This window comes from Balaenoptera borealis (genome assembly GCF_965194805.1).
Source record: "Balaenoptera borealis genome assembly, chromosome: 8".
NCBI lineage: Eukaryota > Metazoa > Chordata > Mammalia > Artiodactyla > Balaenopteridae > Balaenoptera > Balaenoptera borealis.
The window spans coordinates 30,279,305-30,401,200 of record NC_138865.1 but is presented as its reverse complement, the minus strand read 5'-3'; the positions used below and the strand labels follow the sequence as shown (position 1 = coordinate 30,401,200).

Sequence of the window (121,896 nt, the reverse complement as noted above, 5' to 3'; positions counted from 1 at the left end):
ATAAAATTAATAACAAAACTTATTAAAGATAGCGTGCAACACACACACACACACACACACACACACACACACAGGACTAACTGCACTGATGAATACAGATGCAAATATATTAAATAAAATATGAAACATAATCTGGAAATATATTAAAAGAATAATACATATGGTCAAGTAGTTTATTTCAGGAACGCAAGGATGGTTCAAAATGACAAAATATATTAAAAGGTCAAAGGAGAAAAATCGTATGATCATCTCCATAGAAAATGAAAAGGCATGTGATAAAAGTCAACATGCATACTTGACTAATTTATTTTAAAATAGGGATCAATGGATACTCCTTAACATGATTAAATGTATATATCTCAACCCAGTTCATTATAGCCAATATATTTTAACATTATTCTAGAAGTACTAGACAATGCAATCAAGACATAAAGAGGTATGCAAACTGGAAGACATGACTGTATAACTGGAAAACACAAAAGAATTAACTGAAGTACTATTACAAACCATAAGAAAATGAGAGTCTGGTAGCTGGGCAGAAAATTAACATAAATAAGTCATTAGCTTTCATATATACTAAAATCAGACTAAATTATAAACAGAAAGGACTTCCTTAATAATGGTAACAAAAATAATAAAATTTCTAAGAACTCTTGAAAAACATGTACAAGATCTCTGTAAAGTAAAATGCGAAGCATCTGTGAAGGAAACAACAAAAAAGACTTGAACAAATTGGGAACCATTTTTGGATAGGGCACCATGGTTTAGATAGAAGCTTTAACATGATAATGATGTCAAATTTCCCCAAGTTGACCTATAAAAGTAAAACTGTCCAAAAAAATAAATGTACAATGGATTTGTTTTGTGGAACACAAAGGGTTGATTCTAAAGTTCAAATGGAGAAATAAGCAAGAATATTTGAACATTTAAAAATTACTGTTATTAAAACAGTGTAGGACTGGTACAAAAAAAAAAAGGCAAGTCAATTGAAGAGAATGGAATTAGAGTCTAGAAATACATCCACATAATATGAAAATCTGCAATATGATAAAAGGGCCATTTCCAACAGCAAGGAAAGGACAGATTTAATAAACAGCCTTGCAGTAACTAGGTAGTTACCTAGGAAGAAAAACTGGAGCCTTAAATTCAGGATAGATCAAATTTTTAAATGTGAAAAGTCAAATAACAGAAATACCCAACTGTACTTTTAACATTCAACCAGTAGCAGATACACTTTTTCCCTTGAAAAAAGGTGCAGAAAAAGAATGCATAGTATGTTACAGTTTGTATTACATCATATAGCATTTATACATATAGATACATTTATGTATCTATATGGTATTTCTGGAGGGTATACAAGAATATGGTCTTGGTACCTATTTCTTTGAAAGGGAACTAGAAGATGGCTGTCAGGGATAGGAGAGAGACTTAATTTTTTTACTGTTTGAATCAAGAAGATGTATTAGTTAATTAAACAAAGAAATTAAAATATATGTCAGAAAACAAAAACAAAAAACCTATACATAATAGTATATAATTAGTAGGACCTAAACAAGGTTAATTTGGTAACCCAAATTCTGCCAGTAAAATATTGTATAGGGGTCTAAAATGTATCTGAAAATAATATAAAAAGAGAACTGATATAGTTACTGACTCTTATAAGACACATCAATTAAAGGCAAAATAATGTCCAGGTCCTTAGGGATTTTTTTACCCTTGAGAACTGGTGTAAGCTACTACTTTACTCTAAGGGAGTTAAGAAAGACATCCCCTCTTTAATTTTTCTTCTAGACACACTGCATATTTCATGGCCTGAAATTGTATATGCACCAAAGGAACAAAAATAAATAGAAACTTTGATTTAAAAAGTACCTCAAGGCAATACAAAAAAAAGAAGTCATTTTAATTTTTGATACATATTAAAACATTTCAGTCAGTTCTTCCTGACAGCATAACACGACAAATACACAAGACCTCAAACATGCTTTAAAATGACATTCAGCAAAGTATTTAAAATTTAATAAATAGCAATAATCATACACAAATACATTTTTCATACTCAAACATTAAGCTACTAAAACAGACAGCTAAAGAATAAATAAATGGGAATTGACAATAAAAAAATATGCGGGGTTTTGCAATTCATTTTACTTAAAAAAGGGAGGTGATCTGAATGATTTCTTAATTTGCTTTTCAACATGTAGCATGATCCTCCCCTTATGAATAAAATATATTGAAAAAATCACTTTCTTACTATAATGTAGTTTTTAAATACAACAAATAAATATGAAACTAGCAAAGCAACCTCAAGTTGTAATAAAAATGTCCCCTCACGCCCCCCCCCATAAGTTATGGAAATATATCGTCATTATGATAGCAAATAATAGTATTTAAAGTGATAGTGCTTCTGCACTAAACTCATCTGAGACCTTGATATGATTTTAGTGCAAATCCCTAGGGTCCAATACAAGCATAACCCTGTATCAGGGAAAGACATTACCAGTTGGAACTTATCTTGTACAATTTTTGTACATATTTTATAAAGTTCAAGATTTAATGCATAGTAGAATATCTTCATCCGCTTAATTCTGTCCTTAAATAGAGATTAAAAAAAGAAATGATTTGGGCTTTTTACCATTTGGTTTGTACCATATTAGAGTATTAAAGTTAACATTAGAAAATTTATAAAAGAGTTTTGTTTTTGCCATTAATTTATCTAACTCTATCTAAATTTCACATCATTGCATGTTAAACATGAGAAAAAATTTTAGACAGTTTTTTTCCCTTTGACAAGCTCATATTATGAAATCTAATAATGTTTAGACAGATGTTATACAAATAAAAACAGGTGAGAATAAGGACTTTTTCTCTTTTTATATTAACAACCTTAACATCTAGTATATTAAGTTACAAGATGTATTGGCAAAAGCATAAAGGGTTCAATTAAAAGAAGGTATTATTTTGAACAAAGAAATGTTTTAACATAGGATAGATAGAAACTGACAGTCAAATGAGTTTCTGCAGCCATATCTCTACTGCGAACTACAGTACCAGGATGAAAACAATTAGAAACAAATGGAAGAACATTATTGAACAATCTGAATACATAATGCATTTTTAGCTGCTAAAATAGTAAACTCTAAAGTTTATAGAGTTACAGGTGTTTAATTTAACCATGCAGGCTAACATATGATAGTAAGAAATCACCCTGCATCTTTTTTCTTTTTAAATTAAAACTAGTTTAATTGTAAAGTTCCAAAACAATGAATGGATATTGCTCCAACTTGTATCCAGTCTCCCTGACGGGATTCTTGTACCTAACAAAGTAACAAAGCTTCATCATCACTCGTTTCATTTTTCAGCGTTGCTTCTAAGCAAGAGTCTGGTATCTGGGCAGTGTGGACATACCGCAGCGCTCACAGGGGCCATCGCGATTACTTGGTCTTACTCCAGGGTCTGCTGCACTATATGGTTGTCTGAACCTTTGCCCTTGATCGGAGGCAAGATCAAGAAGAGGTCTGGAACAGTCATTCGCGTCCAAGTCTGAAGCTCCTTCAGAAACTGGAATCAGCATTTCGACATCATCATCTTCTTCTCTTTCATTTACCCCATTATCAAGTTGTCTCAAAGGGCTCTGGTTCTGACTTACGGAGCTTGATCGCCCTAATGTAAAACGTACCCAACGTAGCCCCTGAGTCATACGACTTAGCGCACTTGTGAGCTGGTGATGCGCCGGACTCACACTTGGGGGTTCCGCACTTGTCACATCCCGTCCGGTTTCTGTGTGACCACCTCGGGTATTCTGAGTGGAGGAACTTCCACTTGCTCCCACTGTTGCTTCTACCGCTGTTGTGGGAGGGATTTTTTGAGGCAAAGGAGCTGCAACCCCGCCAGATGCTCCTACCGTATCTCTTCTCTCATTTTCTGTGTCTGTGTCGTCAGATTCCACAGAAAACAAACTTCTGTGAGTATGATTTCTTTCAGGTTCTCTGTTGGTACTCTGACTAGGGGCAACCTCATCCCCATCTGCTGAGACCAGAGCCAATGACCCTGAATGGCGTGATCTTGCAAAATTAAAAATACGATTCCAGATGTTGCTGGATCTGCCTGCCATAGGAAGTCTGATTGAAGTAAATCCAAGCTGAGACCGTACAGCTAGCCTCAGGTTTTCCAAAACAGAAGGCTGCGGGAAAAAAAAGAAAGAAAGAAAGAAAGAAAGAAAGACAGACAGACAGACAGACAGAAAGAAAGAAAGAAAGAAAGAAAGAAAGAAAGAAAGAAAGAAAAAAAAAAGAAAAGATCTTAAAACAGCTAACAACGACGAGGTATTAAGATGGAAAACACCCTTCTATTCAGCATGTGTTGTGGATGAAAGTTCTATTACTCATTTTACGGTCTCTGGAGGATGAATTAAATTCTCTCATCGATACAGGTTCACCTCACTCCAGAATCTAACCTATAACTTGAACCACTGTTCACTGTGTTTAAGATTTTCTCGATACTTCATTTTATATATGAACTTTAAAATGATGTTTAATGCCAATTACAACAGCAATTTTATTTCAAAACTTCACATAGTAATCCAATCCTAGAAATGCACCAAAGATGGAAAATAAAAGTATTTGATACTTCTTTAGCTACGAAGATAGAAGAATCTCTACAATAATTCTCTAAATGACCTAAAGGAGTGTGAAAACTAGGCTGTTTGTTTTTTTGTTTTAACACAGCACAAGTTAGACTTGATTTACAAGGATGAAACCTTCCAAAACATGTAAAAATTATATCTCACAGTTGGTTCTCAAGGATTTGTTGAATGAGTGGATATTGAGGATATCCATAAATTGAGGATATCCATAAATAAATATCCATAAATATTTATTATAAATAAATACAAATTTATTTATATTGTCATAAACAAAGGAATTACTGTATTTGTAATGCAGCACAGGAAACAAAAAGCCAAAGAAATTAATTTGTTTATAGCCCTATTCAATGGTATCTGAAACATTTGGGTTCCTTCTCAATCTTAAAGATTTAAGTCTTGGACTTCCCTGGTGGCGCAGTGGTTGAGAATCTGCCTGCTAATGCAGGGGACACGGGTTCGAGCCCTGGTCTGGGAAGATCCCACATGCCAAGGAGCAACTGGGCCCATGAGCCACAACTACTGAGCCTGCGCATCTGGAGCTTGTGCTCCGCAACAAGAGAGGCCGCGATAGTGAGAGGCCCGCGCACCGCGATGAAGAGTGGCCCCCGCTTGCCGCAACTAGAGAAAGCCCTTGCACAGAAACGAAGACCCAACACAGCCAAAAATAAATAAATAAATAAATAAATAATAAAAATAAAGGAATTCCTTTAAAAAAAAAGTCTTTAAAAAAAAAAAGATTTATGTCTTATTTTCTACAGCTTCATGTTAAATATAAATTATAAACTTATTCTTTGAAAATTGGTGATTTTTAATTAGTGCATATGGGAGGTGACCATATTGCCCAACTGAAAGAAAAATCATCTAGATTTTCTTTTTTCTAGATGAATGACTATCGGAATTAAAAAAAAAAAAAAAAAAAAAAAACTACAGTATTTACAAAAACAGTCTTTAAGCTCCATCTAGTGGTTACAAAAAGGAGTAATCAAACTTGGAACAAACACAGCTTTCATCAATCTGGCATTTAGTATTTAAAATACAGTATTTCCAAGAAACAATGGTGAATTGATATACTCCCTTTCAAAAGGTGATACAGTTTCCCTCCGCCAAAATGAATGGCTCTTGCCTATCCCCCCACAGAAAAAAGGAAGGGAAGAGAATAAGAAGATGTGATAACATATGTTTTCCATCTCTGTTTGTGACTGGTATTGAAGTAAATCCAAGCTGATACCGTACAGCTAGCCTCAGGTTTTCCATATAGATTTGCGATTTCCATATACACCCTTTGAACATAATCCCTGGAATATAATTCACAGAAAGCTAAGAAGCTACTATCACAGGAATATTTCATAGTCTAGCCTTAGTAAATAACAGATTGCCAATAAGAAATCTGAATATCAGCACATAAAATTTACTATATAAATGAGTAAGAGTTTTCACCAATTGGGAATGTAACTATAAACTAACTGAAAAAAAAAAAAAAAAGTGGCTCACATCCCTATGAACTCCATAGATTTGGTCCTCCTCATTTGACATTCACGTTCTAAGGCTTTGTGTGAGCACTGTCATTAAATCCAGCAATGAATACAAGGCTCTTCAGATATCCTCCACTTTTATGCAGCTGCCACCCACAATGCCTTCAGCACACTTCAAAGCCGACTTTAACAGTATAGTCTGTCAGTGAGATGAAGCTCTCTACTGGCTTCAAAGTCTATTTAATTAAATGATTGCCAATTTAACATTAGATTCTACAAGGGGATCTCATGATTGTTTTAGGAATAATTTTATATACTTCTTCCATTTATGAAGCAGAAGAAAAGGATTCTTCAGAAAGGATCGCTATTTTGAATGAGTTGGTAATCAGAAGATTATTTTTCTTTTTAAAAACAAATAAGGAAATTTGATAATTTATTACCAAAAGTTTCAAACATAAGAGTGTAATCTCATTAACTGAATAAAATCTAGTTTACCATTTGCAAACATATTTTATTTTAAAACTTTGTTGAAGCAGAATTCCCTCACAAGGGTAATTTATAACCCTACAAAAATGCTGTAGTAGGTAGTAAAGAATTGAAACCTTACCCAAAGTGAGGTCTGACCTTTGCCCTTTACTTCTGGGATGAGACCTCAGACCTTGGAATGTCAGCTTTGACAGGAGTGTCATTGCATGGAGACTTGGGCCAGCCAGAGAGTAGCACCGCGTTTTCGGTGGAGGCTCTGAGCCACACCAATGCGATGTAGCGTGGGAGAGTTGAGTCAGCAGAATCAGTCAACCTCTGGAGAGGCTAGAGACTGGGATCAGCCACGTGTGCAATTAATCATGCCTATGTGATGGAGCTCCAGTAAAAACCCTGGACACCGAGTTTGGGTGAGCTCCCCTAGTTGGCAACGTTTCGTGCATACTGTCACACACCTGTGTCGAGAGAATAACACTGTCCTGACTTTATGGGGAAAAGACACTTGGAAGGGTCGTGTTTGGTACCCTCCTGAACCCTGTCCTACGTGTCTCTTCCTTTGGCTGATTTAATCTGGATCCTTTCCCAGCAATAATAGTTACACCAGCTTATACTATTAAGTAAAACAGCTTTCAATGAGTTCTCAGTCCTTCTAGTGAATTATCAAACCTGAGGATGGTTTGGGAGCCCCGGAACTTAAAATTGGTTTTAGAAGTAAGGGCTGTCTTGTGTGGACTGTGCCCCCTCTAACTTCACAGTTGACTAACCTCTTGAAGGTAGCCTCAGGATATAGGGGTGGGGTGATACATGGTGGAGTGGGTGGATGGAATTAACCATCCTCTGAATTCCTACCTAAAAAGAACCCTTCCCCATGGCAGGGACAACAATATATAAAAGCCACAATGTAGGTTTTTCCTATGTTGCACACAAAATTCCAACCAGTGGAAGTTCTGAATTACTTACTTAGCAAATTACATCAAATTCTCACAAAGATTTCCTAAAAGACTCAAATAAGATGACCCACTGTAATTGGAAACCTATTTAACAAAAAGGAAACGGTCTTTCATTTTGAACAGAATTAAATTACTGGGAAAACAATGTTCATCAATTTTTCTTAATTCTGATACTGGGAACAACTTTTAGAAATGATTCTGGATGAATTTACATTTTAAATGTAGAAACCTTAATGCCCTTAAGAACCCTGGGCACAATTGTAAGCATTGAAAAAGAAATTTAAAAAGAAATTGCAGGGAACTATATTTGATATCTTATAATAATCTATTATGAAAAAGAATCTGAAAAAGAATATATATATATATGTATAACTGGATCACTTTAATGTACACCCGAAGTAAAAAACACTCACAAAAATTTAAAGAATTCAGAAACATTAATAAAGAATGAGTTACTATTTAAAGAAAATGATATGAATTTTTAAGCACTGTAAAATCCAGCTGTGAAGAAGTTTTCTCTCAAGTCAGGTAGAAATGTTAACTTAATTTCAACAACTTTTATTTTAATCTAGCATGTTACTAATCTATTACTAAGCATATCAACTTTAGTATTTCTTTTTAAATCTTTGAAATAGTTCAAGTAGAAAATAAGCTGTCAAACTTTACTTTTGAATTTTAACGCACTAAATTATCCTAAACAGTAAAATGCTTAAGAATCACCTAACCAAATCAGAAGTAAAGAATGAAAAGTATACTTCTGAATTTGTTAAAATACAATGAAACAATTAGAGTTGACCCTTGAACAACATGGGCTTGAAATGCACGGGTCCACTTATATGTGGATTTTTTTCAATAGCAAATACTATAGTACTACATGATACATGGTTGGTTGAATTTATTGATGTTGAGCCCCAGACACAGAGGTCTGACTATAAAGTTACATGTGAATTTTCACCTGCACGGAGGGTGGGTGTCCCTAGCCCCCTCGTTGTTCAGGGGTCAACTGTATAATTTCAAATCCTCCATATATTTAATTCTTAACTTGACTGCAAAAATTCTGACACAGTCAAGGATACTTTACCATTATATACAAGTATAGATTTCATTTTAAGAGGTACGGAAAGAGAAATAATAAGTTGCAACATACCTGATTAGGTGGACAAACAGGAAAATCTTCAACTGGTGGAATTAAACCCTAAGCAATCAATTGTCCATAAGAGGGAGGAGCTTCTCTTCTTAACAATTCTGCTTCCACTCTGGACAACTGTGTTTCAAATGATCTTTGAGAGAAACAGGGGGATGAAAAGGATTTTAAAAAAAGGCAAGCCAAAACAGTAATTTTTAAATTATCAACAATTAAAACAATCTGAATTTTAATATACTTGTTCATTTGTAAAGCTTACTTAGCCAACATTTGATGAGTATCTATACTACCCTACACTGAGAACACAAAGATGAAGCAGACAGTTTAGTCTCATGCGGTTTCACACTAGGGGTCTGGATCACTAAGTTTTAATAAATTAGATATCCCCGTAAAAGATAAAAGTACTAGATCTTTAAACCCCTAAGAACATAGGGGCTTGAGACTTGAGGTGAAAGTATTTGAAAATTCTTAGAAGACACTTTATTCATCAAGTCTAACACATTTACTTTTCAGATAAGGAAAAGAGTGAAATGAGTCACCAAAACCCTTTCTGGAATAACTTGTTCTTAAACTCAAGACCTCTGGTCTTCATTGTACTCTTATGTTGCAATGTAGTAAAACATTTTCTGGCCATTGATACTGAACCAAAGATAAGATGCACTTGGTTATTGTGATACTGTGCATCTATTCTTAGCTGTCTGGTATGTGACTTCTTTGTTGTATCTATCATTTGTAATTCTCCTGGGACTGACGGTCATGGTCTCCACAGGAGCTTTCTAGAAGGCCTCTCTGCCATCAACTTCTCCCAGGTCCAGTCTCTCCTCTACCACACAAAAGACAGCTCTCCCTGAAGGCCACCCTTTAACGCTGAACCACTTCTTAACTGAGATCTTCGACTTTTATACCACTTTATTTTATAGCTCTTACAACATTTATATTTTTTGTCATCTAATTCTACCCAAACTGTTCCTTTCTTCTAAGTGTAAACTGCCCATGAGATTACTCCTACGCATTTCTCTATTCACCTGTATAATGCTTTCAACACAGAAGGTTCTCAAATATCTGGAATTGTTGAATTAATATTTATAAAAACCGAGGTTAAAGAGCAACCACCGAGAATTACAGCTTGCAAAATTCCTGTAAGACAGATTAACCGGAAAACAGGAACTGATAAATACTGATTGGCTTTTCTCACCTCATAACTCTTAGTATTTATTTGTTTTTTAATGTTCTTATTAGGTTTTTGAGTCATAGGCTTTTCATAGTCATTTTATAAATCATAAGAAGTATTTATTTCTCAACAATATAACAAAAATATATTGCTAATCTCATTAAAAAAAATGTGTTGTAAATATTTGGGCCACGCTTTTACTGTAGAGAGCATAAGCACTATAGTTTTGTCTTGATACTGACCTTCGTTCAAACCTTCTCAGAGAATAAAGCTTACAAGTACATCCCAAGGCAATGACCAGTAACAGGCCACAGATAAGGCTCCCTATGACGGCTGCAGTTATGACTCGGGTAGGCACGATTACCGGGCAATTCTCCTCGTCGCTGCCATCGCCACAGTCGTCCTGAGAGTCACACACCCAGCTTTCAAACACACAACGATTGTTTTTACAATGAAAATTTCCTGGCTGGCAAAAAAAGCAGTTTTTTTCATCGGAGCCATTTGGGCAATGATTCTGGTAGTTGCAGCGATCAGAACGAGGGTAACAGACGCCGTTCCGGGAACACGGGAACTCTTCCTTTTGGCACATGGTACAATTGATTTCATCCCTTCCGTTTGGGCAATGCCAATACCCATCACAGCGCTGCTGCGCCGTATAACACCCCCAGTTCCCTCCGCAGGGTATTTCCCATGGCAAACAGAAGCCGTCTACTTGGTAAGTAGCATTAAATCCCCTGGCAGCGTTGACTTTATCGGCACAGAAATGTACCCTTATCTGTCCAGAAGAAGACACGACAGTGAGAGGCGCATGAGAATCAAAAGCAGTTAACACACGCAAAAGCTGGTGTGGATTCTCCTCTAATCCATCGTATATTTTGACATAATCACCATAACCAGTACCATCAAGTTTAAAGTCAGTGAAGCGTAAGATGACTTTGCGATGATCACCAGTGTCTATTAACCAGGTGCAATTGCTTCCAGGAGGATAAAAGTCTGGATAATTGGGAGAATTAAAAGTACCATAAAAATATTTTAACCACTGACCACAAGTTGGCACATCACAGTCTATCTCATCTCCAAGGTCAAGGCAGTCAATGTTCCCATCACATTTTAAAGATTCGGGGAGGCAAGTGTAAACTTTGGTAAACCGAGATAGACACTGGAACTGGTTGTAAGCACAGGGTTGGGAAGCGGCCGATGTTGGAGGATTCACTTCTTTGGCACAGATCTCTTCATCAGAACTATCTCCACATTCATCCATGTTATTGCATTTCCAGGCTGCTGGTATACACTTTCCATTACCACAACGAAACTGGTCACAAGCACAGTTTGGTTCCTCAGATTTCCCTGGGAGGACATTGGGAGGAGGGAGATGGAGAGATAAGGAGGAAAAAACATACTCTTTAACGGGTATGTAACAGCAAGTGGCATTTTTATCATAAATGTTGATTAGCCCAAATGATAGTTGGGCTTGATCAAAAATAGGTTAAACTCTAATGACAAATTAATATTAGCTTACTGATTACTCAACAATTTATTAAACACTTATGATTTGTTCCATGAAGATCTCTACAGCTGATCTAAAGAGAAAAGACCAATCCTGTTTTTACAGAAGCTATTTTACTGAAGAACATTTAGTAAAGTGATGTAAGATATATAAGTTAGTAGGATGCATTGCCTAAGAATTTCAAATACTCTATTGTATAAACATTTTGCAATGAAGAAAAACTCCTCTATAATAATCACCTTTTCAAATCCAGTTTTAATATTCTTTTTGAGTTGTTTATATATATTATATATATATATATATATATATATATACACATACACACAATATTTTGCTTTGTGTATCATAGCATATTTTGCAAGCCCATTATTTAGACTCAAATTTTTGCTAAGTTTATCATAAGTTAACTTTATTCTATTTCTAACATTTCATGTAACCACAACATGGTACTTCCATTTTATAATTTCTATTGTTTTAATACAACTGCAAAATATTTTATGAACCTGAGCTAAAGGTATAAAGTTACTCAACAAAACAGGAGGGGGAAGAAGAGAGAAAAGAATTGAAATGTTTATAGAATTCTGATTATCTTAGTGGACTACCTTAAATATATAACAATAATGAGGTAGGGAAAGAAAACCAAACATTAGATTCCTACAGTCCACACTGATGATGTCGGCCAATGCTTACCTCTCCATTAACAACTTTTATTTACTGGCAAATAGGTGACAGAAAATGTGCTTCAGCACCTAAGTAAATATTACAAAGACTGTGCTTTTAATAAAAAAGAGAAAAAGCAGCATATGTTGCTAAAGGAGACCATGTAATTTCAGAAAATGTAAAATGATTTTCAGCAAAAATTTACATAACTCTAATGCTCTGAGTTCTTCATATTTGTATGATCTGCTCACTCTTTTTGGATAAAGTTTAAGAATTAGCATAAGAAGACTTCTGATACTACAAACTACGAAAGTGAAATTGATTGTCTTTTCTTTGAAGGTGTAAAGACAAGGGTAATGCACACACAAAAATACATTCTGAAGTAACTTGCAGGATACTGGTAAACACTTGAGGGGAAAAAGTTCCTTTTAAAATAAACGTATTCAAAATATTTAAAAAGAAAACTGACCTTAGTTTGTAAAATTAATCATTTTATTAGGATTATACAAAATGCCTTTTGGAGACCCGGATCTACGGCACCTGAACCTTTAGCCTCTAATTCCTCAATCTCAGCTGCCTTGAGGATTGAGTCACAATTAAATGGACATTGTTTAGAAGGCGAGTCCCAAAGTGACTGAGCAGTAAATACTATAGAATTCTGTTCCATATCTTTCTTCTTATTTAAAAACACACCTGAAAAGTATGCCAGTCTGAAACCCTTCCTAGAGATACTGTCATCGGAATGGAACCTGATCCAGACGTGGTCTTGTGAAGAAATATATGGTGGTGGGATTGTAGAACCACAGGCTCTGTAGCTTTCAATATTCTTGTATGTTTCGATCGTCAACCAGTCCAAACTGCATCTTCTGGACCCTTGAATATCAAAATCCTGAAAACTACAAATAAAAAGTCAGAAAAGACTACTGAAAAGGAAATTTTGGAAAAAAATTTCATTAATAATACAAAGTAACTGAGGACTTTATTATAAGCCTCCATATATTCACTGATGATCCTGGCTCTTCTAGGCCCACGACTCTATCATCAGCAAATAATAATACTGCTTCTGTGTTCCTAACATTTACATCTCTTTCCCAGATTCCAGAACAATACCTCTTCATAAGTAACATGAAATTCCAAAAAAACGCTAAAAAACAGGAGACAGTTGGCACGATGTTTCTTTTTCTTCTCCCTGTATGTGTTTAGGAAGGACCACTTCTAATTCTTAGCACCCTAAATTGTTCTCTCTTTGAACCACTCCATAATTCGATGAACTGAAAGACATAGAGGAAGTCTGCCTTCTCTAGATTAGACTGGTTCACCTGCTTGCTTAATGAGTTTACAGCTTACATTTTCAGGAGAGCAAATAGCAAACCTGAGCCAAGTAAAAAAGTTAAAAATGAACAAACAAAAAACTTCTTCAGTGAAAAGTCCCTGAGTTTGGGAATACTTTTCTACATAAATGATTTATAACCAAACGTTATCTTGTAGTTCATAAAATATGGGCATGAATAAAGGGCAGAAAAGTCAAATAAGAAGCACATACAAAATTAGCCAGTGCTATGAAAAAAGAAAAAACAAAATAGCATTTTCTACTAACATGTCTCACCGAAAAGTGAGATTCCTGCCTTAAGCCAAGTGATGATAAAGTTAATTATCCAAGGATTATTGTACCAGGATATTTCCTCTTTAAATATTCTGGGGGCTTCCCTGGTGGCGCAGTGGTTGAGAATCTGCCTGCCAATGCAGGGGACACGGGTTCGAGCCCTGGTCTGGGAGGATCCCACATGCCGCGGAGCAACTAGGCCCGTGAGCCACAATTACTGAGCCTGCGCGTCTGGAGCCTGTGCTCCGCAACAAGAGAGGCCGCGATAGTGAGAGGCCCGCGCACCGCGATGAAGAGTGGCCCCCGCTTGCCACAACTAGAGAAAGCCCTCGCGCAGAAATGAAGACCCAACACAGTCATAAATAAATAAATAAACAAATACTTTAAATATTCTGAGTAACTATAACAAAGGCTGACAATTTGACTGCTTCCAGTTTTTCACTATTATGAACAATGCTGGAATCCTTATACATGTTCTCTCCACACACACATAAGCAAGTATTTCTCTAGGACAAATTTTTCTAGAAGTAGAATTGCTAGGTCAAAAGACACAATTCCACTTTAAATTTGATAGCAACACTGAGAAAAATGTTTATACCAACTCACAATTCCACCAAGTGCGTATGAAAAAGCACCTTATACCCCACAACTCTGGCAAAATGCAACATTTTATTTCTAAAGATTTGTTGCCAGTTAGGTGGATAAAAGAGATTTATCATTGTTCTAGTTTGCATTTCCTTATTTACTGAAATTGAAACACTTTTTCCTATGTTTATTAGCTATTTCTATTTCTTTTTCTGTGAATCACCTTGTTATATCCTTCGTACCTTACAATTTGTTCTTATTTAAGAGCTCTTTATATAGTATAAACGTGTATCTATTTGGGGCATGTATGTTATGCAAGATATATGTAGATCCACTCAAACCCTCATTCTCTCCAATAGTTGGTGCTGTCAGTCTTTCTTAATGGTATCTTTTACTGAGAAGTTTTTTTTTTTTTTTTTAAGTATAGTTGACTTACAATATTATATTAGTTTCAGGTGTACAACACACTGATTCGATGTTTTTACAGCTTATACACCATATAAAGTTATTATTGCATATTGGCTATATTCCCCTGTGCTGCACATTACATCCTTGTAACTTATTTATTTTATACATAGTAGTCTGTACCTCTTAATACCCCTCACCTATCTTGTCCCTCTCCTTGATCTCTGTATCTGTGAGTCTGTTTCTGTTTTGTTATATTCGTTAATGTGTTTTATTTTTCAGATTCCATATAAACTGAAAACATACAGTATTTGTCTTTCTCTGTCTGACTTATTTCACTAAGCGTAATACCCTGTAGGGCCATCCATGTTGTTGCAAATGGCAAAATTTCACTCTTTTTTTATAGCTGAGAAATATTCCATTATATCACATCTTCTTTATCCACTTATCTGTTGATGGATACTTAGGTTGCTTCCATGTCTTGGCTACTATAAGTAATGCTGCTATGAACACTGGGATGCATATATCTTTTCAAATTTTTTTTTCATTTTCTTTGGATATGAAGAGTGGAACTGCTGGATCGTCTGGTAATTCTATTTTTAATTTTTTGAGGAACCTGCGTACTGCTTTCCATAGTGGCTGTGCTGAATGGGAGAAGATATTTACAAATGATATGTCCAATAAGGGGTTAATAATCCAAAATATACAAAGAACTCATACAACTCAATATCAAAAAAAACAAACATCCCAATTAAAATATGCACAGAGGATCTGAACACACATTTTTCCAAAGAAGACACACAGATGCCAATAGGCACATGAAAAGATGCTCAACATTGCTAATCATCAGGGAAATACAACTCAAAACCACAATGAGATATCACCTCACATCTGTCAGAATGGTTACTATCAAAGCCATGTTGGCAAGGATGTGGAGAAAAGGGAACCTTTGTGCACTGTTGGTGGAGACGTAAACTGGTGTAGCCACTATGGAAAACAGTACAGAGATTCCTCAAAAAATTAAAAATAGAACTACCATATGATCCAGCAATTCCACTCCTAGGTATTTACTGGAAGAAAAAAACACTAATTAGAAAACATATATGCACCCCAATTTTCATTGCAGCATTATTTACAACAGACAAAATATGGAAGTAATCAAAGTGTCCTTTAATATACTTTTTTTTTTCACACACACACACTGTATTTTATTTTTACAAGAGATAAATAGACTGACACCAAGCATTGTACATGGATGACCACAACAAAAGCAACAATGATTGCAATTACCAAACATGAAACACACTCATACTATGTCATAATATTGACATTCAGTCCAGTAATCCTCCACTGTAACAGCTCCTTTACTTTGCAGTGAAAATTGATTTGTATATCCTTTGCCTCTGAGTCCTTGTGGGATTTTTTTTTTTTTTTAAATTCAGACAGAAAGTCACAAAAATTATACTCATCCTCATCAGTTCACTCAGTCCCATGTAATTAATTTTTTTTTTTATCTTGATCTTTTGTTAGCACTTTTATGAGTTCATCAGTTTTTCATTAGAGTTCTGAAAATGCTTATTCATTCAGTTCAGCAGTACAGTCAGTTACCAGAAACCTGTACTTGTCAGAGTCTTTTCCATGAATTTCTTGAAGATGAAACCCTTTTATAAGAACATATTTGCAAAATCATCAGAGTACACCCAGAACTGTCTGTAAATGACAAAAGACTTAAAAATGACCACGGTTAAAGATTTGATGAAAGTTCATAATAATGCAGTTGACAAGAAAATTAGTTATTTCTGAGATATACATTTTAAAGTAATAACTAGGATTATTACTTATAACATTATATCAGAACATATAAGATTTTTAGAAATTTCATGTAATGTCTGAAACATTTATATTAACATATTTCCATACATATTTCCATACAAATACAAATATAAGATTTTTAGAAATTTCATGTAATGTCTGAAACATTTATATTAACATATTTCCATACATATTTCCATACAAATACAAATATAAGATTTTTAGAAATTTCATGTAATGTCTGAAACATTTATATTAACATATTTCCATACACATAACCCAATGAAAGTTTAGTATTAGTTGTTTTGTTTTTTTATACTGCAGGTTCTTATTAGGCATCAATTTTATACACATCAGTGTATACATGTCCATCCCAATCGCCCAATTCAGCACACCACCATCCCCACCTCACCGCAGTTTCCCCCCCTTGGTGTCCATATGTCCATTCTCTACATCTGTGTCTCAACTTCTGCCCTGCAAACTGGCTCATCTGTACCATTTTTCTAGGTTCCACATACATGCATTAATATATGATATTTGTTTTTCTCTTTCTGACTTACTTCACTCTGTAGGACAGTCTCTAGATCCATCCACGTCTCAACAAATGACTCAATTTCGTTCCTTTTTATGGCTGAGTAATATTCCATTGTATATATGTACTACAACTTCTTTATCCATTCGTCTGTCAATGGGCATTTAGGTTGCTTCCATGACCTGGCTATTGTAAATAGTGCTGCAATGAACATTCGGGTGCATGTGTCTTTTTGAATTACGGTTTTCTCTGGGTATATGCCCAGTAGTGGGTTTGCTGGGTCATATGGTAATTCTATTTTTAGTTTTTTAAGGAACCTCCATATTGTTCTCCATAGTGGCTGTATCAATTTACATTCCCACCAACAGTGCAAGAGGGTTCCCTTTTCTCCACACCCTCTCCAGCATTTGTTGTTTATAGATTTTCTGATGATGCCCATTCTAACAGGAGTGAGGTGATACCTCATTGTAGTTTTGATTTGCATTTCTCTAATAATTAGTGATGTTGAGCATCTTTTCATGTGCTTCATGGCCGTCTGTATGTCTTCTTTGGAGAAATGTCTATTTAGGTCTTCTGCCCATTTTTGGATTGGGGTGTTTGTTTCTTTGATATTGAGCTGAATGAGCTGTTTATATATTTTGGAGATTAATCCTTTGTCCGTTGATTCGTTTGCAAATATTTTCTCCCATTCTGAGGGTTGTCTTTTCGTCTTGTTTATGGTTTCCTTTGCTGTGCAAAAGCTTTGAAGTTTCATTAGGTCCCACTTGTTTATTTTTGTTTTTATTTCCAATACTCTAGGAGGTGGATCAAAAAGATCTTGCTGTGATTTATGTCAAAGAGTGTTCTTCCTATGTTTTCCTCTAAGAGTTTTATAGTGTCCAGTCTTATATTTAGGTCTCTAATCCATTTTGAGTTTATTTTTGTGTATGGTGTTAGGGAGTATTCTAATTTCATTCTTTTACATGTAGTTGTCCAGTTTTCCCAGCACCACTTATTGAAGAGACTGTCTTTTCTCCATTGTATATCTTTGCCTCCTTTGTCATAGATTAGTTGACCATAGGTGCGTGGGTTAACCTCTGGGCTTTCTATTTGTTCCATTGATCTATGTTTCTGTTTTTGTGCCAGTACCATATTGTCTTGAATACTGTAGCTTTGTAGTATAGTCTGAAGTCAGGGAGTCTGATTCCTCCAGCTCCATTTTTTTGCCTCAAGACTGCTTTGGCTATTCGGGATCTTTTGTGTCTCCATATAAATTTTAAGATGATTTGTTCTAGCTCAGTAAAAAATGCCATTGGTAATTTGATAGGGATTGCATTGAATCTGTAGATTGCTTTGGGTAGTATACTCATTTTCACAATATTGATTCTTCCAATCCAAGAACATGGTATATCTCTCCATCTGTTGGTATCATCTTTAATTTCTTTCATCAGTGTCTTATAGTTTTCTGCATACAGGTCCTTTGTCTCCCTAGGTAGGTTTATTCCTAGGTATTTTATTCTTTTTGTTGCAATGGTAAATGGGAGTGTTTCCATAATTTCTCTTTCAGATTTTTCATCATTAGTGTATAGGAATGCAAGAAATTTCTGTGCATTAATTTTGTATCCTGCAACTTTACCATATTCATTAATTAGCTCTAGCAGTTTTCTGGTGGCAGTTTTAGGATTCTCTATGTGTAGTACCATGTCATCCGCAAACAGTGACAGTTTTACTTCTTCTTTTCCAATTTGTATTCCTTTTATTTCTTTTTCTTCTCTGATTGCCATGGCTAGGACTTCCAGAACTATGTTGAATAATAGTGGTGAGAGTGGACATCCTTGTCTCGTTCCTGATCTTAGAGGAAATGCTTTCAGTTTTTCACCATTGTGAATGATGTTTGCTGTGGGTTTGTCATATATGGCCTTTATTATGTTGAGGTAGGTTCCCTCTATGCCCACTTTCTGGAGAGTTTTTGTCAGAAATGGGTGTTGAATTTTGTCAAAAGCTTTTTCTGCATCTATTGAGATGATCATATGGTTTTTCTTCTTCAATTTGTTAATATGGTGTATCACATTGATTGATTTGCGTATATTGAAGAATCCTTGCATCCCTGGGATAAATCCCACTTGATCGTGGTGTATGATCCTTTTAATGTGTTGTTGGATTCTGTTTGCTAGTATTTTGTTGAGGATTTTTACATCTATATTCATCAGTGATATTGGTCTGTAATTTTCTTTTTTTGTAGTGTCTTTGTCTGGTTTTGGTATCAGGGTGATGGTGGCCTCATAGAATGAGTTTGGGAGTGTTCCTTCCTCTGCAATTTTTTGGAAGAGTTTGAGAAGGATAGGTGTTAGCTCTTCTCTAAATGTTTGACAGAATTCACCTGTGAAGCCATCTGGTCCTGGACTTTTGTTTGTTGGAAGATTTTTAATCACAGTTTCAATTTCATTACTTGTGATTGGTCTGTTCATAGTTTCTGTTTCTTCCTGGTTCAGTCTTGGAAGGTTATACCTTTCTAAAAATGTGTCCATTTCTTCCAGGTTGTCCATTTTATTGGCTTAAAGTTGCTTGTAGTAGTCTCTTAGGATGCTTTGTATTTCTGCGGTGTCTGTTGTAACTTCTTTTTCATTTCTGATTTTATTGATTTGAGTCCTCTCCCTCTTTTTCTTGATGAGTCTAGCTAATGGCTTATCAATTTTGTTTATCTTCTCAAAGAACCAACTTTTAGTTTTATTGATCTTTGCTATTGTTTTCTTTGTTTTTATTTCATTTATTTCTGCTCTGATCTTTATGATTTCTTTCCTTCTGCTAACTTTGGGTTTTGTTTGTTCTTCTTTCTCTAGTTCCTTTAGGTGTAAGGTTAGATTGTTTACTTGAGATTTTTCTTGTTTCTTTAGGTAGGCTTGTATAGCTATAAACTTCCCTCTTAGAACTGCTTTTGCTGCATCCCATAGGTTTTGGGTCGTCGTGTTTTCATTGTCATTTGTCTCTAGGTATTTTTTGATTTCCTCTCTGATTTCTTCAGTAATCTCTTGGTTATTTAGTAACGTATTGTTTAGCCTCCATGTGTTTGTCTGTTTTACGTTTTTTTCCCTGTAATTCATTTCTAATCTCATAGCGTTGTGATCCGAAAAGATGCTTGATATGATTTCAATTTTCTTAAATTTACTGAGGCTTGATTTGTGACCCAAGATGTGATCTATCCTGGAGAATGTTCCGTGCGCACTTGAGAAGAACGTGTAATCTGCTGTTTTTGGATGGAATGTCCTATATATATCAATTAAATCTAACTGGTCTATTGTGTCATTTAAAGCTTCTGTTTCCTTATTCATTTTCATTTTGGATGATCTGTCCATTGGTGTAAGTGAGGTGTTAAAGTCCCCCACTATTATTGTGTTACTGTCGATTTTCTCTTTTATAGCTGTTAGCAGTTGCCTTATGTATTGAGGTGTTCCTATGTTGGGTGCATATATATTTATAATTTTTATATCTTCTTCTTGGACTGATCCCTTGATCATTATGTAGTGTCCTTCCTTGTCTCTTGTAACATTCTTTATTTTAAAGTCTATTTTATCTGATATGAGTATAGCTACTCCAGCTTTCTTTTGATTTCCATTTGCATGGAATATCTTTTTCCATCCCCTCACTTTCAGTCTGTATGTGTCCCTAGGTCTAAAGTGGGTCTCTTGTAGACAGCATATATATGGGTCTTGTTTTTGTATCCATTCAGCCAGTCTATGTCTTTTGGTTGGGGCATTTAATCCATTCACGTTTAAGGTAATTATCGATATGTATGTGCCTATGACCATTTTCTTAACTGTTTTGGGTTTGTTTTTGTAGGTCCTTTTCTTCTCTTGTGTTTCCCACTTAGAGAAGTTCCTTTAGCATTTGTTGTAGAGCTGGTTTGGTGGTGCTGAATTCTCGTAGCTTTTGCTTGTCTGTAAAGCTTTTGATTTCTCCATCAAATCTAAGTGAGACCCTTGCCGGGTAGAGTAATCTTGGTTGTAGGTTCTTCCCTTTCATCACTTTAAGTATATCATGCCACTCCCTTCTGGCTTGTAGAGTTTCTGCTGAGAAATCAGCTGTTAACCTTATGGGAGTTCCCTTGTATGTTATTTGTCGTTTTTCCCTTGCTGCTTTCAATAATTTTTCTTTGTCTTTAATTTTTGCCACTTTGATTACTATGTGTCTCGGCGTGTTTCTCCTTGGGTTTATCCTGTATGGGACTCTCTGCGCTTCCTGGACTTGGGTGGCTATTTCCTTTCCCATGTTAGGGAAGTTTTCGACTATAATCTCTTCAAATATTTTCTCTGGTCCTTTCTCTCTCTCTTCTCCTTCTGGGACCCCTATAATGCGAATGTTGTTGCGTTTAATGTTGTCCCAGAGGACTCTTTCTTAGGCTGTCTTCATTTCTTTTCATTCTTTTTTCTTTATTCTGTTCCGCAGCAGTGAATTCCACCATTCTGTCTTCCAGGTCACTTATCCGGTCTTCTGCCTCCGTTATTCTGCTATTGATTCCTTCTAGTGTAGTTTTCATTTCAGTTATTGTATTGGTCATCTCTGTTTGTTTGTTCTTTAATTCTTCTAGGTCTTTGTTAATCATTTCTTGCATCTTCTCAATCTTTGCCTCCATTCTTATTCCGAGGTCCTGGATCATCTTCACTATCATTATTCTGAATTCTTTTTCTGGAAGGTTGCCTATCTCCACATCATTTAGTTGTTTTTCTGGGGTTTTTTCTTGTTCCTTCATCTGGTACATAGCCCTCTGCCTTTTCATCTTCTCTATCTTTCTGTAACTGTGGTTTTTGGTCCACAGGCTGCAGGATTGTAGTTTTTCTTGCTTCTGCTGTCTGCCCTCTGGTGGTTGAGCCCCAATTCCTCTCTCTTTAAACATAAAGTGATTGGACTTAAAGCAGTGCTTAAAGTTTACTGGTACTATAATCCTTGTTCAAAATTGCTCTGTGGCATAAGCCACAATGCAGTGAATTGTTGACACCTCCAAATCCCAGGGAGGCCCCTGAGTGCTCTCTCAGGAGGAAATTGAGGTCAGGTGTATCTGATGGCCTGTGTGCTTTCTGTGCTCCTGGTGATATGTGGGGGCTTTCAGGTGAATGCAGTGGGTAGACTCATGGACTCTTAGTCTTGGCTGGGGGAGACAGCACTGTCGGGTTTATGTTTCCACATTTGCCTCCTTTTGTGTTGCCTTTCTCCCAGTTGCATTTAGCCTGATGAGAGGGAAGGAGGAGATGTTGGTAGCTGGGCAGGTGTTTCTCCAGGAGCAAATGTCAGGGACGGTTGTGTGGGCAAGATCCCTAGGCCCCGTCCTGGCAATCTTGCTGTGCACTGAGTAGTCCAGATGAATCGGGTCCTTGACCAGAAGTCCATGAAACTTTTGGCAATCTGGGCAAAATTTGGGATCTGAGAATGGGCTCAGAAATTTCAGCAAGGATTTGGCGGTATCTTACCCTCGGGCTGTTTAAGAGCCCCTGGTTTTGAATGGCATGAAGCACCAGAGAGCCTTTGATCACATTCTATACAGCTGTCCTGTGTGTGGCCCTCCAGCAGCAAACCTTCTCTGCTGTGACCTCAGGGCAGGCCCCATCTCCCCCCCACTGAGGCTCCTGCCCTGTGAAACATGAGGGTGTAACGCAGGCTGCTTGTCAGTGCTGGGCTCCTGGCTTGCCTGACGCAAAGTATGGAGCATCTGTTCACCTTGTGCTGGTGCCCTTTGCAGAATCAATGGGCTCACAGCCCAGACATTTATGCTGAGTCTGGGGGCAGCTGTGCCCTGAGAAGCCATGTCTTGTCACTTGGCCCAGGGAGCACCTCCTCAACGGACCACACTTATCATACGGGTCTCCTGCTCTTGTGCCCTCTTGTTTTGTTCTGAGGCAGGTGGTTGTGATGGCCAGTACTGTGGGGTCTTGTGATCTCAGAGCAGACACTGGAGGCTGACTGACCCCACAGAGGTGGACAAGGATGTGGGCTCAGGCGAAAGGTCCTTTCTTGGGTTTCTGCCTCTCTTCCCTGACTCCTGACCCTTGCTCTCAAAAGCTCACCTTTCCGTTGTAGTTGCCTCACCAGGGGGCAGTGACGGGCTTTGCCCCGCTGAACTATACCCTCGGGGTAGGTGGCCACAGCCTGGCTTGTCACACACTGGGGAAATCCTACACTGGGGAAGTCAGGATTGTGCCTTGCTGGGCTTGGAACCCAGGTAGAAAGGTAGATGGTGTGGGTCTGAGGGACTGATGCTCCAGCCCCAGGGCAGGTGACTTCTCCTGGGAGAGGTTGCCCATGGCCCCCTTTGGCTCCTCGACCCTGCAGAGGTGCTGATACACGCCCCCTGCAGGCCACAGCCTCTGTGCATAGGATCTGCCCCAGTATCACATGAGAAGCCGGGGCCAGGAGCCTCGCTCTCTCTGAGAGCAGCTGGTCATCCCACACTGAGGGGTGTCTTCTCGGACACAGGGCACATAGCTGACCTGCAACTGACATATGGACTCTTCCCTGGGCTTTACCCCTGAATTTACCTCCATTCTTGTCTCCTGTCTCATGGCCCCTGCCTTTTCCCCCAGACACTGGAGATCTCCAGGCTTGGGTGGAGTATGGCATGTTGTCAAGCTCAGTGGTGTCCACCTCACCAGCCCACTGGAATCAAGCCCCAGGGAGCCTTTGAGAGAGCAAGACCAAGGACTTTAAGAAGACTACGGTTAATGTTAAGGAGCAGAGATTGTTAAGATGAGGAATTTCACTAGTGTTTTTCAATCCGTAAGAAGAAGGAAATAGAAATTGCAGAATTGAAACTTGCACAGACATCAAGAAATAATAGTTTACAGGCCTCAAGAAATAATAGTTTAACAAATGCCCCATTCACAGAATCAAGGAAATGAGCACCATCCACAGGGTGTGCAAAGGAGGTGACTAATCCCAGGAGCAGCATGGCCACGGCTCGGCTGAGAGCGAGGCATGTGCTGGGCAAGCTTTTGTATGTAATGTTCACCAAAGGGAACCTTGGCCAGTGATACCAGGGAAAGGCTATCATGGTGAAGGCCCACTCATCTCCACCACCCTCAACTTGAATCAAAGTATTGGCGGAAGAAACAAACTTGACAGAGACTTTGGCCACCTGGCCTGGGTTCTCCCTACAAAATGTCATGTTCCTCCAAGAACAGGGCAAGGAGTCACAGTTGTCCGAATCACAGATGGCATATCTTAACGGTACAGCTATTACAAATTTGCACCTTTGTTTGAAGGGAATTGTTAAGTGGTGGGTAGGGAGTGATGTGTTCCAGGGAGGATTTGGGCCCTCTGGCTTGCAGGTGACCCTCTTATCAGACAGGGCAATTCTGCCAATAACTCATCACTGCCTTCATTCCTCAGGTGGTAGGGATACAAAGGGATTAAAAGGGGTGCGGGCAGAGGACAGCCCTCACTGACAGCACAGAGCCATCACCTACTGTCTCCTCAACTCCTCTGCCCATATAGCCACCGAGGGTGCCAGCTGCTGGCGTTCACAGCAGCTGTTGATAGCACACCATCATCCAAGGAGTTCTTGAGCACCAACTTTGCACTACTCAGCAGCATAATGGAGAAATCAAGGATGGTCCATGGAAATAGCTAAGGGTCTTGTTTTAGGGCAAACGAGCTTATTCTGCAATATGTGCTTCTTAGTTAATTGGGGTTCGAATGTCCTTTCTTGTATGAAATGGTGTTGATAACGTTTGAAAAATAAAAGGTTGGCCACCCCATGAGAAACTATGCTTTTATCTGAGTGGGGTTGGGGAGCAAGAGGGAGTAATGAAAATTTTGGTTGTTGAAGTAGTGACAGGGCAGGGCTAACTTGTTCAAGACTGCCTCCCTGCAGGAGGAAGGCCGGCCTTCCTCAAGACTTCATGGACACTACCCATAGCCAGAGCTTACGGCTGTCATAGCTGGTGACTCAGCCATGGGTCTACTGAGCAATACAGCTGCAACCGCAGCTTGGCTCAGCCCTGACCAGCAGGAGAGAGGCTGGGCCTCCCTCAGCCTGACTGCTCGTTCCATGGAGAGGGACTGGACCTAGGTCCTGTGTGTCCCAGTGCTGGTCCTAGTTCCTGCCCACACGGGACCTGGGCTTCCCTGATTCTGCAATAGAAACACCAGAGCCCAAAGTTTGGGTCCCTCTCCTGGACCCTGGATCCCTACTGGATCCCTGTGTGCTGGCCCAGAACAAAGTGTGCAGTGGGGACCCACAAACTCCCCACTATTCCTGTGACTGTGAACTGCCCCTGATAAACATGGCTCCAGCAGCCAGGGTTACATATTTTTAGGGAACTCTCTTATGGTTACAAGGGCAAAAGACTGAGAACTACTATGTAAAACTAATATTTGAAAACTTCACTCCAGTGATATTTGAAGAACCTCTATAAAATAACTAAACAAACATAATCGCATTTTATTCCACTGTGTCCACAGTCTAAGCTTTAAATTGTATAAAAATGAGAACGAGAAGTAGAATGCCTCCAAACATTTGGAAATTAAGATGCACACTTCTAGATAATCCATGGTTAAAGAGGAATTTCAAGGAAAAATTTTAAGATAAATAGAACTGAGTGAAAATGAAAATACAACACATAAAATGTGGAAGGATCCAGAGAAAACATTATTAAGAGGGAAACGAATGGCACTAAATGCTTATAATAGAAAAGAGGGAAGGTCTCAGATCAATAATCTAAGCTTTCACACACGGAAACGGGAAAAAAATTGCACAATAAAATCAACACATGAAGAAGGCAGCAAATAACAATACACTCTGATCAACTGGAGTCTATTCTCGGAACACAAGCTTGGTTTACTATTCAAAAATCATCAGCGTAATTTGCCATATTAATAGATTGAAGAAGAAACTCTACATGGCCACATCAATTAATGAAGAAAAAGCATTTGATGAACTTCAACACACATTCATGTCAGAAACTCTCAGGAATAGAAGGGCTCTACTTCAACCCAGTAAAGAATATCTACAAAAAACCGACAGTGAACATCATACTTAATGGTGAGAGAATGAATGTTTTCCTCCTAAATTCAAAAGAAGGCCAGAATGTCCTCTTTCATCTCTCCTTTTCAACTTAGTACTGTAGGTACTAGCCAGTGCAGCATGGCAAGAAAAAGAAAGAAAGACACACAGATTAGAAAGGAAGAAATATTACTGTCCATACTCATGGATAGCATGACTGTCTGCATAGAAAATCCCAAGAAATCTCTAAGAAGCAATTAATAAGTGGCAATTACTTTAACAAAGTCTCAGGATACAAGATCAACACAAAAACATTAGTCATATTTCCAAATATTAACAATGAACAACTGGAAACCAAAACTAAAAACACAATGCCGGGGCTTCCCTGGTGGCGCAGTGGTTGAGAATCTGCCTGCCAATGCAGGGGACACGGGTTTGAGCCCTGGTCTGGGAAGATCCCACATGCCGTGGAGCGACTAGGCCCGTGAGCCACAACTACTGAGCCTGTGCGTCTGGAGCCTGTGCTCTGCAACAAGAGAGGCCGCGACAGTGAGAGGCCCGCGCACCGCGATGAAGAGTGGCCCCCACTCGCCACAACTAGAGAAAGCCCTCGCACAGAAACGAAGACCCAACACAGACAAAAAGAAAAAAAGAAAAATTAAAAAAAACAACAACAACACAATGCCATACACAATGCTTCCAAAACATGAAATATTTGATTATAAATATTTTAATAGAGGATCTGTAGGATACAACCAAACAAGACCTAAATCAATGGAGAGACATATCGCATTCATGGATTGGAAGACTCAACATAATGAAAGGTCAACTTCCAACAGAATTTTTTTGTCAACATGGACAAGCTTATTCTAAAATGTATGAACAAAAGGTAAAGGCAAAGGAACCAGAATAAGTAAAACAATTTTGAGAAAGCAGAATATAGTTAGAGGATATTAAGACCTACTGTAAAGCTATAAGTAAGACAGTGTGGTATTGGTGGAAGGATAGATACATGGTTCAATGAATAGGATAGAGAATACAGAAATAGACACATGCCAATACAACAAACTGGTTTTTTTTTACATAAGTTAAAAAGCGATATAAAAAGCAAAATCTCTAGTCCTTATAATAACCCTAAAAGGAACACAAATCTGTTAAACGACTAAGCAAGACCATACAGTTAGTGGCAGCACCAGAATCAGAACACAGGTCTACCTACTCTTGCTATGACTGAGCCTCTTCCTCTACATCTCCTAAATGTCACTCTGAGTTGAAGAGGGGAAAGAAATGGGAGACCACCGTGATGGCACATCCCTGTGCTTTAACAAGTATGTTTCCTTTATATACTGGACCATCTATTTCAGATTTTATTTGAAGCAAGTTTTGGCTTGCTTCAGTATGTATTTCATTTTCTATTAATCACCCTCTTTCATTCATGGCAGACAGGCTCTAGAGGTCCTGAGAATGTCTGAAACAAAGAATGCTATAAAACACCTTAGTAACTCTCGAAAATGCTAAGTGGACCCTGAATCAAAACTTCAAGTTTCAGAGAACTTACAGCCACTAACGATCTGCAAAACAAACAAATAAACAAACAAACAACCCCACACCCTAGCAATTCTCAACCTTGGATCAAACTACAATATGTTGGAAGAGGTATTACTGAAAAGAGCTTGAAAGGGCAGCCTAAAAGGCAGAGGGTACAGAACATGGGCCATGTCCCTGTAAAGGGGACATGGTTCATAATATTGTGAATCAAGGGGCTGGTTCACAATACTGGTTATGATGTTCAAAACTGTCAATCAAAGAGAGGTGCATTATTATATATTTGCTTGTTGCTATTGCTTTTCTGATTAGAAGATACAGAGTCACTTTAGGTAACTTCCATTTAATTTAATATTTACTTTCATTTTATATCCAGGTCACATTTTCTACATTAAAATATAATCATGCTGACTCCCCCCACCCCCTATACCCTCAGAGAACAAAAGTGAAGAACTTTACACAACTTGAAAGAAAGATGGAATGCACAGAGAAGTTGCTACTGCACCCAAGTAACAAAGAACACAGAGAGACCAAACAGTAGACATGTCAGAAGTGCACAGAAGACAGCTCAGGGCTCGCAGCAGGAAGGAGGAGGAATTAAAAGACTAAAGCTTTTAAATGCTATCACTTGTGCCACAAGATTACCCTGAAAAGGCAGATAGGTCAGAAAGCAGGACCAAATAGGGGATTTTCCAAAGGCTGCTATCTAACAGAGTTTAAAATATCCATAGATTATATATATATATAAAAGATTCCATACACAGAAGAGCTTTCTCTTCCCCACCTTGCCTTTAGCATCCGGTCAACACTTTAGAAACTTAAAACCACTGTTAGCATGTCCGAATGTAGAACCGACATAGGTTTTTTCTTTCTTAAAAAAATTGTATCCCAACTCTTTCCAACCAAGAATTCTATTAATTATTTTCATTATGATTCCTCTGCATGGAAACCCAGTAAGGGATCATCAAGACAGGGCATCTCACTACTATCAGATCAATGCCAGTTGGGCAAAAGCTGCATGATTCTGTGTTACTCAGAGGGAGGGAGAACAGTAAGACACAGGAGTTGAAACTTATCCGCACCAAAGAGGAAAAGGAAACTCCTTTTCTAACCTATTCATTAAATAGGAAACAGCAGGTGGACAGGAAAAGCCGTCTGCTTAGAGCAGACCCAGAGGCACACCAAAGTCTAAAAACAAGCGCTCAGGAAAGCGTCTCGGCTCGGAGGGGAAGCGTCTTTCAGACCCTATCTTGTCCCTAGTTTGGAGATCAAAGCATTGTAACTTCAGATAGTGATACTCTGGAGGGGGTGGACAGGGAAGGTCTGAGAGACCCAAATAATGAGGACACTAGGCAACTAACTACACCACTACGTACAAATACACACATCAGTAAGAAAACTTCACCTCCAACCCTCAGCTACTTTAAACAAAGCACTGCAGTTCCAGGTTTTCGGAACAGGGGATATTTTAAAGTCTGTTAGCAGTTTAAAACATTGCAACACTGGCACAATATGTTACCTATTCTTTGTTTTTAATTACAGGGTAACACAGTAAACTCCAACACAAAGGTGGGGATGGGGGAGTGCAAAAGGAATAAAGAAAACAGAACCAGTATTTCACAAGAGCATCGAGCCAGCGATGAAGTAGCAGCTAATGCTTGGCAGAGTCTCGAGGGTAGAATTCGCTCAAGGTGCTCTGAGGGATTCTCTTCAGCATTTCTTTGGGGAAGATTCGGAGCAGTTGCCAGCCAATGTCCAAAGTCTCATAGACAGTGCGGTTTTCTTAAGGACCTTACAAAAAATTGAGATTAGATGAATAAAGGCCAAGTACTTCCAATTTATCAGCGTTATTCAAAATTTATTGTTATGGGTCTAGCACTGTGAGCATGAAGTATAAAAAAGAAACACAAAGCAGTCAGGTCTCCCAGGACTGGATGTGACCAAATGTGGAAACGAGGGTCTAGACAGTAAGTACCCCTGGGAATCAGAGAAAAGGGAGAAAGCCCGCAGGCGAGACGTTGGGCGCGTGCGTGCGTGTGTCTGTGTGTGTGTTTAACAACGGGTGGGATCTAAAAACACTCCACGGAATAATGGAAACTAGACCCAGAGGTTTGTCCAGAGAGTAGTGAGAAAAGCAGTTTCCCAGCAACACAGGCTGACCTGAAGGAGGCTAGTACAGATACTTAGAAGGCCTTAAATGCCAATTAAGCACCTGAATAGGTCCACGTGAAAGTTTTCAAACTTGCTATTGCTATTATTATTTTTAATAGCAGCATCATTCTTATCCTGCAAATAAATCTCATTTTTTAACTAAGGAGTTAGAGTGGCTAGAGTTCTGCATTCTTTTCTCTACCAGAATAATTTTTATTATTATATATATTATTATTATATGTGACCTGGAGGGAGTCACTCACTCTTTAAGACCTTGTTACAGGGAAGAACCAAATCTGACTACAGGGTGGATCTGTTTCTTTGACTTTAACCTTTGCCTTCCGCTGCTTTAGTTCACCAAAAGGATACTGTCTGTACATAATGGCCTGCCTCGGGGAACCCTGTTTCTCTGCCTGAATGTTAAACCAAAGTGCCTTTGTTCAGGGAAACATACGGACTCTGCCCACCTGTGGATGGCTGCAATTAAAAAGAAATTAACACATCCCCTCCCTGAGGCTGGCCATTCCAGGGGATATTCGCAAAACTTATGGCCCTTTTACTTTACCTCCTCATCTCCTCCCCATCTCTGTGCTATAAAAGAAACTGGCATCCAAACCCCGATAAGCTGGTTATTTTGAGACTTTAGTCCGCCGTCTTCTCGGTCTGTTGGCTTTCCGAATAAAGTCGTATTCTTTCCCTCAATGCGTCATGTCTGATTTACTGGCCTGTCGTGCGGCAAGCACAGCAAGCTTGGCCTCGGGAACAACCTTCGTTTATCCGGATGCGGGTGCTTTGTACCAGGTGAACTCTAAAGTTTTCCCTTCTGTAGATAAGGTTACCTCAACACGTTCCAGAAGGTAAAAGAATAATCTCTCCTTCTGCTTGATTAAAGTAAGCAAACATCTACCTAAAGTGCACTTAAAATATTTGCTTTCCAGACATTTATGTAATATATTCCGCCATGAAAATCTCAAGTTGTGGTCAATGTGTTGGAAAAAGTATGCACTTAATCAGTATTTCCAGTTTGGGTTTATGGCCTCTTGGTGGAAGCAAGTCAGGAGAGTCAAAAGCAGAAAGAGATAACCATCTCCGTGTGTCCCACCACCTTCTCCTACAGCAAGAGGGAACCCACCTGCCCCATGGCTGAGCACAACTACACCACACAGGAACTCACAGCGCCTGGCCCTGAAATCATCCGAAACCCAGGGCCAATGCAGATCTGTGAAACTGGGTCCTAAATGCTGCTTTTAATTGACATGCTTTTGTTATCTGTATTGTTTAGACAGCTGCAACGTAAGCATGATAGAAACATTGTTGAAATCAAGTATTTTTCAAACACATTGCTAAAGTTATAGGCTTTTACTTTTTTTTTTCCCTCCTGCTTGAAATATTATTAATCTAGGATGGAACACAGCTCACCCTTCCTGTGCAGCAAAAGTACAGCTCAAGTTTCTCAATACTCTTTCTTTCCCAATCTTTCTAAATGATCAGGAAGAAAACATTTTAGAAGACATCTGGGAACATATCTTTTGCTGGCAAAGATGTTGAAAACAGAGAAAAAGTCAGAAAAAAATTACTTCCAATGACATCAAGACCGTATTTTGAAATTGTTACCGACCAGGGTTCTTGGCGTCCTTAAACAATAAAAATTGATCAAAGGCCAGACAAGAAATTCAGGCAAGGCTTTATTGGGGCCCCTGCTGCAGCACGGGGGAGCGAGAACAAACAACAGGTTCCTTTGCTTGCGTGCTCCCTAAGCGGGGGCGAGCTTGCTGCTTATATGGCAGTGGTCCCCAAACCTTTTTGGCACCAGGGAGCGGTTTCATGGAAGACCGTTTTTCCACGGACCGGCAGGGGGTGGGGTGGGGGGATGTTTCAGGCAGTAATGTGAGCGATGGGGAGCAGGAGGTGAAGCTTTACTCGCTCCCCTGCCACTCACCTCCTGCTGTGCAGCCTGATTCCTACCAGGCTGCGGCCTGGGGGTTGGGGACCCCTGTTATATGGTGTGAGGGCAGGGGTGTGTCCAGGGGTCGGGCCAGAAGGGTGGCTTAGGTGGTTTGCCCACCGCTTAGGTGGTGGTGTGTGCAGGGGGCACGTGCAGTACCCTGCTTTTGCTCTGGGATCTTCGAAAGTGGCAGTTGGGTTTTTTGGTCTCTTTGTATTTTTTGTCCAGAATTTGCCCCAACTGGGCGTGCACGTCGTTATTTTTAGTCCCATACAGTTTCTTTGTTATTTTGTTGCTCGAGGAGAGGTGTGTCGAGGTGCAAGCACTGCAACACTGCAGCAAAGGGCCCCAGGTCCCAGCAAAGGGTCCCAGGTCCCAGCCTGTCTCAAAATCAATATATGGCTGTTGAAAACAATACTAGAACACTGCAAATAAAAGTATGTTATTTGATACATGGCACAAATTTAGTTCTGACAAATGAATTGGCTTCTAAACTTCAAGAGTAACACAAAAGAAGAAAATGAAGTATGGTTAGTGTTATTAAGGAATGCCTCAAAGGAGTGCTGGGTAGTGGGCATATTCTATTAGCAGCTTCAAGGAAGTAAATAAATTAATGAAATTAAAGGAATTAAAGTATTTAACTGTGAGTCTAGACTGTTTCAGGACTACTGGGAGAATAGCACTAATCCAGTGGCCTCCTGTATATGTTGAAAATAGTAATATGCAAATTGGGTCATTTGTACAAAATTTAGGAAGATTTCTCATTAAGAAGTTCCATTGACTTAAAGTGATACCAATATGTGTTTAGTTCAACATTAAACTACTTCAAATGGTAGGGAATTCCTTTAACCTACTGTTATGTTGAAGCCCTAACCCCCAGTACCTCAGAATGTGACTGTATTTGGAGAAAGGGTCTTTAAAGAGGTGATTAAGGTAAAAGGAGGCCATTAGGGTGGGTCCTAATCCAATCTGACTGGTGTCCTTACTAGAAGAGGACATCTGGACACAGAGAAGCACCAGGGAAGTGTGCACACGGAGGAAAGACCATGTGAGGACACAGCAAGAAGACAGTCATTTGTCAGCCAGGGAGAGAGGCCTCAGAAGAAACCAACCCTGCCAACACCTCGATCTGGGACTTCTAGCTACCAGAACTGTGAGAAAATAAATTTCTGTTGTTTAACCGTCTGAATGTGGCATTTTGTTACTGCAGCCCAAGGAAAATAATACTCTTAGCTTCTGGATTGGCCTGTGGTGGCCTTGCTGAGTGACTTGGATCGGTGAGTCCCTTACGGCTCAGCCACAATCCATTATACTCATGACCCTCAGGGTCTCACAAGGTTTGGATGCTAGGTGGGTGCCATGTTCGCCACCACTCTCTAAGTCTGCCTTATTTCCAAAGTAGTTTAAGTTTCTCCTCAGACCATCACTGACCAGTCTAGTTCTGGCAAGCAGAAGGCACTCGGTGGCATTGTTGAAATTCAGGAAGTTTTCAAGTTTAATTGTGTCTGCCAGTTGAATTCCCGGAAGAGTATGTGTCTGAGAAGGACCACGATGGTACCTCCTAGCTAACTCAGACCATCCTTAACCACATTCCACACCGTCCGTGCCTAACAGACACTTGTTCACTGACTCAATTTTCAGGGCCAATTGGTCATTTCTAGGCCTTTCCATTCTTTCTAGCGCAGGCTCCTTGTTCTCTCCTATAGAGAGGGCCAGTTCAGAGGTGTCCTCCATGAGTCATCGCTCTTAAGGACTCAGGGAAATTACCCTGAGTCCTTATTTTTGAAATGTGGCATCACTTATTTTTGAAATGTGACAGATTAAGCGCCTTGCTAGGGAATGACCATTTCTTAGGTAATGAATGAAGGGCCTTGGTCGTGCCCTCCTCAGGAGCAGAGCCTCCAGAGCTTCAGAAGGACTTGGTGTGTTCTGTCCACCTTAGCGCAGGACCATGCTGGTATTTTCATGTAAGAAACTAAGGGTGTTAAATCAGATCATCTTATTAAAATAATAGAATATAAGATTGAAGGTAAGAAAGACTGAAGGAAAGGAAGAAAAAAAATCAGAACCAAAAGAGATAACAGTGATAACATCGCAGGCCTGAGTCACCATCCTGAGAAAGGCTTGCTGGTGTCTAGGAACCTGAATTTTGGGAGGGCTTTCACCACTCCCAGAACTGATAAGAGTGGCTCACTGCTGCCTAAGATGTTTATGCAAACAATGTGGTTGGTGCTGAACACTTGCTTTCCTTCTGGAATCTGGGATTTTGATATGTACCAGGGAGAGGGTGCCTACATGACCATCCCCCATAAAAGCCTGGGCTCCTAGGCTGAGGCTAAGCTCCCCTCGTTGGCAACATTTCACACATGTTGTCCTCATGGCTGGAGGACTTAAGCGTGTCCTGTGTGGTTCCACTGGCAGAGGACTCGAGGGAGCTTGCCTCTGGTTTCCTCCAGACTTTGGTCCACTTGCCTTTTCCTTTGTTGACTGTACTTTGTGTCCTGCTGCTGTAATAAATCACAGCTGTGAATATAACGCTAGGCTGATTCCTATGAGTCCTTCCAGTGAATCATGGAGCCTGGGAGTGGCGTGGCGGACCCCAATATAGGAGTGATCACGGAGAACTGCCAGAGGCAAAGAACCCAGAGTGGAATGCAGCCTGGAGACATTCCCTATAGGACACAAGTCACCTCCATGAGAACTGCACAGAACAAGCTCTTAAGATAGCATCCTCCTTTCCACCTGTCACAGATGGGCCTTTCATAATAACAGGAGATCTGTTCTGCATTTCCACACTTTCAAGTAACAATCACAGGTCACAGGAAGACGCGTGACACAACATACTTATATATTCCAAGCGCTTTATCTAGTAACAGGGCAACTCTACGAGGCTTTCTCAAGATTTGGCTCTTTCGGTGATTTCATTGCTTCTGAGAATGAGATTATTATCTTGCACTCAATAAAACATACAAACAAATAAATGTGTTAATGTCTGTAGTAACTGTTAGATTTGGGTAGACTAGTACAGGCTATGTGTGGTAGGATTAATTCTTAGATTTGCCAAAGTCCAAAAGAAGAGAACCAGGTAAGCATCAAACTTCACACTTGTCATCACAAGAAAAAGAATGTGTAACAATGTGAAGTGATGCTTGTTAACGAAACTTATTGTGGTAATCATTTCACAATATATACATACATCAGATCATTATGTTGTACACTTTAAACTTACACAGTGTCATGTGTCAATTACGTCTCAATAAAACTGGAAAATAAATTTCACGCTAATGGTAGACATCTTGAACAAAAATTCCATTTTTAAATAATTTGTGAGGAAGAGTGAAAGCCACTGAACAACTAAACCCTTCTGAGACATTCCGTATGGATTTTTAACCTCTTTCAAGAGGCTAACTGTCCATTTTAATATTAGGGAAAAGTAGACAATCCTGCAACACTGGAATGAAAAATTCCTCCATTCAAAATTTTCTTCTCAAATCAGAATATTTAGATTTATCCTACACTATGTTTGTAAGGGAAACATACTTACTACCACAAGATTTTGCTCTCATTTATGCAAAAAATAGTAGCTCTCTTACAGTGTTTGTCACAATTCCGATTTCAGAGGAAGTGTTAACTTAAATAGGATTTAGCCAAATATGTTTAAAAAATATGTCAAGATTGGGACTTCCCCGGTGGTCCAGTGATTAAGACTTTGCCTTCCAATGAAGGGGGTGCAGGTTCAATCCCTGGTCAGGGAGCTAAGATCCCACATGCCTCAGGGCCAGAAAAGCAAAACAGAAAACAGAAGCAATATTGTAACAAGTTCAATAAAGACTTTAAAAATGGTCCACATCAAAAAGCTCTTTAAAAAAAATATGTCAAGATCAAACAGCTGTTTTTAAACTAATTGTGTATTTAAAGCTGTTTTGGTAGTTTTAGTGACAAAATAGAGATGCTTTTTTCTCAGCATTTTAAATTTGAGTTAGCAATACTGTTAAACCAAAATGATTAGGGTCATACGGTTCACACTGTAATTTCAAAATTAACTCTTACACAAGAGAAGTTAATCTTAGAATAGGACAAAGAAATATATATTTGAAAACTAAGTTTAAGTAAATGTGAAATAAGTCCTTTGCAACATATAATTGCCATTTCAGAAGAAAAGTAAAAGGCTGTGTGTTAGTCAGAGCAGAGGTAAGACAATTCTCCATGGGTTTCTCACATTTCTGCACATCTTACAAACAGAAGCACCGACAGCCCTTTATTCTCAGCTATCTTGCCAAGGATGTTTAGATAGAAAACAGCCTTGTAAGATAATGTCTTCTTCCAGAGGTAAGGGCAAGCATGCTTACCTCCCAAAAGATTCTGATGCCCTGAACTCTTGTCTTATAACCCACTGTGTGTGCAGGCATCCATCCGGGCCTATCCACACAGCCCCTGTGTGACTCAGGGTCAAGGAGAACCAAGGCAAATATTCGGATGCCCATGCTGGCTGCAGTGGTTTATGAGTACCCAAGTAAGTAATAGAGTCCTTTGTTTCTGACCCATAAGCTTCTGTCTTCTACCTGCATCCATGGAAAACGGCAGCTTAACTTGTTGCAAATAGGGCAAAATCTCAGATACTCCAAAGTTCTGGATGGAAAGATTAAAGTTCATCTCTCAGAAGACTTATTATAGAATGCGTATGAAAAGGTCTATGACTAAATAATCTATTTATTTCAGGTCACTATGCAAACATTTATATATTTTAACAGATTGATCTGCTCAATATGTTAAAATATATATGTATGTTTGTGCTCTTTTGGTTTTTATTGATGCATGATTAGAAATTCTTCTGTTTCCTTTTTAAAAATGGTATGTATTACATTGTTTTTTGATAGAAAATACCAATGAAAAAAAATGTAGTCTGTGGTCTCACTAGTCAGAAAATCCCTCGTGACATAAAAAATAAATAATAGACATAGGCACACTTGGCTAGAAAATTCAAATAGTACAGAAAAGCTTAAAGAACACAGAAGCCACTCTTTCCCCCAGCACCAACTTAACCATTTTTATGGTTTATTAAAATTGTCTGGGCTTCCCTGGTGGCGCAGTGGTTGAGAGTCTGCCTGCCGATGCAGGGGACACGGGTTCCAGCCCTGGTCTGGGAAGATCCCACATGCCGCAGAGCAACTAGGCCCGTGAGCCACAACTACTGAGCCTGCGCGTCTGGAGCCTGTGCTCCGCAACAAGAGAGGCCGCGATAGTGAGAGGCCCGCGCACCGCGATGAAGAGTGGCCCCTGCTCGCCGCAACTGGAGAAAGCCCTCGCACAGAAACGAAGACCCAACACAGCCAAAAATAAATAAATAAATAAATAAATAATTAATTAAAAATGAATATCTGCTTAAAAAAAAATTGTCTTTTACTTCTGCATTTACTGCTTCCCATAAATCCTTTTCAGATTTTCTGGTAGGAAACTCCACAGTCTGAGACAGGGAAGGCATCAGGTTCCTGGTTTAGGCACGGCGGCCACCATCCCTCTGCCATGAGATCCTTCTCATCATTAACAATGTTCTAGGGAAGCTGCAGCTTAGGTTCCAGGCACTGGGGGAAATGTAAGCAAATACTTCCTCTTTCCTGTTCCCAACAGGGAAGTGTGCTGGGCCCACAAGACTCCAGTCCCTGTCACCTGGGGACACCCTCCCCTTTTCTCTTCCAAAAGGGAAAGAGAAAAAGACCTACCATGGCCATAGTTAATCTTCTGAAGAGCAGATCAGGAGCTTATTTTTGCTTTAACCATTTAGAAGCAGGATCAACTGAAGTCACTACTGTGAACTGATTACCATTCATTTTTAATTAAAATGTGACATAATAAAAAGCATGCATCTCGTTAACTATATGTCACATTTGCTCAGCTCTAAATTTTGCTACACCATATTCTATTCATGTAATTTCAGTCTTTGAGTTTGTTTCTGCAGTAAAATTTCCACTTACATAAAATTTTACAGAATTGAAGAAACATGTTATGTGTACAGCCAGATCTTTATCATTTCAAAATGTTTATATCCATACTTCAGTATGCTTTGATGATCTTATTTTTAACCTCAGAGTACAGGTTGGACTCTTTAGATATGCAGATTAATCTATGATCTTGTGATTTCAGAGTCACAGGCAATGATGGTATCATTCACCAACCAATTGCTAGTGTCAGGAAGCAGACTTTGCTTCTGCCCTATTAGGTTTAGTAATTAGGGGCCTGCAAATTAAAATGACAAAAGATAGTTTAACAGGAGAAGAAGTTTATTCATATATATGGGAGCTAACAAGAGAAGTAACTATCTCACTAAATGTTTAAAGTTAGAGGTTTATATATCTAACTTAGCAGAGAAAAGGAAAGTGGAAGAAAGGACTTCTATTCTTTTAGAAGAATAAATGAACGATAAGTAATTTTGTGATTATTTTGTGTCTGCACGTTCAAGGGGTCTTTCCTTCTTCTATGCGAATCTCCCCAGAGAGGGGATGTGTGGTAGGTTTACTCTTGATTTCTCTCCTGGGAGTAGACCTGTCTTGAAGAGGGAATCATAGAAGCCTCATTTCTCAGAAATGTCTGCTTTTAGTCAAATAAGGAAAGCTCTTTCTGCATCTGTTAATTCCCAAATGTTTTGAGCTTAAAATAATCTCCATACCAACTCTGAGGGTCCAACTGGGTCTCTAGGCATTCCTCCCTATATGTCCTCACTTGTAATGCTGTGAGGCAGTGCCTACTCTACCTTGTACAGATAAGGAAACTGGCTCAGAAGGACTCAGTTACCTGCCTCTGGTGAACAGCTAGCCAGTTTCAGAGCTGGATTATTACAAGGGACATCTGAATCCATAGCCCAGCCTCTTAGCCCTTTGAGACATGATCACTGAAGAGATCTTAGAGGGCTTCCCTGGTGGTGCAGTGGTTAAGAATCCACCTGTCAAGGCAGGGGACACGGGTTCGAGCCCTGGTCCGGGAAGATCCCACATGCCGCAGAGCAACTAAGCCCGTGGGCCACAGCTACTGAGCCTGTGGGCCACAACTACTGAAGCCCACATGCCTAGAGCCCATGCTCCGCAACAAGAGAAGCCACTGCAATGAGAAGCCCGTGCATTGCAACGAGTAGTCCCCGCTGGGTGCAACTAAAGAAAGCCCATGAGTGGCAACAAAGACCCAACACAGCCAAAAATAAAATAGAACAACAACAAACGTTTAAAAAAAATAAGAGAGATCTTAGAGCTCATGTGATCCAACCCTCTTTATGCTATTGAATAAATTTGTTTACCTCACTGTCAATCACTAAATGGGGGGTCTTGGACAATTTTCTCAGCCCATTTGTGTCCCGGTTTTTCCATCTGTAAAATGATTACAGTATTCACTTCAGAAGCATGCTTTGAGGAACAGTGCCAGGCACATAGTAAGTGCTAAGCATCTGCTCTTATTATTATTTACTTTATAGACATCAACGCATTCTTATAAAATATTCCGAGACTAAGTGTACAGAGTAAAACATGTAAATCATCTCTTACCCACCTGCCCACCCTCTTCCCAGGGGTCACCATCAGTGGATGTGTTTCTAGTCCTTTACCATCATAGTCATACATATTTTTAATCTGTGCACTCATGAGCTGTCTTCATGCATTTTAACAGAAATGGAATCATATTTTGCAAATTATTCTCCAACCTCCTGTTTCCATTTAAACCACTCAAGTCTTATAGATCTTTCCATGTCAGAACATCTCAGTGTTGATCATTCTTTTTTAACAGCTGCATGGTGTTATACTGAATGGACTTAAAATGATGTACCCTTCTGATACTGATAAGCTTCTAGGCAGTTGTGGGGCTTTTGGTTTTGTTTTTCTCATGTAGCTAGACAAGCTCTTAGTGATTAGACATGTGGAAAAGCTAAAGAGAGCATGTTGTTCCAGAAAAGTTCCCATTAATATACAGCAGAGACTCTTCTCTCATGATCGGCTTCGTGTCTCTCCAGCTCTGATAGATAGTATCATCTAAACAAACATTTGGGGTTTTTTTTTTACCCATTTCTAGTGGGGCTGCACTTTTGGTTCCCTAACAACTTGCAGCTTCTGATCTGGGCAGAGTGAAGAACAAAAATAAAGGTGATGGTGGAGCTTGTGCCTAGGATGACACCCACTGGACTGAGATAATGAAACAGCCACTGAATGAGGCACGTTTGACCCTGGGGATGTCAGAGGTTTCTAAGGGAGCTTTTAATGGGCTAGTATCACAGGGTCACTTTTTAAAAACAGGTTCTACTTAAGTTGGACTGCATCTTTCTGCATATTTCTTTCTACCATCCTAGTTTCCTTCCAAACCAACGGGATGACAAACCATGCTACAATAACATGAACATGTCGGTTTACATGAGGGAGTAGGGAGTTGACCCTTATCTGGGGAATTCTGAAATAGAGACTCCTGGAGGCACTATTTCTACCTGAATGTTTTGCACACTGCTAACTAATCACTTCTTAACTGCATGAGAGAGGAGTTTTTCTATGTACCATTTCAAATCAGAATCCGATGGTATTTTACCATTAGGCAACAAAAGATCATCAGTTTCCAAAATTTAGTGAAATTTACAATAATTGAAAAAAAATTTTGTGCTAGCAAAAGTATCCAAGAGAGAAGAATCCAAGCCAGGAGCAAATATATTATCAAATTATTCATGAAATAATAATGATAATGTTGTTGTGTGTTTGTGGAGAGCTTCCCATAAATGACGCCCTGAGCCAAGCACTTGGCTTAGATCCCCTCACTTAATTGTCTCGACAGCGTAATCACTCTCACCTAAATATGAATTCAATCAGTCTGACTGGTTGAAATGCAAGGAAGAGTTCACTGATGTTCCCTGGTTTATAAAGAAAACTGCTTGTTATTACTTCTCTTCTGGATTATTTCACAGACATTAGATCGAAGTTTTAGAAGAAAATTCCCCATTTTAGTTTAGCAGATCTTCCCATGTTTTTATCATGTCTTAGCTATAAAAATTTCAGAAATGCAAATATATAATGTAATATAATATACTCTTTACAAATCAGTAAAAGCAAAGATTTATCTCATTCACAAAAATGCTAAAAAAGCAAGATAGCAGAATTAATGCTTTAAACTTAATACCTGACTACTACAGGCTACTACAGATGAATAAACGTCTATAGAAGACAAACTACAGGGACTCCCCTGGTGGCGCCGTGGTTAGGAGTCCGCCTGCCAATGCAGGGGACACGGGTTTGAGCCCTGATCCACGAAGATCCCATGTGCTGCAGAGCAACTAAGCCCGTGCGCCACAACTACTGAGCCTGTGCTCTAGAGCCCGCAAGCTCTGCAACATGAGAAAGCCACCGCAATGAGAAGCCCGCGCACTGCAACGAAGAGTAGCCCCCGCTCGCCTCACTATAAAGAAGGACTATATGATGAACAGCATCAAATTTATAATCACTGGGCAAACCATGAGGTACGATTTGAAATATACTAGAGATGGTCAGTGTCTTTCAAAATATCCCTTCTAGTCTTCCCCATAGTGTCGAAGGGGCCACCATGGCATTGAAATATTGATTTACTGTGAATCTCAAAGACTTTTCAATCTTAAGAAGTGTCTTTCTGAAATGGAACTACCCTTTGTGGCATTCTTTTTTTAAAAAAATTAATTAATTAATTATTTTTTAAAATAGATCTTTATTGGAGTATAATTGCTTCACAATACTGTGTTAGTTTCTGTTGTACAACAAAGTGACTCTTTTAAGTCAGGGTCTCTCATCCGTTTATTCATCCAACAATATTACTTGAACCACAATTGCCAGCAGGCGCCGTGTAAGGCTCTGAAGAGGATGGGAGACAGAGGCAGAGCTTTCCTAGGAAAGCTCACATTTTCACCTCCTTTATTCTCACCTGAGAGCAGCTGACACAGAAAGAGCAGGAGAAAATGTTGATGTCTGAGTAGGTAAGAGAGAAAGGACAGAACACTCTCTTTGACCGCCTTACTATGAGCTGCCATGGGCTGGCTCTGTGGACAGAACATAAAACATGTGGCAAGACTGTGCTGGGGTAAGTGGTTTCTACATGGACTATTTCTAAGACAGTGTTATGCTCTTACAATTTCTCACTTTCATTGTATAACTGTCTCTGCTCTGAGTACATTTCAGAGAAAAACCTTAGGTGAGCATTCAAGTAAAGCAATGACAATGTACTGCAGTGTGATCAAGCGGGTATTTTAGCGATTTATAATTGTGCCTCTAACATATAAAATGCTCTACACTTCACAAGTTGGGCTTGTTAGGAGGCAGATAAATTCATGAATGTGTGCAGTCTCTATTATATTTCTATCCTGGACTATTTTTCTTAAAGATTTTTATAGCTGCATAGGAGGTGATTTTAAGAAAAATACTTTGACTACTTTTTTCATGTTAAATACTCACTACAAATATTGTAGGAATATTCAAAGATAGAATTCTCCTGTTCACCTCCTGTCTTGAAGAAGCTTTTACTTTGTGTTTTTGAGTGACATAAAGTCTCTTTGACTTTGTGTTTGAAAGTGACATAAGTGTGGTAGGTGTCCTGATACAAGGATGGCATTTTCGGTTCCGTGCCTGTCTCTCAAAGGTTCAATGAAGCACAGAGGAGCAGGTGACTTCCTTACTGTTTCTGTGTGGGCTCTGCCTGTCCCATCACTGAGTCTGCCTCTCATCCTCGTGCAGATGGGCAGGCAGTTTACAGGCCCCATGGGGTCTGTGTCCTGGCTTCAATGTTGGACCCATTAGGAGAGCCCTGGGGGACCACATGAGTTGCCCGCAGGGTCCTACCTGAGCTCAGGGGAGCAAAGGGGGAGATTGAGGGCAGTGAGAGCTCTCAGCACCGCTGCCCCTGGGCTCCCTCCCTGGAGGTAGTGATGAATGCCCAGACCTAAGAGCCTTCTGTCCATGTTTGCTGCACATATAAACTTAGTGAGGCAGTGATGAATTTGTGGAGAAAACAATATTTTTTTAAGTCCAAAGAACTAAATTAGAGTTCCTGACCTGTTGTGATTCCAACTTTGTATACATCTCTTAATCTCCATGAACCTCCATTTTTCTGCGCAAAAGAGAGGTAACAGTGATTGCCCTGACTACCTCCACGATGGAAGATGTATTGGTGTTTTACGTACAATGAAAAACTATACAGGAGTTCCATGGCCGACGGTTTGTAGAATGAGGCAAGGTAGAATAAAAACAGTGACAGAAGGAACAAAAACAGAAAGACGGGGTGTTCTTTTCTTTTAAACAATAATGAATTCACTGAGGAGTCTGAAAAGTTCCAGGAGCTGGGTGCTGCAGAGCCCAGCGGACACCATGGAAACCTCAGCAGGATGTCCAGTGTTTCAATGTTGCATCACCGTTAACTAATAGGAAGCCAGTTTCCTCTCCCTAACTTTCGGAGAACTAAGGATTGTATATTTTGGAAAATAAGGTTGAAAATGAGAATAAAGAGTGAAGATGATTGGATTGTAAATTTTTTTTTTAATTTCCTATTTTCCTGCTGCCTCAACACCCAGGGGACCAGGTGCGTGGGTGTGCCCAGGCTGGTTCCTGCCGCAAGATTCCCTTTTTGCCCTCCCCGATTGCGACCTAGACATTCAAAGAAACAATGAAATCTCCTCAAGCCTTGTTTCTGCTCCACCCAGACTTGCCCAAGGTCCTCACTCTCTCTCGACTCCCCACCTGCTAGGTGGCTGCTGAATGGTGAGGTGCGCCCTGTCTTCTCCTCTAGGACCTGTGAGTATAATAAACCCTGTAATTTCTTCTGCAGAAATATTGCAGTGGCCCTTAAAGACCCTACAAGGGGGACTTACTCCCCCATTTACAATGATACTGGCAGCAAATGGAATTTTAATTCCAAATGTATGTAGTTTGGGAAAGCTAGATGATTTCCTATACAGACTATCTAGAAGGTTCTGTTGGCTCCTAGACACCCAATAAGCTATTAGAGAGTCTGCTTCCTGGACCTTGGCTCACAATAGCTCAGTTTCTCAGGCCCCATCTTTATTTTCATTCTCCCCATTTACACTGGCGCTTATGACTGTCAGCCATGGTTTATGACTAATAAAACCCTATTGTGTAAAATGCACTAGAGTGAGGACCTTGCACAACAGGTGATTTAGGCATAAGAAGCTATCCTTCTGCTATATTCTTTTAAAATACTGAATCATTTTTTAAAACATGAATTACAAGCTGTCAGGCATGTCACTCATGCACACGCAGATATGCAACTAAAACTGTACAGGTGTATCCCTCAGATTGTTTAGTGCTTAGAATTTATTTTTGAAAGACATTTTGTGCTAAGTGAATGTAATCTAACATATAATTTTGGTATGTTTTACGAAAGGGACAATCATACTTCTCTTTATTATCATTTAATTAATACGAAAAGAGTTAGTTTGGCTTTTGCTCCATTTTGAATGTGATTTTTAAATCTCATTTTATTAATTTAGATGAACTATAGAACTATGGGGGCTTCCCTGGTGGCGCAGTGGTTGAGAATCTGCCTGCCAATGCAGGGGACATGGGTTCGAGCCCTGGTCCGGGAAGATCCCACATGCCACGGAGCAACTGGGCCCGTGAGCCACAACTACTGAGCCTGCGCGTCTGGAGCCTGTGCTCCGCAACAAGAGAGGCCGTGGTAGTGAGAGGCCCACGCACCGTGATGAAGAGTGGCCCCCGCTTGCCGCAACTAGAGAAAGCCCTTGCACAGAAATGAAGACCCAACACAGCCATAAATAAATAAATAAATAAATAAATAAATAAATAAATAAATAAAAAAAAAAACAAACAAACTATAGTATATCATAGTATCAGCAATTCAGAAATCCTCAATGCAGTTTAACTTTCAACCTGTTCCAGGAGGATTTAAGGGCATCATAATGTCCCAGGGCTGTAAAAATTTGCTTGTGGATGTAGTAACCATACGCTTATCTCACATACAACTTTTCAGTCTTAGAATTAATGGTTTTTGTGAATTAAAAATTATTCTGCAAAAATTAGCATAACTGTCCTTGCCTTTAAGCATCACTCTGGTGAGCTGGTATTAGGAATAATGAGAAGAAACTTGTATCAACCCTGCCCCCCACCACTGGTTAAACTACAATATGCTCTATACACCGTGAATCACTTCTTTTAAGAAAGTTATCTTATGAGATGGCAGCTGCTTATACCTGGAAATGTAGAAAATACTTCACTCACAACGTTTACGGAGACTAACTGATGAGGAAACACCCACGGCAGAGACAAATGAGACGGAGCTGTGCGCTCAGGGATGCACGGGCTGGGATGCAGGAACCGAAACTAGCACCAAGTGGCCCCTGACCTGACGTGATTCTGCAGGGAATTGCAGCAGATACGTTTGCTGGGAAATCAGGCAACGCTCAAGGAGGAGGAGGCTGCAGATTTGTAATTTAATAACGAGGAATTTAAACTGTTGCCACAAGAGGAGGGGCATTTCTGGTAGAGCAAACCTCCATGCAGAGGCCTGGACTTGGAAGAAGGCGGTACACTCTCCGGACAAGCAGGATGCTGGGCGGAACTTGGCTGAAGTTTAGGAAACAGGATGGTGAGAAGAGTCTGGGGAGTCAGGTCAGGGCCACTCTGTGAGGGGCCCTGAGTGTGAGAGTAAGGAAGGGAGACCGCAGTCCCCAGGCAAGGGGGTGCCCAGGGAGGCACGGGGGAGAGGGGGGCATATGCCCACCTTCTCTGGGGGAAGATGCCTCCCCCCTCCCCAGGCCCCACAGGGGTGGGAGGCGAGGCTGGGGGATTTGCTTCAGAACACAGACGGGAATCTACTGTTATAGACTGTATCTGAAATGAAGAAAATTAGTAATCAGTAATGAGTTAAAATAGAGATCATTTCATTTGGAATTAGACAAATCCTTAAAAGGTGCTACATACACATGGAAGTTCCTTTATCTTCTGGTGCTGAGTCAGGTTTTGGTTTTAGTTTTGTTTGTTTTCCCTTTTTTCTAACCAGCCACAATGAAATCAGGGCTGGGGTAGAGTTCTCAGTAGCAGTGACTGCATTCCGGAGGGAGGGGCAGTGAGCAGGGTCTCACCTCCTCGCCTGGATGCAGCTCACCGAGCTCTCAGGGAGGAGGGCGAGCTCCCTGCCGTCTTCCGCGGTCCCGAGCCCTCGTCCTTCTCCAGCCCGAGGTCAGAGAGGTGAGCGGTCCCTCCTTCCTCAAGGGCACAGCCCTGCCTTCCCCTCCTCAGGAGTGTCTCCTGGGATGAGCCCTGGGTGTGGGGCCCTGAGAGGCTGCCCCCGGCAGCTCCCTGCAGTACTAAGGGCTCCTCCCAGCGTTTGCCAGCAGCTTCCGTGCTGGTGCTTGTTAGGGCCGCTGGGCTGGGAGGACATGACCCACAGAAATGTGTCATTTAGTGAATCCACAAAGTGGCATCACTCAGCCCGGGTTGTTAGGATCACATCCAGATGGCCCTCAGGAAACATCTGATAGAAATTGGTAAGTGTAGGTCACCTGAAATGCACCTAGAGAGAGGAGATCCTGGGGCAGGGAAGGGCTTAGGGGACCGGCAGAGACAATGATAGCCAGACACAGGATAAGATAAGGCCTGGGTGGGTCAACAGGGAGACATTAGAGGAAGTCATTAAGGGAGCTCAGTGTCAGGTCTGGTTTCTAACTGTGATACTAATTTTTTATCAAATCAAATCCTGGCCATGTACTTCCTATGTGGAGTGAAGGCTGCCTTAGAAACTGGCATGTTTTTATATCTACAGTACTTCTCTCACTTCCTGAACAAGTATTGGCCTGGGAGCACGTCAGTACCCTTTATTTTTGTGGGGTGTCCAGGCATGCAGTGTTCCATTTCCAGCAGCATCGGGAGAGACTGACACCACCCTCAGCAGAGGGAGCAGAGCTGTGTTTGAGGGGAAGCATCTCCAGTTATACAAGGTCAATTGGTTCTCTGTAAAAAGTGACAGTGTCCACGTGCAGTCCTAAGGGCCCTTTGATCCATCACACGTGACAGGTTGGCAGAGTAAAGACTCTTTTCTTCCAGCAGTGACGAGAATATGTTCCTGTTTTGATTGAAGTACATAACCAGAAACAGACTAAAAAGGCATTATAGAAACTCTAGAAATGAGTCAAAGATCTACCACAACCAAGCGAACGCACCATCAAAAAAATGTCACATTTAAAAGGGTAGGAAACCTGTGGCATTTTTTAGTCACTTTTTAGTGCAGCTTGAGGAAAGTGGCAGCCAGATCCCCAGCCCCCTTTTGCAAACCTGAGAGACAGCAGACTGATCTGCAATGTTCTAACCTGTCTGTGGGCTGCCTAAGGACTGGTCTTTTGACACCTAACTCAGAGTTCAGACAAACAAAAATGGCTCAGATCTCAGAATAAGGGAGCCATGGGAAGCAGCGGGTATGATTTGTAAAAACGGTTGCAAAGGTAACTATAGACCCACAGACACCAAGGACAAGAGATTACTGATTGAGGAGTACAATAGGACAGCTAAGGCCCCAAGAGTAAGCAAGAGTGAGACTCTTAGAAAAGCAAGACATTTAAAAGCAGATGTATAAATAGGAGAACTGGGGAAAAAAAACACACGCACTGGTCCAGAGACAACACAGGTCTGAAAAGACCCTAAGACATCACATTAGGCTGATTACAAAGGTCTTCCCCTGTGTAGAGCAAGTATAAGAAGACTGGGAGAGGTGGCTGTTTTTTAAAATGCCCAGTTTTCAACAAAAGATCACCAGGCAGACAAAGAAACAGTAAAACTAGGCTCATTCAAAGGAACAAAATAAATATCCAGACACCATACCTCAAGAAACAGGTTTTGGACTTACTGGAAAAAGATTTTAGAACAACTATCTTATGTATGCTCAAAACGTTAAAGGAATACACCAACAAAGAACTAAAGGAAATCAAGAAAACAATGAAATGAAAATGAAAATGAAAGCACAACTTACCAAAACTCATGGGATGCAGGGAAAGCAGTACTTAGAGGAAAATATAATGTAAAAGCTTACATTGAAACAGAAGAAACATATCACAATCAGCCACCTAACCTTACACCTTAAGGGACTAGAAAAAGAAGAACAAATTAAATTGAAAGCTCAAAGAAGGAAGGAAATAATAAAGATTAGAGCAGAGATAAACAAAGAGAGACTAGAAAAACAATAGAAAAAATCCATGAAACCAAGAGTCGGTTCTCTGAAAATCAACAAAATTGACAAATCTTTAGCTAGATTGACTAAGGAAAATAAAAAAAAAGAAGACTCAAATAATTGAAATCAGAAATAAAGACAAAGACATGGCTACATATTTAACAGAAATAAAAGGATTATAAGAGATTACTATGAACTGTACACTAAAAAACTGGATAATCCAGGTGAAATGGATGAATTCCTAGAAACACATAACTTACCAAAACTAAATCAAAAAGAAACAGAAAATTTGAATAGACCTAGTAAGGAGATTTAATTGGTAACCAAAAGTTTCCTGGCAAAGAAAAGCCTTGGACCAGATGACTTCATGGATGAATTCTACCAAATATTTAGAAGAACTAAGAAGAACCAACACCAATCCTCTCAAACTCTTACAAAACTTAAAGGAGAAGGAACACTCTCTAACTCATTCTGAGGCCAGCATTTCTCTGATACCAAAGCCACATAGACACTACAAGAAAAGACAACTGTAGACCAACATGCCTTATAAACAATGATGCAAAAATCCTCAACAAAATACTGGTAAATCAAATTTAGCAGCATATTAAAAGGATTATGCACCATGACCAGGTGGGATTTATTTCTGGAATGCAAGGGTGGTTCAATACATAGAAAACCAGCAATGTCATATACAGTATTAATGAAATGAAGGGGAAAAGCACAGGATCATCTCAACTGATACAGAAAGAGCACTTGACAAAAGTCAGCACACTTACATGATAAAAGCACTCAAGAGACTAAGAATAGAAGAAACTACCTCCACATAATAAAAAGCCATATATGAAAAACCCACGCTGAACATGATAATTTTTGGTGAAGGTTGAAAGCTTTTCCTCTAAGATCAGGAACAAGACAAGGATGCTAGATTTTGTCACTTCTGTTCAACATAATACTGGAAGTCCTAGCCAGAGAAATTAGGCATGAAAGACATCCAAATTGTAAAGTAAGAAGTAAAATTATCTCTGCAGACAACATGATTTTATAGGTAGAAAACCCTAAAGATCCACCCCCCCCCCAAAATTGTTAGAACTAATCAGGGAACAATGTTTCGGGATACAAAATCAATACACAAAAATCAGTTGCAATTCAATACACTAGTAAGGAACAATCCAAAAATAAAATTAAGAAAGCAATTCCATTTACAACATTATCAAAAAGAATAAAATACTTTGGAATAAGCTTAGTCAAGGAGGCAAAAGACTTGTACTCTGAAAACTACAAAACATTGCTAAAAGAAATTAAAGACACAAATTAATGGAAAACCATTCTGTGTTCATGGATTAGAAAACTTAATATTTTTAAGATGTCAATGTTTCACAAAGTGATCTACAAATCATTTTCAACAAGGGTACCATGTATTCAGAAAGGACAGTCTTTTCAACAATTGGTGCTGGGAAAATTGGATATTCACATGTAAAGGAATAAAATTGGACCCTTACCTTACACCATATACAAAAATTAACTTGAAATGGATCAAAGTCCTAAACATAAGACCTAAAACTATAAAACACTTAGAAGAAAACATAGTATAAAAATTTCATCACATTGGATTTGGCAATGATTTCTTGGATATGAAACCAAAAGTACAGACAACATAAGCCAAAATAGATAACAATATAACATATAGCTATAAATGCTTACATTGAAAAAGAAGAAATATCAAAACATAACAACAGAATTTAAAACTTGGATACATCAAAGAACATTATCAACAGAGTGAAAAAGGCAACCAATGGAACAACAGAAAATATTTGCAAATCATATATATGATAAGGGGTTCATATCCAGAATATATAAAGAACCTTGTACATCTCAACAACAAAAAAATCAATCTGATTTTAAAATGCACAAAGTACTGCAATAAACATTTATCTAAAGAAGATACACAAATGCCCAATAAGCACAGAAAAAGATGTTTGTTAGGGAAATACAAATCAAAACCACAGTTAAGATACTACTTCACTCCCTTTAGATTGGCTATTTTTTTTTTTTAATGGAAAATAAGATGTGTCGGCAAGGATATATAGGAAACTTCGTGCACTGCTGGTAGGAATGTAAAACAGTGCAGCCACTTGCAAGACCGTTATGGCAGTTCTTCAAAAAATTAAAAATAGAATTACCATATGATCCAGCAATTTCACTTCTGGGTATATATCCAAAAAAGTTGAAAGAAGGGTCTCAAGGAGATATCTGTACACTCATGTTCACAGCAACATTATCCACCATAGCCAAAAGGTGGAAACGATCCAAATATCTACCAACAGATGAATGGATTAAAAAAATCTGGGATATACATACAGTGGAATATTATTCAGCCTTAAAATGAAGGAAATTCTGACACATGCCACAGAATGGATGACACTTGAAAACATTAAGTGAAATAAGCTAGTTACTAAAGAACAAAAATTATATGATTCCACTTATATGAGGTATCTATTCAAATTTATAAAGCCAGTAACATGGTGATTACCAGCGCCTGGAGAAAGAAAGGAAATGGGGAGTTAGATTTTAATGGGTAGCAAGTTTCAGTTTGGGACGATGAAAGAAGTTCTGATGGATGCACTTGGAGGGCATTGTGCTGAATGAAAGAAGTCAGACAGAGAAAGACAAACACTGTATGATATTACTTACACGTGGAATCTAAAACCTATAACAAACTAGTGAATATAACAAAAAAGAAGCAGACTCACAGATATAGAGAACAAACTAGTGTTTAGCGGGGGGAGGGGGGCAAAAAAAGGGTGGGGAGTGGGAGGTACAAGCTATTGGGTGTAAGAGAGGCTACAAGGACGCATTGTACGACACGAAGAATATAGCCAATAGTTTGTAATAACTGAAAATGGAGTGTAACCTTTAAAAATTGTATAAAAAATATACACAGTAAATATTAGTTGTTTTACCTCTCAAAAAAATTCTGAAGATGAATAGTGGGGTGATAGTGACACAACAATGTGAGTGCACTTAATGCCACTTAAAATACTTACAAGGGTAAATTATATGTTATGTATATTTTACCACAAGAAAAATTTAAACAAAGTAAAAGTGCATTTTCATTTAGGTGAAATGTTAGCAATGAGACCCAGACTGATACAATGAGAAACAGAAAGTTTCCTGCCTATGAACTCCCTGTGGTAATGGGAAACTCTACTCGTCCCAGCCACTGCTGCAGATTTCCTGGGCACTCTGGGTGGGTGCCACCACGCCCACCCTCAATTTCATGTCAGTGACACAAAGCCCATTGCGACTGTACCTTGTTTGGTGTCACGCGGTGGCAGGACAGGACAGAATTTCTCAGTTCTTACCAGGGAATAGAGTCATCATCAACTTCACACAGTGAGAGTCTCAAATTGCCCACAATCTTATCTAGCTCTTGCCAGCAGGAACACCTTTTTTATCTTAAGGTAATGAACTCTGAATCATTAATACAAATCAAGAGCTGAACGACGGAAAGTTACACACCCATGATTCAATCAAGATAAACGCCGAGAGGCCACGTGCTCCCACCCCCTGTGATTCGGATGCTTATATTACCCAGCTATGATGAGCGAGCCAGTTCTGACTGAAACTGCTTCCCACTGAAAACGGGTAGCGGAAAGTCTCCCAGGAGACTGTCTGTTAGGCAGCTTCCCCACTGTTTCTTGGGGAACACAGTGCAGTAAACAGATCATCTCAGGGGGCTGTCAAATAGACAAAACAGGAGTGAAGGTAACAAAATCAGCCCTTAGCAAACAACGTAAACTGGCATTAAGAAGAAAATGGTGATTGAAAGAAAAGTGTTACTTGAAAGTAATAAAGCCAAAATCAGGAGAAAAAAGCAGAAAGCAAAACCAAAGTAAGTGTAAATGAGAAAATAAATTAAAATGAAATTTGAAAATGACCTAACAACTTTCTAATAGAGAGAAGTGAATCCAGTCAAGCTCTTCAGGCTCCAACCTGGAGGCAGGTAAAGTGAGGTGTGAACAATCAAGGCCACTTGCTTCTGTTCTGCAGGTGACAGCTGAGCTAGGACCCTTACCTGTGCACCTCTCCCCTGCATCCTCCTTTCATCCTTCCTCCCCTTCCCTGGTTGATTCTTGGCCTAAGGTAGTTCTTGAGGACCAAGCATTGGGTTCAGATTGATTTAGGGAATAATATACATCTTGATGCATCTTGAGGGCTTCCTATGACTGAGGAAAGGACCAGTAAAGGACAAAGACTCAGGAAAAACTGATGCTCAGAGAGGTTGTGTCCAGATAAGAGGGCAGAAAAGCAAAGCCTGGCCTGGAACTGCTCTGTCTCTCATTTCCCTGAACCAAGACGCCCCAGGTCCTGAGCTGAGCAAGTCCACACCCCTTTATGAAGCAGGGAATGCGTTTTGTCCAACGCTGAACTCCTCATCGCTGGCTTCCAAACCTGGCAGGAACATCTGTGTCTATTCTACATCTCACTCCCAGTAGGGAGACAGAATTCACAAAGGCACCAAACAATCCAGCATCTTTGTTTCTATGTGGAACCTTGAGCAAAGATGGCAGATCCCTAAGAACAGAGCCACAGCCTGGGCTGGGACAACAGCAAAACCACAGCACATAGGTGTCCATTCAGGATCCTGAGGTCAGCAGTTCTCCAGGTCTTTTCTGACCACTGCCCTTGGGTGCACCCTCACCTCCTAAACCCAGCCCTAAGGTGACCCAGACTTGCCTCTGCCCCACCAAGAACACGATTGCGTTGTACAGTCTTCCTCCCTCTCATCCTCTCTTTCTTCTCTGTGCTCTGGGAATCTATCTCACTGCACGTAATTAATCATAATAATAAACAGGAGAATAAAGGGCTACTTCAATCATACCTTAGAATATTCCAGAGTAACACAGAAATTGACCATTGTGTAACTCGGAGCCTCAGTTTCTTCGTCTGTAAAATGAAGACACTCATGGAGAAAGATTAAATGATATGATGCACCTGAAATGCTTAAAACCATGCCTGGCTCACAATAAACACTCAGTAAATGTCAGACACCAACCACGGTTCTTCACCTTGACACAAACTCCAGCCTCCCTTTCTAGATGCCACTCCTTGTAGTACTCAGGGGTGTTGTTTGCTCATTTTCTCACATTCCATTTGCCATGGTGTCCAGAACATTTCTTATCAATTTCTCATCAATTCCAGATTAATCTTCTTCTTCCCTTACAAACAGTGGGCACAACAAACAAAATGAGAAAGTGCCTCTTTTCCTTTACGATAAGCATCGTTTGACTATAGCCACCTCTGTCCTTCCAGGCCACTGTCATGTTCACGTTGAGATATATTGGAGTTCTTACTCCGGAACCTGTGAATGTGAACTTATTTGGAAATCTGGTCTTTGCAGAAGTCATCAAGTTAAGATGAGGTCATGACAGTGGACCCTGATCCAATATGACCTGGGTCCTTACAAGAAGAGAAGAGACATGCACAGAGGGAAGATGAAATAAAGACACAGAGGGAGAACACCCCATGAGAGTGGAGGCAGAGATTGGAGTGATGATCTACAAGCCAAAGAACTCCAAGAATTACTGACAACATCATAAACTAAGAGAATGACCTGGAAGAGATTCTCCCGAGACCCTTGCCCTGCCCATGCCCTGCCAAGACACTGATTTTGGACTTCCAGCCTCCAGAATTATGAGAGAATAAATTTCTGTTGTTTTAAGCCCCTCAGTTTCCAGTACTTTGTTACAGCAGCCCTAGGAAACTCATACAGGGAGAGATTTAATTCCTTTCAGTTTAAAGGTGCCCTGTACTGTTTGACAGGGGAGGGTTTTCAAAAGACCCTAGATATCACAGTCAGGTTCCTTTAATAAGTGACTCATGTATTTATTATTTATTTAATCTAAGGATAGAAAACTTATTGGCGATGTAATTCACTGACCATTTCACTTATTATTACTTGGGTACATATGGATGAAAGAGTGTTGCCACAGTAATTTTGCATTCCATTCTGACGATATTTTTTGGAAACTCTCAAATTTTCTTCCAATATGTAGGAGCTTTTCCTATGTCTGAATTTTCCATCAGTGGGAACTTTAGCTAATAAAGCATTTGCTGCAGCGTACACAAGAGCTCCCCAGGGATCTCTTTCCACTGCTCAAGGGATTTTTCTCTTCTCTCTCTTCTAAAAAAGAAGGATACTGAATCATTAAAATGTTCAAAGCTCTGAGAGGAAGATAAGCCATTCAGGTTTAATGATTAAGAACATTAAAAAACACAAAAGAGAAGGCAGGAGTTCAAATCCAAATAAACTTCATTTGTCTAATGCACATCAAACATTATTTATTTTGAACTTCTCTCCCTTGGCCATAGCTGTAGTGTGAGGCTAAGTTCTGGTATTTCCACCACCTGCCCTTCTTCTTTCTTATGCACAGCTCCTTCTAGAAAAATGCCCTGACCTTCGACTCTTCTTCAAAACTGCTCTTCCTTAGCTCTTAACTGATCCCTCCTCAAGGACAAAGTGAAAGGTAGAGTATGCCAATAAAATAAGCAGAGGTTTTCAAGCATACCACAGGGTAATTGGGAAAATGACTGGAAGATGAGTCATGTGCTTCAGGTCCGGAGCTCACCCTATAGGTATTTAGGGTGCATGGCAGACAGATGCACTCCTGTCCATGCATCCAAACCAATGTAATATAATCTCAGAGACAGCTTATCCTTTTATTTTTTTTTTATTTTTTTAAATTGAACTGATTGATTTTATCTTTTTTTTTTTTTTATAAATTTATTTATTTATTTTTGGCTGTGTTGGGTCTTCGTTTCTGTGCGAGGGCTCTCTCCAGTTGCGGTGAGCTGGGGCCACTCTTCATCGCGGTGCGTGGGCCTCTCACCATCGCGGAGCACAGGCTCCAGACGCACAGGCTCAGTAGTTGTGGCTCACGGGCCCAGTTGCTCCGCAGCATGTGGGATCCTCCCAGACCAGGGCTCGAACCCGTGTCCCCTGCATTGGCAGGCAGATTCTCAACCACTGCGCCACCAGGGAAGCCCTAGCTTACCCTGATATATGCCAGAAGAAAGCCACCTCACCATAAAACTCTTAGAAGAGAACATAGGCAAAACAATCTCTGACGTAAATAGTACCAATGTTTTCTTAGGTCAGTGTCCCAAGGCAATAGAAATAAAAGCAAAAATAAACAAATGGGACCTAATCAAACACACAAGCTTTTGTACAGTAAAGGAAACTATAAACAAAATGAAAAGACAACATACGGACTGGGAGAAAATATTTGCAAATGATGCAACCAACAAGGGCTTGATTTCCAAAATATACAAACAGCTCATACAACTCAATAACAACAACAACAACAAAACCCAATTGAAAAATGGGCAGAAAACCTAAATAGACATGTCTCCAAAGAAGACAAACAAATGGCCAACATGCACATGAAAAGATGTTCAACACTGCTAATTGTTAGAGAAATGCAAATCAAAACTACAATGAGGTACCACCTCACACCAGTCAGAATGGCCATCATTAAAAAGTCTACAAATAAGAAATTCTGGAGAGGGTATGGAGAAAAGGGAACCCTCCTACACTGTTGCTGGGAATGTAAACTGGTGCAGCCACTCTGGAAAACAGTATGGAGGTTCCTCAAAAAACTAAAAATAGAGTTGCCATATGATCCTGCAATCCCCCTCCTGGGCATATATCAAGAGAAAACTATAATTAGAAAAGATACATGCACCCCAATGTTCATTACAGCACTATTTACAACAGTCAAGACATGGAAACAACCTAAATGTCTATCGACAGATGAATGGATAAAGAAGACATGGTACACATATGCAATGGAATACTACTCAGCCATAAAAAGCATGAAATAATGTCATTTGCAGCAACACAGATGGACCTAGAGATTATCATATTAAGTGAAGTAAGTCAGATAGAGAAAAAGAAATATCAGATGCTATCACTTCTATGTGGAATCTAAAATACAACACAAATGAATTTATCTAGGAAACAGAAACAGACTCACAGACATAGAGAACAGACTTGAAGTTGCCAAGAGTGAGGAGGGCTGGGGGAGAGATGGATTGGGAGTTTGGGATTAGCAGATGCAAACTGTTATATATAGAATGGATAGACAACAAGGTCCTACTGTATAGCACAGGGAACTATATTCAATATCCTGTGATAAAACATAATGGAAAAGAATATGAAAAAGAATGTGTATATATACATAACTGAATCACTTTGCTGCATGGCAGAAATGAACACAACATTGTAAATCAACTCTATTTCAATAAAATTAATTTTTAAAAAAGAAGAAAGTCACCCAAAAAGGTTTTTCTTAAGTTGAAATAGTACTTACTCTTATCTCTATCATCTAAAAGCCTGTATTAGGAATATATTCACTGTGGAAATGACTTAGAATCTACTTACATGAAGGAAACTTAAGTCTAAATCCCAATTTGAGCTGAAAATCTCAAGTAAATAATGAGCATATTTTTATATTTTTTATGTTGAATAAAAAGGCCATATAAATGGTTTGACTTCTAACAGTTAGTACACAGATCTTATATTTGACATAATTTAGGTCGAGTGTATAATCTGGGAAACAAGATCAGCACAAAAGCACCATGAAAGAGAAAAGACGATAACTGAAAGCATTCCAAACACCAGCACAGAGAGACTGAGCGTCGTATAGTTCATGGTCATCCAGAAAGACATCTGAGAAATGGCACCATTTTGGAAGCTGTTCACGTGGCAGAGACACGGCTTAGTGAATACTGCCTCGGTTTCCCATGAACCTCCCTATGTGCTACAGGTAATGCAAAGGGTCCAGGACGGATGATGCTGCAGGCAGTGGGCTGCCTTAGAGGATCGAGCACCACGCTCGGGGGATTCACTGCTCTTGTAATGAGAAGATGCAGACCTGCTCCTTGCCTGGGGGAGGCTGGCCTCTCATCTCTCAGGACTGCTGTTTCTCTAGCACACCCTGAGAATGGCCTGGATAAAATGCAGCTAGAGCCTTCACTCTTAGCCTATCTAGAAAGAGCACACAAGCACTCAGGGTCCATGTGGATTGCATCTCCCCACATATCTTGAGGCTATTTCAGTGCGTAAGGGAACCAAATAAAAACACTATTTAGGGGAGGATGCAGAGAAATTGGAACCCTTGTGGAAATGCAAAATGGTGCAGCCACTATAAAAAACAATATGAAGGTTCCTCAAAAAAAGTAAAAATAGAATTAGCATAATAAGCTCCAGCAATTCCTCTGCCGGGTATATGTCCAAAACAACTGAAATCTGGATCTTGAAGGGATATTTGTATACCCATGTTTATCACAGCATTATTCGCAATAGCCAACAGGTGCAAACAACCCAATTGCCCGTAGATGGATGAATAGATCTCTTAGTCCATTCAAGTTGATATAACAAAATACCACAGACTGGGTGGTTTACAAACAATAGAAATTTATTGCTCACAGTTCTAGAGGCTGACAGTCTGAGGTCAGGGTGCCAGTAAGTTTGGGTGAGGGCGCTCTTCTGGGTCTCAGACTTTTTTTTTTTTTAATTTAATTTAATTTATTTATTTATTTATGGCTGTGTTGGGTCTTCGTTTCTGTGCGAGGGCTTTCTCTAGTTGCGGCAATTGGGGCCACTCTTCATCACGGTGCACGGGCCTCTATCGCGGCCTCTCTTGTTGCGGAGCACAGGCTCCAGACGCGCAGGCTCAGCAATTGTGGCTCACGGGCCTAGTCGCTCCGCGGCATGTGGGATCTTCCCAGACCAGGGCTCGAACCCGTGTCTCCTGCATTGGCAGGCAGACTCTCATCCACTGCGCCACCAGGGAAGCCCTGGGTCTCACACTTTTGTTGCATTCTCTCATGTTGGAATCAGGTAGGGATCTCTCTGGAGCCTCTTTATGAGTCACTAAGCCCTTTCTTAGTGGAAGACTTAGTCACTTCCCCAAACCCCCTACCTACTAATACTATCACCTTAAGGGGTTAGGATTTCAACGTATGAATTCTGGTGGGATACAAACATTCAGACCATAGCAACTGATAAACAAAATCTGGGATATACATACAATAGAATATTATGCAGCCCTAAAAAGAAGGAAATTCTGTCATGTGCTATATAATACGGATACTCAAGGACATTATGCTACTTGAAATAAACCATCACGAAAGGACAAATACTGTATGATTTCACTAATATGAAGTATCTACGGTAGTCAAAATCATTGAAACAGATAGTAGAGAGATGCTTGCCAAGGGCTGAGGGGATGGGGAGGGAAATTTGTGTTTACTGGGTTTAAGTTTGCTTTACAAGATGAGAAAGATCTAGAGATCTATTCCACAACAATGTGAATATACTTAACACCACTGAACCATACACTTAAAAATGGTAAGGATGGTAAATTTAATGTTATGTTTTTTTACCACAATTATAAAACTATTTTGTATTTCCTTTGCTTTTTTTCCTCTAATCCTTTCAAAACCTGGTATTGAATTGAACAGCAATATACGCATGTAGTTTAAAAATACCATTCATCACGTACTCATGGCATATCTTTACCCAGAATGAGAAATGCTATTAATAATTTATCTTGTATGCTTCCAGAAATAGTCTAATTATATTTACATGCACATATACGTATATGTTCATCTTGGAAATTTCTAATGGAAGCACAATAAATACATCCCTTTTCCTAGCTGTAAAAAAAAAAATGTTTCTTAAATCTCATTATGAATAAATGCATTTGATAATCTTGTACACATGAAACTTATATAATGTTTTAAACCAGCGTTACCTGAAATAAATAAACAGATCAATTAATTAAATAACCTCATTGTTTTCAAAGGAATGAATTCCATATAATACTATATTATTCCATAAAATGGAGTATCGTAATTTCTTTGTGTTCACCTATTGACAGAAAACTGGATCTTGACTGTAAACAATGCACTTAGTTTTCTTACAGGCACTTTCTGCGCACCTCTGAGTGTTCCTGTGGGACTAACTCCTAGAAGAGGAATTGTTACTTGGTGTAGACGATATATTGACAGGACTTAAAAGCATTACTCCTTTTGGGCTGTCATCTTCAGCGCTCTAAATAGCGGGTGCTTTTGAACACTTAAGTTTATAGAAATTGTCCTCCAAGGACGTGCATAATGCTGTGATGAACATGGGTGTACAAACATCTCTTCAAGATCCCGCTTTGGGTATATGCTTTGGGCATATCCCCAGCTTATGCCATTTTATGCTCCTACCAGCACTGTCTGAGAGTGCTTGCTTCCCATGCCCTGAGGAAGAGGATCCCCATCCTGTATCATCACTTTATTCACCTCCAACATGAATCCTCTGTACTGTGCTAAGGTGGTTTGAGTGTGGGCCCTGCAGCCAGACAGCTAGGGTTCAAATCTTTGTTACATCACTAACTAGTTCTGTGATTTGAGGATAGTGAACTTGAACTTTTCATGCCTCAGTGTCCTTTTCTGTAAACTGGGCATAAGAGGGCTGTTGTGAGGATGTGTTTAATAAATATGTATAAAGCGCATGAAGCAGTGTCAGGCACTCACTAAGTACTCAGTATAACACTTCTTATTGGTTTAATAGTTTTCTTTAAATTGATTCTCTTTTTTTTTTTAATTTTTTTTTAATTTCATTTATTTTATTTATTTTTGGCTGTGTTGGGCCTTCGTTTCTGTGCGAAGGCTTTCTCCAGTTGCGGTGAGGGGGGGGCCACTCTTCATCGCGATGCGCAGGCCTTTCACTATCGCAGCCTCTCTTGTTGCAGAGCACGGGCTCCAGACGCGCAAGCTCAGTAATAGTGTCTCACGGGCTCAGCTGCTCCACACATGTGGGATCTTCCCAGACCAGGGCTCGAACCCGTGTCCCCTGCATTGGCAGGCAGACTCTCAACCACTGCGCCACCAGGGAAGCCCTGATTCTCTTTTTAACCTTAGTTTTATGCTAAATGCTATGTAATAATATCATAGATCAGATGTATACTATCTATATCTTATTCTGAAAGACATCAAATTACATGCATACATTTAAAATGAAAAGAAAGTTTTTCTAGGACACAGTTTGAAAAGGACTGTCCTAAGCAAGAGTATTAGCAAAGGTTTTGTGGAGTTCAAGTGGGAGAGGTTACATTGTGTCACACTGATGTTGTAATTTTCATTTCTTCATACTGAATCCGTACATCATACCTTAAATAGATACAAAGTGGACTAGACCAGGGGTAAGCAACCTAAACCCGGAACCAGCTGGCTGGGTGGCTTTTTAAATAAAGTTTTATTGGAACACTGCCACACTCGTTCATTTACATATTGCTTCTGGCTACTTTCACACAACAGCAGAGTTGAGCAGTCACAACAGAGACTGCATGGTCTACAAAACCAAAAATATTTATTATCTGTCCCTTTATAGAGAAAGTTGGCTGGCCCCTGGTCTAAACCAATATTTCTCTCTGTCTGAGACCCTTAAACATGCTTGAACAGCATCCAGCTTCTCAACTGCTGCCCTAGTCTTAGCCACTCTGAAAGTTTGAGGTTTGCTGATCAGAAATTCTCAACATCTCAGAGTTTTGAGACTGTGATATTAATATTAAAAAAAGTACTCAAAGCCTGTCTTCCTGTTTTGCAAAATTTTAAAATTTCATCATCATCATTGCTTTTGTCTATACAAATATATAAAATGTGGTCTGCATCAAAGGCAGAAAGTTGTTCTAAGTGTTAAGTGGCATAGGACTGCAGAGTGCAGAAACCACAGGAGTTATCAAGGGCTGTGAACACAGCAGTGCTCTAAACACTCCACCTCTGCTGGGGGCCATTTTCGCAAGATCCCAATTAGTTTGGTACCAAACCACTTGAGTCTTTTATGTCAAAACAACAGACCCAGGAAATCACCCATGAATAGCCTGAAGTACATACCATATCTGTGCCTTCTGTACATTTACATTATGTGTGCAAATTGTAGAATTTGTAGACTTTGCCTGTCATTCCCTATGAGACCCACTATTAGTACAACATCCTATGAAGCTAAGCTGCCAGAACTGCAGTCACGAGGAAGAATTTCCATGAAAGCCTGGTGAGATGCTCCCTGGGCTGTCCTGCCTTCCACCTTCCCAAAACTTGGCTCTGCAGCACTTCCTTTCAATGAGTCTGCTGCCGGAGCACCTTTTTTGGTAAAAATTCACTTTTTCCATCATTTACTTTTCTTGATCAAAAACAATACTTTTGCCATCTCCCAAATGAATAAAAAAGTCTACTTCTAAAGCTATTTCCCCCACAACTCTGCCATACTCTGTTCATATTACTGTTTAAGATTTACCTTTTTCATAAAATATATCCTAATTTCCATATATCTCTAATAACACCACTTCTGGAACGACTTCATTCCAGGAAAAGTAAAACTGTAATTTGTAAGATGTCTCAAGAGTTGCTATTTATCCTGCTGCATATTTAAAATTCTACTCACCACCACACCCCTCCCTCCCAACCTGATAACACCTGGCAATTCAAATGAGCAAAATCGTTACTTTTGCAAAGCAATAAAGTAGGTACAAAGGATATCGGGATAAACAAGCTGTAGTCCCTGATGCCAGAATTGATGTGAAATAAGCACGAGGTGAATAAATATGGCAAAAGAAAAGTAATACTTGAGAAATAAAAATGAACAATCCTAGGAGTAGAAAAAGAAGGGCGTGTCTACACAATTTTAGTACAGAGTAAAAGGGATTTGAGTGAAGGTTTTCAAGTTGGGAAGGATTGTAATCGACAAATGGAAGGAAGGACGCTCCACACCCACCGAATGCAGCTGGCCCTGGCAAGAGGCAGTTGTTACTGGATCCTGGGTTTCCAGGGACCCATCGGCTACTTTGTGGTAGCAGCTCAGGTGTCTCATTCACCTCTCTGCCTCAACCTTTTCAGCTGCTCTGAGAGTTTTCGACAGACCAAATCCAGCTTTTATCTCTATTGTCACTGAGACCTGCAATGAAGGGCAAATGGAACCACCTCTCTCTCAGGTTCAGTAGGGCATCGTCCTTGTACAACTTTGTGGGGAAGAAGTGTTAAGCCTCTTGTTACACTTAGGCTTGGCACCGAAAGCCTCCCATCACACAAGCAGCATCACACAGTTGGCTAAGTTTTCACTTAACTAACCATCTGGGTTGAGGTCTGTTTGAGAACAGCAACTTTTCCTTAACTCAATCTAACAACTCCTTATTGAGAATCTGTAATAGGCCTGGCCCTCTGAGGAGATTAATCCCTGACCTAATGGCTCTCAGAGCCCAGAAGGGGGAGACATGTACAGAAAATTCAACTGTGGTCCACAATGGTAAGTGCAATCAACAAGACTGTCCATGGTACAAAGTCACTGCCTCGGGGATCAATGCGCTTGACGTAATGAGGTGAATGGTTAGGAAGGAGAGGGCCGTGTCCCTGACAAGGCCAAGTACATGGAAGAGATCGATACAGAATCATTGAAATGCTGCTCCTATTCTGCCCAAAACCACCCAGTCTCAGAGCCAAACTTGAAATCGGCAAGCCTGGAGCTGGCACAAGCCTCAGACAGCCAAGGCACACTCTGCAGACCCTTCTTTGCAACCTCTTACCTGATGTGGTAGGATGGACCCTTCTTTGCAACCTCCTACCTGATGTGGGGCTTGGCTCTGTTGAGTCATCAACTCATTAGCAATAAATGTATTAACCTAGACCTGAAATAAACCAACATATATTTAAATGACTGAATTAGCAGGAATCTCTGCCAAGAGAATTTCTGCTCCTTCTACCAATAGAGCTTCACACTTAGCAGAGTGTCTGCTTCCTTACATACAAACCCTCCTTATCTGAGTCCAGTTTTTCTTATTATGATTTGACACTGTTCTTATCCCTCTTTATTCTGAAACTACACAGTCATATGATCTTTCTATTTATACCAAGTAAACGTAATTCTTTTAAACCTGAATCCAATATTCTTTAGTAATTTGATTATGCAATATTTCAAACATCCCCCCAAAACAGATATGCATGTACTGATAATCTAGATTTATTTTAACAAGGTAAATATTTTGCCATATGTGCATCAGCTCTTTCTCTTAAATAAATGAAGTGGTGCAGGTATAACAAACAGTCCCCTTCCCAACCCCCATGTATTTCCGTGTCTTTTTTCTGCCCTGCAAATTCGGGGTCACCTTTGTTGCTCCCTTAGAGCACTGTGAGACTGTTGTGAATCTTTCAATACAATATTAATTAGCCTTATTAATTAGTCTACTTGGTGTTCTAGGTTGGAAATGATCTAAAGAAGAACAAAGGTTCAAACGATTTGCTATGTCTATTTTATATTCATTTAAGGACCTACTGCTACCTATTAAATAGAATTATTTATACTAGAACTTATGTTTATTTCAAGTAATTTCTTTTCTTATTTTTCTCAAATATATTTTGCCAGTCCTTTCCTAGAAGAATGCCTTTTTCACACAAAGGGCCTGCATAGGAAGAAAAATGCACTTAAATTCTAAGTTTAATTCAATGCATTTTGAATAACAATTTCCATCTTAAATTCATAAAGGATATAACTTCTGAATTAGAGTTCTGATGAGTTTTTAATATGAAGAATAAACTCCTAATGAATGCAGAGTATAGCGATTCAGGAAATATTATAGTTCTCAAAGATAGGACTAACTTTAACCACTTGATTGTTATTCACTGATAACAATGAGAAAATACCTGGGCTCCGCCCCCCTAGGTTGGTGACTATCAGGGAGAAAGAGGGTGTCTTGCAGTCAGAGGGCACTGGAGCAAGCTTCCTGAGGCCCTGTTACAGAGAGCATCACCTGTTCAGGCTAACACGTGCGTGGGATAAGCTGCATCCTAGAGCAGGCGGCACAGTCTCCTCTGATCCAGGCAGCTGGAGGATAGTTAAGGGGCAAAACAATTTCCCCCACAGATGGGACTTGGTTCATCCCAGTCAGTGCTTCTCACAATCTACCTTGTACTGGAATCCCCTGCTCATCTTGTTAAAATGCAGATTCTATTCAATAGGTTGGGGTGGGGGCTGAGATTCCATATTTGTATCAAGATCCCAGGTGATGCTGCTCGTCCGTAGGTTACATGTTGAGTAGCAGGACTCATAGCAATCTAGGTCCTTTAATTCATAGACAAAAAAGGAAGGTGAGGAGTAGAAAGATAAGATGTATAAGAAGAGGAAAGCAGAGAAATAGAAAAGAAAGCAAAAGGTCATGGAGAGAGAGTGAAAGAGAGAGAGAGAGAGACAAAGAACAGGAAATTTGATAATATGGCCCTCCCAGCATCCCTCCCTTCTAAGTGCCCCCATTAGGGTGGACATCAAGTCTTTACATGGCCCCACCCCCCAATCCAGGGGCTTCGGTGCTAAGTGTAGGGTGGCCTGGGAGCCGTCCTGATCAGATCAGCTCTTCACAGGTAGTGAGATCTGAGACTCCCCTCAGCCAGAGCCAAGTAAGTCCGAGCATTTCCTCAGATTTTTGAACCAATATAGGAAAATGAATGCCAGAAGCTAATCCACAGAAGGCACAGGGCAGGGCTGCCTCTTAGTTACAGCCATTCCAGAGACCCAGCTAAATCCTCCCCTTCTCCGTGTGGTCGGATTCCCAAATTACCTAGACTGATTCAAGTTGATTTTCTAGAATTTGTAGCAATACAGATAGAAGAGGGATATAGGGGAAAATGGAGAGAGAAGAGAGAAATAAGGAGAAAAGTATGTAATGAAAGGTGAAAAAATAGATAAGGAAAGAATAGAAGGATAGAGGAGAAGAGGGAGAAATAGTAAGGAGCTGAGAATGAAGACAAAGTATTGATAAAATATAAGAAAAAACACCCAGGAATTGCAGGAGGAAAGGTCCCCATGGCCAATAGGGACCCAGTGGTCCCTGGGCCAGATAAGCCTCAACAGAGGACACCATTGCAGTGGGCACCATTAGGCACGGTCTCCCGAGAGGAGAGGTGGGTATTGGCCTGGCTCTCACTGAGTCAGCCCATTGTTCCCAAACAACTGGAACGGGGAGGGAGAAGAGACAGAGTCAGGGCAGGCAGGTGGTCTGGGAAGGACAAGGCTTGCTAGAGGGTCCCAAGAAGACCAAATAGGTGCCCAGGAGGGTGGTGATGGAGCTGCCCCAACACCCCTCTAGAATACTGCCAGCGCTCTAGGCTGCCCACTCACAGACCTCTCCTGCCCACCAAGGATGCTCACAGACACAGACTCAGAGCAGGACAGTGGTTGGCGCCCACACCTCTCCCCAGCCCGGTCCAGAGGCCCCCAGGGAGCTCAGAGCTCACATTAGCTTGCAGGTAAGAATCCTGGTTCGCAAGGGCTGCCCCACAAAATTCTTGTAATGAATCTGAGAGTCACAGTAGATTGATGTAAGTGTTGGCTGACATATTCTCAGGGAAACAGTAGAAACTCAACATTAGTGAGCTCTGTCAGTGACCACCGATCTGCTGCACTGCTCACTGCACTGCTGGTCTATGATCCTCAGCGTCCTAAGACTCTGGCCACTTCCTGATTTAGTTGGGCTGAAGCTGCAAACTCATCTTCTAAGTCCTATGGACGTTTAGCACCAAGCTTGGTCAAGCCACCTGGTTTACTAAATGACCGATATAAACCATGATTGTTCACATCGTATAGGAAATGCACCCCTTCTAAACTTGTTCAGTGATACTTCTTCCACTACATTTCAAGTGAGGACATTTACTCTGCACATCAAAAGAGTTTGTATGTCCTGAGATGTAGTGCATCCCTTGGTGAGAGATGGTGATGCCTTTTCTGTCATGTAAGACACATGCCTATATTTCCATTTAAATAAAACCCTTTTGGAATGTATTTCACAGATCTGAGTATTTGTTTAATTTTTTTGGTTATTTTCACATAGAAATCCAGTTCAGCCATGGAAGCAGTCACTCATTAAGAAAAAATATTGAAGTGGAACATATCACCAGTGAAGAACATAATTTCTTTTTTTAAGAAAGTCAATTTGGATAACTAACCTTCAGTAACTGGACCTGCAGTCCTCAAATCCCTTAGTCAAAGACTTTGTGGCTAGCCATGTCTCAATTTCATAATTTTGAGAATTTAGAGAGGTATACATTGCATGTCACATATTAATTAATATTCCATGGCAAACATGTGGCAAAGCATATGGACAACTTGCCCAAAGTAACATAAGGAAAGATCTTCTGTCTTATTATCATCTCATGTCCATTTTCAGTAAGGAGTTAGGATAGACCTTTTTCTCAGAGTTTTCAGAATTTGGAAAGAGTTAACATGTATTAGCGGACAGAGTTAGCACAGACAGCAGATAGACCCAGAAGAACAAGAAAAGTCACTTAAAAAAATTATGACAGGGAGAACATCCACAAAACTTTTAAGGCCAGAGAAGGAGTGCTTGATTTGGACTTTCTTATAAAAGTAGAAGGAGGCTTCCTGAGAAGAAAGCCAATACACAGTCTTTCTTGCTGGGGGTCAAGGTTACATCAGCGAGGCCACAAGCTGGGGACACTGCTGTGGGTGAGAGCTACACTAGTGATGGCGGGGCAGCAGCCTCTCAGGGGGGACACCTGTGACACACCAACTGCGAGCAGGTGCTCAGATACCCCTGCAACATGACTTCATATGACTCTGGAAAACATCTTCAGATCCAATGAGAAATGTGTTTGCTAGGAAAGGATACCAAATGCAGAAAGAAAAAAAAAATCAGAGATGTATAAATACAGTGGGGTGGGCAGAAAGGCCTCAAAGATGTCCAGGCCCTAAAGAAAGGAACTGTGAATATGTTACTTTGCATGGCAAAAGGGACTCTGCAGATGGGATTATGGTTAGGAAGACTGTCCTGGATTACCCAAGTCGATCCAGTCTAACCACATGAGCCCTTAAAGTAGAGGACTTTCTCCAGCTAGAAGAAGAGGAAATCAGAGAGGTGCAGCAGAAGGAGAACAAGAACAAAGAGCGATTTAAAGATGAAAGGGACTTGACCCCTGCTGCAAGAACAGGCCACACAGAAAGCATAAGGGATGTGGGAAACCTCTAGGAGCAAAGACCAGCCCCCAGCTGGCAACCTACAGGAGATCAGTGTCTCGGTCCTACACCCACAAGGAAGTGAGTGAGTGTGTATGCAGAAGCATCAGGAGGGCAGTCCTGACTGCTGCCCTCTGAAAGGCCTGCTTGCAAGGCTGGCCCATTCCCAAGACTCTAATGATAAAGGTGGCTTACTGTGCCTAATGTTTGCTCAAACAGTGTGGTTCATACTCAGTACCTGCCTTCCTTCTGGGAGCCTGGGATTTTGTTACATGCAAGGCAGAGGGTGCCTACATGACCAGCCCCCAGTACATGAGCTCAGCTGGTTGGTAATATTCCATGTGGGTTTCTATAACTCACTGCTGGGGGATTAAGCTAGTCCCATATGACTTCCCTGGGAGAGGACTGTAGAAACCTGGACCTGATTTCCTCTGGGCTTCACCCCAAGCACCCTCTTCCTTTGCTCATTTTGCTCTGTGTCCTTTCACTCTGCTAAATCATAACTGTATGACTACACACTGGTCCTGTGTATCCTCCCAGCAAATCATGGAACCTGGGGAAGGTTCTGGGAATCTCCAGACACCTTGAAGGACAAGTCTTCCCCAGAGCCTCCAGGAAAAATGCCTTAAGCAGAGAACCCAGCCAGGTCTACTGTACTTTAGACCTACAGAACTATGACATAATAACTCTGTCTTGTATTAAGTCACTAAATCCATGAAAATTTGTTAAAGCAGTGATAGGAAATTAAGTAAATGGCACCATGAATAAACATATTACTTTCACTAATGAAGAGTATATATCTCAAGGACATTTTTTAAAATCTTAAATTCATTCTCAAGTTAACATCAGCAATTCATATCTAAAACAACCACGTGAAGGGGTAGAACCTCTGGTAAGGTGTATGGTTGATTTTTAAGAGCAGCTGACATTTTGTGAGAGGTCTGGAAAGCAGCCAAACCAGCCCAATCTTTTTAAAGAAACTGTGAGTATAATGTCAGAATCATCAACTAGTGTGATTTACTGCTGTCAATGCCAGTTGTGTACAGTCGGGCCCAGATTAGGAGATGAATTCACTTAACCCACGGTGGTGCACGCAGAAGATGTGAGGATGAGCCCTTTTCCTAAAGGAGCTCAAAATGTAAGAGAGGAGAAACACCTCCACTGGAGCTTCAAGGATCACTAAGTTGAGACCAAGGGCTACAGAGAAGCACAGAGCAGGGAGCTAAGGAAGGCATCCTGCCAGAACGTAGATTCCACTCATTCGTTTTAATTCAGCAAACATTTACCAACGTGCTCGGCCCCAGGCACCAGGAAGTGCTGGGGACACAGGGAGGGATGCAAGCTCAGCAGGAGTGTAAGGCAGGCCACTTTACCCATGTTTATTGTGTGATAGGATGGATAGGATTGAGGGGTCCACTTCTGTCCTCACCTGCATGATCTAGGGTTAATAATGCCACTATATTCTTGACCCTACTTCCCCAAGGGTGCCTGACCTTTAAAGAAATCAGCAGAGGGTGATGCTTACATATGATTCCTCTCCAACCTGCTTAACTAAAAACAAGAATTGTTAGAGTTGCTCAATCAAATGGGATTGGAGCGGGGCGAAAATATGAACCTTAATTAATACAATGAAGAATAAGTAGGCATTAACTATTAGTTAACTAATTTTGAAAAATAATATTTAATTTTGAACAAAAGTTCTCTATGTAAGTAGATGTTTCATTAAGCTTTAACTCACTTAAGCAATATTGACCTTAACCCTGCTTTGGACTTGGTGTTCTTAGAATAAGCACAACATTAATATCTGCTTCGGATCATACACATGGCAATTACTTGTTTGGAAACCTTAGGTCAGCCAGCCCTAAAAACACTCACATAGCCCTTCCCACTTTGTTCTTTTATCTAGTATTAGACAACTAACTAGTTTTTCTTGATTCAATTTGCATCAACATTTATTGACTAACTAATAAAAGCTCCAGGGATAAGAAATTAAGTAAAAAAAAAAAAAAAAAAAAAGTAAAAAAAAAAAAAAGAAAAAAGAAATTAAGTAGACCACAATCTATTAAGTTATAATAAGTTACAGAGTTCTAAGGAAATTCAAATGAGGGCAGTTTGTTACACAACGAATATTATCATTTTGTTGCCTGTTACTTTTATAGATAAGCTATGTGCTAAGACATAACGGCTTTTTAGCTGACAATTTTCTTCTTACTCTGACAATTAAGAAAAAAAATTTCTTAAGTTATACAACATTCTTAGCCTAAATTAAATGGAAGATACACTGTGTATTTTTTTTTTTTTTTAGCTTTAAAAGACCATTTATTTATTGATCTTAAATATTTACAACTCAGGGGTAAAATATCTATCCATTTATTACCAATGGGCTATTTTTGGGGATTTTTTGTTAGGAAGGGGTTTCACCTGTTATCTTTACCACTTTTATTTCTGAGGGAAGAGAATTCCAGGTTATCTTTCTAACTCTATATTCTGCTTTCTAGTTGTTTTAAACCAGTCACCTGGCTATTTTAGTAAATCTCAAGGACAGCCTCATTAACAGGCTAGAAATAGTTTCCCATCTCTGAAAAGAAGGTCCCACTGACTTAGCCACTGCCACATATCAGCTCCTAAACAACCTATTGTGCAAAGCATATTCAATACATATAATGACACTTTTGAGTGACCGCAAATGTACACCGATAGCATTCCGATGGAAAACCAGAAATGGAATTTCTTCAAGAAACATAATAATGGGGGACACGGAGGCACAGCAAGGATTTGTGAAGAATGTATCAAGGAGAACTGATATTTCCACTTAAATAGCAAACAAAAACCCCTCCAGCCTAAACAGTTCCTTTGTACACTACTATTTTATTAGACCCCAAGTAAGAACATCTTTAACGCTTTAAGATTACTATAAATTACTCTATAACTTATGTTTTGCATGGTTTTTAAATGTTCATAATGCTATAATTTATTTACTTAATTTTACACAAAGATATAAAAAAAATAAATATTGCCATGCATAACTTGTTGATATTTTTAAAAAACCACAAATAAATAACTTGAAATGTTGTCTAGAGAAATTGTTCCTGCATACTTGTTAATTACAGGGGACTCGAGCAAGTCTATTTTAATACAGGATCCTCAAACTAAAAAAGCTTCCAAACAAAGCCAAGTATAATGCCCTTAAATGATCAAAATGTAATTATTAATGCTAAGGGAAAGAAAACAATACAAACCGAAACTGGAGTGCAAACACCTTTTTCGCTGTAGGTTTTAATGGAAAAGGTTTGTGAGCAAATGGGGTTCCTTCCCCAAGGGCATGCTGGAAACATGGAAGGTGAAGTGAGAGGAACTGGGGAGCCTTCCTCAGTCAACCTCTTATCTTATTTCAGCTTCCTGAAACGTCCCTGGTTAAGACTTGTGACTAAAGAGACACAGACAAGCATTTATATAAATGTCCATCAAGGTTCCTCGTTAAAGCTAAAGTCACACACTAGGGACAGGTGGTCTGAAGGGTAATTGAAGGACGGTAGTCGGTTGGGTCCAATCTGTTCCTCGGTGAGCAGAGCCAGGGCTGACCTCACGCTGAGCGCATGCTTGGAATACCAGATATAATCCAGAGTGTGCCGGCTCTCGCCCGAGGTCCGGATCTTCCAGGTCGTGTACGGAGGTTCCGACTGCCCGTCCGCGCTCAGCAGCTTGTAGGCGCTGTTCAGGTTGAGGCTGGAGGACGCGAAGTGTCTGTAGACCTCCTCTGTCGGCTCTGCGTTGAAGTCCCCACAAACGATAAGGGGAATCTTGGCTCCCTGGGTGATGTTCTGCAGGTTCTGGAGAAGGTCACAGCCTTGAGCTGATCGAAATCGCTCCCAGCCCGTGCGAGCCTTCAGGTGGGTGACGGCGATGCAGAACTGCCGGCTGGACTCCTTGCACTCTAGGGTCTGGGCAATGGCCACCTGGTTGGTTTTCAACGTCATGGCCGTCAGCCTGATGTTGGCACTGTTGACGAGCTTGAATCGGTTTTGGAGAAAAAACAAGGCACAGCCATCTGGTCCGTTGTTGTGTTCCATGTCCAGACAAGGTGACCAGGGCTTGGGGAAAAACGTGCCCTGATAGCCCAGTCTACCGAGGAGGGGGCGGAAGGTGTCAAAGTAGTGGTCCACCTCTTGCAGGCATAGTATGTCGGGCTGGTAGGCTAGGATTTCTTCCAGGATGAGACATTTCCTCTCTTCCCACTTGAGTGCTTCAAGAGGGCACTGTACAAAGCTCTCTTTGCCTTCTCCAAGAGCTTGGGCGAGGCTGTTCCACTGCATGACCCGGATAGGCGCGTGGCTACTACTGGGGCCGTCGGCCCTCAGATCCACGAAACCCCTCTGGAAGCGGGGAGGCTGGGTGTGCAGGACGGCCCTGCACTCCTCAAGGAGCTCTTTAGGGTCAATGGGCTCCAGCTGTTCCGGGTCGGGCGCCACCAGATACTCCGGGTGCCGGGCGGCGGGGCTGCCGTCGAGGGTCTTGGTGAGAGCGCTGTAGAGCCTGCTCGTGCCGTTGCCCATGGGACACGCCGTTCGGGAGCACAACCTCGCGACGCCGCGGGCCGCCGAGGCCGCCGCCAGGAGCCGGGGGGAAGCAAGGCGCGGGGCGGTGGCGGGCGCGGGCGAGCGGCGGCGCGGCGGCGGGCCGGGCGGGCGGCGCAGGCCGGGCGCGTCCCTCTGCAGCAGGGCGGAGCAGAGCCGCCGCGGGCTCTGATACATGCCGGGCGCCGCCGCCGCCGCCGCCGCCGCGGCCCCTGGCGCGCCCAACCCACCCGCGAGCCTCGCCGACGCGGGCGAGTCGAGCAGACTGTCTGGAGCGTCCGAGCGGAGGCTCCCGGGCTCCTTCTCTTCCCGCCGCGGCCCGGGAGAAGGTGCTGGGCAGGCGAGCCCGAGACTGAGCGGCTGATGCTGCGGCTGCTGCGACGCGAAGACTACTGTGTATTTTTTATTGTGGTAAGATATACATAACAAAAAGTTTAGCATTTTAGCCACTTTTAAGTGTACAGTTCTGGACATTAACATTCACATTCTTGTGCAAACACCACCACCTTCCATCTCAAGAACTTTTTCATCTTCTCAAACGGAAACTTTGTCTCTATTAAAACACTTACAGTCCATTACTCCCTTCCCCTGGCTCTTGGCAACCATCTAAATTATATTTTTAAGAAGAAGAAAAAAGTAATTTCTTCTCCACCTGATGAATCTTCTTCAGGCCACACACCATCAGCCAATTGCAAACCTGCTGCAGACCTTTACAACACTCTACTTTTAGAGCTTCTCATTCACAGCAGACTGTGATTTAAAGATATGAAATGCTAAATATAGAATAAATTACATAAATTTTAATATTCAAAAAGTTAAGCAAACAAAATTTAATTCTTCTAAAAGAAGCATGGATATGTAATCAGAAGTAGAAACTATGTCACTGATGTAAAATAGTTATGATTCCAAAGAATCCTAGGGATCTATTGTCCATAAATTACAAGGGGCCACATGGTGCCCAAGTTCCTGTTGGAGCAGGAACTCAACATATCCCTCAACAAGTCCTCCACAGAGAGACTCTCCATTACATCTATTTTTACATGTTCAGGGTCTTTCAGAAATTTCAGTTTATCAGAGGGCACAGAGAAAATGAATTCGCTTTATTTAAAAATGCTGAGGCAATATAAACTATTGTGTTTGTTATCAAACAAAAATAAAATCAGTCGTATGTGACTTATTTATTCCTTAGACTTCACACTATTTAAAGGAAGAATGGGAAGACATTTTCAATATTTCGCTACATTATAAAATTGTTTTACTTATTTCATAAATTAGCCATGGACGGTGTCTTCTGGAACGTCACATGTGGCTTACATTCAGTGGAAACACTTTCAAGTAACTTAGGAGGCTCTGGTTCTATACTTGATCTGACAGATGGGCAGCAACATGCAGTAACTGGCATAATTCATACTCCGACAGACTGCTTTTCAATAAAGCACATACCCAGATGCTTTCCTCTCGTCGATATTGCTTCCAGTTCCTCCCGCCATCGCTGAACATCAGGAGGTAGCTGGTCACCCAGTCGGAGCTCCCGTGTCCTCCCTGGGTGGCCACAGCTGTGACCTCCATTCTTTCTCCAAGGTCAATCTGCAGCCACTGGTATTTATTTGACACAAGGGGAGACCAGCCACCAGCTCCTTTTTGTGGGAATAAAAAGAAGAAAACCGGTAAAGACAGAGAAATCTTTGAAATCTATATTAACCTGTAAGAATGGGGTCATAAATAAGATTTATGAAAATCATAGTTTCAAATTCTGCGTTATATAATGCCCCAGAATTATACAAACACACTCACATACACACACACAAACACAAAATAAAAACACAGGTTAAATGTAAATGGATGAAGCCTATATTAATTGTTTTGTTTCTTAGTTCATAACCCCTGACTCTCTGGTATTGGGGTGTCCCACTAAGTGAAATTGCTTAATGTAATAGGTGGACAACTAAACATCATGCCATTACATCAGTGCTTGGAACTAGTGTCGTTACTGGCTTCAATGCATGACTTGCCCTTTGTTGGACATAAACAAAGGGCAAACTTTGTTGGAAAATAACAAACTTTCCTTTGTTGGAAAATAAAGCTAGAAAACCTTAATTGTGGATTCCCAGCATGAGGAAGTACAATGTGGAATGTTGGGATAACAAAGATGGCTATGGCATAGCCCTACACTCATGGTGCTTACAGACTCATAGGAGAAGCAGACATTTCAAAGAACAATTTGAAATGCAATATGGGAGGGGTGGAGGTGAAAGTGATTTCTGTGCAGGGAGGGAGAGTTCTAAAAAGTCAGCAAGGAGGGTGAGCGAGAACCCAGAGGAAGTGAATGGGGAGGAGTTTCTCAGGTATTCAAGACAATAGGCGCAGAGTGGAAATTACTGTGCTTTGTTTTCTCCAGTGCCTGTGAGACACCGAAGAATTAGGGATACCTGTGAATGTATGATTGATATATTTTGTTCTTCTAGTTTAACAGAAACATGAGTTTTGAATTTAGATTTAGATGTCATATTAAATTTTCTGAATTTAAATTATTATGCAATATAAAAATTGGGAAACAGGTTTGAAATGCATTCTGGAACTGATATTTTGCTAATTATCCATGTCTAGAAAACACAGTGTCATGTAAACAGTCCCTAACACAAAAAAACTAGCTTTAAAAACAATTTTCCCCATTGTCCTGACATCTAATTTGAGGCTCTCATAATAAGGTCTGACACTTTAGACAACATTTATTATCTTTTTTATTAGGGGCTATTATTAACATCCATGTCCTGTTTACAAAAGCTGTTACGACCAAGTACATGTCAGGAGGTGTGTGACATGGTTACAAGACAGCTCAAAGGAAAATGGAAGTGGAGCGCTTACATCAGGGTGTGGAGGTGAAACTAGCAAGTGGGCACATCTGTTGCTTCACTATGTCCTCTGCTAACGGCACTACGTGTATAACCCTTAGCAAAATTTAAAGCTTACAAATTCTTTAAAACTCAAATTCTTTCTAAGATTTCCTCATTTCCTGCAATCTTTATTCCAAAATTCCAAAATTTCCTCTCAACCACAAGCACAATGTCTTTTCCTTTGATCCACATCTTAAACATGCCACAACTCTGGCTGTTCTGTAATGCATTATGAAACTTTTTATTTTGAAATAATTTCAGATTTACAAACGAGTTGCAAAGATGGGATAGGGAGTTCCTGTCTACTTTTTACTCAGTGTGTCCTAATGTTAATATCTGACATCACCATGGTATTTTGATCAAAACTAAGCTATTAACACTGGTACAATGGTAACAAAACGACAAACGTTCTTTTGATGTCTCCAGTTTTTCCACTAACTCCCTTTTTCTGTTCCAGAACCCCACATTGCATTTAGTCACCTTGTCTCCTTAGTGTCTTCCAACCTGTGATAGTTTTCAGTCTTTCTTTGTCTTTAATAACAAGATTGATCACCACCCAACACCTTCCTGCTACTTCTACTGATTTGTGCAAAGGTCCCTTCTAATGTTTGATGAATGATAAGTCCTTCTGGGTTCTAGCTGAGGGTTAACTAACAGTCCCAAGTAACATTACTCTGCAACTGCCTGTAATTTTATAATAATTGCCAAAAGAAGGCAGAAATTAGGTGTTGGCATTTAGCTGATCATTTTAACTTAAAGGTTCTACATTTGAAGTTTTATATGAATCAGTTTCAATCTCTGCGAAACTGCTAAATGTCCTGTATTCTTAGTATCAAGGTTGTAAAGAATGTACTGAAGATACTTCTTCTTTTTGCATTTCACAATCTTTCTCTGTCATCTTTAATCTCTCTTGAAGCAGGAAGTATCATCAACACGGGTACCACATGTACAGAAATGCAACAGAGTAAAAAGCATCGGCATGCTTCCAGCATCTGCCCTGGGACCAGCCTCTCCCACAGATGCAGCCACGTCTCTGTCAACCACTCTTCACCATCTGCAGGTAATCAACCTTGAACATTTCACATTCCTTACCTGTGGTGAGAAGGTGCTACTGGTATGCAAATTAAGCTATCTGATTAAGTAGGTACTCTGATAAAGTAATGAAACTGCAGAATTCCCTGTGCTGCAAAGCAATTCATTTCAGCTGGGTAACACAGCCACGGCGTAATCCCCAGACCCCTGTAGGGTGATGATGTTGAATTACTGTGCATTCGCCCATGCACGCAGTCCACCGGGGTAGATGCCCTTTTTCCTAATGACTGGAAAAAGTGGGAAATGCACAAATGTAACCTGAGGACTGTTAGGGAGCCCCGAACAGTTTTACTGATGGGTAAGGGAGACACTGTTCTGTAATGGAAAACAAAACAAAATACACTGAAACAACATTAAAGTGGGTACGCCTGAGCACAGCCGCCCCACCAGCTCTTAGCTGCAGAGCAGTGGTTCTGAAACTGATCAGCCTGCATTATTCAATGTTGCAAATCTTCAGTAAATTCCCCCTGGGAACCAACACCCCCTGAAACAGAGCCCAGGGATTTGCAATTACTGTTTTGGAGTCACCAGTGCTGAACCCACAAGAAAGGCACTTGCCCTCCCACCCAGCTCTTCCCCTGACCACACCACAGACTGTCTTTTTCCATTGTCACCGTCCTGTCTCCTGCCTCAGCCCCTTAGTTGCATAAAGTGTCACAATTCATACAAAGGAAAACATGTCCAGAGGGTCTGACTTGCACAGAACAAGGTTCCACAGCTTAGGACACTGAACACAAAACATCCCTCCCAGCAAAGTGTGATAGGTATGCTTTAGGGCTGCAATGAGAATTCAACAAGAAGCTGTGTTAGAGCATCTAGCACAATACTTTCTCTCCCATACACGATTGCAAGACGGGAGACAGTCATGGTGAAAGAGGGGTGACATCCAGAGTGTGGGGCATTGCAGTCTTTTCATTACTGAATGGCCCATTACCTGCCACTTTATACTAGATAAAGGAGAGAAAATGAGGAAAGCCAAAACTTGTCACAAGCATGTGATGTATTCAGGACCCTCCCAGATGCTCTAAGTGCTACCTCACAACTCCTCCATGCACCCGGCAAGTGGGACGGGTGTTACAGTCTCTGCTTTGCAGACAAGCAAAAAACAATCATTTTAGGTTCGGGTGAGGGTATTTTATTAAAGCTTAGCTCCCTTTTCATTCTCTACCCCTTCTAAGAACATATCCCTGCGATTTGTCAGTTATTCAGTATTGTTTGCTTATCAATACCAGACTGTCTTTTATAGTGATATACTGGCAGATATATTGGAAGGTTTCTGTCTCTAGTTATCCCTGTGTGATTGTTTCCCCCCCCCTTTCGTTGGCTCAGACACAGGCAGTGACTTGTGTCTTTGGGGAGAGGAAAGGCTGAACAGGAAACTCTCAGCGAGGGCCTTAATTATTCTGCTCACTGATCAAGATGAAAATGACCCCTGCCCCTGGTGGCCACGGGGCATGCACTGTCATAATGAGTGTCAGCTTTGTGCAGAGGGGGAAATTACCCAGAGGTGGAAATTACCCAGAGGTGAAAAGGAGAATAGCTCATGCCTTCTTCAAGTTGGAACAAGGTCCAGAGCAGAAAGATACTGAAGGGAGCAAAGTCAAGTGGGATAATCTGAAGTGAACAGACTAACCTATCTCCAGGGCATCTAAATGTCAAGCAAGTAAATGGCTAAATCGAAATTGTAACCAAGGGAACTTTCCCTCCAAGATCTTCATTACATTGTCTCAAATAGGAGTTCATCAAGCTCTGTGTATTTCTTTCCTCACTTAAATGCATCGTAATTCACAGAAAACTCATTCCAGATTCCAGGCGGGGCTGGGTGAGTGGGGAAAGGGTGAGATAAGCAGGAGTAACAGATGTTCCCAGGAAAAAGGGGCCATAGGGCAGCAGGCCCTGGGGATGCTCCCTGACCATCCCACTCAGAGATCTCTGGGATTTATATATTGGTGTTTTTGTCACAACCCTGCCTACATTGCTGAGGGAAATTTAAGCATTTGCTCCAGCTCTGATTTCTTAAGGAGCAATTCCAACTATCTACATATACCATTTCTAGCTATCAGGATGTAAAAAATGCAGAAATCCTCCCTCTGGACCTGTCTAGGTAACCTCTGATTCCCTTTCTGCTGTGCTTCCTGCAGTCTGCTAGCAGCCTGAGCAGGAGACAACAGGTAGCTTTCCAAAAAGTGCATCCATAATGAAAAAAATCACACAGAGCTGCCTAATTGTAAAACAGATTCCTGTACTAAATGCAGACATACCCTATAATGGTTTTGTAAACAGACAATTTAAAATTAAATAAAAAATAAGTGTATACTTGTTAATTTGTGATTCAAATTAAATGCCAGTGATATTAAAGAAAAAAAGTACAGTGTGACTGTTCACACGTGACTCCCTTAAGTTCTGTGTGCAGTGTCCCGAGGGACAACTTTCAATGCCCTTGGCAATTAACATTCATTGCTGCAGCTCTTTCTGCATAAAATAAACAAAAATCCATTGCTACTGTGTGTTTTGTTTTGCTTCTCTCATAGACACTCCTGACCAAGTTTTAAAGAGACACACAGTAGCGAGGCATTCAGATCTGAGTTGATCTCAGGCTTTGCAGTTCTTATGTGTTTGAAGTTCTGTATTGACAAGACTATAAGATGATTTTGCTCATTTCTCACCTTAGAAATAAAATACGAATTGCCCAGCAAGCCTATAAACCATCCGAACATGTAGTAAATACCTCATTCATGACTGAATAAAATGTATGACCAAGTTTATTTGTGCATCTCCCGTGAAATCTTCATGTTTATGAGAGGTGCAGCTCTGAGATCTGGTCTAATTCTATAAAAGCATCATTGTGCATCTTTCAGAGGCCCCCTGAGTTATTCAGAACAGATATGATTCCAGATCATTGTTGAGGCCACTCAGAATAGCTGCATCTCCCTCTGACATGTAGAGAGCAGTGGGGAATCCAGGATGCCCAGAAGGGCAGGAGGCCAGGCGCTCTGCTCCAAGGCCCCCACCACTTCCCAGGGACACACCGTTACTCTTCTTAAGGCAAGAGCTCCTTTTTCTTTTTAATTAAATTCAGTGTAGGATCATGTCAGGAAATGCAAGGGTGACATGCTTAGAAATAAAACCATGAGTACTAAATTATCCATCCATACTTGACTGCTCAGTTAGCCAGAAGCCTTTGGAAAAAAAGTCCATTGATGGTAAAACTTACATTTTCTTTAGTGATGTTATGTAGCTGAATTCATTACAATTTGTAAGCACACTGTGGAAGCCTTGGATAAAAAGAGATATGTACAGACGAGCTGCTATACAAAATAGAGTAGTAAAATGAGAATGCAAAAAGGATGAGGTCTGAGCCTCACAAAATGTAAATACTACTGACAAAGGTGCATTTTTCTGGGGTGTAGGCATTCATCCCCAGCAAAGTATGGCATTATTTTGTGTCGGAGAAAAGCCTGCTCCGCTGGATTTCCTTGGAGGAAACATGGCAACAAGGGAAGAGTCTACTGCAAGGATCACAGGACAGAGAGAACAGGGAACCCCTGAAATACCATCTTCCAGTCAGCCCCTAGTCCAGAAGCTCCTCATTAATGTTCAGAGCAAAGGTGGGAGTAGCTGACCACAGGGTCCACTGAGATATTCCATTAGCCTTTGCCACTGGCTGTGGTCTTCCTGGACCAGTCTCTGTGCTACAAGTTAAACCAGAAGTTCAAGACTCCTGTGTGCTTTGATCAATAGTGATCCCAGATGCCTCATGAAAGGTTGCTAATTGAACCTCACCCCTTTGGCAGGATTGAAGGTCACCTCACTTGGTACGTCTTTCATCAGTGACTCCAAACAAGAAAAAGGGAATATCCCTACAAGAGGCAATGTAATTGCATTGGATGAGTAAAGCAGTACGTAATGGGATAAAATATATCTCCATAGGGATGCCAATAATATTTATTAAAAGTGGAGTACACAAAGACATCATGGTGTATGTCAAGGATACATTCTGTTAAATAAATAACGTTCATGAACATTTCTGTATATTATACATGATGTAAAAGTGATTACTTTGGAAAAGAACAGAGTGGAATTTGCTAGACAACTATTTTTGAATTTGGATAGTGCTTAGAAGGGCTTCCACATACCTTTTGGGAAGTTGCCAAGTACGTCATAGGCAGTACTGACTCTTGGAAAAATACTATGGCAAAATTGTGGCCACCATAAGATACTTACTGGGCAGATTATAAACACAGACATAATTTTGCAAGGATAAACTGTTGTGTTTTTCATTCCTCTCTGGTAAATCCTGTTAGCCAGTGATCATTATCCCATGAAGCCCTAGAGAATCCAGGGAGGGCAAAGACCAACTAAGAAAATAGGAAACAGGACGTGTGATGTCTCCCTCTTTGGCAGGAAGAAGAGATGGGAACCCAGACGATCGTGGGAAAGAGAGGAAATGGAGGAAGGGTAAAAGGTGGTGGGAGGGTGATTCAGACACCTTGCTCAGGAGCGAAGTCCCAGGGGGATCAGAAAAGTGAGAGGAATAAGCAAGCTGTGGAAAGGCTGTGTCTTGGCTTCCATTTGGAATTTTGGGAGATCACCTTGTAGGGGGCTGTGTAGTCATTACTAATGGTTGCCAACTATTTCCCTTCTTCTACCTTCCAGGCACTTGGAGGATTGCGATTTCCACGCCCCCTGGTGGTTGGGTGGGGCTATGTGACCAGCTCTGGCCAACAAGCTCTGAGTGGAAGTGATAGGTTTCTTCTGGACTAAACTGCCAGGACAAAACCATTTGACGATCTTTTTCCCCTTGGCATGGTGAACCAGACTGCCCACAGGCCATCAAAAGGGGGCACAGAAGTGAGATGAGAGTCTGACTGGATCTGAACAGGTCAACTTGGCAAAGGCAAATTAAACCTGTAACCAAGGCTGCTCAGGCTGGACACCAAATGAGACTCATGGTCAGGCTTCAGGGAGGCAAGAAGTGACATCGCAAAGATCCCGGAAGGGACAATGACCTGTTCCCTGGGAACACGGTCTTACCAAGAGGTAAATCCGCCACAGGCTTCAGGAGCAGGTGCCAAGTAACCCTCAGCGTTAAAAGCAGACAAACTCCCTTCAGCAGATAGCAAGGAGCTGAGCCCCAACGTGAGAAGCCCCACCATCCAGCTCCATGAGGGCACCAGCCCTTCTGTAAACCCAAACACTGTCTTGGAAAGAAGCAGGAACAAAGAAATCTGAGCATCCCTGGAAGATGCTCACCCATTCAAAAGAGTCCACTGAATCCAAAAGAGACTGAGGATTGCCTTATTCTGGGGGTAGTGCTATAATTTGGGCTACTTGGTAGAGAGAAATGACAACATTGCCTCCCTGAAGGTTGTTGACAACGCTGAAAAACACGTTTGGTTTGTTCTGGTTTGTCTCATCTAGCATCTTAGGTTCTATGGAGGTAACCTGGAGACTCCAGACCTTGAAAAGGACCATGGGAAAATCTGAGCAGATGAGTTCTGTGTGACAACTGTACGGCAGGGTCTGCACGAACCCTGGGATTTGGGGGCTTCTCCTCTCACATGCTACCATCATGCCGTGATTTAATAAAGTTGCCTGGTCACCAAGACAGTGCTCTGTGCTTTAGTACATGGGTGTATTTTACATGGATGCTATTACATTTGGCCTGTCCACTGCACTCAATACCCACAGTTGCATCTGCAGGATCATTTGTTAAGAAAAATCGGAAAAAGAATGTGTCTTGGCCCTAATAGGTCTAAAAACTTTTAGGAAGCACAGATAAACAGAATGAAAAATCTGACATCCAGAGGCAAAAAGTCCCCAATACATTCATATGCCTTTATAAAAATCTGGTTTGCAAGCCCTTTTATTGCCATCTGAATTGCTCAGACTAGTATTTGGGAATACTGACCAGTTCTACCAGGCACGTAGCCTGTGAATAAAAGATAGAAATACTGGAGAACTACGATTTTATGAAAAAATATGAGGGACAATTTTATTATTATAAGATTTGCATCAAACATTTTTGATGTATTCAGTAATATTCTGATTTATATCAGGAGTTGATATACGTCTAGATATTTTAAATTATTATTCACTCTTTCCATTTTCTAACATTTCTTTGTAAAACACAGTGAATTTTACATCATAGCTTATTTGGGATATTGCAGAGTCCAAATAATCAGACGTTCCAGGTTATAAGAAAATATTTAGTGTCTGATGCCCAGGCCTAAGCATTGTCTCCTAATCGAATCATGTGTATTTATTTCCTGCTAAAACCTGGAGTATTAACTTGTACTAGTAAATGTACTTCCTAAAGTGAGAAATAAATATCTTAACGCTGAGAATTGTTGCTAATACGCTCAGCCATCAATTGTATTGGGAGCATTAGACAAAATCTTTCCTGGCTCCACCAACACATAAGTCTGTTGTGAGGAAATATGATCAATGTCTCGGTACGGGAAAGGTGAAGAATTACAAAGAGAAAAGAAAACATCCAGTCAGTTCAGCTTGTCTCCATCTACTTTCTGTTTGCAATACACAATATAGTAATCTGATATGCCATTTTTGATCAAGTTAAATTTAAAGCAGTCTCATTTGCACTGTCAGTGATGAGTGGCTTGCCGCATTAGAGGGCGTGATTTTCAGCATCTGGGCCATGAACGGAGTTGTCCCTCTTTCTGGGGATGATTGTTTATGCAAGCACTTTGGGGGAACAAAAAAGGAGAACAAAATGTGTGTACACTTCCTCCTAATCAATCTCAATCAGCTCTGGCCAGACCACTCATCTCACCACCATACCTGGGGTGACTAAAGAGGACACGTCACGTGGCTAAAAAGAACATGTTCTCCGGAGTTGGAAAGCAGCATCTGAAATGCTAAAGCCAGTTTCATGAAGGGTCACCTCCAGTAACAATAATTGTAAAAACAAAAGGTTATTTTCACATGCAAGATCTAGAATGAAAGTCCAGCGTGGTTTACTCTAAGGTAGTTTGTTTACTTTTGGTTTTGGTTTTTTAACTTTTGTTTTGAATAAACTTGGATAAACTGCATAAAGTTCCTTTAGGAGATTTTTGAGAAGAAAAAAATGAAGTCAATATTATAGCATGTTCTTATTTAGAATACACAGATTTCAGCAATCTTGATTTTATATGAGAAATATTAGGTCACTTGTAATTCTAGGAAATATCAATTTAATATTGATGGAAACAAATTCAGCTAATATGAATAGTCAAACCCAATTTGACTGTAAAGATGTAAAGCTTCAAGAACTTTACATTTTTATCTAATGGCATCTATTTTCTTGAATAGGTATATGAATACATGTACGTGTCTGTGTTTTACCCCTTAAAAAAAAATCCATCAGTTCTGAAAAATTATACATTCAGGCATTTCCAGTAATTTGTGTTTCTCTGTATAAAAAGGTAAGGTGTATGACCTCAGAGGGGATACTTTGTTAAATGTATTATCTGGAACCCAATCCCAGACTTCAAAATGGGAATGCTAGAGGAACCAGACTAGAAATTTCAAAAGTAAACTCCAGGAGCACTTAGTCCAATGTTGAGTGATGATACTAGCCCATTCCTATCTCTACAATAACCAACACTTCCATTAGGGAGCTCACAGAAAACACTGGCAAACAGGTGGTAACATGCTCAGGAATCATGGTTTTCAAAGATGCAAGGTCTGCATCTCTCTGCTTTGGCCCACCTGTCCCTAGAAACGCCTGGATCCCTCCTAACTTCTCTGCTCATTCCTCTTAATATCCTTCATAGACTTCTTTCTTCTATTTATTGCAAAGTCTTTTCTAAGAAATATTTTACTACTTTTCATAAATTAATAGAAAACAAAATAACTACATAAACTGCATAAGTAAAAAATATGTAAAAGAGAAAACATGAAATGTGCAATAAGTTCTAGTCAATTAATTAACATTTGTTATGTGTTGAATCAGTGAAGTACTTTAAAATCATAAAATGCCTTAAAGTTTGAATTATTTGGCTTTGGGGGGTTAGACAGTGGGTCAAATTTATATATATGCACACACATACAATCAAAAATTATGTATAGACTATTCTCTTACTACCTTTATGTATCAGGTAGATGAATTGATCAGCTGCTATGTATAAAGTTCTTGGTGGAAGCTGTGATATTTGAGACATTTCTAATTCTTCATGAACATTCTAGAAGCGCAATGACTTATGGGCAAAATAAGAAACTAGGGGTGTAAGACAGACCACCTTCTTTAAAACTTCCAAATACCACAACACAGACCAAGGAAATTTTAACCATACAATCAGGGAGTCGAACATGATTTTCCTCACTAGATCATACACAAAATATTCCAAAAAGCTAAAACTACTATATATGAAGAATCATCGCCCTCATTATATTCATCCACATTTCATACTATCCACATTTTACATCATAATCATCTAAACTAAAGTGAACTAATATGTTCTCCAGCATTTACCAAGGCAAAGGAAATGTCAATAAAGACTCGGGGATGCTGGCTTTTAACAGAAAACACATATAGATAATCCTTCAGAAGGAATATTGATAAATTGTGCTGTCTAAAGCATGCTTTAGAAATGGGTCTGAAATCAGGTGGTAATATCTAGGGATATTTAGTGAAATGTACACTATATGCAATCAGAGTAGCAACAACCATGAAAAAAAAACCCTCATCAGTTGATTGCCACTCTTAAAATAATTAATTTAAATTTGCAAAGAGAGTAGTTTAAATATAAAAGATAAGCTTTGTACTTACCATTTTATAATGATGGCTTATAATATTCTGAGTTATTAGTTTTTTAATTAAATATAATGGAAATAAGTTCATCTTAAGCTTCAGGATTTTCCCTTCTAATGTTTATAAACTTCCCAGTGCCACCACATTCATAGCACTGGAGGCCTGAATCATAAAGATACTCTACACATGCAAATTAGAAACACAACACACAAGCCCCTCGGGCCACTTTAAACTAATTAAATATGGCTTATTTAGTTTTTACAATTTTAGGGAAACCACTGGACAGTTTAGATGTTAAGCTGATATTAGAATAACCACCAGACCGAAAATGGGTAATTTGATAACTGATCTCATTGAAATCTGGTTTCAATGAGAATATATTTTTACTGGGGTGCTAAAAATGATTATGAATGATGCTTTGAGGAGTAAATATCTGGCCACAAAATGCTTTTTCCTGGGAAAAGACCATGAAGGTGGACAATTAATGGACATGCCTTCCCATCCTGAGCTCACTAAATTTCTTCACCCGTGTTCTTACTCTTCCCTGCCAATCTATTTGATCACTTACTAGGTTCCCAAATTTGATCCTTAAGGACACAGTAAAGTTCAAGCTAGACTTTAACTCTGATCTTAGAAATGTCAAAGAAAGGGAGGAAAACACTCAATTCCTTAGTAGTATCTCCAGAATTTACAGCAGTGCGTTTACATGGGACACAGTTAATTTTAACTTTTACTTTCTGAATTCATCTTTCATTTAAAAAATCTATCCCTTAAAGCAGTAGCAAAACAAAAGCAGAAATAGAGACACAGACGTAGAGAACAAATGTATGGATACCAAGGGGGAAAGGGGTGGGGTGGGAGGAATTAGGAGACTGGGATTGACATATATACATTATTGATACTATGTATAAAATAGACAACTGATGGGAACATACTGTAGAGCACAGGGAGCTCTACCTAATGCACTGTGGTGACCTAAGTGGGAGGGAAGTCCAAAAGGGAGGGGATATCTGTATGGGTACGGCTGATTCATTTTGTTGTGCAGTGGAGGCTAACACAACATTGTCAAGCAACCATACTCCAATGAAAGTTAATCAAAAAAAGTAGCAAAGCATTTGAATTTGAAGTGTATATATTCACTTATTTAATCCACTGAATTAGTATTTGTGCAATAGAAGAGGTAATTCACTCGACAACATTCAAGTAGCAAAAATGGACCTTTCCAAAAAGTAAGTCATTAACTCCCTTCCCACTAATAGGAAGGGAATCTTTATTTTCAGTAGCAGCCTTCACCTGGTCTCCTCCCAGGCCAAGTCCTGGGAATGGAGTCATTTTCCCATGACATCCTTTGGCAGCTTCACATCTTGCAAACATCAGGCTTCCCCAGTGGCTGCAGCACTGGCTCCTTCTTGTGTTGTTGTCGTTATTCATGACCAGCGCACTTGACTAGTCACCCTTCTGTCGCCGGTCCTAAAACTAAAAAGGGATGATAACCCTGGAAAAAATCTAGACTCCAATAATTCCCTTCTCATAAATCTTATTGATGATCATTTGCTGGCAATCAATAGGGAAGGAAGATATCAAAACAAACCAAACAATGGATCATAAGCAAGAAGAAAGCTAGCAGAGGAATACTAGCAGATATGATGAACCTGCTGCTTTCTTCAGTTTCATTAAACTCAATATCATTAAGTTTTGACCTATAAGAAGGAATATGAACTAAAAATGAAAATAATTCTCTCTGGGAAAGAATCAGCGTGGATTGACAAGAAGACAGCTGCAGACTCACCGTCTCTGCGATTAAGGCTTGCGAAGCCAGGGCCGTGGCTGCTGGACCGCTCTGAGGAGCTGCTGAAGGAAGCCCGGGGCAGGGCAGACGCCAGAGGAGCGTCACCGCTATCTGGGGGGAAACACCACGTGCGGGTTAATACACTGCTTAAAGCTTTCCTGTCCTCTCTTCCTCTCTTCTTCCTTCCCTTTTACTTTCCTTTCCTTCCTATTTCCCTGCCACCCTCCCTTCTCTTCTTCCTTAATTTCCTTTCTTTTTAGTTAACAGGCTAGGAAAATGCTAGAGCCTGTGGCAAACATGGTACTTGTACCATGGCCAATTCAAAGCTATCAACGTGATGTCACTGACCAGGAAGTTGGAAAAAGAATCATTATATAGTATTTTCACCACGCAGACACAAGGTATGTAAATAACCTCAAGAGCACTGACAACAGCAAGATGACATAAAATAAAGTAGGAAGTGGTGAGTTTTCAGAATGTATTACTTTTGTTTTAATATGATTTAATTAATTATGTTTATATAATTTAATTTTTAATAATGATTGTATTTCCATGCAAAATTCATGAAAAGTTAATGATTGGCTCTTGCTAGCTGCTAAAAATTGGTTCCAGCACATCACTCCTAAATGGGAAAATATTCAAAGTATTTCCTTGAAAATCAGAAGGAACACTTTCACAGACACCACCGTTTCTATTGAACATTGCACTGAAAGTCCTATCAGTACGTAAGAGAAAATTTAAAAATTAAAAGCACAAAATTGGATTAAAAAGAGCAACCGTTATCGTTTCCAGATGATACGATTATGGAGGTAGAAATTCTGAAAGGCATTGGCTAGCTTAACAATTCATTATACAAAAGCTGATAGTATTTCTAAACTTATCCATAGTTAGAAATTAAATAGAATAGCAAATACTAACAAAACATATAGTATCTAAGAATGAATCTTACAGAATTTGCAGGACATTTATGGAGATTATTATAAAAATTGTATTGAAAGACATTAAAGAAAAACTACATAAATTCAGACTACAATGATTGTAAATAGGAAGACTACTTTTTTTTTTTTTTTTTTTTTTAGGAAGACTACTTTTAAGGTACTGGTTTTCCCTAGCTTGATCTAAAGATTCATTAGAAGTTCAATCAAAGCTCAGGAGGGTTTTTCATAGAACTTGAAGCAGTGAACCACACAGCTCAGGGGTTCTTAACATGTGGTACAAATATGATATAGGGGGTCTGTTGAGATGAATAGAAAAAAATTACATCTTTATTTTCACTAACCTCTAGCTAAAATTTAGCATATTCTTCAGTCACAAATGTAGACAAACCAGACTATATTCACCAGTGCCCGTGCATATGTTACCAACATAAGTTACAGATATTTTAATAGCAATCGTTGTCACAGACATCTAGAAATATTGTTTATGGTCCCCTTTACTTCAAAATAACAGTATTTATTAAAGTCACCACTAGATCTTGTTTTTGAATGCGCTAATAACTAAGAAGACACTATGTTACAATTTCTAGTACATTGATATCAGCATTTCAATATAACTATTTACTTTGTAACCCTATGTATACATTTTATGCATTTACAAGCATTGCTGTGAGAAGGGGTCAGGCTTCAGCAAAGTGCCCGAAGGGTCCTTGGCACAAGGAAGAGCAAAGAAGCTCCCGTTGTGAGTGTGTGCACTGCAAGTACAAAGCTGTTGAGACATTACTGGGGCATTATTAGCCATTCAGAAAATTCCAGAAGATTGGGATCATCCACAATCCACAGTCAGCTGTGCTAACTCGAATGTTAACGTGACAATTTCTCAGGGGACAATTTCTCTGCCTGTTGAGCAGACCAGGCCTGCATCATTCCCCCTTTAGGTAAAGGGGTCCCAGGGATCTAAGTAACCTGCTCAAAGTCACAGAGCTGGTGGAGGGTAAGTGAAGATTATCTCCATCAACTGTTTAGCTTGGGAAGCCTGCTCCTTTCCCAGCCTCCCCCACCACCCCCAGCACGCCTTCCTTTCTGAGTCTCCCCAGACGCTCCCCACTCAGTCCCCTCTGCTCACATCTTTCTCATCTCACCGTATTGGGGTCTCTCCTTTCTGGGTTGGAAACAGTGAGGACCAAGTGTAGATTCTGGAGCCAGACAGGGTGTGGGCATGACATTTACCAAGCTGCCTACTCTTGGGAAGTCACTGGCCCTCCCTAAGCCTCAGTTACCTCATCTGTACACAATGAGAATGTCACACAACTGAATCACACAACTGGACAAAGGGGAATCACACAATTCATAGGGTTTCTATGAGGATTAATAGTGTTTGCTTTTATTATTTTCAGTATGGTAAGACAAGTCATCACATAAGCTTCTTCAAAATATTCTATAAGGACGTTTTCCCTATAGAGAGTTATAGAAGGCAGCATGCAACGTTCCAAGCCATATTCTCATTTTTTATTCTTTCCTCAAAAGAAGGCATATGAATCTTAGTTTAAAAAAAAAAAAAAAAAGAGTAAGATGTACTCGCACTTATGAAGTCATCTTTGTCTTTGAGAAACAATTTTAAAAGTGATCATTTTCTTTACAACCCTAATTGGTTGTTCCAATTCACTTCCACACAGTCAAATTTGAGAATGCACGTGATCAAAAAACGTGACCATGTCCAATAAGGTACTTGGAAAAGAGCGGCTCTGTGTTTGGACAGTGTTTTCTGTACATTCACTGTGTTTTTAACTAAATTACATTCAAGTAAGGCGAAGTCTCAGATGCCACCCAAAAATCTCCTTAACCATTGTTTTCAATCTGAACTGTCTATATTTTATACTACGATTCCTGGAGCCAATATTGTTAAGACACAATTTAATCTTCTTTTTCTGGAATCATTAAAAAATATTTGATTTCCACTGAATATTATTCTTATCAATAGTCTGATACATACTATTTCTAACCAAAAAAAAAAGATGAATCCTGAAATGCTTCAAAGCTACAACAATTATTCATAAATAATTGTTTTTAACAAACGAGATGGCAAAACAACTGAAAAGTACAACTATTTACCACTTAGGGAGAAAATGAGGTGAGTACAAGTAATAATCTTGTAAGAATTAACAAATGAAAATAGGCAGATAATATTACAGTTCACTAGGCTAAAGCAAGTTTATTTCTCTTCATAATAACACTCATATTAATAAGAAATTATTCTATGAAATAATCTCAGTTTTGAAATGCACTTATTCCTTCAAAAGTGCAAATGTACTCAGAAGCTCAAATGTTCTCAGAAAAGCTTAGGAACTCTAAAGGGAAACTGAGGATCCATTGTAACGTGTCTTACAGAAAATACAGACACACCGTAATTGTTCATGATTTATGTATGATTCAGATCAGAGTGCTCGGCACATCCCTGTGTGCATGCTTCTATAATACGTTCTTATGTATTAAATGAGCAAACATTGTCTCAGTAGTTGTACCTATTGTAACATCATTTTAATCAATGGCCTATTGTTTGTCCTGCCAACAGAACAGCTTTATACTGAAATTATTAAACAATATTTCAGCTTCTGTTTTTAAAAATTATATATATATTCTTTTCTCCAGGTAAAATCTTAGAAATTTGGAACTTCCCATAGCTGGGGAAAACATAGTTGCCTTAATCCTCTCAATCTAAGTGACACTATCTGAGTGTTTTCCAGACCCTTGACCTCCTCCTAAAACTACTTAAATCTACCCCCTCCATAAATAAAAAACAGTCCCAGACAAACCTCTTTGGATTACTACAGCTCCTTGGTGATGCATGCTCTTAGTTTCTTCAGAACTTTCAAATCCACTTTATACACAACTGTATATAAATGGCATCTTTTCAATATGCATTATGTTCTAAAGTAGACTAAAAATTCCTCAGCAAAGAAAATGTCACTTTACTGAATTCATTGATGAGCTCTAGTAGTTATCTGGTAGCACCTTTAGGATTTTCTATGTCTAATATCATATCATCTGCAAACAGTGACAGTTTTACTTCTTTCTTTTCCAATTTAGATTCCTTTTCTTTTTCTTCTCTGTTTGCCACAGCTAGAACTTCCAAAACTATGTTGAATAAAAGTGGTGAGAGTGGACATCCTTGTCTTGCTCCTGATCTTAGAGGACATGCTTTTAGGTTTTCACTGTTGAGTATGATGTTAGCTGTAGGTTAGTTGTATATGGTCTATATTATTTTGAAATATGTTCCCTCTAGGACCCTTTCTGGAGAGTCTTTAATCATAAATAGGTGTTGAATTTTGTCAAAAGCTTTTTCTGCATCTATTGAGATGATCATACGGTTTTTATTCTTTAACTTGTGGTGGTGTATCACAGCCATTGATTTGCAGATACTGAAAAATCCTTGCATCCCTAGGATAAATCCCACTTGATCATAGTGTATGATCCTTTTAATGTATTGTTGGATTTGCATTGCTAGTATTTTGTTGAGGACAGATGAATGGATAAAGAAGATGTGCTACCTATATACAATGGGATATTACTCAGCCATTAAAAAGAATGAAATAATGCCATTTGCAGCAACATGGATGGACCTGGAGATTATCATAGTAAGTGAAATAAGTCAGACGGAGAAAGACAAATATCTACTAAAAAATTTGAAACAATAATTCAAATAATTATTTTAATAATATAATAATAACCTTCCAAAACAGAAAGCACAAAGTCCAGAGGGCTTCCCTGGTGAATTCTGCCAAACATTTAAGGAAGAAATCATGCCATGTCTCCATAATCCCTTTTAGAAGATAGAAACAGAGGAATACTTTTTAACTTATTCTATGAGGCTAATAGTACCATAATACCAAAACCAATCACAGATATTACAAGAAATGAAACCTACAGACCAATATTTCTCATGAACACAGATGCAAGATCCTCAACAAAATATTAGCCATCAAATCCAACAATGTATAAGAAGAATTACAGGGAATTCCCTGGCAGTCCAGTGGTTAGGACTCCATGCTTCCACTGCAGGGGGCCCGGGTTCAATCCCCGGTGAGGGAACTAGGATCCCACAAGCCACACGGTGTGGCCAAAAACAAAATAATAAAGTAAAATAAAATAAAAATTTTAACAGATTTTTAAAAAATAGAAGAAGAATTACATACTGAAACAAGTGGAATTTGTCCCAGGTATTCAGGGCTGGTTCAACATTCAAAAATCAGTTTATGTAATCCATCACATCCATAAGCTAACAAAGAAAAATCACATGGTACTATCGATAGATGAAGAAAAGCATCTTGACAAAATCCAACACCCATCCATGGTAAAAACTCTTGGTAAACTAGGAATAGAGTTGAACTTTCACAAATTGATAAAGAATATCTACCGAAAACTTACAGCTAACACCACACTTAATGGTGAGAAACTGGGAACTTTCCCCACTAAGATCAAGACTAGGCAAAGATTTTCCCTCTCACCACTCCTTTTCCACATCCTACTAGAAGTCTTAGTTAATGCAATTAGACAAGAAAAGGAAATAGAAGGGATACAGATTAGGAAAGAAATGTCTTTGTTATGGATGACAAGATCATCTATGCAAAAACTCCTGGAACTAATAAGTGGTTATAGCAAGGTCACAGGATACAAGGTTAAAATACAAAAGTCAATTGTTTTTCTATATACCAGCAATGATCAAGTGGAATTAGGAATCTGAAACACTATGCTATTTACATTAGCACCTAAAAAATATAAAATACTTAGGTATAAATCTAACAAAATATGCATGAGATCTATATGAGGAAAACTACAAAACTCTGAGCAATTAATTGAGGAAGAACTAAATAAATGGAGAGATACTCCATGTTCATGGACAATACTCAATATTGATTGTCAAGATTTCAGTTTTTCCCAATTGATCTATAGATTCAAGGCAATCTCAATCAAAATTCAAGCAAGTTATTTTGTGGATATCAACAAACTGATTCTAAAGTTTATGTGGTGAAGCAAAAGACCAAGAACGGCCAAAACAATATTGAAGAAGAACAGAGTGGTAGGAATGACACTACCTGATTTCAAGACTTACCATAAAGGTACAGTAATTAAGACAGTGTATTGGCAAAAGAACTGGCAAATAGATCAGTGAAACAGAACAGAGAGCCCTGAAGTAGACCTGCACAAATATAATCAATTGACCTTTGACAAAGTAGCGAAGGCAATACAATAGAGCAAAGATAGTCTTTTCAATAAGTGGTAATGGAACAAATGGACTTCCATAAGCAAAAACATGAATCTAGACACAGACTTTTTACCCTTCAAATATTTAATTCAAAATGGTTCACAGATCTAACTGTAAAGCACAAAACTATAAAACTCCTTGAAGATAACATAGGAGAAAATCTAGATGAACTTGTGTTCTGCAAAGACTTTGTAGATACAAAGCCACGATCCATGAAGAAAAGAACTGATAAGATGGACTTTACTAAAATTAAAAATTTCTGCCCTGCAAAAGACAGTCAAGAGAATGAAAACACAAGCCATAGGATGAGAGAAAATATTTGCAAAATACACATCGAACAAATGACTTTTATCCAAAATATGCAAAGAACTCAAACTTACCAATAAGAAAACAAACAACTCCAATTAAAAAATGGTCCGAAGCTGACTTTAACAGACACTTCACCGAAGAAGATACACAGATGAGAAAGAAGCATATGAAAAGATGCTCCACATCATATGTCTTCAGAGAAATGCACATTAAAACAACAATGAGATACCACTACACTCCTATGAAAATGGTCAAAATCTGGAACACTAATGACACCAAATGCTGGCAAGGATGTAGAGCAACAGGAACTCTCATTGGTGGTGGGAATGCAAAATGGTGCAGCCTTTTTGGAAGACTGTTTGGCCGGTTCTTACAAAACTAAACATATTCCTACATGCAATCCAAAATCTGTTCCTTGGTATTTACCCAAAGGGGTTGAAAACTTATGTCTACACAAAAACAGGCACAAAAATGTTTATAGCAGCTTTAGTCATTAAACGCCAACACTTGGAAGCAACCAAGACACCTTTAGTAGGGAATGGATAAACAAACTGTGGTACATCCATATAGTGGAACATTAGTAATAAAAAGAAATGATCCATCAAGCCATGAAAAGACACAGAAGAAACCCAAATGCATATTACTAAGTGAAAGAAGCCAGTCTTTAAAGGCTACATACCATACGATTCTAGCTATATGATATTCTGGAAAAAACAGAAGTGTGAAGCCAGTAAAATGATCAGTGGTTGCCAGTGTTTAGATGGGAGAGAGGAATGAATAAGAGGAACACAAGGGATTTTAAGAGCAGTGAAACTATTCTGTACAATAATATAATGCTGGATACATGTCATTATACATTTGTCCAAACCCACAGAATGTACAACACCGAGACGGAAACATCAACTATGGACTTGGGCTGACTATCATGTGTCAGCACAGGTTCACCAATTGTAAACTAAAAAAAGTATCAACACCACTCTGGAGAAGGATGCTGGTAATGGCAGAGGCTAAGCATGTGTGAGGGAAGGGGGTATATGGGAAATCTCTGTACTTTCTGCTCAATTTTACATAAACCTAAAACTGCTCAAAAAATAAAGTTTATTTTTCAAAAAGGGCAGGGGGGCTTTCTCTTTATCAACTACCCTGAGTATTCACTTAAAAATAAGTGCTATGATTTAAATAACTTACTGAGAAAGAAGAGAAACTTTCAGGGTTTTTTTTTCCCCAGTCATACATCCTGGAGCCCATTTATAAAACTTAGTTCTATCCCTTCATGGTTTTAAAATCGTGCAAGGGTGTGTGACTCTACCAGCCTTCAGAGGAATCAAATATCTGGAGGGAGAATGGCTGTAGTTTTTCATGGATTGTCCTGCTTCAGCACCCTAAGCAGACAAGGATTTAGATCTGTTTTTTAATTATCCCAATTATTATTCACTCATGACTGCTGAAAAATTATATTCGACAAAAGGAACAGATTCCCAGTGGTGGGAGTGTTTCTAAAATTATAACTTGTGCCAGTTTAATGAATCATACTGCTTCTCATACAGGAACAGCACTTTTTTTTTTTTTAAAGAACCACTATTTATCTTTATTTCTTCAGCTTCCATCACAGTGCCTGGCACATGGTAAGCATTTGATAAATGTTTGCTGAATTAAATTGATCACAAGTCCGAGAGCAACTTTCTTAAATCTCCATATCTAAGTTATATTTCAACCCTGACATATATTGAGCTTAAAACATTGAAACAGCCAAGTGCATCCTAACAGAAAAATCATGCGGTCTTAATTTCCAGGCTGGGTGTGGGGTAGGTATGTGATAGTGGGACCCAGGAAAATATAGATAGAGAAGAGGGGTTCTCACTAATAGGAAGGGACTGCCAATGAAGTATTCATTTCAGAAGGCATTCTCATTCCTGCTTAAACAGGGCATGTCAGTAAAATTCAGCAATCCAAGACACTCAGATATTTTTCAAAAATAATTCACAAATGGAAAGATGAGAACATGTCTGTGTTAGAAGTACCATGTCTAGATTTATCAAGATTGTATAATTTTGTGCAATGAAATTCAGGGGAGAAATAGACACAGCAGTTTTTCAGACACTGATACCCAAGGGGCAATTCCCCATCCCTGCCCCTGAAATTCTGATTTAGTGAGAGGATTTATTTGTGTACTTAAGGCAGACACATTCTGTTCTTCAGAGAAGGAAATGTACAACACTCGGGACAGGAGCTGAGAGATCTCTGCAGTGGATGAAAACCTCAACTGTGCCAGGAGAGACCCTCAACGTGGCCACCAGGAGTGTGCACTAAATTGCAGTTTTCATATGAGTAGCCCTGGTATCTGTATTAGGTTCTGTGGTTATTACACCAGAATTGGAGAGTTGGGCAGCGTAAAAGACATACTTTCAAAAATCTGAAGCCCTATCACGCTAGTGCCCAGAAAGATGCACTTGGGAAACTCAGCTGTTGACTCATATTAGTATTGATATTACTTTAAATATTTAGTTTAAAAAGACTTTCACTATCCATAGCTCATTAACTGGAAAACTTCCTTGCTTGTATATAAATCTGAAATATCCATTTAAGGGGCAAAGTCTAATATTCCACACAACTTACTCAAATTGTTGAAATAGTCACAGAGCAATGAAATATGCAGTTTTGGGGTGACGTCAGTATCATGATAGTGTGAATCGTTCCTTTTTTCTCTCTCTCCTTTGATTTACAACTATTAGGACGTCCATAACCAGAAAAAAAAAAAAAAAAAAGCACCTATCCACAGCATACAACGACATCCAAGAGGTCCATCCACCTGTGCATCCAAAGTGGGTGGATTGGACCATGGAGTAGGTAGCAGGGATTGAGGTAAGTGGCTGCAGAGCTGGTGGCAGGAGGCTGTGACAGCACAGAAGGCGGCTGCTGTTCTGGCAGCGAGCCAGCACCACCTTTCTGGCAGAGGAGCTGGAGGATGAAGGCAGTGACTGGAAGTCTGCCCAGCCACGTGTGTTACAGCTGGCGGGACCAGTTGCTCTCTCTGAGGAGAGACTGCAGTGAATGGGCAGAGGGAAAGGAAAGGTAAGTAGACAGACAAAGAGAACTGAAGTAAAATGTCTCCTGCTGTCTGCCCCTGGAGGCAAGGGGACCGACCACCCAAGGACCCCCGGGACACCGCCCCCATCCCAACTTGAGGATACCTCTACCAGGCCATGGACACCCACAAAGCCCCAAGTGCTAAGTACACACACCTCCCCCCTGCGCCCACATTCTGCCACCACGCATTGTTTTTGTTGTTGTTGTTTTTGTTTTGTTTTGTTTTAACTGTGTGGGTTCCCAATCTTAGAAGCCGCTAGTTAACGCTGGTAAGAGAAACCAAAAACTTGTGCCATAGCGCCACCTTCTGGAAAGGAAGGCTCCTAACTACCAACCTGTTGCATTCTTAGGATCAAAGTAAACAAAGTCTTACCTAAATAAAAATGGTGTTCCATTTTTTATTTAGGGAATCATGGTAGTACGGTATCGCAAAAAAAAGAAAGACAATTTTCCAGTAGCCAAACCCAAAGGTATAGAATATTGTGATCTAACTGATAAAGAGTTTTAAATAGCTGTTATGAAGAAATTCAATAGAAAACTCATAAAGGCAATGTAATGATATTAGGAATGAAAATAACAAGCAGAAGGAATCCTTTACCAAAGAGATTAAAATTCTAGAAAAGAATCAGACAGATTTCGGGAGCTGAAGAACTCAATAAATGAGATAAAGAATGCATTACAATGCACTGGAAATAGAGCAAATCAGGTAGAAGAGGAATTAGCAAGCTCAAGGATAGAAATATAGAAATAATTCAGGTGGAAGAAAAGAGAGAGCTAAGATTTTTAAAAAGTGAAGCCTATGAGAAATATCTGATTCTATTGGAAAGGGAAACGTAAGAATAATGGGCATCCCAGAAGGAGAAGAGAGTGGGAAGGGGACAGAGTTTATTTAAAGAAATAATAGCTGAGAAATTCCCAAATCTGGGGAAGGGATGAATATACAGATCCACGAAGCTAACAGAATATCTTGTTATCTCATCACAGAAAGACCTCCAAAACACATTTTAATGAAGCTGTCAAAATTCAATTATAAAGAAGCAATTTTAAAGGCAGCCAGGGGGGAAAAAAAAAAAAAAAGACAGCAACCTACAGAGGTACCCCCATTAGGCTACAGTAGATTTCTCAGCAGAAACTTTGAAGGTCAGGAGATAGATAGTGGAATGACATATTCAAAATATTGAAAGATAAAAATTTCCATCTAAGAATATGTGGCAGTTATCCTTCAGATATAAAGGAGAATTAAAGCCTTTCCCAGACAAACTAAAGCTGAGGGAGTTTACCACCACTAGACCTGCCTTAGGAGAAATGTTGAAAGGAGCTCTTCAAGCTGAAACAAAAAGACAAAAGTACACAAAACTCTGATTAAGATGATAAATACTCATAATTAGAATACTGTAAATCTTTTCTAGAACAGTATATTAAATTCTTAACTATAATATAATGGTTAAAGGAAAAGAGCATTAAAAATAGCTATAGATACTACAACTTGGTAATGAAATCACAGCATAGAGATCATTTCTAACATTAAAAATAGAAAAGGGGAAGAGTAAGCAGATGAAACCTTTATAGGTGAATGAAGATAAACTGGCATCAGCAGGAAAGGGGCTATTTTACCTGTAGGATGTTTCATGTAAACTTCATAGTAACCACAAGCAAAAATCTAGAGCAGAAACATAAACATAAAAAAGGGGAGAGTGAGCAAATCACCATGGAAAACCACCAACTTATAAGGGCAGACAGAAAGAGAAGAAAAAAGGAACAACAGAGAGACAAAATAAGCAGAAGGCAAAAGATAAAATGGCAATAGTAAATTCTTACATATCAATAATCACCCCTAAATGTAAGCAGATTGAACTCACCGATCAAAAGGCACATAGTGGGTGGATGGCTGAAAAAACAAGGTCCAACTCTATGCTCTCTACAGAAGACTCATTTCAGCTCTAAAGGCACATAGGCTCAAAGTGAAAGGATGGAAGATGATATTCCAAGCAAATAGAAATGAAAAGAAGGTGGGTATAGCCATCCTTGTATCAGACAAAACACACTTCAAGCCAAAAAAGGTAAGAAGAGACAAAGAAGGTCAGTACAGGGGTCACTACATCAAGAAGATATAACAATAATAAATATGTACGTTCCCAAAACCTGATCACTGAAATATACAAGTATGTAATCATAGATATTAAGGAACAAATAGACAACAATGCAGTAATTGCAGGAATTTCAATACCCCACTATCAGCAATGGATAGATTGTCTTGACAGAAAATCAACAAAGAAACGTTGGACTTGAACCACACCTTACAACAAATGGATTTAATAGACACATATAGAATATTCCATCCAACAGTAGCAGAACACACATTCTTCTCAAGTGCACATAGAACATTCAGGCTGGATCATATGACAGGTCACAAAACAAATCTTAGCAAACTTAAGAAGACTGAAATCATATCAGCTATCTTCTGTGACCACAATTGGTATGAAACTAGAAGTCCACAACAAGAGAAAGATGAGAAGATCTACAAACATGTGGAAAGTAAACACACGCCTAAACAACTATTGTGTCAAAGAAGAAATCAAAAAGGAAATAAAAACTATCTCAAAACAAATGAAAATGAAAACACAACATATCAAATATCATGGCATGCAGCAAAAGCAGATCTGAGTGGAAAGTTTATAGCAATAAATACATTAAGATGTTAGAAAAATCTCAAGTAAACAACCTAACTTTATACCTCAAGGAACTAGAAAAAGAAGAAAAAATTAAGCCCAAAGTTAGCAGAACTAAGGAAATAGTAAGTATCAGAATGCAAATAAATGAAATAGAAACCAGAAAAACAATAGAAAGGATCAAGGAAGCTACAAAATGTTTCTTCAAAAAGATAAACAACATTGACAAACCTTTAGTTAGACTCAGGAAAAAAAAGAAGAGTCAAAAAAATAAAATTAGAAATGAAAAGAGAAGACATTACAACTGATACTACAGAAATACATAGAATCATAAGAGACTACTATGAACAATTATATGCCAATGGATTATACAACCTAAAAGAAATGGATACATTTCTAGAAACACACAACCTACCATGACTGAATCAGGAAGAAATAGAAAGTAAGAACAGACCAATAATGAGTAAAGACACTGTATCAGTCATTTAAAAATTCCCAACACAGAAAACTCCAGGACCAGAAAACTCCCCTGGATAATTCTATCAAACATTGAAAGAAGTAATACCAATCCTCCTCAAACTCTTTCAAAATATTGAGGGGGAGAAAACACTTCCAAACTTGTTCTGTGAGGCCAGCATTACCTTGATACCAAAGCCAGATAAGGATACCACAAGAAAAGCAAACTATAGACCAATATCCCTGATGAACATAGGTGCAAAAATTCTCAACAAAATATTAGCAAACCAAATTCAAGAACACATTAATAGAAGTATATACGATGACCAAGCGGAATTTACTCCTAGGATGAAAGGATGGGTCAACATATGCAAATCAATAAATCCAACACATCACATCAATAAAAGAAAAAATAAAAATCACATGATCTTTTCAATAGAGAAAGAAAAAGCATTTGACATAAAACAACAGCCTTTCATAATAAAAACCCTTAACAGACTGGGTATAGAAGGAACATACTTCAACATAAAGGCCATGTATAACAAACACAAGGGTAACATTATACCTGATGGAGAGAAATGGAAAGTGTTTCCTCTGAGACCAGGAACAAGGCAAGGATGCCCAGTCTCACTATTCTTCTTCAATATAGTACTGGAAGTCCTAGCTAGAGCAATTATGCAAGACAAAGAAAGAAAATAGATCCAAATCAGAAATGAAAAAGTAAAACTGTCAGTATTTGCTGATGATATGATGGAATATATAGAAAATCCCAAAGAATCAGCCAAAAAACTATTGAAATTAATCAACAATTTCAGTAAATTGGCAGGATACAAAGTCAACGTACAGAACTCAATTTCATTCCTCTACACTAATGATAAAGCATCTGAGAAAGAAATAAAGAAAACCATCCCTTTCACAATAGCATCAAAAACAATAAAATACTTAGGAATAAATTTAACCAAGGAAGTGGAAGATCTGTACAATTAGAACTGCAAAACTGCTGAAAGAAATCAAGGACACCAACAAATGGAAAGACACAAACAAAATCAAAGAAATTGAAGACACAAACAAATGTTCATGGATCCAAGGAGTTAATATTGTTAAAATATCAATAGTTCTAAAGCCATCAACAAATTGAACATAGTCCTCACCAAAATACCAGAGGCATTCTTCACAGAAATAGAAGAAACAATCCTAAAATGTGTGTGGAACCACAAAAGACCTCAAACAGCCAAAGCAATCTTGAGAGAAAAGAGCAAAGCCAGAGATACCACACTTCTGGATTTCAAGCTATACCACAAAACCATAGTAGAAAAACAGTATTGTACTTGGGGGGAAAAAAGACAAATTGACCAACGGAACAGAATAGAGAGCCCAGAATTAAACCCTGGCATATACGGTCAACTAGTATTCAACAAGGAAGCCAAGAATACCCGGTGGAGAAAGGATAGCCTCTTCAACAAATGGTGCTGCAAAAATTGGAGAAACATATGCAGAACACTGAAAGTAGACCCCTATCTCACACCACTCACAATAATTAACTCAAAATGGGTCAAAGACTTAAACATAAGACCTGATGCCATAAGAATCCTAAAAGAAAATGTTAGGGGAGAAGTTTATTGATATTGGTCTTGGCAATCATTTGGTGGGCATGATGCCAAAAGAACAAACAATAAAAGAAAATAATCAAAACATGGGACTACATCAAACTCAAGAGCTTCTGCACATCAAAAGAATAAATTAATTAACAAAATGAAAAGACACCCTACAGAATGGGAGAAAAATTTTGCAAACCATTTATCGAATAAGTGATTAATATCCAAAATATATAAGGAACTCAGTCAACTCAATAACAAACAACAAACAATCTGGTTAAAAGATGGGAAGAAGAAGTAAATCGTCATTTCTCCGAAAAGGACATCAAAATGGCCAAGAGACACATGAAAAGATGCTCAACATCACTAATCCTAAGTGGACTGCAAATCAAAATCACAGTGAAACATTACCTCACACCTGTGAGAATGGCTATCATCAAGAAGACAAGGACCAACAGATGCTGGTGAGGATGTGGGAATGTAAATTAGTCTAACAACTATAGAAAGCAAGATGGAAGCTCCTCAAAAAATTAAAAGTAGATCTATCGTATACTCCAGGTATTCCACTTCTGGGTATACAACCAACGAAAATGAAAATAGGATTTTGACGAGATATATGCACTCCCATGTTTATCACAGCATTACTCACAATAGCCAAGATACGGAAACAACCCAAAAGACCATCAGTGGATGAATGGGTAAAAAAATATGTGGTATACATACACCGTGGAATGTTATTCAGCCATGAGAAAGGAAGAGATCCTCCCATTTGCTACAACATTATGCTAAGAGAGTAAGTCAGATAGAGAAAGACAAGTACTGTATCATGTCACTTACATGTGAAATCTAAAAGTTAAACCTGTGAAAAACAGAATAAAACGGTGGTTACCAGGGAAAGGGACAAGAAGGATGGTCTTTAAGGGTACAAACTTGTAAGAATTGGTAAATGAGCCATGAAGATCTACTGAACAGTATAATAAATAGACAGTAATACTGTACTATAATTATATAATGTGATCATGTGTATTATAATTATATAATGTGATATTACTTCAGCAATCACATTAACAATATATAAATGTATCAAAGTAACATACTGTATACCTTAAACATATGCAATGTTACAAGTCAAATTTACTCAATAAAAATGTGTGCAATTTTATATTTTTCTGTTCATACATTGTTCACGTGAATTACCAAATTACTGTAATTGCCAAAATCACATAATTTTCTTCTACAAATGTTGCTGCTATATAAGTTGCTTCATGGAGCAAGGACCTAATAAATTTTTTTTTTGTTTAATTTATTTTTGGCTGTGTTGGGTCTTCGTTTCCGTGCGAGGGCTTTCTCTAGTTGCGGCAAGCGGGGGCCACTCTTCATCGCGGTGCACAGGCCTCTCACTATCGTTGCCTCTCTTGTTGCGGAGCACAGGCTCCAGACGCGCAGGCTCAGTAGTTGTGACTCACAGGCTTTGTTGCTCCGCGGCATGTGGGCTCCTCCCAGACCAGGGCTCGAACCCGTGTCCCCTGCATTGGCAGGCAGATTCTCAACCACTGCGCCACCAGGGAAGCCCCCTAATAATTATTTTTTGAGTGAATAATTTATTTTGAAACTTTAGAGATTTTTTTTATCCTTCAATTTTCTCCACTAAAAATTGGAGACAAAATTATGTATTTCTTTCTGTATTATATGATTGTAGAAGAGTTAAAAACTGCTGCACAAATTTTTTAAAAACCTGTGATGAACATGAAAGGGTTAGATGTTCCTTTATATTTACAGGAGTGCTTCTTCTAAAAGTCCATGTAACTTTAAAAACTTACAAAATTTAACAAAAAAATAACACCTATACTATAATATTTGATCCATAAATACTATAACAATTGTGAAAATTTTAGGACAAGATTTAAGTTACACAAGAAATTTTTACACTATGTTTCGTAATTTGGGCATTTTCATTGGAAAAAAATTTAAAATAAAATAACCAACATAGTCCAAAGCTAAAGATTCACTGCTTTGTGGTAGAATGAGAAAAGAGAATACACATCATTGCAAAGAAATGTGTTATTTGGTGCTTTAAATAATCAACTGGGAGTTTCAAAAAGCTTGTCTAACTAGGATAAAACTCCATTCATACGCTGTCTTGCAATCTGGAAATACTTTCCTTTTGTCCATCCATCTCTCCTCCTCCCACCCTCTCCTTCTTCCTTGTCTTCCTCCTTTCCTCTCTTCCTTCTTTTCTCCAAGATATTCAACAGGGGACAGTTGTCAAAAAGATGTTCATAGCTAAAGGCAGCAAGTACAATCAATCCATTCAAAGCACAAGTACCTGTTAATGATCCCTCCATAAAATACCGCTTTTCTCATTTTGCCAGAGGGGAAAAAAAACAAGACAGTAACTTCTTTGTAGAGTTCCAAGAATATACACAAAATATATAGGGGAAAAAGGAAAATTTTATATTTTATAATTTGGATCCAAATGACACCTAAAGTTTTAAAACAATTAATTCCTGGTAAATATTTTCAGCTTTAATCTACTGAGGTACACTATTATAATATAGCATTGCTGTTTAATGTAATGTTTACCTAAAAATTATTTAATTATTAATAGCAACAGTTCACTGAAAACTTGGGTCTCTGACCAAAAAGTTTCCATAAAACAATCATTATGTTTAATTGTTCATGTTTATTCAAAAATACAGGCCACTGCTGTTACAAGAGTAGAAAACCCAATCATTTTAGGAAGTGTGTGTGTGTGCACATGCACACGCATGCGTGCATGCACATATTTAACAAGTAAATAAAAAATTAGATTACTATTGAATAAAGCAGTGCATTCTCAGGTATCTCATTAGATACATATATAAAGATAAAATAACTATTTGGAGGTGAAAACAAAGACTATTACAAGAGACAAAGAAGGACACTACATAATGATCAAGGAATCAATCCAAGAAGAAGATATAAAAATTGTAAATATTTATGCACCCAACATAGGAGCACCTCAATACATAAGGCAAATGCTAACAGCCATAAAAGGGGAAATCAACAGTAACACAATCATAGTAGGGGACTTTAAAACCCCTCTTTCACCAACGGACAGACCATCCAAAATGAAAATAAATAAGGAAACACAAGCTTTAAATGATACACTAAACAAGATGGACTTAATTGATATTTATAGGACATTCCATCCAAACACAACAGAATACACTTTCTTCTCAAGTGCTCATGGAACATTCTCCAGGATAGATCATATCTTGGGTCACAAATCAAGCCTCGGTAAATTTAGAGAAAATTGAAATCATATCAAGTATCTTTCCTGACCACAACGCTATGAGACTAGATATCAATTACAGGAAAAAATCGGTAAGAAATACAAACACGTGGAAGCTAAACAATACACTACTTAATAACCAAGAGATCACTGAAGAAATCAAGGAAGAAATCAAAAAATACCTAGAAACAAATGACAATGAAAACACGATCACCAAAAACCTATGGGATGCAGCAAAAGCAGTCCTAGAGGGAAGTTTATAGCAATACAATGCTACCTCAAGAAACAAGAAACACCTCAAATAAAAAACCTAACCTTACACCTAAAGCAATTACAGAAAGAAAAACAAAAAAACCCCAAAGTTAGCAGAAGGAAAGAAATCATAAAGATCAGATCAGAAATAAATGAAAAAGAAAGGAAGGAAACAATAGCAAAGATCAATAAAACTAAAAGCTGGCTCTTTGAGAAGATAAACAAAATTGATAAACCATTAGCCAGACTCATCAAGAAAAAAAGGGAGAAGACTCAAACCAACAGAATTAGAAATGAAAAAGGAGAAGTAACAACTGACAATGCAGAAATACAAAGGATCATGAGAGATTACTGCAAGCAACTCTATGCCAATAAAATGGACAACCTGGAAGAAATGGACAAACTCTTATTAAAGCACAACCTTCCAAGGATGAACCAGGAAGAAATAGAAAATATAAACAAACCAAACACAAGCATTGAAATTGACACTGTGATTAAGAATCTTCCAACAAACAAAAGCCCAGGACCAGATGGCTTCACAGGGGAATTCCATCAAACATTTAGAGAAGAGCTAACACCTATCCTTCTAAAACTCTTCCAAAATATAGCAGAGGGAGGAACACTCCCAGACTCATTCTACGAGGCCACCATCATCCTGATACCAAAACCAGACAAAGATGTCACAAAGAAAGAAAACTACAGGCCAATATCACTGATGAACATAGATGCAAAAATCCTCAACAAAATACCAGCAAACAGAATCCAACAGCACATTAAAAGGATCATAAACCACGATCAAGTGGGGTTAATCCCAGGAATGAAAGGATTCTTCAATATACGCAAATCAAACAATGTGATACACCATACTAACAAATTGAAGGATAAAAACCATATAATCATCTCAATAGATGCAGAAAAAGCTTTCAACAAAATTCAACACCCATTTATGATAAAAACCCTCCAGAAAGTAGGCATAGAGGGAACCTACCTCAACATAATAAAGGTCATATATGACAAACCCACAGCCAACATCTTTCTCAATGATGAAAAACTGAAACCATTCCCTCTAAGATCAGGAACAAGACAAGGGTGCCCACTCTCACCACTATTATTCAACATAGCTTTGGAAGTTACAGCCACAGCAATCAGAGAAGAAAAAGAAATAAAACGAATCCGAATTGGAAAAGAATAAGTAAAGCTGTCCCTCTTTGCAGGTAACATGATACTATACATAGAGAATCCTAAAGATGCTCCCAGAAAACTAGTAGAGCTATTCAATGAATTTGGTAAAGTAGCACAATACAAAATTAATGCACAGAAATCTCTTGCATTCCTATACACTAATGAGGAAAAATCTGAAAGAGAAATTAAGGAAACATTCCCATTTACCACTGCAACAAAAAGAATAAAATACCTAGCAATAAACCTACCTAGGGAGACAAAAGACCTATATGCAGAAAACTATAAGACACTGTTGAAAGAAATTAAAGATGATACAAATAGATGGAGAGATATACTATGTTCTTGGATTGGAAGCATCAACATTGTGAAAATGACTATACTACCCAAAGCAGTCTACAGATTCAATGCAATCCCTATCAAACTACCACTGGCATTTTTCACAGATGTAGAACAAAAAATTTCACAATTTGTATGGAAACACAAAAGACCCCAAATAGCCAAAGCAATCTCGAGAAAGAAAAACGGAGGTGGAGGAATCAGGCTCCCTGACTTCAGACTATACTACAAAGCTACAGTAATCAAGACAGTATGGTACTGGCACAAAAACAGAAATATAGATCAATGGAACAGGATAGAAAGCCTAGAGATAAACCCAAGCACATACGGTCACCTTATTTTTGATAAAGGTGGCAAGAATATACAATGGAGAAAAGACAGCCTCTTCAATAAGTGGTACTGATAAATAACTGAAACATTTTCCTGTAAGTGATTAAAATATTTGTCGATTTCTCAGATGTTTAAATAGAAAAGAATGAAATTAGAACACTCCCTAACACCATACACAAAAATAAACTCAAAATGGATTAAAGACCTAAATGTAAGGCCAGACACTATCAAACTCTTAGAGGAAAACATAGGCAGAACACTCTATGGCATAAATCACAGCAAGATCCTTTTTGACCCACCTCCTAGAGAAATGGAAATAAAACAAAAATAAACAAGTGGGACCTAATGAAACATAAAAGCTTTTGCACAGCAAAGGAAACCATAAACAAGACCAAAAGACAACCCTCAGAATGGGAGAAAGTATTTGCAAATGAAGCAACTGACAAAGGATTAATCTCCACATTTTACAAGCAGCTCATGCAGCTCAATATCAAAAAAACAAACAACCCAATCCAAAAATCAGCAGAAGACCTAAACAGACATTTCTCCAAAGAAGATATACAGATGGCCAACAAACACATGAAAGAATGCTCAACATCATTAATCATTAGAGAAATGCAAATCAAAACTACAATGAGATATCATCTCACACCAGTCAGAATGGCCATCATAAAAAAAATCTACAAACAATAAATGCTGGAGAGGGTGTGGAGAAAAGGGAACACTCTTGCAATGTAAATTGATACAGCCACTATGGAGAACAGTATGGAGGTTCCTTAAAAAACGAAAAACAGATCTACCATATGACCCAGCAATCCCACTACTGGACGTATACCCTGAGAAAACCATAATTCAAAAAGAGTCATGTATCACAATGTTCATTGCAGCTCTATTTACAATAGCCAGGACATGGAAGCAACCTAAGTGTCCATCGACAGATGAATGGATAAAGAAGATGTGGCACATATATACAATGGAATATTATTCCGCCTAAAAAAGAAGCGAAATTGTGGTATTTGTAGTGAGGTGGATGGACCTAGAGTCTGTCATACAGAGTGAAGTAAGTCAGAAAAAGAAAAACAAATACCGTATGCTAACACATTTATATGGAATCTAAAAAAAAAAAAAAAAAAAAAAGAATGGTCATCAAGAACCTAGGGTCAAGACGGGAAAAAAGACGCAGACCTACTAGAGAATGGACTTGAGGATACGGGGAGGGGGAAGGGTAAGCTGGGACAATGTGAGAGAGTGGCGTGGACATATATACACTACCAAATGTAAAACCGATAGCTGGTGGGAAGCAGCCGCATAGCACAGGGAGATCAGCTCAGTGCTTTGTGACCACCTAGAGGAGTAGGATAGGGAGGGTGGGAGGGAGGGAGACGCAAGAGGGAAGAGATATGGGGGATATGGGGATATATGTATACGTATAGCTGATTCACTTTGTTATAAAGCAGAAGCTAACACACCATTGTAAAGCAATTATACTCCAAAAAAGATGATTAAAAAAAAGTCCATATTTCAAAAAAAAAAAAAAAAGATAAAATAGCTATTTGGTATTATTTTCACAAGGTACAACTAAACATTTCTTTAAAAATTTTTCTGAAGAGGGTGTTTTTTTCTCTTTCTGTACAAAACTTCCAAACTGTGCTGGTGTACAGCACTCATGTCAAATAGAAGGTGAAACATTTTAATTCCACAGCAAGTGGAAATTAAAAATTCACAGAATTTGTTGAATTATACCAGGTATGGAAATGGCCTTCTCTTTCGTAAACCTGACTATATGTATATTATACATAAGACTACATATAAGCATTATATAAGATTATAGAACTTAAAATTAGTTTATAAAAGATACAAATCTGTTAACCTAAAAGGAACTCCAGATTTTTATAGAAAATGCATCATAAGATCCAATTTCATTCTATTTAAAAATCTTAGAAATCGACAAATATTTTAATCACTTACAGGAAAATGTTTGTTATTTATCAGCAACAATAATTGGTGAAAGTTTCTATGTATAATAATAGTAAGATGTTAAGGACATGAATTATATTGTGTCACCCAAATCCACCCAGTGGTGCTACTCATCATCCTTAACAGTTTTCACAGGTCTGCTTCCGCAAGCCAACAGTAGTCTATAAAAAAAATAGATTGGGTAAAAAAATCCACATGCTTAAACAGCCTCATACACCTATTCTAAAGTACAAACAAACTTTCACTGTTTAACCAAGAATATTCTCACTATCAGATGAAAGAACAATGAATGAAAAAACATGCAATCATATTAAAACATGAAACAGAAAACAGGACTTTTTCTGAGGAGGAAAATCAGTTTCATGATTTTGAAAAGCACACAAAATATCACATTTAATTTATTTTCTACTGATCATCCTTCTATTTATAACGCAATACTTTATCTCAATTTTTAAACAATGTCCATGGTTAAATTCTACTTATGTCTCAAAGAACATTAGCAAGATTTTAGTCTCCCTCTTCATCCTCTCCACTCATGTTTTACGATGGTTTAAATAATAGTCTCTCTTAAAAAAGTTATTTTCCTTCAGAACTTATACTTGTTTCTATATTTCTTTTTGCTTCTTGTATTACAGCTCTGCTGAAGTTAAACTAGCTCTCATTCCATTATAGCAAATAAGTTTATATCATTATTTTTGGTGGTTTAAAATGTGACCATGTTTCTAGGTATTTTTTTTAAATTATTGTTTTCCATTCATCTAACTCAGCACAATATGAGCTTTTATAAGTGAGATACATTATTGCTTTTCAGTTTTAAGAAATTTTATTTTTATGTTACTAATTCTTTTAAATTTATTGAAACTGGTTTTATGGTTAAGTAAAAATGTCAATATTCCACATGTAATTGAAAAGCCTGCATAATATTTTCTGTTATATATATATATCCTTAAAATCAAAGTTGGAAATAATTTATTCAAATCTCTATATCCTTATCACTTCACTTTATTCTATTTTATGCTTGTCTATTTTTCTCAGTTATTTTCTCCTCCCCTCTCTTCCTGCTTTCTGTTGAACAGACTGAAATCTACCCCCATCCCATTCCATTTTTCCTACTGGTTTGAAATGTATATGTCTTATTACTCTTCTTTAAGTGGTCATCCTTAAAATTTTACACTGCATTCTGCTGAACAATTTAACAAAGCCTAAAATTAAACAAAATAATGCAGGGACCTTAGAATGCTTTAAGTCTGGTAAGCCTTTTCCAACTATATTTTCAATTGTTCACTTAGATTTATCTTGTCTTCTTCCTTTGAATTCCATCAACTTCATAAAGATGTTGTTGTACAAACAGCTTTATTACTGTTCAAATATGTGATTCTACCTGAGGACCTGCCATTTGTTTCTAGCTACTAGATTATAAGTACTCATAACTGACCTCTGTAATAATTTTCTTTCTTGCTAAGTATATCCATTAACACTTCTTTAGTGAAGGTTAATTGGCCTTAAATGCTCTTTGATTTTATATTTCTGTGAATGGCTTTATCTTACCTTCATTCTTCAAAGAGAAAGAAAGAGAAAGCCAATGAGTCTACAATTCTTGGTTGGTAATTATTCCCTCTCAGAACTTGAACAGTTCTTGTCTCTGATTTTGTTTGTTTATTTGTTATACTTATCTTTTATCTGCTTTTAACATCTCTTGATTCTGGTGTTCTACAGTTCCAATATAAAGTGTTGTTTTGGGTGGGAATTTATTTTCCTTTGTATCACTAGGGATTTGAGAGGTTTCCTGAATCTAAACATTGGTGACTCTCTTCAATTCTGGGCAATTCCCATAGATTATCTCTTAAGTATTTCTTTTTCCCACATGCTCTTCCTTCTACAACTCAGATCAGATACAAAACTCAATCGCTTTACCCTGTCCCCTAACCTGGCTTTCATATTTTCCATCTCTTCATCTCTCTGTGGTGCATGCTGGTTATTTATTTCAAATGTGTCTTCTAATTTGTTGAGTCTCTCTTCACCTGTGTCTAATCTGCTGTTTCAGCATTCACTAAATTCTTTATTTCAGTGATTACATTTTTCATTTCTCAATACTACTCTTTTTCAATTCTACTTGATCATTTTGATAGTCTCTTATTCTTTCCATTCTTCTACTCTTTTATTTCTTTATACATATAAAACAAATTTTATATCCTAAATCTATTTCAATATATACATTTATTTTGGTCTAATTCTGTAGTTTATTATTTCTGATGATTCTTCCTCTTGCATTTTATGTTTTTATTTTTATTGTGAGCATATGTTTCCTGGAAATGGATCTGTAAGAGCCTAGATGACTATATTCAACAGGAAGACAAGACATGGAGAGAAAGTGCCAGAAGTAGAGGGAGGGGTAACTGAAAGTCCTGATGGAAGAATGCCAGTGTAGCTAGGTGGTGGTTGTAGTTTAGGGTCAGTTAAAGGAGGGACTAGGAACAGTAAGTGAAGGGAAGGGACCTTTCAAGGAATAAATGTGTGTGTGTGTGTGTGTGTGTGTGTGTGTGTGTGATGTGAGGGAAGATTCGAAAATCTTTACCCAGAAAAGCAAGATCATCAGGTAAGTGGTCTTTAGAAAGATTATTCTGGCAGCAGGATAGCAAATGGATCAGAAGGAGGTGAGGTAGAGACAGGAAAATCATGAAGACAACAATAGTAAATGCCAGAGATTTAGAGGGTTTGAATAAGTCAGTGATGGGATGACTGAAGAAAAGGGGACATGAGAAAATTCAAGAGATGGGGCTAAACCTAACCTTTCACAATCAAACAGTAATGCTCTCTTTCCAAGGATCCACACCAAAGTTTTCATACCCATTCTAAGTGAGATGACATTCCAAAGCATACAAAATATGTTTGACTTGGACACTAACACTCATTTCACTATCGTAAATGTCAAACAACCCATATTGATGGTCAGATACTATATGTCTTAGAAGACTTCATAAAAAACAGCCAGATAACAAGCAGTATATGTTTCAGGAGCATATTGTCTTGATCTGGGGAGTCCTTTTCAGCTAATGGAAAAATATATAAAACCGAAAGAAGTCAAAGTTGCTAGTGACAATTTAATCCAAATAGCTCAATCTGAAAAGCTTTATTGCTTAGAGAGATATAATATTACAGAAAAGCTGAAACATATCAATGTACTGTTAGAGTTTCTAATTCTATGACATAAACTTATTTTTAAATATTCTTCTTTTGTGATATTGTCTTAATCTTGCAGTATTAGTGATAATACTTTGAAAGCTGAAACAGAAAGCTGAAACATATCAATGTACTGTTAGAGTTTCTAATTCTATGACATAAACTTATTTTTAAATATTCTTCTTTTGTGATATTGTCTTAATCTTGCAGTATTAGTGATAATACTTTGAATAATGGAAATACCCAGTATAAATGCCTTTCCCTAAAATTCCTTATCTGATTATTCTACCCAAGGTCATGGACCAAAGTCACATTTCTGATTTTACACTTGAGATCAACAGGAGCAATAGTAATGGCTAAAATTCACTGAGGACTTACTATGTTCCAGGCATTATTTATATATATTAATTAATTTAATCTTCATAACAAGTCTATGAGATGGGTTATAATTATTATTTATATTTTTGGAGACAAGGAAGCTGAGACACAGAAAGGATAAGCAAATTACCCAGGGTCACACAGCTGGCATTCATCAGTGGAAGCAGAAACCTAATCCAAACATTCCTTTCATAACCACTCCACTCCACTGCCTATCTGAAAGTGTGACTCATTATGTTAGTACATCTTGTTGAATTTTATAGTTTTATGCTGTTTGAAGGAGTGCTGCTGGAAGCATCTTCATTTATATACCTCCACTGGGCCCTTCTATGTAATTCTGAAAATACGAACGATCTTTGTTTGAAAATAGAGGTAGTCTTTAAGTGATAGCATGTGCATTTTGTCATGCCTTTGAGCTAGCTAGTCATAAAACTTCTCAAAGATAGTAACAGGTTTTGTTGACAATAATGGCCAGCCATAAACAGACTCAGAAATGCCTCACCCTAGACCAGGGGGTCAAGTCTGCAAGCACAATGGGAGCTTCCACTTGATGTTGCAGGTTACTGGACACAGAGTCCATGGTTCTCACTCCCAGAGGCAGCTGTGACCCAAATGAATTTAGCCTCATGGGTGTCAAGGAGACAACTGGACACCTACACTGAAGTGCAATGGCCACCTGTGCACCTGCAGGCCCTCTGCCCTGATGTGCAGTGAGCCTTTCCCACCTGGATTAGATGCTGCTTCCAGTATCAGGTAGACACTGTGAACCAGGCTTGTGGAGAATGCCAATTACACACTGCCCCCAGGCACCTCTGTTTCAGGCTCCTCCTGAATACGGAGCCTTGCTGAGATCAGACTTGCTCAAGAGCTCCCTAGATAACAGTCATCTTGCCTAATAATACCTGCCAGAAGGCCTCCTCTTTGCTGCTTGTTGGTCTTTGGTAGTTCCCCTGACACCTGGCCTTTTCAAGCTCTCCCTCAGGGCTTCCCAGCAACTTTTAGAACAGGCACCATGCTTTTTATCAAAGCCTTGGGTCAGAAGTTATGTCAGGCATTTTCCTACTGGAAGAAAACAAAACACTCAAAATCAGCCAATGGATCTTTCCATGAACAAATCAGTTGGCTAGTAGAGAGCTCAGGGATAGTCACATAAAAATTCATTTTTATTAGGCCACCTAAAAAATGATTATAAAATACACAGGGGGATTCTGCAGATATTCTATATACTTTCAAGGTAGCATATTTAAAATATATTAATTTCTCCATTTATTTGGTACTTACTGAGTACCATCAGCAAAGCACTGCAGGAACAAAGAAGCGCGATTGTGTTTTCAGGAAGTTTAAAATCTGATTAAGGAGGGAGACATGTAACCAAGCATCTGTTCTATGAAGCCGGTAAGAGCCTGAAAGCTAGTGCTTTTCATAATAGATGTTAAACTCATTACCTAAATGGATTGTGCATTTTGCTTTCTTGTCAAAGTGATGCAGTCAAAGCACCTGGTCAAGGATCAAGTTGCGATCACTTCCTGGCTCCACCACTGGTCATGAGGGCCAACCTTTCCTGTCACAGTAGCTGGATAAGAGCAGTCACAACACAGACAAAACAGTGGAAGTCAGATCTGGGGATCTTGCTGGATGTTTGGGGAAAGAGAATCAGTCACCCTTTTACTTATCCAACAAATATGTATTGAGAACCCACTGTCTTCCAGGACCATCCCTGTGCTCTGGGGATTAGGAAGTAGGAATAACAACAAAAAAGAAAGAGGAAGTCTCTGCTTTCTTGGAGCTTGAGTTGAGGGAATAAACAAATAAATACATGCTTAGTGCTTCAGGGTAATAAGGACCAAAGTCCAAATAGAGGAAAGCATTCTCTCTATCACTGTGATTAGGAAGGTCGACCTTGGACATGGAGCTACCAAGCAGATTCCTGCCTGAGCATCAAGCTGACACTGGGAAGACAGAGCGGAAACATGAAGAGAGGCTGATCCTGATGGCACAGCCTCATCTGGATCTAACCTTGCCTGAAATGAAATGATGTGAACCAACAATTCCCCGTTTTGTTTAAGTCACTTGCCAATACCCCAGTCCTTCACACTTCCATTTCTTATTACTCCACATAGAATCAAACAACCATTAAGTCCTGAAAGTGTTCTTTGTGTGCAGTGTCACTTTTTCATTCTCACCGCCATCCTCCCACTTCAGTCCCTCTTACACCTGGGAAATGGAATAACAGTGGAAGACCTCAGGGGGATGGATCCCACAGGAAGTAGTGAAGGAGGAAGGACACCTCTTTGGCTGGCCAAATCCACGCAAGTCAACCCAGGAAGTCATTCGGCATCACCTCCATCTAAGAAAATGGAAGAAGATGCTCATGAAGGCTCTGGGCATGTTGATGCTGGGGGTTGGCAAGGAGGCCTTGGGAGGGTGGGTAAGCCAGTCTCATCCCTAGGGAATTGGGATGGCGATTAAGATACAACATATGTCCTTTTCATGCTCAAATGCGCAATAGCCTGCAGGATGTATCTCCCCACTCCTGCTTCACCTTGCAGCAATATCCATGAGGAAAAGGAACTTTTCCTAGGCAAACATGCAGCCTATCTTCCAACAAATGAATCCTATCACTTAGAAGAAGAACAAGTGAAATCAGTCCATAGTGATGCAAATCTCCCAAAGATCAGGTTTTCAGGTTTCTTAAAATAGATCAGTAGTTCATCATGACAAAAGAATAGTAAATAATTATGATCCAAAATTTATTCTTATAAACTGGAAAATCAATATGTTTGTTAACCTTGTACCATAGTTCAAAATAGATCATTTGACTTACCTCTAATAGGTAATTGACTCTGAGATCTGTCAATTCTACTGTGTTTTAGGCCAGAAAAAATATTTTTCAGAAATGTTCCTTGTCACTTTAAGAAAGCAAAGAGTAATTTGGCGTTTGCTCCCTTAAACTCTCTTATACGTACCTTAACTAAACTCTAGTCAACATATCCTCTTTCAGTCCCCCAATTTTTTTAACCCCTCGCAATGACGGCATGGTTCACACCATAGAAAAGGATGTGCTCTGAAATGTCAAGGCTCACAGGTTTTCTTATCAGAACTTCCGTGAATCGAGACTTCCCTGGTGGAGTAGTGGTTAAGAGTCCGCCTGCCAATACAGGGAACACGGGTTCGATCCCTAGTCCAGGAAGATCCCACATGCCGCGGAGCAACTAAGCCCACGCACCACAACTACTGAAGCCCTTGCGCCTAGAGCCCATGCTCCGAAACAAGAGAAGGCACCTCAATGAGAAGTCCGCGCACCACAACAAAGAGTAACCCACGCTGGTCGCAACTAGAGAAAGCCCGGAGCCTCAGTGCCGCCATGAAGACCCAACACAGCCAAAAATTAATGAAAGAATTAATTAATTAATTAAAAATAGAAAACTTCCATGAATTAACACAACGTTGCAGAGAAGCCTAAGAATCACAGACACACAGCAGCTAGCCAGCTTGATGACTTTACACAGCTATATTTTTCTTTTTATGTTGTATTATTATACTTTTAGTGTATAGCAATGTCCTTATTCTCAAGTTTCTGATCATCAAAGACACAGCAAACGTAAAGCTATATGACTAATCCTTAATTTTGATAATCTCCAAACATTTGAACAGATGTCTATAGAAACATATTCTTTTTCTTACATCAGCCAAATCTGAGACATTAAAATAGTTAACAGTTCTTAAAATATTTTCTTCCATAATAGAAGTTTATATGAAAATTACTTTCTTTGACCTGAATCAAATTACTGAATTATTTTCGCATGCTAATCAGATTCCCTTTATTATATCTACTCGCCTTTAAATCAAAAGCCTACCAGCCATTCCTTAGAACTGTAGTAACAGGAACCAGGACCTGGCAAGGCCTCAGAGGCAGGTTAAGTGCTGCTGGTTCTAACGGTGGCGGCACAGCAATACCCTAGAACACAAAACCCCTCCGACACGTGAAGCCAATAGTTTCAACTGGGCTTCAACTGGGTCAGGGCAGATGGCTTTGTATTTCCTGATTGCTCACATGCTCAGAAATCCAAAGTGGAGAATATCCGTTCTGCATGGTAACAAGTAAGAAATAGCTCAGTCCCACGTAACTGGATCGTCACCTAATCCAATCTGTGCCTCTCTTACAACTATTGACAGTGGTTTTTAATTCCTTCAGCAGGTCTCTCTACCCAACCAGCCTCCCTTAAGACACACAAACCTACGTACACACACATGGTTCATTCTGCCACTTCTCCCACCAATTCACCACTCCGAGGAAGAGTGTATTTAGCTAAACTTTAGCAAGCTCTTTGGCTGCCTGAGGATTTAGAAATGTTAAAATAAAAACTAATTACCACCTTGAGAACTGCAGGTGGCACCTGGTCTTATGTCTCAAGGCAGCAGGTCGCTCCTGCATCATCCAAGCAGCAATGTCACTGCTTGCTCCTAAGCTCCAGAGAAACCCTCTGTTGGGTCTCGAACACCCCAAGTAATGAGATGCTACTGAAACGAGCATGTGGGGACCCTAGGTCTACGCCACAGCGTTAAGTGGCTTCTGAGGTTATCGAAACTGCCACTGATGCCAAACAAGGTTCACCAGCCCCTTCCTCCCACAGTGGTCCAGTGAACACGTGGCATAAAAATTCCTTCTCCACAGGTGACAGCCACTAAGGCCAGAGATGGAACCACAGGTGATACAACTTAGGAACACATAAATTTAAATATCTGATACACCATTTACCATATCCCTAAAATGACTCATTCGAAAGGATCATTTTTGCCAGTTTAAAAAACAAACTTTTTTCAAGTTTCTCTCCATGAGTTAGCTATAACTAGCACATCCTCCATGAGTATCTTTTCCTGATGTACTACTGAGTAAAAACTTAATAAAAGCCATAGCCTAGATAAAATATATCATTTTTTCATTTGTGATTAACAGCCTTGGAGGGAGGTTTTTTTTTTAAACTGGTCCATTAAACGGGCATATATTGAAATAAAAATTATATAGTTTCTAACTTTAAACTACTCAAAATTTCAAGTACTTTATGTTTCAATTCTATTTCAAATCAGTACACTGAAAATACCCATTACCTGGAAACTAAGGAGAATATTTTTATTTTTTTATGGCGAGCCAGACTCCCTATATTATTATTGAAAAGTAAAGTTTCTAATGAACCAGAAAGGAAATTTATTGTAAAGCAACACTCAAACTAAGCACATGTATTATCACACAAGGTTATGTGTACACCTACCAGACATGTGCAATCTCTATGTCAAAGCATTATTTTCAAAAAGTTAAAAACACAACACGTACAAATATAGAACAAATGCATGCCAAAGAATCATAAACTCATTAATGACTAATCCAGTAAAAGAGCATTTTGAGAAACTAGGAATTTACAGGCATTTATAGAAGAACATTAGAATGAGATTGCTAGGTTACAAAAAAACTGATCAATGTCCTACAGGGCAATAAAACCTTTGTAGTTACCATATGTACCTGAAAAAAAAAAAAAAAGAAATCATCAATTTCAGCGTCTAAACTCCAATCAAAAGGTAAATGACCAAGTCAGACATGGGTGTATTCTTCTAGGTAATTAAACAATCATGTGGGCCTATTAAACAATGTTCCTGCATAATGTCAAAAGGTCACTCTATCATACCCTCTCTTTTTTTAACTTTTTATTTTACATTGGAGTCTAGTTGATTTACAATGTTGTGTTAGTTTTTACAGTATTTACAAGTTGTGTATAACTTTAATTAGCACACAGATTTTAACCTTATGCCATAGAACTCAAACTGGAAAAAACAAGTATGATATTTTGAAGGAACGTATTACATATGGTTTCCTGCCTCTCAGAAATAGGTAGACATAAATAATTCAGTTTTTAAAAGTTATTCAATATGATGCAACAGAGCCTATAGCAATCAGCAACGCAACGGGCCCCAGGTAGGCAGACTGAGTGGGGACACTTTGGAAGTTACTCTGAAGAACTTTGTATGTTGAAGCCAAGCCTTTAAAGGCTCTGAAAAGTTAAGTGGGAAGAAGATCCAGAGGTTAATTTCATATGTTTTTCAGGATTAGAATTAGAATTGCAGGCAAACCCTGGATCTATTCATTCCAAATTGTTTGAACTCTTTTATACTTTTATAAGTATACTTTTATATTCAAATTCTGATTTTGATTTAAAGGGAAAAATTCAAATTCAAATTTGCTCAGTTAATTGAGATTTTTGCCCGTGAATATGTCCTTTATTTAGTACTCTTGAATGATTTGGGGTTTTTTTTCCAAATCAACTCAAAGGAGCAGACATTCTTGAGCTCCAGTCTTCTCCCCAGAACAGGCTTTCAGGCGTGGGAGGGCCACTGATAATGTGTCTTTAGGGTCATTTTGTTTGTTTGCTTGAAGAGTCTCCCCCAGTTGCATAAGCTTCAGGACCCTCACAGCTCTAGCCTTGCCTGTCACTCTGTGTTGATAGTCACATGGACTTTGTAAGTTTTTTTGGAGAAAAAAATGTTGTTGTTTTCCCGAAGTTTTCAAAAATATTCTGACCTCAGTATTTCTGGGAAGTTTATTCAAATATGATTTTTTTTAAAAAACGGTCCGTTTACCAGTTTGTTGAAGACTCTTTCCAACAAGTCCAAGCTCCAGTGCTTACTAAATACCTCTCTCCATATTCTATGCTCATTTTCCCCAACATGTTTCACTAATCACGAATGGATTCCCCATTCACCTGCTCCAGGGGCACATCTTCTGATAGGCTCCCTCCCTAAACCAAGGAACCTATTACATATGGTCTAATGCCTTTCAGAAATAGGTAGACATAAGTAATTCAATCTAAATATCAACCAAAATACTGACATTTTCTTATTCAGATTATATCTCTTCTTCCTCCCCAAAGATCTGAAAATTCATAAAGAAACAGTAGATTCACACGGATAATCCTGATTAACTTGGAGGATTCGACTCACTCTAGAAAACCACTAAGCACACTATTGAGACAAAAAGAAGCCTGCACCAATTAAAACAGTAGCAGGATTTTAGTCCATATTACCCAAGGTGAAAACTTCTTTATGGACTGTATTGTCTTAGCACACATGGCATTACTTGAGATTGACTGTGCTCACATAGCAATAGAATATGTTGATGACACTTAGCAAATAATTACAAAGAATCTGTGCCCATTGAAATGACAGGAGTTCTGACAAACAATACCCTTGAGAAGAGACATTGGATAAACACACTATTAGACATTCACTTAAATCAATTCTCACGATTTTATACTTCTTAGCAGTTGTAGCATTATGTTCAGTTCCTCCATTCTGCAATTCATGTATTTTTATCCCAAATTCTTAAGGTTAATCATGTTATTGGGTTAGGATCATTTATACAAGTGTCTCACTATTATACTGTGTATGTTATTTTTCTTTTCAAAGAATAATATTGTGTGATAATATCTATTAGAGGATCATATTAATAAACTTTCATTAAAGATGATACAGTAACACTTTAGCACATAAGGAGCCATTGCTCCAGTGAAGAAAGGATTCAAATCTGATACAAATCTTCAAATTGAGGTGCTAATATATTTGCCTAGATCAAGCACTAGGTATTACATGAAGAGCACATGTTTGTCTCCCATGCTGGCCAACAAAATGGGCTTGATCTGCTCCCCCAACCAAGGGCAGAGACCTCTCACACATATGCAGGACGTAACAGGGAGGAGACATTGTTGGATAAAAACAAATCCTGATTACCACTCCTAGAACAGTGATTCAAGTTGTGTGCCCCACCTGGAGTGGGCCAGAAATACATCTTTTATTCTCACAACAAGAAGGGCACTTTTGACAGGGGAAGGAAACAAAAGAAGACTTCTAGAGAAAATTACAAGTACTGAGATTTAACAAGGTGCGGATGAGTGTGTAACACTCACTAAATTGAACCCCTGGGTCTATAAATATCATCATTTACGTCAAATAATCACCATCAACAGCGGCTGAAATGTCTAACACTGGCTTCAGTCCTTTTCAGAGACTTCAGTCCTTTTTCTTTTCACTGGGGAGTAGAGTTAGGGAGGACAGCAGCTACTAGCTATAGCTGGTACTTTACTTATATGGGGAAAATAATTCAGCTATAAATTAACTTCCAATTGTGTTGTTCCTTAATCGGGAAAGAGTGAACATTACTCCTTAAAGTGACATGCGATCCAGGAGACAGATTTACAATACTAAATATGCAATCAAAATACTGACATTTTCTTATTCAGATTATATCTCTTCTTCCTCCCCCCCCCCCAAAAAGATCTGAAAGTTCATAAACAAATAGTAGATTCACAGGGATAATCCTAAAACAGAGAGCTACTGCCCTCTTCCACTTGTGGCTCATGGTAGGAAGTGAGCAAACCAACCACTGTCTGCACAACAACTTCTGGAAAACAGGGCTCTAACTTGGAATCTATATTCTAACTTTCCTCTTGCATTCCATTTAAGAGGATAACTCCATTAGAATAACACTTTCATCTTGACTAAGTACAAAGAGTTCTAGAAGGCAGACCAAGTAGAGATGCACAATTTTTAAATATCAGGTCCTAGAGGATGCTGTCCATTCAACTTGTTTTATCTTCAAAAAGACAGAGAATAAGAGAAAAAAAAATAAAGCCCTTGTTTTTGGCTATTTAGAAACATTACTCTCGCCCTGTGTAGACTCCTCCGGACTTAAAATTTCCCATTAATTATAAAGATTCATGTCAAAACATGGATAATTTCTGAGATGTCAAATGTTTCAGTCAAGTCCTGTATGAGAGTATGTCTTATGCCAGAACCTCACCCAGGTTGACCCCCACCCGCCCCCCCGTCTGACTAATTTACTACTGAGAACCAGTTGTAAATAGAGGAAAAATGTCACTGTATCCTTTTGGGGAGAAGATCTTTACCTTTTTAAAAATTTACATACAGTTCTCATTATTTTATCAGGGCTTAAGAATATTTCATTTTTGTTAGTTTTAAAGTCTTGTCTGAAAAGATTACTTGAGTTCTTAAAACACTTCTTAGGAATAAAAGGTTAGCGATCAAAAGACTTGAGCAAATGCTGGTGTTCGTGATTTCTTGTTGGTAGCCTAAATCCCATCCGGCTGGCAAACTCCTCTTTAGAATTTCTCAAATGATGGGACAGGACTAAAAGAACCCTCTACCTTGATTTATGTAGTAACAAATTTCAAATATGGGTTTGAAATACCTTGCTTGTATATACATCTACACATACAAACAAACACCTCCCAAATATTCGAGAGTTAAGGAAAAATCCAATTGGTCAAATTAGCTAATCTAGACTATAATACGATAGTATTATATGTAATATTATAATAATAATAATATATGTAATATATATAATATATATATTATATATATAATAGTAATTATATATGTAATCTAGACTATATAGACTATCTATCTAGACTACTATATATATGTAATATATATAATATATATATTATATATATAATAGTAATTATATATGTAATCTAGACTATATAGACTATCTAGACTATTACATATTACTATAATATGTAATCTAGACTATAATACGATAGTAATATATGTAATATTATACTGTAATATAGATTATTATAATATAATAATCTATATTATAATACTATAATATATAGAATATAATAGTCTATAATCTAGACTATAATTACCTCTACTGCCACAAAGGATACTGTCAAATGAGATTAGCAAGCAATTATCAAACACAGTTTGTGTACCCTCTATGAATCTTTAAGTCTGCAAAGACATTTAAATATATACTTGACACTTGAACAACTATAGTAGCCAGCTTTGCGGTGATCAAGGACTCTATAGTATCTAAAATGTTCTTAGCCATGCAAATTTACATAGGTACTTTTAACTTACTGAACTTTTCATCAGAGTACTAAACACATCTAAATAAAACAGAGGCTGAAAAGTGAAAACTAGCATTGACATTTGAAGAGTCAGCCAGAGACCCAGACGAACTGAGCTTAGAGATATATTCAATTCAGAAAAGGATATCTGCCTGGAGATTCAGACATGGAGCACCTCAGAGCATGTGACTCTTAAAAAAGATGCTCAGTATGAAGAACATGATACCTCTGTGGATTTCAGGGAATAAAATACAAACAGAAAATAAAGAAATATCAAAATAACCGATCTTGCAATATCCTGTAATCACAACTAAGGAGACAAGAAAGGCAGCACAGCACTCTGCTTCTCTTATAAGGGAAGGATTTTTGAAGCCATGTTTCCTTTAAGTAAGAGTGACCTCTAGTGACTTTTTAATTGCACCTCAGTGTACTAGGTTAAGTTATTCTACAATTCTTTTATACTAGCAAATCATTTAGTACTACATTTTTAATTTCTTAGCAAAGTGATAAATGCTTTAACTGCAGGACCTAAGGCTTTCATGTAAATGCCTCCATTGTAATTAATTCATGGAAACTGTGCCCAAAGCTAAATTAAAATTCTGTCTGAAACACGGGGCAGTATTTTCTTAAAGGAGACTAAGGCTCATTTTCAGGAGTGACTCATATAATATGGCGTTAAATGAGCTGAAACTAAATGATGACAACACAAACTTATCACAGCCTCGGGGCATATATGGATGAATGCTGGAAGGGTAACTATTTGTACAAAATGCTTTTCACTGTAGCACAAACTTCCTGGTAAGGGCAGAGTTCCCCAGCCCACCCCACCCCCAGC

General features: G+C 39.1%; 1 protein-coding gene and 1 pseudogene across 2 annotated transcripts; both read right to left on the bottom strand.

Moving 5' to 3' along the window:
• Window positions 1-1,882: 1,882 nt before the first annotated feature.
• LOC309634344 (low-density lipoprotein receptor-related protein 12-like) lies at window positions 1,883-72,972 on the bottom strand. The gene is given in 7 exon segments (XM_082404279.1): window positions 1,883-3,406; window positions 3,409-4,183; window positions 8,698-8,745; window positions 8,749-8,830; window positions 10,108-11,212; window positions 12,726-12,928; window positions 72,835-72,972. Coding segments are annotated over 7 exon segments (2,349 nt in total). The 5' UTR covers window positions 72,882-72,972; the 3' UTR covers window positions 1,883-3,317.
• LOC309634346 (nocturnin pseudogene) lies at window positions 69,891-71,583 on the bottom strand (annotated as a pseudogene). Its single transcript has one exon. The product of its transcript is annotated as a nocturnin pseudogene (transcript).
• Window positions 72,973-121,896: the final 48,924 nt, after the last annotated feature.